We start from the raw sequence: 144,179 nt of genomic DNA on the forward strand, positions 1-144,179 counted from the left end.
ATCAGTCACAAAAATGTTACATATACTTATCAGTAATTCTCTCTACAGGCAAATTCCCATTTGAGTCCAAATTTCAGTTAGAAAGGAGCAAGATTTTAATGGCTGGTGTCATCAATCTGTAATCCCCGATACAGCAGCTTCATTTTGGGGTTTTATCTTCTGTATTGCTGATCACCAATTTTGATTGATATATGCCTCTTTTTTGTTACATATGATTAAATATTCCATCAGATTACAGTCACGTTGTTGTCAGGCAAGGGTGTATTTCTTATCCCCATGGTGATCTTGCACTATTGATAAAATGATGCTTCATAAGTTTTTAAATAGTTTATTCTCGAGTTTAGCTGTATTTTTTTTCTTTTGGTATCCTTTTTTTTTTCTTTTTTTGCCTTTTAGGGACGTACCTGCAGCATATGGAGGTTCCCAGGCTAGGGGTGCAATCGGAGCCACAGCTGCTGGCCTACATCACAGCCACAGCAACACAGGATCAAAGCTGCGTCTGCAACCTATACCACAGGTCATGGCAACGCTAGATCCTTAATCCACTGATTGAGGCCAGGGATCAAACCCACAACCTCATGGTTCCTAGTCAGATTGTTTCCACTGCGCCATGAGGGGAACTCCCTCTTTTTTGTATTCTGAGGAGCATCTTGACTTTAAACATAAGATGCGTGAGAACAGAAATCTTGTCTGTCTCATTCACAACTGTACCCCAGAACCTAGAATGGTGCCAGTAACATAGTAAACACCAATAATAATATTAATAATCGTAATTGAAAGAGCAAAGAATGTTGTGTCTTAAGTATTCTGCACTATACAAATGTTAGAAAACACAACATATACTAAGTATCCATGGATTATCCCCCTTCTTGAGTATCTTGAAGGGTAGAACTCACACAGCACTTGCCTTTGACCCACCTGTTTAAATAAGACCTTCCTGCCCCTGCCTGCCTCTTTATTACTCTTCTCTCATCCTTCTTTTTCTTTAGCACTTAACCACAACCGGAGGTTTGCAATTCACGTGTGTTTATTTATTTAAGGTCTGAATCTCAAGCTTCAGAAGGGAGGGAGTGTGTTTCATAGACAGACTATATCAATACCCCAGCTTTATGCTGTGGGCTTCATGATATTCAATAAAAATCACCTGAAGTTTTATGAGCCAGATCTAGCGTAGGAGGAGTAACTAATGACTTGGGGACTTTGGATATCATGCTGGTTGCAGGATGAGCTATTTTGGAGGGCAGACAGCCATTCCGATACCCCCAGATCTGATCCCATAGAGAACTGCTGCTCACAGGCCGCCTCTGGGTCATCAGTGTTCCCAGACCATCCAGCGAAGGAAAGCGCAAGGAAGCAATTTAGTTCATTTTGTAGCTCTGAACGTTAAGATTAATTTATCGTGTGGGTAGGAATCCAGTCACATGCTTGATAGTCGCTAATGTTCCTAAAATTTGTTCATTTCAACCAACATTCAGTTAATGGCATGCTTTGCCTTGACTTTTTCTTTTCCCCTTCTCTTTTTATGACTGCACCTGCAGCATATGGAAGCCTTGGAGTTGACTCGGAGCTGCAGCTGAGACCTCTGCCACAACCACAGCAACAATGGATCTGAGCCGAATCGGCAACCTGCTCTGCATCTTGTGGCAACACCAGATCCTTAACCCACTGAGCAATGCCAGGGATCAAACCTGCATCCTCACAGAGACTAGTCTGGTCCTTAACCCTGCCAAGCTATAATGGAAATGCCTATTTTTTTTTTTGCCTTGACTATTAAATTGTATGTATTTACATCTAATTTTGCGCTTTCATTGTGTGTTATAATAGGCAGTTCACAAAAACATATCAAGTGCTTTGAGGTAAAGTATAAAGTAGTGATGAAAATGGTAAGGTAAATAGAACAACACGATAAATGTAAACAGTGAATAGGAGCCCAATGCAAAATCGAATGTGAGGCTGTATATGTTAGAACAGGAGAATCTTGATGAATATGTGAAAATTGGATTTTATCAGACCAGCAATCAATTTGCCTCCAGTTTCTATTGCATTGTCTGTTACAAAACTTGGTTAAAGAATGGCAAGAAGCCACAGAGGCTTTTGCATTGCTTTCAAAGTACCATGACCTTTCTGATAAACCAATTGAGTTTTTCCTGAGCAAGCACAAAATAATGCTTTCTAATATGAAATTGATCAGTTTTGTCATTTAAAGGTGGAGAAGAGACCCAAACGAAAGAAACATTCGTCAAAGCTGTGTACCAAAAACAAACAAAATACCCCCAGCCATTCAAACAACAAAAAGCAAATATAGAAGTCACATATTGCTAATAGGGGTATAAATCCAGCTATAAGGTTAATGATAATTACCATGCTCAGGAAGAAACTAATTAACGACTGAGAATTTCATAATCCAAGTGGGCTGTTGTGCATCATATAATATTAATGGCATCTAGCACACAAGGGCCGTTCCATCATGAGTGCCTGCTGGCAGATATTTGGCTTTTACATTTGGAAACAATCACAGATAGGCAGAGTATCCATAAATACTTGGCAGAAATGTGCAGAAATATATGAAGGGGAAGTGCTCAGTGACCTACAGCTTCGTTTATTGCCGCACCCCCACACTAGAGGAGATTTTTTATGTAGCTGGCCATTATTTTGTGAGCCATGATGTAGGCTGCAAAGACATTGCCAGCCACAGCTATTAATTCAACGAGGAAGTGTTTGCTAATTTGGATAAAATGCTTGTTCCCTTCATCCTTGCTTCATCCCCAGAACATAGTTGGTGAAAGTAATTAAAACATTTAAACTGTGGTCAATGAGTGTTTATCTTTTAAGATGCTTTATGAAGAAATTGGCAGTAAGTACAAGCCTTCTTTTCCACACAGAAGTAAACTGTTTATCTAGATGAAAGTGTTTAAACAAGCTTTTAAAAATCAGAGATGAGATAAAAGCATTTCTTCATGACACTTGTAATGCCATTTTTTTAAAAAACTTTTTTTTCATGTAGTATATTTCAAGGATATATTCTGTTGTGTAATAGCTGTAGTCCATCATGTCAGAGTATAAATGTTATCCTTTTAAATATTGTGGCTTTCGGGATTTTAAGAAGATTAAATAATGGTCTAAATATCTTAATCCACAAATTTGATTTTTAACACATGATTTTTTTTCATTCATTGGAGAAATCTGAGACAATATGGAAGGTGCTTATATGCCATACCCCTAAAAATAAGTAAAGGAAAAAAACTCAAATGCTCTTCCCAAACCTGGAGAAAAACTTTCTAGAGCCAAATGAAATCAAAGTGGAGCATGACTCCATTTAGCATCATTTGTGAGGTTGAAACAGATTACATTCCAGGTATTAAGTGTGGTATGTTTTTTTATCCTAATGACTAACTGACTACCGAGAGAGAAATCAGAACGTACTTTCTGTTATACGTTGGCACCACAGATTTAGAATTATCAACTGTGCCAATTCTGATGACCAAAAGTTTTGCTTAGGACTTTCTATTTCAATAGGAACAGAGTTAGAAAAGAATCTGACTGGGTATGAGCTCTAAGCTATGCCTCCAGTACTCCACCTTTTAAAGAGTTATAGAGGAGTTCCCTGGTGGCTCAGTGGGTTAAGGATCCATAGTAGTCACTGCTGTGGCTTGGATGGCAGCTATGGAGCAGGTTCAATCCCTGGCCCCCACATTTCTACAAGCTGCAGAAGTGACCAAAATAAACAATAACCTAATAAAATAAAATAAATAAAGGGTTATAGAAACCTTGGTGAAAGGTTACAAATGGTATCATCCCATTCACCAATACACAGTAATAATTGTTATTATTCATTTAAATCATTTTTTTTTTTAGGGCTGCACTCATGACACATGGAGGTTCCTGAGCCAGGGATTGAATCTGAGCCTCTGCTGCGATCTACACCAAAGCTGTGGCAACCACAGATTCTTTTAACCCACTGCGCTGGGCCACTGGGGATCAAACCTTAGCCTCTGTGACAACCCAAGCCACTGCAGTAAGATTCTTAACCCACTGCACCACAGCAGGAACTCAAAATGACTTTGTTTTGGATGAAACTTGAAATCATTATGCTAAGTGAAATAAGTCAGACACCGAAGGACAAATATTGTATGATTCCATTTATAGCGTAATCAAATTCATAGGGAATGTAAAATAGAAATTACCAGGGATGCAAGGGTGGGGGTAGGGCAGTGGGAAGTTAGTGTTTAGTGGGTTTGGAGTTTCTATCTGGGGTGATTGAAAGTTCTAGAAATGGATGGTGATGATTGCATAACAATGTGAATGTACTTAGGGCCACTGAACTGTGCGCTTAAAAAACGATTAAAATGGTAAATATTTTGTTATGTATATTTTGCCACAGTGAAAAATGATGTTTTATTACAGCATACTCCCCTATTGTTAGTCTTTGGGGGGCCAGGCACCCGATGAGTGGCCTGTGTGCACTGGTAACCAGCTCTGAAAATTGTCATTATAGCCTTTTGAAGCATCAGTTTCACAGACTAAAAGGAAGTGAGAACTGACTGGCCAAGGCCAAGACGAGGTCTCGAAGAATTAAGGCCAGGAGGTGAGAGTTGGAGCCCCTGGTAGTTTGGTGTGCAAAGCCAATCTCCCCTAGAGTCCAAAGAGAAACTGAACGTCGCGTGTCCTTCCCATTGAGGATAACTCTGTCCAGCCTCAGGCAGCAGAACCACACTGGTTGCTGTTTGGTTGACAGGTCCGTTTTTTTTGTTTTGTTTTGTTTTTTGTCTTTTTAGGGCCGCACTTGCGGCATAGAGAAGTTCATAGGTTAGGGGTCGAATCAGAACTGCAGCTGCCGGCCTACACCACAGCTGCAGCAATGCTGGATCCTTAAGCTGCTGAGCGAGGCCAGGGATCAAACCTGACTAGCATCCTCATGGATGCTAGTCAGATTTGTTTCTGCTGAGCCATGATGGAACTCCCGACAGGTTCGTATTTATTTTGTGCTTTAATTCATTAGGCTCAGTCAACTGAAAGCCTTTGGCTGTGGAATTTCTTCTTTAGCAGTTGCAGAAATCGAGAAGCCTTTGGGGAGTTCTCTTGCAGTGCAACAAGCTAAGGATCCCATGTTGTCCCTTAGTGTCGGCTTGGGTTGCTGCTGTGGTGTGGGTTCAATCCCCGGCCCAGGAACTTCATGCCTCCGTTGTGGCGGAGGGTGGGGGGTGGAGTGGGCTTTGGAACTTAAAAGAAGAGCAAGCATCTCCTCAGACTTTACTGAAAGACAAGCTCCTAAAGGGAGCCTTGGGATGCTAGTAACTGTTCCAGGAAAAAGGGTGTCTGTGGTCAATTAATTGCTGCTGCAGGTTTCTCCACCACCGAACTTCCCAGAGTGTGCTTTGAATTGACAAAAGAGAGCATTTTTTATTATATTTTTGTTTGTATATAATTTTAATGGTTACTTTCCATTTACAGTTATTATAAATTACTGGCTGTATTCCCCGTGCTGTACAACCCATCCCTGACCCTATCCTACACCTGATAGTTTGTACCTCTCACTCCAGTGAGTTGTTTCGGTAAATGTTGCTGACACCGTGATAGGTTTTAACGTTGACCTCCTTTATATTTTTTCACGGGGTATTATGTGGACGTGTGTTTTGGGTGCATACTTTGGGGAAGTTGGCCCTAAGGCTTGTGATACTGTGATTTATAATAAGAAATATATATCTGGTTTTCCTCCCCATTTCTAGAACAGACTTCTTAAACCCTTTTGTATTTTCTTTTTTCACTTTTTAGAGCTGCAGGTGTGGCATATGGAGGTTCCCAGGCTAGAGGCTGAATCAGCTGCAGCCACTGGCCTATGCCACAGCCACAGCAACGCCAGATTGGAGCTGCATCTGCAACCTACACCACAGCTCACGGCAACGCCAGATCCTTGACCCAATGAGTGAGGCCAGGGATCAAATCCGCATCCTCATGGATACTGGTCGGATTCATTTCTGCTGTCCCACAATGGGAGCTCCCCCGCTTTGTATTTTCTAAGTGATAAGAATGATAAATGTGTCTTTTTTAAAAATTGAAGTGTAATTGATTCACAGTATTGTGCTGGTTGCAGATGTGCAGGATGGTGATTCAGTGTTTTTTCAGATTACATTCCATTACAGGTTATTATAAGAGAGTGGGTATAGTTCGCTGTGCTGTACGGTATACCCCTCTGACTTATCTATATAGTGGTTTGTACCCATTAATCCCATTACCCAAAGTTGCCCCCCCTCCCCTTTCCCTTTGGTAACCACAGATTTGTTTTCTATGTCTGTGAGTCTGTTCTTGTTTTGTATTTACATTGACTTGTATTATTTTTTAGATTTTTACCTATAAGTGATATCATATAGTATTTGTCTTTCTCTGACTAATTCCACTAAACATAGTATTCTGCAGGTCCATCCCCATTGATGCAAATGATGGTACTTCAGTCTTTTGTTCCCACCCCTGGACTTCTGGGGAGAAAAGAGGCTGGAGGTTGAATTAAATTCCAGTGGCTTATGATTAATGAACCATGCCTATGTGATGGGGTCTCCATAAAACCCACATGGCAGGATTCAGGAGCTTCCTTGTTGGGGAACATGTGGAGATTTGGGGATAGTGGTTCTCTCCACAAGCATGGAGCTCTGCGCCCTTGCTCCTCCACTTGCCCTCTGCATCCCGTCCATTTGATGGTTCCTGAGTTATACCCTTTAATAATAAACCAATAATATAGCAAGTACACTCTTTCTCTGAGTGCTGAGACTTGTTCTAGCAAATTGATTGAATCCAAGGAGGGGGGTCACTGGGATTTCTAATCTATAGCTGGTCAATTGGAAGCAGAGGGGACAACCTGGGCTTGTGGTTGTGTCTGGTGTATGTGAGTGTGTTGAGGTGAGGGATAGTCTTGAGGGACTGAGCCCTTAACTTGAGGGATCCCCAGTGATAGTGTCAGAACTGAGTTAAACTGTGGTACCCTCAGAAGTTCCCGTTGTGGCTCAGAGTAAATGAATCTGACCATCCATGAGGACATGGGTTCGATCCCTGGCCTCACTCTAGTGGGTTAAGGATCCGGTGTTGCCAGGAGCTTTGGTGTAGGTCACAGTCACTGCTTGGATCCTGCATTGCTGTGGCTGTGGCGTAGGCTGGCGGCTACAGCTCCCACTCAACCCCTAGCCTGGAAACCTCCATATGCCATGGGTGGACCTAAAAGAGAGAAATTGTAGTACCCTCAGTGTCAGAGAATTGCTTGGTGGTGGGGGAGGGGCAAACCCCACACATTGGTATTAGCATCAGAATTAAGGGACTCATTTATACTGTTCTTTCTTCGGTCCTCACGTTTTTTGTAATCACCGCAAGTTATCTATCAGTGGCTCAGTTGCTCTCAAATCATCTTAACACTTTTTGTTATGGTGTGTGTCTAAAGTAACATTTATTGCTTTTTTTTCCCTTATTAGAAAATGCCATGCATTCTTATTGAAGAAAAATTGTAAAACACAGATCAGCAAAAAGAGTAAATAAAGCACCTACTTAAGGGTAATCACTGTTAGCAACTCCTAGTTATCTATTCAGCTCTCTTTTTTCTTTTTTTAAAATTGAAGTATAGCTGATTTACAATGTTGTGCCAATTCCTGCTATACAGCAAAGTGATTCGGTCACACCCACACCCACACACATTTTTTAAAAATATTCTTTTCCATCATGGCACATTCCAGGAGATTGGATATAGTTCCCTGTGCTATATAGTAGGACCTTGTTGGTTCTCTGTTCTATATGTAATAATTTGTATCTATTAACCCCAAACTCCCACTCCCCCTCCTCTCCTTGGCAACCCACAAGTCTGTAGCTCTCTTCTTATTATAAACATATACACATTTATTTACTACAAAGAGAGCATTCAGTACACATTTTTTACGTCTGATTTTTAAATTAACCGTCCACCGCAAACTTCTCCTTCCAATAAATATTCATCTATAGTACAATTTTTAGTGGCTAAACAATGCCATATTTGTAAACATGTATGTATAATATCAAAACGCATTTCTGAACTATTGGCACAGACTTTGTAGGTTCAGGAAGTGCACAAAAGCCGTCATCTATTTTATCCTTTCTGTGTTGCACTTTAGTGCAGTTATAAAGAAAGGATTTGCTCTGCCTTTCCTAATGCTTCCACAGCTTCATTTTGACTAGTTAGATATAGCCACAGCTAATTAAAGTTATGCATGTCCCTATTTTTGTCTATACTTACGGTTCTTAGATGAATCCCGAAAAGAGACTATAGTTTCTAGAGACACCATAGCAGTTCCCGAGTGTTGATGTTGCACTGATTGTCATTTCATTGTGCACTCTGCACTGGGAATGGTGCTTAGCATACGTTGAAAAACAACGTTCGATTCAGAAAATGGGGAAAATAGAAAGCTTCTTCCAGGAAAGGAATTTGCCTTTTGAATTGAAATCTGTAGCAAACACCGCCAATTTCTAAAGATGATGCTACTTAAGTATTTCCATGTGCCACCCAAAGCCTATTTGTAATTATGTTCATAGTTCAAAGGCCCTCGGAGATCAAAAGAGAATGAGGACTGCATTCTGTTGTTTCTCAGGAAGGAAAGAATGTGTTGGTGAAAGGAAAGCATTTCTGTCTTGGCGTTTTTGAAGGACCCTAGTGAGGCTTCTCCCCACCTTGTTAGTCTCCTCTTTTCTTACTGCCTCAGTATCACCCAAAGAAATCATGAGAGAGCAACGTTTCTGTGGACAGATAAAGCATACCTGGATTCCTACTCTGTCCTTGGTGAGAGAGACTGCTCCACTGGTGAAACAACAGGTTCCCTTACATGTGAGGACCAAGTTGGCTGTCAGCTGGAAGCTCTGAAGTCTAGAGGGTTTACTCCAAAGCAGAAATTAAAACTATGAACAGAATCCAGGATACTTTGAAATTAAATTAAAAATAGAAGCGTTGGGAGTTTCCTTCATGGCTCAATGGTAGTGAACTCAACTAGGATCCTTGATGATGTGGATCCAATCCCTGGCCTCGCTCAGTGGGTTAAGGATCCGGCATTGCCGTGAGCTGTGGTGTAGGTTGCAGATGCAGCTGGGATCCTGAGTTGCTGTGGCTGTGGTATAGACCAGCAGCTGCAGCTCTGATTTGACCCCCTAGCCTGGGAACTTCCATATGCTGTGGGTGCAGCCCTACAAAGAAAAATGAAAGTGTAAATAGATAAACAACAAGGTCCTACTATATAGCACAGGGAACCATAGTCAATATCCTGTAATAAACCATAATGGGAAAGAATATGAAAAAGAATATATATGTATATATATATGTATAACTGAATCATTTTGCTGTGCACCAGAAATTAAGACGACATTGTAAATCGGCTATGCTTCAATAAAATAAAATTTTTAAAGTGGAAGTGTGTATTTTTCTTTTTAAAATTTATGGGCATTTATGATTCACTTTGATATTACTATTTCTAAACCATAAGTCTTTTAGCCATGTGCAAGAATAAGCACAAACTGAAACGATTAAAGATCACACATTTCAAGAAACAGAGCTCTGGAGTTCCCGTCGTGGCGCAGTGGTTAACGAATCCGACTAGGAACCATGAGGTTGCGGGTTCGGTCCCTGCCCTTGCTCAGTGGGTTAACGATCCGGCGTTGCCGTGAGCTGTGGTGTAGGTTGCAGACACGGCTCGGATCCCGCGTTGCTGTGGCTCTGGCGTAGGCCGGTGGCTACAGCTCCGATTGGACCCCTGGCCTGGGAACCTCCATATGCCACAGGAGCGGCCCAAGAAATAGCAAAAAAAAAAAAAAAAGAAAGAAACAGAGCTCTAACTTAAAGTCTATTTTAGTTTATTCATCACTTATTTATTTATCTTTTTTTTTCTTATGTTGAGGGCTTGTCCTTTTTATTTTTGTGGAATTACTAGTCAGTTTTTCAACTAGTTGTCGATCTTTTTCCTTTTTAATAGGAGTTCTTTTTTTTTACCATTAAATATTTTATATAGATAATAAAAAAATAACTGGTAAGAATAACAAAAATAATATACTCTCTGAAAACAAATAAAATATAAAAATACATAAATTGGTTAAAAAATAGTGTAACTATATAAATATGGCCTCACAATTTGTTATATCTTATTGATTCTTCAGTAAAGGCATTACACCATTCTAGGTGATGTGATAAGTAAGACATTATAGACCTTACATTGTACCATGGAGAGAAATGGTTATTGATAATACAATTGTAGAACTGTATTATTTAATTGTACAGTCACATTGTTTAATTATAATTATCATAAATTCTTTGATGGAGAGGAAATCAGAATCAGATCTAAGAAGACTTCGGCATTCCAAGAATGATGTCAAATGACCCCTTTCATGGTGGATTATGCACTTATTTACTCTGAGATATATTTCTTCTCCAGAGATTCCTTGTTTGTGTATCAATTATAGATTTTTGGTTTGCAGTTATTCTGTGAAGTTTTGATATAAGAGTCTATATGTATATGAGATTGTTTTAAGTTGTTGGTCTCTAAATTGCAAGTTCATCTCCAGTGTCCTGCATTTGTACCCACCTCTTTTCATGATTTCTGATTTTGGTGGTATAATTGTGCATGGATGATTTCATACCTTTCCTGGTGAGCCTTGTCATTTGTGGAATTTTTGTTTCCTGTTGTGGCCTTTTCTTTTCTGCCTAGAGAAGTTCCTTTAGTATTTGTTGCAAGGCTCTTTAGTGTTGCTGAATTCTCTCAACTTTTGCTTATCTGTGAAGGTTTTGATTTCTCCTTCAAATCTGAATGAGAGCCTTGCTGGGTAGATTAATCTCAGTTGGAGATTTTTTCCTTTCAGTATATCATGCCACTCCCTTCTGGCCTGCAGAGTTTCTGCTGAAAAATCTGCCAATAACCTTATTGGGGTTCCCTTGTATGTTACTTGTTTCTTTTCCCTAGCTGCTTTCAAGATTTTCTCTTTGTCTTTAATTTTGGTCAGTTTGATTAATATGTGTCTCAGCGTATTCCTCCTTGGGTTTATTTTATATGGTACTCATTGTGCTTCCTGGATTTGAGAGAGTGGTTCCTTTCCCATGTGAGGGAAGTTTTCGGCTATTATCTCTTGGAATATTTTTTCCGTTCCCTTCTCTCTCTCATCCTTCTGGCACCCCTATAATACTCATCACTTATAACTTTCTCCTTTCAATTTTTCAAATCGTATGCCCATTTCTAAAGATATTTCTATGGACTTAAAAAATAGATCTGTGTGTAGAGGGCTTTTGTTACCAATAGATAAACTACACACAGGTACACACACACACACACACACACACACACACACAGGCACACACATCCTTCCATCCAGTTTCCAATAATATCTCCAGAGCAGTTGTTAACACTGTTGCATGCTAACATTTTAGAAATTTTCACAATTTAAAATGAAGCCAGGATTAATTTGTAAAGTCCCAATGAAAAAGTCCCAAAGGAATGCTTCAAAAAAGTAATTTTTTTTTTTTTTTTTTGCTTTTTAGGGCTGCAGTCATGATGTATGGAAGTTTCCAGGCTAGGGGTCGTCCCTCAGCCACAGCAATGCAGGATCTGAACCATGACTGCCACCTACACCACAGCTCATGGCAATGCCGGATCCTTAACCCACTGAGCGAGACAAGGGATCGAACTTGCGTCCTCATGGATACTAGTCAGATTCGTTTCCTCTGAGCCACAGTGGGAACTCCCAAAAAAGTAATTGTTAATTGAAACCCTGTTGTTCAGGCAGTACATCTCCCAGAAATAAGAAAATATGTATTTGCCAACATAGAAATATATTCCTATTTTCATTTAAAATGACACATGTGCTTAGTTCTCTTTTCTCTTCTGTCTTTTTCCACACACACACAAATTAGATAAGTACCCCCAAATATTCTGAAGCAAGTGATCCTTTCTTAGAATAATGAAGTATATGAACATGACTCGAGCAGAATTATTTCTTAAGTCAAGGCACTTACAAAAGACAAGATTTTAATGAAAGTGTACAAATTTTGAGAGACTTTTTTTTGGGGGGGGGTGCCACACCTGCAGCATATGGAAGTTCCCAGGCTAGTGGTCAAATCGGAGCTGCAGCTGCTGACCTACACAATAGCTCATGGCAACACCAGATCTTTAACCCACAGAGCAAGGCTGGGGATCAAACTGGTGTCCTCATGGATACTAGCTGGGTTAGTTACCACTGAGCCATGGTGGAAACTCCTGAGACTTTTTTTTTTTTTTGGCTGTACCCAAAGCCTATGGAAGTTCCCTGGCCCAGGATGGAAACTGTGCCATAGTTGCAGCCTGCACCACAGCTGTGGCAATGCTGGATCCCTCACTGCTGTGCCACAAGAGAAATTCCCGAGAGAATTTTAGCTCTGGAAATGATCTGACAGGTCATTTCATCCAGTGCTTTCACTGTCTAGATGAAAAACTCCTGCCTGGAGAAGCTAAGTTGAGCTGCCCAAGACCACGCAGCCATCTGTTGGCAAAGCTGACATGGAAAGACCCCAGGCCTCAGGTCCTCTGACACCCAGGCTGAACAGTTTTTATTTCTACTCTACAATCTCTCATGCAGTGTGGGTTTGATGAAATCTATATATGCAATAACAGTAGACACACATGTTTATAAAATATACAATGGCATTGATTGAAAATTATGCTACTATGAGTCACCTACCTCTCAGACTTGGTTAGCAATCTCCTGTTCACTCTCATAGACTAATGTCCCATTCTTTCAAAGTGCTAACCACAGATGTAATTTTATATTTCTTTGTGTGATCACAAGACTGTGAACTATATGAGGGCCAGAAATATATGCATTTTTGCTCACCATTGTATCCTAGGCATCCAGCACAAAATAGATATTCTATTCTAGTCTAGTCTAGTCTAGTCTATTCTCTGGCACTAAATGCTTAATTAACTATTGACTGAATGGTGATTATTGGTGCCGAAGATTGAAAAAAATTAATGCTGAGTTAACATATACACATTTAATTATATATCTTTATGTCTGTCTATCTGCATTTATTATAGGAATTGACTCATGCATTATGAAGGCCAAGAAATCCCATGATCTGCAGTCTGCAAGATGGAGAACCAGGAAAGTTGGTGGTTTAATTTGGTCCCAATCCGAGAATGTGAGAACCAAGAGCACCAGGGTCCAAAGGCAGGAGACCATGGATGTCTCAGCTCAAGTGCAGAAACCATAGTCACTCTTCCTGGGCCTCTCTGTTGTTTTCAGGCCCTCAACAAATTGGATGATGCTCACCCACCCTGGTAAGGACCATCTTCTCCACAAAGTCTGTAGATTCAGATGCTAATCTCTTCTGAAAGCATTCTTACACTCAGAAATACCATTTTGCTCGCTCTCTGGGATGGGAAATTTAGCCAAGATGGCAGATCAAAGCATGCACGTTGATCTCCATTCTCTCTTAGATCCTACTAATATTACAGGAATTTAAAATTTTAAAAATCTCTCAGCCAAAACCATCAGCATATGGGAGAGCTCAACACATGAGTGTGACCAAGAAGCAGTCAGGAGGCAGCAGCCACTTAGAGCAGAAGAGGAGAGGACTGCTGCTGTGGAAAGGGGACTAGGAATGACCACTATCACAGCCCAGGAAGAGCAAGTGAAGGGGAGAACAGAGAAGTAATACTTATGAGAGTTCTCTCGTCTCTCTCCCAACTCCCAATGCAGAATTGCTGTGGCCCCACAATTACTCCAAGACAAAGAAATTGGAGAATTCTTCTCCTAACAGACTCTCTGGGAAGACGTGGGACAGCCCCTGCAGGTCTTGGGTCCTTAGATAGAATAAAAGGCCACAGCTCACGGCGTTGCTGGATTCTTAATCCACCGAGTGAGGCCAGGGATCAAACCTGCGTCCTCATGAATACTAGTCAGATTCATTTCCACTGAGCCACAACAGAAACCCCTAAAATTTTTAAAAAACAGGAGTAGTAGAAGCGAATCTGACTGGTATCCATGAGGATGTGGGTTCAATTCCTAGCCTTGCTTAGTGGGTCAGGGATACCAAACACAGCTCAGATCCTGCGTTGCCATGGCTGTGGTGTAGGCCAGCAGCTGTAGCTCTGATTAGACCCTTAGCCTGGGAACTTCCATATGCTGCTGGTGTGGCCCTAAAAAGCAAAAAAAAATTTTTAATTTAAAATAAAAAATTATAAAACAGAAAATTTCATAGCAGAGGAAGAAAAATTAAAGAAATAAGAAATATTTCCAAGATAAAAGATCCTTCAGGGAGTTCTCTTGTGGCTCAACGGGCTGAAGATCTGGTGTTGTCACTGCAGCAGCTCCGGTTGCTGCTGTGGTGGTGTGTTTTTCATTTCTGGCCTGGGAAGTTCCACATGCCATGGGCTTGGCCAAAAAAAAAAAAAATTTTCAGATTCACTCTGAGATATACTATCTAAAGCAAGGTAGCTTATCCATAAAATAAGAATAGAGTTCTAAAAATGAAAAACAACAGTAGTTTGGGGAAATTGAAGTATGATATCTGAAATAAAGCATTCAATTGAAGGATTGGGTGATAAAGATGAGTAAATCTCACAAAAATTTATACTGCTTTCACATTGCTGCTGTAACAAATTGCAACAAAACTGGTGGCTTAAAACAACAAATTTATTTTCTTACAATTCTGGAGGTCAGAAGTCCAAAATGTGTCTTCCTGGGCTAAAATCAAGGGCCTGAAAGGTCCTTGTGGAAGTCCTAGGGGAGGATCTGTCTCCTTGATTTTTCAGCTTCTGGAGGCTAGCTGCATTCCTTGGCTTGTCGTCCCTTCCTATTTTCAAAGCCATGAGCATAGTGTCTTTAGCTCTTGCTTTCTCACCTCTGCGTCTGTTGACAAATCTCCTCTGATTCTGACTCTCCAGCCTCCCTCTTTCCCTTATACGAAAATAAGGGATTTCCCCGTGATTCCATTGGCCCATCTGAATAATCTCCCCATTTCAAGATCTTTAACTTGGTCGCATCTGCAAAGTCCCCCTTGCCACGTAAGGTAACATATTCACAGGTTCAAGGGATTAGGATGTGCCCAGCAAAATTGATGGCATAATTTTAATAACACTTAGAACTCGCATTGTGAATTTAGCACACCAAAGGTAAAAGATTCCAAAAGATTTCAGTGGTAAAAACAGAACTAATCATCTAAAAAGATTGATCATCAGATTGGCATCGGTTTCTCACCAGCAATCCTGGAGAGCGAGGAAAAACCCTGTCAATGCTTTCAAAGTTTCTACAGGGAAATTATTTTCAACCTGGAATTCTGTACCCAGACTGTCCATCAAGGAAGAGAACAAAATGTAAAATGTTTTCTCAAAGTTCACTTTCATTTTTTATTTTAAGGAAATAATTGGTAGTTGAACTTCAGCAAAACAAGGAAGTAAACCAACAAAGAGAATTATATGAATCCAGGAAACATAAGTTTAACCTGGGAGAGCAGTGAAGAGAAGTCTTGAGAAAGTGGCTGTCTGTTCAGATCTAGGGAGTGATGCGTGTTGACCAGAGTGGGAGGGAAACAGCTCCAGGAGGGAGGGCTCTAAATTACATGGGATCTGATGGACTAGACACTATGATGGAGACATTGGTAAAGCTTGAAGGAGCAGGAGTTCTCTGGTGGCTCAGCAGGTTAAGGTTCTGGCTCTGGTCACTGCTGTGGTAAGGGTTCAATCCCTGGCTCAGGAACTTCTGCATGCTGGAGGCAAGCCCCACCCCAAAAGGAACAGAAGTGTTCTAGAGGAAAAGGAGAACTCTTCAGAGGTGATAGACAGATAGATTAGATAGATTAGATAGATAGATAGATAGATAGGTAGATAGATAGATAGATAGATAGGTAGGTAGTAGATGATAACAAAGGGATTGGCTCACATGATTGTAGAGGCTGGCTATACAAGTCTGAAATCCAGAGATAAGGCTATCAGGAGGAAAAGGCCATGGCAGGCTTTAAATCAGGGGCATGGGCTGAAGCTGTTGTCCACAGGTCCAAAGAAATTTCTTCCCTTTCTCTGAGGGAAACCTCACCCCACCCACCTTAATCTCCCTTGCATAGAATCAACTGATCAGGGACTTTAATTACCAAAATTCTTCATAGCAACACCTAGACTAGAGCTTTAATAACAGAACTCTAGCCTAGACAAGCTGACATATCTAAAAGTTCATCCCATGTAGATAAAAGAGATGGACTCAGAAACTACAAGAAAAAAATTCCCATTATTAGAAAGTTATGCAAACAAAACAAAACAAAAAAGGAATTCCCGTTGTGGCTCAGTGGAAACGAAATCTGACTAGCATCCATGAGGAAGCAGGTTCGATCCCTGGCCTCTCTCAGTGGGTTAAGGATCCGGCGTGTCCACGAGCTGTGGTGTAGGTCACAGACATGGCTCGAATCCTGCGTTGCTGTGGCTGTGGTGTAGGCTGGCAGCCGTAGCTCCGATTCGACCCCTAGCCTGGGAACCTCCATAGCCTTGGGTGCAGCCCCTAAAAGACAAAAAAAAAAAAACAAAAAACAAAAACCTGTGGTCCAAGTAAAAAGCCACCTAAAATTAAATGTTATTTTGATTATATGGTAGAACACAGAAAGCGAGACTCCATTTGGACTTGAGTGTAGAAATGTTTTCCAGGGTGGGGCACAGTTGTGGAGGGATGCTATTTACCTGGTTGTGATAGTAAACGCTGTTTATTGGCTTGGAACACGCAGAACCAACTCGTGGGCAAATCATAGCAGACTGGACTCTGCTTAAGGACCACAGTGTAAATGCCATCAACCTTGACATTGTACAAACAGAGGTTCAGGTTACAAGGTGGGGAGGAGCCATTGAGGGCAAAGTGAAGGAAACAAGAATCGTGCAGTTGCTATACAGGGAGGAGGTGGGTAGGGGATGTGGGAACCAGGTAGATTAGCTCAAGCCTCTATCACAGGAGGAAATCAATAAACCAGGTTTAGAATTGATATCTCAAGACACAGAAGTAGAAGCTTATTATTTAGAGCTGTGGAGATGGTAACCGGAAGAAAACAACAGATGGAACCATGGTTGCCTCTGGGCAGCAAAATGAAGAAAGGAGAGAACAGAATCCAGGATAGTTACTTTGCAGTGATGAATCCTTCTGTACTACTTCACTGTTAATTAATCATGTGCTCGTTCCTCTCATAATTTTTTTTTCCTTTTTATGGCCGTTTTCCAGGGAGATGGGAGCTTAGAGCCTGTGTGGGGACACACTGGGGGATGGGAGAAGCCAGCCTGTGAAGGGCTTCACATGCTCTGCAGACAGTGGCACCTTACTATTCACATTAAGATGCATGTCAAAGGCCATGTCAAGGACTTACTGGAGGATTTCCATCAGAGTAGAGAGAGAACATTGGTTATCTGTTGCTGCTGTTGTTGTTTTCTTGGCTGAGCCCAAAACATGCAAAAATTCCCAGGCCAGGGGTTGAAGCCATGCCACAGCAGTGACAACTACTGATCCTTTGCCATTAGGCCACTAGGGAACTCCTAACATTGGTTATTTTAGAAAGAGGGTGTAGAGTATAGATCAGAGGTGAGGGAGGCTGGAGGCAAGTTAATTACATATCCCTTGACACACATATCTCTATGGATCCATTTTCACTCACCTAAGCCTACTGCTTATATGCCAATTTTTGATGCTTTTTTTGTTTTGTTTTGTTTTGTTTTTTGCTCTTTAGGGCTGCGCTTGCAGCATATGGAATTTCCCGGGCTAGGGGTCATATTGGAGCTGCAGCTGCTGGCCTATGCCAGAGTCACAGCAACACTGGATCCGAGCCATGTCTGTGACCTACACCATAGCTTAATGCAACTCCAGATCTTGACCTGCTAAGTAAGGCCAGGGATAGAACTTGCTCAGTGGGTTAAGGATCCGGTGTTGTCGTGAGCTGTGGTGTAGGTCACAAATGCGGCTTGGATACCACAGTGCTGTGGCTGTGTCGTAAGCTGGCACCTACAGCTCTGATTAGACCTCTAGTCTGGGAACCACCATATGCTGTAGGTGTGGCCCTAAAAAGACAAAAAAAAAAAAATCAAGAAACGATTTTAGAACTGAAATCACAAGGGTAAGAGCTGTCCTAACAAGCAGCTAGTTTCTAAATTAGGGGGTTATTTTATTTTATTTTATCTATTTTTTTAAGGGCCGCACCTTTGGCATATGGAAGTTCCTATAGGGGAATGAATCAGAGCTGCAGCTGCCAGCTTATACCACGGCCACAGCAATACAGGATCCGAGCCGCAACTGTGACCTACACCACAGCTCATGGCAATACAGGATCCTCAACCCACTGAGCGAGGCTAGGAATGTCACCCCCATCCTTATGGTTCTGAGTCAGATTTGTAACCTGCTAAGCCACAACAGGAACTCCTAAATTAGGGGGTAATTTAAATGAACAAGGGAGTAATGTAAATGAAAATCAGTATTTATAAGCACCTTGAAAGTATGAATATTTAGCAAATAGCATAAAACTTGCAATGTAGTCCCCCCAAGATTCTTCAGTCAGGTATCCACCAATGGATGTCACTTATATGCGGAAACTAAAAAATCCAACAAACTAGTGAATAAACCAAAGAAGAAGTAGACTCACAGATAGAACAAACTAGCAGTTACCAGGCAGAGGGAAAGTGAGGAGGGCAACCTAGGGGTGGGAGAGAAGAAGGAGTATCAGGAGATCACACAAAATTGTGTGTGAAACATTTGAAAATTGTAAAGCATTACGGAATTTAAGGAATCTTTTATTCAACTTAAAAAAAAAGAAAAATTGCAGGAAAAACAAAACAAAAAAAGAATCCACAGTTGGGACTCCCATTGGCAGCATCAGGGGAAAATGGACAAGATTTATGTTTTATGAACAAGAGCTATGCTACACACTGGACGTTGCTTTTTTTTTTCTCTCTCTCTTGTTTTTCTTTGCCAGAACTCACTGCATTTTTTTTTTTAATATTTATCATTGTTGCGGGGAATTAAAAATTCTTACTGTGTTTCAAGTCAACTACCTTCTCCCAGAGGTACTTAGAATCCTGCCACGTCCTTTTATTGAGAGGCCTGCATTTATGAAGCCATCTAGGCCATCAACATCAACGCCACCAAGTCACTAGGAAATGTCCTGTGTGTGCTTGGCTCTGTGCCAAGTATTCCGTGCGCATCACACCACCTGCACGAGCATGGCTATTACGTCCCCAGTTTACAGCTCTTGAGACTGAAGCTCAGACGTTAATTCCCTTGCCTGAAATGCACCTTGAAAGGGATGGAACCAGCCTTCAAAACAGGTCCGTCAACTCAGGTGCCCTGACTCAACGATCACATCTGCATGGGCTGGAAATAAGGCGAACCTTTCCCAAGGTCTCACCCTTCTCCATCTGTTCTCTTCTCATTGTTCATTAACTCCTGACTGACATGCTCCCCTTGGCTTCTACGATTCTTTCCTACTTTGTTAGTTCCTCTCGCTCCTCATGTATATGCTTCACTGCAGATTCTCTCCTGGACTCTGAACTGTTGTCATCCCCTCTAGGATACAAGAGATCTCTAGGAGCTAAAATCCTATGGGGAAAAAAATAAAATCCCATCTTTTAGTACAACAGGTACAAGATCCTTAGTGACCTGGCCCCTTCTTGTCTCTCCACTCTCCTCTTGACCACTGCTAACTGCCCTACACTCCAGCTCCATGGCATTACCATCCCCAAAGGTGCCAGGCTTTCCACACTGTGCCCCTTCTGCCCAACGCACATCCTCCCCTCCCCACGCGGTGCCCACATCATTCCCAGTGAGCATAGTGAGACTAAGCCCAGAGGTGGCATCTCCTCTGAGACGCCTTCCCTAACTCTGGTCCCGCTTATGTCCCCTTCTGTGCCGCTCGCTGTCACAGCACTGTGTCATTGTCTCTTCACTTGTCTGCCTCTCAGTAGTGTTCAGGCTCCTTGAGGGTGGAGCTGAGGATTTGTTCATTTTTATAACTTTTATCACCCAGCACAATGACCAGCACAGGACGGTGCCAGTAACTGCTTAACAAATGAAACCAACTGTCATCTCGCTACAAAGACCAACCTTTAGACCTGAATTTCCTGCATGTCTCTCTGCCTGTCTGTCATCATCACCTAACTCAAGGATAAACTAATTTACTTATCAAGGGTTAGTACAGGTGACTTTTAGTTTCTTTTTGTTTTTCTTGGACTTTAAAAATCTTGAGTGAACAAGAATTGTTTGGGTTAACATAACCTATAAAAATGATCTATCTTTAAAAGTCAACTACATTCCTTTTTATATGGATTAAATAACATTTGCTTGCAGGTCACAAAAACCCAAATCAAACTACATGAAGCAGAAAAGGGGATTCTCCATCAGCATTCCGGCGCGCCCCAGGCTAGCCAAGTACAGGAACATGGCAGCACTTGACAAATCCTAGACCCGGGAACCAGATGCCCTGAGGACCCTGTCTCATTCCTCGTCACCAGCCCACAAAGCAGGAGATGGCAGAAGGCAATTCCCAAGGTTTCCTACAGCTTCAGCCAGGCACAGAGAAACTCTTCCTTACTTCCAGTCCCAGAAAAGGCCTCTGCCTGGACCACCTGATCACATTATACCATATAATAAACCCCACAGTAACCCTGCGGGTTGGAGGCACGTCTTTAGAACTTGATGGGCAGGTGTGGGAGTGTTCCAAACCACAGGTAACTGTCACACGGACTTCTACTTAGATTGTTCTCTTGCCCCAAAGTCTATTAAAATGCTTCCACCCTCCAAGGATCAACCTTAAACACCACTTTCCCTCTAAAACCTTTATTGATCTCTACTCAGCCAAGTCTGAACTCTTTTTTCTTTCCTCTATACTTTTCATTTTGCCTTCTTTTATAGAAGTTGACATCTCTGCAAACTGGCAAGGGTAAGAAAACAATAGGATTAACTAGATTTTTGTGTCAGCCAATTCTGATTTCCATACTACCTAGTTAGGTGACTTTGGACAAATTCTTTTAGTTTCTAAACTAGTTTCCTCATTTATAAAAAAAAATAATAAATGACATAAGGCATCAAGGACAGAGCAATAGCTCACATGTTCTTGTGAGGATGAGAAGATGTGTAGACACCCCAGGCACAGAGCCTGGCTCTGTGGACACTCATGAAGTGCTGGTTTTCTCTCACTGGACTGTAAAGTCCTGGAGGTCATGATTTCTCACTGAGCTTATCAAATGTTTTAAAGCAGGTCTTCATCAAATGTTTGCTGAATTGAACTCTTCTGATTGCCTTCCAAGGCAGATTTAATCTGTAGTTATTAATACTATCGAGAGGTTCTAAATGCTTTGCAATTATTGACTTAATCTCTGAGATAACCCGTGAGAAAGGCTTATTGCCTCTATTTTACAGATGAGGAAAAGCAGGTGCATTAGAGTTCAGAAATTGCTAGAGTTCCAACACAGTGAAGTGGTGGAATAACACAGTGGCTCCAGGGCCCTGCACTTTTTGGGGGGGCTGAGCCTGCAGCATGTGAAAGTTCCTGGGCCAGGGATGGAACTCAGCATCCACAAGCTGCTGTAGGGATGACACTGGATCCTTAACCTGCTGTGCCACCAGGGAACTCCTGGGGCCTTGTACTTCTAATCATTTCAGCCTGTGGTTTCTTAGGGGCAGAAAACATGTTAACTATGAAACTGGTCACCTTTCCTTTTTTTGGTTTGAACTAGTTTAAATTTTTTCTAGTAACCCAAACTAATAGTTCCTTTGACTTTTTCATTCCTTTCATGGAAAACTTCCAGGAGACTTAACAGATGATAGTGGTCCTACAAGATTTTACCATAAATACAGATACCTCCAGTTGAGCATGAAGGGCCAATTTATGCACCATGCTTCCAACTCATAGGGTCCCGGACCCAGTAGGTTTTAATCTCCTGGACCATCTGGGAGTTTCATCTTTAGATCTCTAAGCTGGCGACCAGCTCTGCTACACCAATTAACCACTTGCATAACTGTCCTAGTAGGCAGCCTTGGGAACTTGGGAAAAGCAAAAAAAAAAAAAAAAAAAAAAGCTGTGTCCTAGGAATAAAGTGAGAAATCCTGACCTGAGCTGCTGCTGCTGCTTTTTTTTGGTGGTGGTGGGGGGGGCAGGCAGGGATTGATTCTGAACTCACCTGTGACCTACACCAGCTACAGCAACACTGGATCCTTTAACCCAGTGCCCAGGCCAGGATTGTACCTGCGCCTCCACAGTGACCCTAGCCACTGCAGTTAGTCTTAACCCAATGTGCCACAGCAGGAACTCCTCTGACTTGAGATGTTTATTAAGACAATTTCCAGTTATACTTCATTGCTGACACCTGATAGTTTTATTGATCTCCTTTTATTACAGCTCACCGATCACCATCATGTATCCAGATGACCTGTGCCAGGAATGACTTAGCAGGTAAGTGGGAAAACAGTACAGGGGCGGGTCCAAGAAAACAGTGACCTCACACTTGCATGGCAGTTATGCTTCCAAAGTATTTTCACACACACTTTTCTTCCAATAGATCCTTCATGGCCAAACTGTTTTGGGGGTGAAGCGGGGCTAGGAGAGAGGGGGTGGGATCCTCCTAGTCCTAAGCAGGTGGTGAAAGGAATCATTCTGTTTCATTGCAATTTGAGTTCTCCTGCCTCCCCATCTGTCACATCCTTTCATATTCATCCTTGCATCTTCATCTGAAGTGTAGAAATTGGGACTTTTGGTTGACTGGGAGGTGTCCACCACCACCTCAACTACTGAAATTCCCCACATAAAAAAGCTGGAACATTTAGAGATTGTGCAAGTTAGGTTTTTTCCTTACTTTTTAAAGTTCCGTATGTCTTTCCTTTTCTGATTTAAAGAGACTCTACTCTTTTCATGATTCAGTCTCCCTGTCACTGCCATTTAGTTTTTTAGTAATTTGGTTTGTTATGTTTGGCAAAGAATATTTGAGGAAAATCTCAAGAGAGTAGTGAATTTTATTAATCCTAAAATCTCACGTGTGAAGAAAGGAAACCACAGATTTTTAATCAAAGTAAGCAATAATGACAGGTTTATTTAAAATTTCCAGTAGAGAAAACCCACTAGTTTTGGAATAAAAGTATTCAATGTACGAGAGCGTAAGTGAATATAAAAGATTAGCAGAAGAAAAATAAAACCAAACAGAGTACAAAAAATTAAAAAAGTTTGAAATGGATTTAAGCAGGGATGTTCTTTAAATCCTTCAAATATTTAACAGTGTTACTAGGTTTGGCAAACAATTCACTTGAAAAATTAAAGCCTATTTCTTTATTGTAAACTCCATAAAAACTGCTTATTAAATTCAAGCACTCCATACAATTGGTATTGAAACATACAGGCGGTCAATTTCAGATTAGCAGGAATTATTCATTTGCTCTCACAGTTATCTGAATTAACCAGCTGCATAACTGCTATTTTTTTTTTTTTTTGGAGAAGATGGGATAGAAGATTCAAAGAAAAAAAAGTAGGATAAAATCTCTAAAAAAATTGAAACAGCAAAAATTCAGACATCAGTTTGTTTCTTTAAAGCAACAAACTGAACGTTTACAGTATATTCTACATTTGTCATTTCCCTCTCCCCCCACCCCCTCCAGTACTCCTAAATCCACTAGTCTAATCAATTCTTAACTTCCACATATTCTGTACATATATATTTAGCAAAGAGCATATGCCTAACATTATTCTGACAGCAGTATGGTCAGCATTACAATTTTAGAAAGATTACTATGTATAGCATCAAGATTAACCTTTACTTAAAAAAACAAACAAAAACCATTACTAAACAAATAGTTTTAAAATATTATGAAAACCCATGAAGAGAAGACTCCACACGGGCTCTAAACCTGATAAAAACACACGTCAGAAAGACTATTAATGCTAAACTTCACCAAATGATGACCTTAAAGTGCCAAACACGAAAGAATCTCTTAGGACCGTTTTTTTTCTTTTTTCTTTTTTTTTCCAACAGATGATTTGTCCCTGGCTTGGCCATCTCTCCTTTAACTATACACGAAGTCCTGCTAAAAGTATGCATTTTAGTTGATTTTACCATAGAATGTTACCATGTAAACTAAACAGGTTCTCAATATCAACAGTATGTTACCAAGGTTTTCAAATTTCTGAATCCATCAGTTGGTCACAGAGGTCAAGTATTATCAAGGCTCCTTTGTCAGTTCAGATGGTGTCTGACTCATCCATCCTTCAAGTACATGCAAGGCTCAATAGTTTTCAAGAGGCAGAAGCCCAGGCCGCTTAAGACACAGATGAAATAGGATTGTGAGGTGAACCCATTTGAGTAAGAACTTTATCCAGCCACTGGAGGGGGCCGTGCAGATGGATCTCAATCCAGCAGGGGGTGCTAGTGACATCCTGGCGGTGGTATTCTGCTCCCCAGCCCTAGAAACAACATTGGGGGTCATTGAACTTGCTTAACTCAAGAGGTTCAACTTACCAAGTAAAAAGTGTTCACATAACCGGTCACTCCAGTGAAAGATACGGTTCTCTCCATTAGACAATGCTTGCACACACAAGCGCACACACAACTTGACAGTTTCACAGCTTCCCAAGATCCATACATGGATTCCAGATTAAGAAGTACTAAGTCTTGGAAAATGAAAGTTTTGAACATTATAAGGTTCTTTTAATAAAGACACTTTCTAACTTTCATTTTCATAGCCCACTGTGCTACAGATAATATTGTAATAAATATTAGTAAAGTCTCATTTTATCATCAAGAAAATAAGGAAAAAGCTTTGTAAGACTAACTGACATTCTGTTTCTTCCTACTTAGCCCCTGAAAATCCTCCTATTAACACAGAGCTCTTGACCTTTCAATCTCTAAGCAAAAGTAGCAGGAGCACATTAACATCCAAAAATCTATTAGTAATGCCTAAGCGTTGCCTTGAATCATTTGTACATGACTGCCAGACAGCTTCAGGATAACTGAATTAGGACATGAAAGCTCACAGAAGAAAGTCCCTACGCAAAAGGGACAAAAAATAATTTTGTGCATGTTTCCTGCACTTGATAGTAAGATCTTTTTTCTTTTTCTTTTTTTGGCTGCACTTGTGGCATATGCAAGTTCCTGTGCCAAGGACTGAATCTGAACTGCAGCTGTGACCTACCCCGCACTGTGCCAGGCTAGGGGTTGAATCCATGCCTCAGCAGTGACCTGAGCTGCTGCAGAGACAATGCAAATCCTTAGCCTGCTGTACCAAAGTGGGAACTCCCAGACAGTAAGTTCTTTGAAGGCAGGGACCAGATCTTATTTATCTTTGACCTCAAACATCTAGCACAGTGAGTGGCACAAGGCAAAAGCTCTAGAAATACTTGTTTAGCTGAAATGACTTGGATTTTTCAGATGTGGGCAGTTTACTGAAGTATAATTTATAAATTTTTGTTTCATATTGAAGTCTCAAAATGATCACCTTTAAAAAAATACAAAATTGGCTATTAAGATTAAGAAACTGTTCTATATCCTTTCTCTAGGATGCTTAGTGTGAGAGGGCAAAGTATGTAGTCTTTATGATACTAAAGAACAATGTTTACTGTGTATAAAATCTTTTATTGTTAATGCATAATAAATAGCTACCCTTTATCATGTCAGCAGGGGTTCTAAAATGCGGTAACTTTAACTCTCCAAATCCAGCCTCCCAGTTATGTCCATTATAGCTTGTATAACCCTTCATTTCAGTACTTATCACTTTATATTATAAACATAGATTGGGCCATCTTGAAGCTAGAGACTTAAAGGGCTTTTTCATCTTTATATTAATTCTCTGGAATGGTGCTAAAAATATTTGCTGAGTGAATGAAATCTAATGTATTTTTAATGCCTCTCTTTGCACTATAAACACTTTTTTGTCAGTGTAAAGGTGGTTTTTATTTGTGTAAAGGTAAATAATTAAAAATGTGTACAAGTTAAAATCATTAAAATTGACTGGGTAATCACTAAGAAATGAGGTTGAGGAGTTCCCATTGTGGCTCAGCAGAAACAAACCTGACTAGTATCCATGAGGATTCAGGTTTGATCCCTGGCCTTGCTCAGTGGGTTAAGGATCTGATGTTGCCTTGAGCTGTGGTGTAGGTCTCAGATGCAGCTCAGATCTGGCATTGTTGTGGCTGTGGCGTAGACCAGTGGCTATAGTTCCAATTCGACCCCTAGCCTGGGAACCTTCATATGCTGCAGGTTCAGGACTAAAAAGACCAAAAAAAAAAAAAAAGGAAAAGAAAGAAATGAGGTTAAGGAGAATGCCAATTGGAGCATTAGAGTCATAAATTTTCCTAGAGCGGTCTTTCAATATAACAGGCTCAACCTCAGCAAATGGTTACTGCAGTTCCCAGCTCCAGCACCCATTTCAAAGGTAATGAATGTGGGGATGGGGAAGGAATCCCTGGGCCTTCATCATGCAGACAGAACCAGAACCTGGCTCTCCTGACCCTCAAGAGGTCATCTTTCTTCCGTACCAACAAAAACAATAAACAAAAACAATGCTGCCCAGTCACTGTCCTCATTTTACAATTCATTTTAGTCAAAATGCTAAGTCTACTTGTGTGTTAATAATAGGTGAGGAAGCTCTCTGGAGTCTCGTAGGTACACAGCATACAGGTAAGCCTCTCTAAAAGGTAAAAACCTCCGTTAATACTATAAGGCAGCAGACTCAGCTATAAGGAACATCTTGAGAAAATGAACCCTAAAAGAACACACTGAAAATTTGCTAACGTGATTCAAAGAAGTGGGGGAAAATGATCTTCAGGGAAAGATATATGTTTATAAATGTATGTATTTATATATACATAAAGATTATTTATTTTGCTTCTGGGCCACACCCAAAGATTACAGAAGTTCCTGGGTCAGGGAATGAATCCAAGCCTCAGCTGCAACTTACGTTACAGCCACAGCAATGCCCCATCCTTAACCCACTGTGCCACAGTGGGAACTCTAGGGAAATATATTTTGACGTAAAGGATGATTAACAAAGTTAGGTTCCAAAGTTACCCTCTGTAATAAATACATCAGAGAACAGGTTTAACAACAAGTTCGGTGAGCTTCTGAAGAGAGGGCATAAAAGGTGATTGCCTCGCCCAAATATATAATTAGCTGTGTTTCTCAGGATAAGAGGAAAATTTACCTTTGAGGATTTAGAGACAAGTCACTCAGCTACTAGAATAAGTTAACTGACATGAAACTTTGATCAGATATTTGAATTTTTTGCATTTTGATGGCATCTTAAGGGTTTTTTTTTTTTATTTTTAGAAGCAAAAGAGGAGGCAGCAAAGAGATGGATGCTTGAGAGCAATTTCTGTAAACTTCACCCTCCTCGAGCCTCACAACACAATCTTAGCACTGAGATAGGGGCCTTATTAACTCTCAAATGATAAGAAAATCACAAGCTCTTCTGGAACCAAGACTAACCAATCAAAAACAAACCCCAGGTTGGGCGTTCCCGTCGTGGCTCAGTGGTAATGAACCCAACCAGTATCCATGACCCAGGTTTGATCCCTGGCCTCGCTCAGTGGGTTAAGCATTTGGCGTTGCCGTGAACTGTGGTGTAGGTTGCAGATACGGCTCAGATCCCGTATTGCTGTGGCTATGGTGTAGGCCGGCAGCTGCAGCTCTGATTTCACCCCTTGCCTGGGAACTTCCATATGCCACGAGTGTGGCACTAAAAAGACAAAAAGACAAAAAAAAAAAAAAGGAGTTCCTATCCTGGCGCAGCAGAAATGAATCCAACTAGGAATCATGAGGTTGCAGGTTTGATCCCTGGCCTCGCTCAGTGGGTCAAGGATCTGGTGATGCCGTGAGCTGTGGTGTAGGTCACAGACGCAGCTTGGATCTGGTGTTGCTGTGGCTGTGGTGTAGGCTTGCAGCTACAGCTCCTATTGGACCCCTAGCCTGGGAACCTCCATATTCCACGGGTTTGGCCCAAAAAAAGACAAAAGACAAAAAAAAATCTCAGGGTAATGAACTTATTTACTTTCACAAAAAAGAGCACTTGCTTATTGTTGAAACAAAAGCAACAAGTGTTACCATTGTAAGACTACTAAAAACTGGAAGAAAAAAAAAAAGGAAGGGGCATATGTATCAAGTTGATTTCATAAGACAACCATGTATTTTAATTATATACATTAAGTATATAATGTGACATATTCTGATAGCATTACAATAGCTGAGATTATGCCATTTGAATAAAGAAAAGTTATTGAAGGCTGCTACTACTGACATTTAACACAAACACTCCCATATTCCAACAATATTTCCCTAATAGTTGACATCCTTGCCACAGGTGAAAAGTATCTATAGACAGTAAGCTGGACGCTATAGACACATATCAGGAGGACACAGGTTTGGATAATGCAGAGGTGTGTTCCACCCTGACCCATGGAATCAGAGCTCACTTACCTTCACAAAGCTCATGCGAATGGTACACATTTTCGTGAGCTCGTAGACTGTCTCGAAGCCATGGTTCACGGACTGTGCCAGTAACTGAGCAAATTCTTGATTATTAAAAATTTTCAAACTACACCCACTAGGGATCTTGCAAACAGTAGTAGGATGAAATCCGTGATGGTAGTTGCAGTTCCGACTTTGCACAAAGATACTACTGTCGCTGAGGCATTCAGCATACACCTCACCTCCGACATAATAGAGATGAACACCTGCACAAGGACAAAGCACAGAATGGTCGCTAATGTTTTTTACGGCTGAAAAGCATCAATGAAGCTTCAGAATGGAAATGTACATGGTTGATTAAACAGACATTGTCCAAGTCTTGCACAACTGATAAAATCTTAGTCAACTGTATTGGTTGATATGATGCCCATTAGTCAACATGCACATTTATAAAGTTTCTAGGAATAACGCAACATAGTCTCTTAAAAATGAGAAACAGGAGTTCTCACTGTGGCACAATAGGATTGGAGCACGGGGATGCAGATTTGATCTGCAGCCTGGTGCAGTGGGCTAAGGATTCAGCCTTGCTGCAGCTGCGGCGTAGGTCGGTCGCTACTGGGGCTTGGATCTGACCCCTGGCTAGGGAATTCCATATGCTACTGGGCAGCCAAAAAAGAAAAAAGAAAAAAATCAGTAACAGTGCAGCAATTTCATTTTGGAAAGAGTTTAATGCCCTATTCGTCTGCAGGTTGAGAGCACAGTCTCATTTTAAAAACAGCACTTTACATAAAGCAGGACTTGACTATGGGCTCCTACCACGAATTCATCATATAAGCTCTCCTATATTTATTTCTCAGCTAAGCTGTTTGAAAAACTTTAGGGTCAGGGAAGAGAGGATGGAGAGAAGTAAAAGGACTAGAAAACCACAGATGGAGGAAGTATTGCTGAGAGCTGTAAGATGTAACGTCCAGGAAAAAAAAAAACTTAGAAAAAGTAACTCTTACTGTGTGGAATCCGATCTCACTGAACTATTATCTGCTCCAAACTTCTTCCTGTGAGACCTAGAGGGCCAGGAGTGTAGGAAAATTGATCTTACCCAGTCTTTAAAAAAAAAATGAAGGGAGAAAAAAATCACACTGACAAAGCCCCACACCATCATAGGCCACTCAGCACACAAAGTCACTTTCCATGTGGCTTTCAAGATGGACCTTGCAGGTTAACTCTGGCACGGCTTAGTCAATGCTAAAACCATTGTCTCATCCAAAACAATCAAATAGCTCATGGAGCAGAAATCATTTTTTTCTGTATGATGTAGAGAAAACAATTTAAGGGTGTGTGTGTTTTACTTTTTTCCTGATTGTACAAATGAGGCATATTCATTTTAGAAAATTCAGAAAATAAAACAAAATAGAAAGCAGCAGGAAGTATTATCATTCCTTTAGTAAGGCAGAGGCAATAACTGAATACATACCATAGTCGGTTTTGAATATAATTAAACCTTCTTTGCCAACAATTTAATGTATCTCCACGAGTGTATTTCTACGACAATTTATTTAAGGGACTCCCATTACTGGACTATCCTGTTGATACTGATTTCCTGCTATTACAACAAAACCATGATCAATGTCTCCCCATAACTTCTGATATCCTTAGGAGAGATTCCTGGAAATTAAATCACTGGATCGAAGGCTCTTGATGTGCTTTCCCAAAGGCCATCCAGAGTGCTTGCATCAATTTACACTCTCTCCAGCAGCGAGCCGGTACTGAGGCTCACTTTAAAACAAAAACAGAGTTTCCCTAATTTATAGCTAGGAAGCAATATCGTTTTAATTTGCACATGAGCCTGGACCTGCTCTCTCATCTGTGTTTCTCCTTGCATTTACTGTTCATATTTCTCACCTACTTATCCCACTGGGGATTCTAATATTCTATTTTCTTTCATGAACTGCACATATAGGGAAGATATAAATAATTTATTTCCCCTTTAGTTCCCTGTCAGTCCTTCGTCTTTTAATTTTGTTCATGGTATTTTTTTTTTAGACCTACAGAAGTTTGAAATCTTCAAGTAGATAAATCTCTTGCAATCTTTTCTGTTGCTTTTTATGCTTAGAAAATGTCTGCCTCTCTGTTCAGCATACTCTCCTCTAGCTTTTTAATAGCTTGCTTTAAAAAAAAAAAATTCAGGAGTTCCTGTCGTGGCGCAGTGGTTAACGAATCCGACTAGGAACCACAAGGTTGCGGGTTCGGTCCCTGCCCTTGCTCAGTGGGTTAAGGATCTGGCGTTGCCGTGAGCTGTGGTGTAGGTTGCAGACGCGGCTTGGATCCCATGTTGCTGTGGCTCTGGCGTAGGCCAGTGGCTACAGCTCCAATTAGACCCCTAGCCTGGGAACCTCCATATGTTGCGGGAGCGGCCCAAAGAAATGGTAAAAAAAAGACAAAAAAATAAATAAATTAATTAATTAAAAAATTTCAACTCATGAATCCCTTTGCATATATGGGATGAGGTCAGGGTTTCTAACCCCTACCTCTACCCCCCACAGGCTTGTTACTGCAGTAACAGTTTTGTTACTGCAAGACCATTAGAGGACCAATGCTTAATTATAGTTCACTTAAAATGTACATTAGATTTTTAAACATGGTATAGTCTGAATTTAATTTATTCTATTGTTATGCCTACACTGATTTAGTTGTAGTTTCATAATCTTTTATTAACCCTCACATTGAGAATTTTTTCTTTACTCTTCCATTAAAAAATATAGTTATTTTCAGAGTTCCCACTGTGGCTCAGTGGCAATGAACCTGGCTAGTATCCATGAACACATGGGTTCAATCACTGGCCCTGCTCAGTGAGTTAAGGATCCAGCATTGCTGAGGCTGTGGTGTAGGCATGAACACATGGGTTCAATCACTGGCCCTGCTCAGTGAGTTAAGGATCCAGCGTTGCTGAGGCTGTGGTGTAGGCTGGCAGCTGCAGCTCCAATTTGACCCTTAGCCTGGGGACTTCCATATGCCACAGGTGCAGCCCTAAAAAGCAAAAAAAAAAATTTTTTTTTTGCCATTTTTACTTGTTTATCCTTCCAGGTAATATGCAGAATACATCTTCCAACTTTCAAAAAAACATCACGTTGTGATTCTGACATGGATTGATTTAAACTATGAATTAAATTAGGAAGAATGAATATTCTTAAAATGTTGTCACAATCTTAAGCCTTTTCTTTAAGGAACACAGATTGCCTTTTTTTTATTCAAATTTTCTTTTTCTATCAGTTAAATTTGTTGGTTTTTTTTTTTTAACATAATTCTCATCTGTTGCTGGTTCAGATTATTTCCAAGAAATATATGCATTCTCTTGCTACTGGGAATGTGATTTCCCCCTCCATTATATTTTCTAACTGGCTCTTGCCAGATTAAAGAAAACTGACATCCAATTTCTAAAAAGTGATGCTTTAGCAGTTTCTAGATAAACAGTCCTATCATTTGAATAGACACAAAGTCCATAAGTAATTCTGAATGAGTAAAGGAAGAAAGGCATTCTTAAACTTCTGGTACAAGTGGAAATTAATAAAAGCTTTCTGGAAAGTAATTTGGCAAAATATATCAAGAGCTTTTGACCTTCTAATTTCACTTCAAGAGTCTATCCCAAGAACATGATCAATCAATTAGTTAATCATATCATCTACAAATAATGGTAACTTTGGCTTATTTCCATTTTCTATAATTCTACATTTGAGTGCACTAGTCAAGGCATCTGGAACAATTTGAAATAACAGCATTCCGAGAATCTTTATTTTCTTCTTAATTGTTAATAGCAATGTTCCAGAGTGCCATGGCTTTTTACTTCTTTGGGGTAATGGTCAACTTCAGAACTTAATGAAAAATATGTCCCTCCATCCCAAATGCATGCAAAATTGTGTTTATAGACCACTGCAGGGGGTTACAGACCCCAGAAAGACAGCTATAGGATATGAACCTCAGTTCTGGCATTTCATCAATAAATGTGGAGTTTAGATTAGTTTTCCTTAATCATACTAAGAAACTTTCTTATCAATTCCTGTTTTAAGAGGATTTTTAAAAAATTTTTGTTTCTAGGATTAAATGTTAAAACTTCATCTCAAACGTCCTTTAAGCATCTATTGAAGGACATTTGAATTTGGTCTAAATTTCATAGTAGGTATTTAAAAAACTTTTACTCTGGAAATAACTCAAACTTACAGAAATGGACCAAAGGACAAAGGAAAGAGAAGAACACTCATGTAACCATTATCCAGATTCATCTGTTGTGACAGCTTTACTCCATATGCTTCGTCCCTGGCACCTCTCTCCCCTCTACACACACCCCCTCAAATACATACACACACATACAGACATGTATGTATCTGACACAGGATTGCTTCAGGCGGATACCTACCTACCTACCTACCTACCTACCTACCTATCTATCTGTCTATCTATCTATCTAATCTATCAATATAAAATACATACATAATTTCTTCCTGAACCATACCATCATGGCCCTCTACTCCTAAATACTTAAGTGCGTATTTCCTAAGAATACGGGTATTCCCTTACAAGTCACAGTATAGTTGGCAATGCCAATACATTTAACACCGTCATAATACTTTATCTTATCTACCACTCATATTCTAATTTTGCCAGCTGACACCAATGATATTTTTTTTTCTTTTTCGGCTGCCTTGTGGCATATGGAGTTCCTGGGCTAGGGCTCAGATCTGAAATACAGTTGCAACCTATACCACAGCTGCGGCAACGTCAGATCCTTTAACCCATGGTGCCGGTCTGGGGATTGAACTCATGTCCTGGTGCTGCAGAGACACAGCTGATGCCATTGTGCCACAGCAGGAACTCTCTCAATAGTGTTCTTCAGAGTACTTTCCCCCTCGTCTGGCGCAGGATCATGTCCAGGGCCATGTTACTACATAGAGTGTCATGTCTTGTTAGCCTCTTTTAATTTGGACAATTCTCATACCATTTGACGTGGACATTTTGGAAGAATACAGGCCCTCCTCACCCTTTTAAAGAGAATATTCCTCATCTGGGGTTTGTCTGAAGTTACCCCGTGATTAGATTCAGATCTGCTTTCTCAGCTGGAATCCCACGTAGGTGAGGTTACTTCCTCCTCAGGGTACCACAGCTGGGGGTACGTGACATTCATCTGCCTCTCACTGGTGATGATAACTTTCATCTCCCAGTCAAGATATTGTCCAGTTTCTTCACTATGTAGTTAATGATTTTTTACTCCCCCTTGTACCAGGCAGTCTGTGAGGAGATACTTAAAAACCAGGCAAATATCCTGATTCTCATACAAAATTCTCTTTATATTTAGCATCCATTGACGATTCTTGCCTGATGGCTGCAAAATGGGGACTTTGCAACTCTGCCACCCACTCTACATTTACCCATCAGCCTTCCCCATTCATTTATCTATTATTGGCATGGACTTATGACTTACTATTGTTTTCCAGGGGTTTAAAACCCATTACTGGATTTAAATCGTTGGTGCTCAAACTGTCCCAGAATGGGCCAGTGGAGGCCCCTCCAAGTTGGCTCCTGAGACACATACATAAGCATCAGTATTTCTTTGCTTTCGGGTGTAACAAAACATTCCAGGCTCATCTTGTGCCCACCTTGGAGCCTTGGAGTCTGCCCTTTCTCCAAAAGCCCTGGTTCCTCTTAGTGGACATGGCGTGAGGAGATGATGGTCTGGGCACTTAGGGGCTTATTACTACTGGGGTCTTTGCCTCTTGGCCCTTTCAGCAGAAACTACATGCGTGGAAAGATACATCTACATACACATGCACACACGTACAGGAGAACATAAACACATGTGTACACATACATAAACATATTACTGTTTATGATTTCATGATTTCATACTGATACCTCCAGTGGGTTTTTTTGTTTGTTTTTTACCCTCCTCCACGCTTGTAAGTCTTTCATTCCACAGTGAAAACCCAGGTTCCCCATAACATTCTCACATTTAGTCATTTGCTTAATCTTCTAATACATCTTAAAGTTTCACAACTGTTTCATGCACACCGCCACTATGTAAGCAAGTCTACTAAAAAAAGTTTAGGATTTGTTTGCAATCACCCTACCTTACCTGGCCCAGATGGAGGATATACAGCCAAACATTACATTCATAAGTTATTCCGGATTAGTTCTTTTTTTTTCCCCAGTGAGTTATCGTATTCATTTGAAATACATCAGGTTTATTTAATTTGCTTTCAGCTATAGGTTGTTAATAATTTTTTAACATTTATTTCACTCTGCAGCAAAGCATAGGATAGAATACTGTCCCCAGGAGCAAATCACTCATTCAGCTAATTAAGTAATGAGTACGAGTTGCTGGACCACAGAAATCGCTGGTTGGAAAATGAAAAACTTGCTAATGATACAAATTGAAAAAATATGTACAAACTGTAGCAACTGTATATTATCTGGGGTTCGCCTCAGGGATGGCTGGTCAGTTCTGGGGGAACAGGGACATATACGACAGACAAACATTTGAGAGAGGTTACAGGGAAAATTCACCTTTCCCGATATGCCGCCTCGTGTTTTCAATAGTGGAATTCCGGTTGACATTGGAGAGCAGCCCAAGGCAGAAACGGTTCTTGTTGTTGGAAGGATCGGTGAAACCATCCACCAACACGCTCGTGGAGGAGGCATGGAACGCCTCGCCCACACGGTTATTGAGCTCATAGTAGACAATAGAGCACCAGTGTTTGGGTTCCTCATAAGCAACGGCTTGGACATCTGTAAGAAAGACACGCTCAGCGTCACACGTGGTAAGTGCCCTGGGCTCTCAAAACCTGAAACTGTGTAGCAAGTTGGCTGGGGCATCATGGAACGGAGAGGGAAAAGGCAATTGCTGTTAGAAGGTACAGAGTTCCTCGAGGATCTGGAAAGCAGGTACTCCATACCAAGGGCGACATTCACCTTGAATTGGAAAATGGTTTCCCCAGTGACTATCAGATAACCGACACACCAGCTAGGCAAGCCCACCCGCTTCGGGTGCTGAGTGTGCCCAATGTGCTGCTTGTCCTGTAATGTGCCAAAAGGGAGACTGTCTCTCACTGGCCTGGGGCCCTATCTCAAGAAACGCATCAAGGGGCAAGTGGAAAAAAAAAAAAAAAAAAAACAAGCGGGAGAGAACAATAGAGGATAGGAAATGTGCCAAAGGTGCTGGAATTACTTTGGACAAAGCCTCAGTCTGCCTTTGCTTTTTCAAAGCAATGAAAATCAGTTTCTAATTATTGATAAGAAGTTACTTGACTTCGCATGAGGTTGCTAGTAACTCACGGCTACAGCTTTGCTCCAGTCCTCAAACTCAGGAAGAAATCTTGCCAGCTGGCCATTCTTACAGAATGAATCATATCTCTCTCATCCAGATTTCATGCTAACTTCCTTATATTTGCTTTAAGTCATGCAGAGCAGGTGTGTTTTGTCTCTCCATTCCCAGAATGGGCCAACAATGGAAATTACCCAACTTTACTGACAGGATGCAGCTTGTTAAGTCAAATCTCTTAAGACTAACAAATCTCCAAACAGAACATGCTTCTAAACATTTGCAACTAAAAGGTTCTAAAGATAAGTTCCTTCTGTAGTAAAACCTCTTATTCTACTGCTTTAGGGATTCCAGGAATACAAACTCTATATATCTGGCTTGCCAATACGTAATGATCTAAGGTTTATGCAGCCTCAAGTGTTCAATTGTAACAAAAAGAAAGAAAATCCATGACAGAAGCACGAACTCTAACTGTTAAGGGTTAACCTCTGTGTTCTTAACATCAACCTCCACAAATATTAAAATGCGCCTTACTTTTAGAATTTGGTAAAGAAAATAAGGACATGTTCATTTAAAAAAAATCCACACTTGCATTAGCTGCTTTACACACTTAAGCGGGTGAGCTATAAACAAACTCACACCATCTTTTCTGTTTGCTAAGCCTCATCCCATGTCAATCAGCTATATTTCAAAGAGCAGATTTTTAGTGATTTACAGATGCCAAATCTTAAAGAAGGCTGCACATCATTAGTTGAAGGCTTTCATCAGCTATCAGGACTGTTCAAAGTACTATTCATCTAGGTCGGGAGGCTGATAATTTTTCCTGTAAAAGGCTAGAAAGGTCTTGGGGCCCATATGGTCTCAATAGCAGCTGTTTAGCTGTGCCCTAGCCACACAAAAGCAGCCACAGATAACATGTAATGAATGAACATAGCTGTGTCCCAATAAAACTTTATTTACAAAAACAGCAGGCTGAAGTGGCCTGCAGCTTGCTGACCTCTGCTCCAGGAAAACCACCAAAGTACAACAATAAGGCCAACAGCTCTATCTCATGGAAATATGAACTATGAACTTATTCTAACGGGGAAAACCTGTTTAGCCACTTAAAGGAAAACTTAAAACAATTTAAAGGTCTATTCCCTGAAATCAGACATTTGGGGCTTAAGAACCATGACTACAGGTCTGCATGCTCACACCCATTCCTCAAAGCCCTGTGCCTATTCCTCTCCTGCTACCCTCTTCCCCAAATACACATTCCAGCCATGGGTGAGATAGGAAGTATTTTCCCCACCCAGAATCTTGATTTGTTAGCTCATAATTATATGTTTGAGAGAGTGTTCTGGAGGTTATCACAAACCGTAAAATACAGAGCCAATAAACAAGATATAAGGAATAGTTACAGATTAAAAAGGTGTACATTCTTATTTATTACACTATACAGGAAAGGAAGGCTCTTTGAGCTCATCAGTAATTTTTAAGAACTTAAAAAATATGAGCAACTCTGACAAAGTCTGAGCTATCTCCAGACCTTTACTAAAAAAGTGGTAAGAATGAGATAAGATCTACTTAGTCAAATTGCATGTTAACTTCGATTTGCATTAAATGAACCCAGACTGAATGTCTCTGCCACTGCAGAGTGCCCCAGGGAAGCACCTTCCTCCAGGGGAGGTTACCTGGGGACAGTTTCATTCAGCAGGTGGTCAAGGACTTCTCCCAGATGCTCAGGGATCCTCTCAGCACTTTAGCTGCCTGGGCTTTCTGTCTGCTTAAGCCTGCTCAAGCTGCCCCTGCAGACCCGGCAGGATGCCAGTGGCCTCCCCTCAGGGATCTTGCGGACCCACCTTTCCCGAGAGGGAAAGAGATAAGCCCTTCAGGGTGAGAACACAGAAAATACGTGCCTCTATGCCTTCTTGAAACAAGGCTAGAAACAAGTAAATAGAGCAAAGAACAATTTTTCACTTGTTTCAGCCACAGCTGTACAGAGATGAGGACTAGAAAATGGATGGGGCTTAGGAGGAACTAAGGAACCTTTTGGAAAGCCTGGTTATACGAAGTTTTCAAGTGGGAAATCACCAGTGAAAACTCTATTTCTGTCTTTGCTCATTTTTTCCTCTCAGTATCCCTGTCTTTCACTTAAAAAATATTCTTCTGTCACCAATTCAAAATTGTTAAGTATTGAAGCTCTAAACAGATGACTGTACAATTATATCTAGGCTTTCATTAGTTAAAGGCATATAAAGGCTTATTTGTAACCCACAGAATGATTCTCTCCATGGAGCTCCTCTTACTGTGCCTGTGTTTCTCAAATAGCTATCTTTTAAAAGACTAATTAAAAACTTATGAAAGTAACACATGGACAGATAAACTTGTTATTTTTGTCCTTTTAGGGATGCACCCTCGGCATATGGAAGTTCTCAGGCTTGGGATCAAATCAGAACTGCAACTGCCAGCCTACACCACAGCCACAGCAATGAGGGATCTGAGCCCCATCTGTGACCTACACCACAGCTCACAGCAACGCCAGATCCTTAACCTGTTGAGTGCGAGGCCAGTGATCGAATCCGTGTCCTCATGGATACTAGTCGGGTTCATTATTCTTGAGCCACGACAGGAACTTCCCAGATAAACTTAAAAAAGGGAGTAAGCAGCAACTCATCTTACCTCCTCTGTTGATTTCTGAGGGCAGTGCAGGTGCCATCATATTTGTGTCCATGGGCTGGGAGCCATCCTGGGTCATGGGGTCCTCAGGAGGCAGGTAAGCAGGTGGGGGTGTATCAGCTACAAAGTTTGAAGAAAAAAAAAAAAAAGATGTCTTTATCCACAGTAAACACACACACTTAAAACATGTATTCTCTTCCGTGCTGAAATTCTTCAGCAACTAAGTTGCCATTTCAACCTCCCCATCAGAAGACTGGATGCTTCAGATGCTGGCTTTGGTGGACCCTTTGTGGGGATCACTACTATGTCATCATCTTACACAAATGCCCTGAAAATTCCATGGGAGGCAAACACTAGATGCCAGTTCCAGAAGCTCTCTGCCTCCCCAGGGCCGTGCCATTTTATAATGATCAGGAGAGCACTGACACTTTCACACAACCCACTTTGAAAGGACCTCTGCATTTCGTTGTTTCCCTGATGGATGGAAAATCTCTGAAAGCCACACAGGATTTCTTAAGAAAAGGAGTTTCAGAGTCTCCTGCGTTAAATCTAGGGGCTCTTAGGAATTTACCAACTGAGTTTCATTACTGCCAATTGACTCACTCAAACCGTTAATCCCCATGGCTTCAAGAAGCCTGCTAGCACTAACCTTCTCCCTACCTGCTTAGATTCTCACTGGTTTCAAGTTCCCAGCAGCGGAATAATAGGAAATAAGTTTATCACAACTATCTTCTATTTCAGAATTTGCATATATGTTTCTTTTGGAAAGCTCATAGCCAGCTAACAAATAAGAGGCCAACAATGTGCTTCTTTCTTTCCTTCTTTCTTCTTTTCTCATTTTTCTTTCTTTTTCTTTTTTCTTTTTTTTTTTTTTTTGGTCTTTTTAGGGCCACACCCGTGGCATGTGGAGGTTCCCAGGCTAGGCGTCTAATCAGAGCCACAGCATCGCCAGATCCAAGCCACGTCTTTGACCTACACCACAGCTCACAGCAACGCCAGATCCTTAACCCACTGAGTGAGGTCACGGATCGAACCCACAACCTCATGGTTCCTCATCAGATTTGTTTCGGCTGCACCACGGTGGGAACTCCTCCTTCCTTCCTTTATTTCTTTCTTTCCTCTCTCTCTCTCTTTCTTTTTCTTAATGGCTGCGCTCACAGCATATGGAAGTTCCTGGGCTAGTGGGTGGAATCAGAGCTGCAGCTGCCGGTCTACACCACAGCCAAAGCAACATCAGATCCTTAACCCACTGAGCAAGGCCAGGGAATTGAACCTGAGTCTTCATGGATCTTAGTCGGGTTCTTTAACCACAGAACCACAGCAGGAACTCCACCACTGAGATTTTTGAAACAGAACACAGGCATAAGTCTTGTGCTTTCTTAAATAAAATCAAGGGTGTGGCTTTCCCACAAACAAGCCTGTGTGATGGAAAAACGAGTTCCCCACGGGCTGCAGTGAGCCCACTTAGGACCACCCAGCACAGATGACAGCCAGAAACAAAGTATCAGGCCAAGGAAGCACCAAGAGCTTGGCTCTCAGGCCAACCATCGCATACTAAAAGCTAACGCTGCTCTTTTCAGAGTTTCTCAGCCATTTCCCAGACTGACTCTCACAGAGTCCCAGTTCCATCGTCCAGGTGCTAACAAGCCAGGCCTCAGAGCACAAAGGCAGACCACGGGGACCCCATCAGGATACCTTTTCTACCCTTTCTCCAGCTTTTTAACCAGCATGCTTCCCTGCAGGTGCAACCCTGCCTCTGCTTTCCTTCCAGCCAGGCAGGGAGACAAAGAGCCTTCCTTGAGACCAAGTTCAACACATTTCTGCAAACAAGCTGGTGAAAATTTCATCAACAGCCTACAGCATCAGCATCACTGGGAGGGGCTGGACACTGTGCGTGGGGCTCTGGTGTCCTCGCAAGGCCCTCCTGGCACCCCTGCAGCTTTCTCCTTATTTCCGCTACTTGGCCTGGGCCCTAATCCCTGACAGCCGGGGAACAAAGTGTAAATTCTGGCAATAATCTTCAATTTGTTTCACTCTTGAGCCCACCCTGGGTCTGCCACTGCTCCAAACCTTCCAAAACCGTCTCCCTGCCACCAACCTGTTCATCAAACCCAACAGGTGCGGAAGGGAGTCGGGCAGAGGAAACCAGCAAATGATACTAGTTTGGTTTTTAAACTAATCTCTCTTCCATCTCGTCTTAAACAGTTTTCAGTTGAAAAAAATAAACAGAACAAGGCAAAATAAAGAGGCTTAAAATGTAAAACAGCAATAAATAAATACATAAAAGATAGGAGGATTCCCTGTTGTGGCTCAGTGGGTTACAAACCCGGCTAGTATCCATGAGGACAGGGGTTTGATCCCTGGCCTCGCTCAGTAGGTTAAGGATCCAGTGTTGCTGTGTTGTAGGCCAGCAGCTGCAGCTCCAAATTGACCCCTAGCCTAGGCACTTCCATGTGCTGCAGGTGTGGCCCTGAAAAGCACCCCCCCCCCAAAAAAAAAGGGATAGGAATAACAAGTATGAACGACTTTTCAATCTTTTTTTTTTCCTTTTTCTTTTTTAGGGCCGCACCTGTGGAATGTGGAAGTTCCCAGGCTAGGAGCAGAATCAGGGCTACAGCTGAGGCCTATACCACAGCCATGGCAAAACTGGATCCAAGCCGCATCTGCGACCTACATGGCAGCAGATGGATACTTAACACACTGGGTGAGGCCAGGGATCGAACCAGCATCCTCACGGACACTATGTCAGGTTCTTACTCTGTTGAGCTGCAATGAGAACGACCACTTTTCAATTTTTGAGGACACACCAACTTTGCTGTTGAATTCCAATTTGCTTAAAAACATTTTAAGTGGCACAATAAATATGCCTGCCCACTCATTTCCCCCCTACCCCCCTTTTCTGGCCGTGCCTGCAGCATTTGGAAGTTCTTGGGCCCGAGATCGAACCCATACCACAGCAGTGATCCCTAACGCCAGATCCTTAATCACGAGGCCACCAGGGAGCTCCTCGTTTTCCCTTCTTGAAATGTTAACAGATGTCAAGTATGTCTTTGTTTAGATTATCCATTGTGAGGTCTACTGGCAAGAAACTTGGCACTAATCGTTTTTTGTTCTGAGGTGCTTACTTATTAACCTCTAACTTGAAAAATATAGTGTCCTAATTAATCATTTAATTTGACAAACATTACACCGCCAGAGAAGTCTAAAAAAGAAGGATGATGATTTTCTTGCCTTTGCTAAATTAAACAAGCAGATGGTTTCCAGTACCTCTGCTGCAAATCCTTTGTTGTTAAAGCATAGGTTAAAGTTTCTCAGGATTACTTCACCACTGAAATGAATTTAATTAAGTAGGGGGGTGGGATCCCCCAGGAAATAGCTTTTTTGAGGATGCACTCATGAAAGGGTTTTTCCCTCCCATGAAAACAGCAAATGTGTGCAGGGCACTATTTTTTTCCTCTCTCTCTTTCATCAAGAGCAAAAGCTGTAACAACTATGCCACTCCCAGAAGGATGCAGCTGTTTCAAAACCTTTCAAAATTAAAAATGAAAATATATTCAAGCATCTGTGCCAGACAAATAAAACACTGGCTTAGTTGGCCACGAGGTCCCCTTTCATTCAAAGTCGTATCCTGAGTTTTAGAGCCCAGGGCCACGTACCAAGGCTGGCAAGCCCTCTCCATTCCAGGCACCCCTGCTTCTCCTCGACGCTGTGCTGACCCCAGAATGCCACCAAACATTCCCACCTACCTGGCATCTGAAAGGGGCTTCCTGGGTCTGAGCTGGTCGGAGAGTGAGGGTAGGTGCTACTGCTGCTTCCAGGAGAGTTTGGGTAGCTGCTGTTGGGAGAATGAGGAAACGGATGGCTGTTGGGTTGCTGGAAAGAATCCGGGAAAGTGGCGTTGAGTGGCATGTGAGGCTCATTTTGTCCTAAATTACGGAACTGAGCTAAGAGGCTGTGCTGAGGGTTATATTCGCTGTGTCTCGGAACCAGGACTGGAGGAAGAACTGGGAAAAAAGGGAAAGAGAAACAAGAGGAACAAAGATGAGCATGATGAACATCTCTAACAACATCACAGTCCAGCTGAGACAGAATCTGGAAGTAACAAGTTACGTGAAAACTCTGGTCTGTGCCAACTCAAAAGCACCATTCGAATGAAAAGTCATTTTTTTCACTCGGGAACAAATGCAGCAAAAACTAGTCTCCTTGGGATCACAGCTGGTGGATACGCGACCTGCAGTGTGCACAAACTGCCCAGGGCGAGTCTGCGACATTTATTCTTTTAGGTTAAAAGCATGAAGATTACCGATTCTTAATTTTTTCATTCACTGAAAACCAAAGCACAGCTAAGAGCAGACATCACCATTGACAATTCCAGTTCATATTCTTGGCTGATAAGATTCTACCTTTAAGAGTTAATAATATTTATTGAATGATAAGAATTATTCTCCACCAGTGTTTTAAACGGACACGTTAACTCGCTTTAAACCAAAGGAAGTGTAGTAAATAAAGCTGAGAGGGTAAATGCAGCAAGCAGGATAAAATCCAAATGCCAATGAAGAGAGATAATCAGACAAAATACGGTGTTTTGTGGGGCAGATTTTATGTTATGTCCTAGCATTCATACCTTATGAACATGTTCTCTTTAAGGTTTTTTTTTTTTTTTTTTTTTAGGGCCACAGCCATGGCATATGAAGGTTCCCAGGCTAGGGGTTGAATCAGAGCTAAAGCTGCCGGCCACAGCCACAGCCACAGCCACGTGGGATGTGAGCTGCATCTGCAACCTACACCACAGCTCATGGCAATGCCAGATCCTTAACCCACTGAGCATGGCCAGGGATCGAACTTTCATCCTCATGGATCCTAGTCGGAATCGTTAACCGCTGAGCCACGAAGGAAACTTCTTCAAGGATCTTAATCTATTTACCCACTTCTCAGTAATCCTTATCACTACCTGATAGGCAAAGGAAGAAACAGGTCATACAACCCACATTTTGCTACCTGAATACCCAAGGTATAAAGGCCCCCAAATGTACACACTGGAAGAGAAGGAAATAAAACAAGCCATTCTTAAAAGCTCTGCATGTTAGGAACCTAGGAATTAGCAGCTCGCTGGTCCCCAACCCCCAGAAACCTCAGGAGGCAGAGCCACTACAAAGGCAATGATCAAGGAAGGGAAGAGTTGGCAGGGGTTAGTCCCTCAGCCGCTGGCCAGGGTCACCAGGCGGCCCCTCCCAATAATAAAGGTCCTTGGAATGCCTACTGCCCTTATGACCTTGGCGGAAAGAGAAAAACAACTCGTTTGGTAAACAGCATGGGAAGAGATTTAAAATCTGTGATTGTTGTTGGGAGTTACGACTCAATGTATTTTCCAAAAGAAACCCGTATTTAGTGGCATTAGGAACTAAGTCGATTTTTGAGGGCTTTCCAGGGAATCTATCCATGACTTAGATAATTTCTACAGCAAAAAGTGCTCCTAACACTTGGATTATCACTAATTCATGAGCAGAAAATTGTATAAGTAAAAAATGGGTTTTTGAAGGTATTAAAATTTCTCACATGCTGTATCTTAAATCTCCCCAAATCCTGTAGCAATAAGATTTCCCTACTATTTGATCCCTTAGAAACAAATCTTTTCCGTATAAGTATATTTCATTTTTCACACAGTGATGGAAATCTGTCCAAATCGTCATCAAAAGCATAATTTCTCCCTGTAATGGACAAGAATCTGAAAAAGCATACACACATATCTGTCTATGTATATCTGAGACACTTAGCTGTACACCTGAAACTTAACAGAACATGGTAAATCAACTATACTTCAATCAAAAAAAAAAAAAAAGAAAACCCTAAGGGAATAAAGGCATAATTCCTCCTTATACACTTGTTTTGTTGATGAAAGAGTTCCCAATAGTCACAAAGTTTCCCCAACACCATAGAACTCTATATTCCAAAAATAAACACATGCTCTGAAATAGTACAGTATCTTTAAATCACCTCCGTAATCAAACATTCTCTTTTTCTTTCTGTTGTCGCTGCCTGAGTTACTGCTTCCAGCTTGCCTTTTATGGTCAGCTAGCTCTAGCCCCCATTCTGACCCACACCTTTAAAAGGCCGAAAACAGAGGCCTCTAGACCCCACCCACCAACTGCAGCGCCAGACAGCAACTCAAGTCAACTCTCCATCTCCCCCCACCCCACCCCCGCTACGACCCCCTTACCGAAGCCCCTGTTTTAGTAATTCCTACTGCCCAACAGAGTTTTCGAAATGGGAATCTACTTCCTTTCCTTGCCTGCAGATGACAGCGGCAGCAGAGGGCAGTGTATTTCTGCACACTCCGCACATGTGTTCCCGGGTAACTGCTGTGGTGTGTAGTGGTCTGGCTCTAAAGCACAGGGCTGCCCTTAGTGTACACTCTGGGGGAGTTCAGTCAGCTTTTGTACATGACCCGGGAAGTTAGCCACCAACTCCAACAACTTAGCACTCTATACCGGAGCCGGACAAGAGCAATACCTTTTTGCTCACCTCTGCTGATTAATATGAGATGATTCTGCCACTGCTGATACAGGGACAGGTATATTTTAATGAACTTCAACAAGGTATTGAGGGGAGGTGCTCTGTGGCTCAGTGGGTTAAGGACCCAGCATTGTCACTGCTGTGGCTTGGGTTCGATCCCTGGCCCAGGAAATTCCACATGCCATGGGCACTTCCTAATTTGTCTTTTGACTTTGCTTATGTGCAAATTTATTTTTTTTGATAGTCAAGTTTCTCAATATTTTCTTTTATTGAATATGGATTGAGTCCTAGAAAGTCGTCTTCAACACCCAGACTGTAAGGAGGAATTCACCCATGCATTCTTCCAGTACATATAAAGTTTCATATTTTATTTAAATCTTGGATCCTTTTGGAGTTCAGCTTACTCACAGTATTAGGAATAGATCTAGGAGTTCCCATCGTGGTGCAGCAGAAACGACTCTGACTAGGAACCATGAAGTTGCAGGTTTGATCCCTGGCCTCACTCAGTGGGTTAAGGATCAGGGGTTGTGAGCTGCGGTGTAGGTCGCAGACTTGGCTCAGATCTGGCATTGCTGTGGCTGTGGTGTAGGCAGGAGGCAATAGCTCTGATTAGACCCCTAGCCTGGGAACCTCCATATGCTGCGGGGGTGGTCCTAAAAAGCAAAAAAAAAAAAAAGGAATAGGTCTATTTTTACCTTTTTCTAAATGGTCAGCCAGTTGCCCTAATACCACTTATTAAAAAGCCATTTCTGTCCTAGTGACTGGAGATACCATCTTTCTCACAAATCTCCATATATGTCTGGGTCTATCTGTAGATATTCCATCCCATTCCATTCTAGTCTGTGCCTCAGGATGACTGTTTTCATGATAGAGACTGTGTGGTGTTAACATCTGTAGAGCTAGTCTCCTCTCCCAGTTCTTCCTTTTTAATATTTCGCTCATGGGCTTACTTTTCCATATGAACTTTAGTTATCACTTTGTCAACCTCCAGACCAAAAAAAAAAAAAAAAGATTATAGGTACTTATTTAATTGGGATCCCATTTTATTTATACATTAACTTGGTAAGAATTACTTGATTATGTTAAAATATGCTATTCAAGAACCAGGAAGGTATGTTCAAATCTGTTTCTGCATCTTTCAAGATTGTTCCACAGCTACTCTATTAGTCTGGTAGGCCTGCCCATAACAAAATACCACAGATGGGGTAGTTTAGACAACAAAAATTTATTTACTCAAAGTTCTAGAGGCAAAAGTCTGAGGTTTCTCCTGAGGCCTCTCTTCTTGGCTTGCAGATGGCCACTTTCTCGCTGTGTCCTCTCATAGCTTATTTTCCTGGTGATTCTCTGCATGTCCTAATCTCCTCTTCTTAGAAGGACACCCATTGAGTTTAGGGTCCAACCCAATGACCTCATTTTAACATTTTACAGGTCCTATCTCCAAGTACAGCCATATTCTAGGTACTTAGGATTAGGGCCTCAACACATACCTTTGGAGGGGGACACAGTTCAACCCATAATACTGCATGAGGTTTTCAACATTTTTTATTACATTTACTAAGTAAATGTTGCTATTTGAAATGGAATTTTTGCTTCCATTATATCTTCCAACTGGTAATTATTTATATATATGTTTATTGATATTTCCATTTTATTTTATTTATTTATTTATTTTTTACCATGGGCACACCCATGGCATATGGAAGTTCCAGGGCCTGGGACTGCATCTGAGCCACAGCTGTAACCGGTGGATCCTTTAACCCACTGCATCAGGCTGGGGATTGAACCCCCACTTCCACAGCGACCTAATCCACTGCAGTTGGGTTTTTTAACCCACTGTGCCACAGCGGGAACTCTGGGTGCTGAATTTTTGCCAGAGGACTTTTCAGCATTTCTAAAGATATTGTGATTTTCCTTCTTACACCTATTTATATGGTGAATTATCCTTGCATTTCTTGGCATAAGACCTGCTTGGTCATGATGTATTATTTTCATAATGTGGAGCACTGGAGTCTAATAACGGGTATTTTATTCAGGATCTTTATATTAATATTCACAGATGATACTGGTCTGAGTTTGTGTGCTCTCTTTATCAGGTTTTGGTGTCAATGTTACACTTGCTTCATAGATGTTTGTGTGCTCAGAAATAGTTTACATTTTGAAATGGTCTCTAAATGTTAGGTGGATTCTCTCTCTCAAGTCTCTGGGACTGGTGCTTTCTGGTGGAGTAGCTCCTTGAAACTTTCTCTCTGTATCCTATGTAAATAAATTTAAGCTTTCTATGTCTACTGAGGGTAATTTTGGTGAATTACATTTTCTTCTTGGATATTATCTATTTCATCTAGGTTTTCAAATTTACTTGCATAAAGGTATGCAAAGTGAGCTTACAATAAAATTTTGTATTCTCTTTATCAATAGCTGTTTCCCTCTTTCATCTTATCTTTTATATTTGTGCTTTCTTCTTGCAACACCTTTTTCCCCCCTTTATTAAATTGAGCCTTGGGGATTGTTTTTTGGTTTTTTTTTTTATTTTTATTTTATTTATTTATTTTTTTTGTCTTTTTGCTATTTCTTGGGCCACTCCCGCAGCATATGGAGGTTCCCAGGCTAGGGGTCGAATCGGAGTTGTAGCCACTAGCCTACGCCAGAGCCACAGCAACCAGGGATCCGAGCCACATCTGCGACGTACACCACAGCTCACAGCAACGCCGGATCGTTAACCCACTGAGCAAGAGCAGGGACCGAACCCGCAACCTCATGGTTCCTAGTCGGATCCGTTAACCACTGTGCCAGCACGGGAACTCCGGGGATTCTTTTTGTTCTTTCAAGTAAGGATTTGGATTTGTTGATCTGGTCTGTTTTTTTCCCTATTTATATTTTGCTTTTATCTTTATTATCTTTCCCTCATACTTTTTTCTTTGGCTTACTCTAGTGTTCTTTACCTAGTCTTTTGGTTGGGAATTTAAATTTTATCTTTATTCTTTAATTTTTACTGATATAGGTGTTCAAGGGTATGATTTTTTTCTCTGACCACTGGTTTAAATGTATCCCACAGACTCTAATAGGGAGCTGTTTGACCATTATTTTCCAGAAGTTGTATAACTTTTTATATTTTCTCATTTGTCCTATGGGTCATTTAATAGAATAGTTTTAAAATTCCCAAATTTTAAATTTCTAGCTTTACGGCATTGTGATAAAATGTTGACTGCGGTATTTCTAACTTATGGAATTTGATCTTTTCTTTGTGACCTACAATATGATACAGTTTTGTTAAGTGTTCCTTGAATGTTTGAAAAGGTGTTTTTTCTTTTTTTTTAACTCAATAGATTGTATTACATTTATAGCTGTACAGTGATCATCACAACCCAATTTTACAGCATTTCCATCCCAAACCCCCAGCCCACCCACCACGCCCAACTTGTCTCCTTTGGAAACCCTAAGTTTTTCAAAGTCTGTGAGTCAGTATCTGTTATGCAAAGAAGTTCATTGTGTCCTTTATTTTATTTATTTGGTTATTATTATTATTATTATTATTATTTTGCTCTTTTGTCTTTTTAGGGCCGCACCCGAGGCATATGGAGGTTCCCAGGCTAGGGGCTGAATCGGAGCTGTAGCTGCTGGCCTACACCACAGCTCACAGAAATGCTGGATCCTTAACCCATTGAGCAAGGCCAGGGATGGAACCCAAGTCCTCATGGATTCGAGTTGGGTTTCTTAACCACTGAGCCACGATGGGAACTCTTGTGTCCTTTTTTTGAGATTCCACATGTAAGTGAGCATATGACGTCGGTATCTCACTGTCTAACTTCACTTAGCATGATAATTTCTAGGTCCATCCATGTTGTTGCAAATGCCACTATTTCTTTCCTTTTAATGGCTGAATGATATTCCATTGTGTATATGTACCACGTCTTCTTTATCCACTTCTCTGTCAAGGGACATTTAGGTTGTTTCCATGTCTTGGCTATTGCATATAGTGCTGCAGTGAACACTGGACTACATGTATCTTTTTAAGTCATGGTTTTCTCTGGATAGATGCCCAGGAGTGGGGAAAAGGTGTATTTTCTGTTATTAGGATGCAGTGCTCAATAGGTTTCCATAAAAGCTAACTAATTAATAATGTTGCTTAGGTCTCCTATATGAGGGGGTCGGTGAGGTTTTTCTGGAAAGGATCAGAGAGTAAGTAGTTTAGGTTTTGTGGACTATAGGGCCTCTCTCACAGATATTCAACTCTGCTGTTGTAGTAAGAAAGCCATTTGTTTATATCTTGTAAACAAACGGAAGTGGCTGTGTTAAAAGCTTTATTTACAAAAACAAGTAACAGACTGGATTTGCCCTGTGGGCAGTCTCCCAACCTCTGGCTGATATGATTACTTACATTTTTTCCACAAGACTTGTCTTGCATTTAGACTGGTGTCTTAAGTTCTTATTTTGGTGAGGTTCCATTTATTTTTCCTGCCATATCCTGCTTTATATGGGAGGATGCTATGATACTTGATGCAAGCATGTTCATTTCAAAGTATCATCTGTGTCAGTGTTTTTTGGTTTTTTTTTTCTTTTTGCCATTTCTTGGGCCACTCCCGCAGCATATGGAGGTTCCCAGGCTAGGGGTTGAATCGGAGCTGTAGCCACCGGCCTACACCAGAGCCACAGCAACGCAGGATCCGAGCCGCATCTGCAACCTACACCACAGCTCACGGCAACGCCGGATCCTTAACCCACTGAGCAAGGGCAGGGACCGAACCCGCAACCTCATGGTTCCTAGTTGGATTCGTTAACCACTGCGCCACGATGGGAACTCCGCAACTCCGGATCCTTAACACACTGTGCCAGGCTGGGAATCAAACCCACGCCTCGGAAGCCACTGCAGAGATAATGCCAGATCCTTAATCTGCTGCACCACAGTGGGAACTCCTAGTTAATCAGTTTTAAATGCTATCTTTTAACTCTCATCTTTCACCTATGATTGATCTTACTCTACTGTTCTCTTTCCCTATTCTTCCATCCCATTTTTACAGTTGTACTCTTTCTATTTTTATCAGAACATCTAGAATTTATATATTATTCCTTCACCCATATCACTACTTTTATTTTAGCCTTATCTCTATCTCTAAATATATTAAATGCTTACCACATGTCCTTTTTGCCAAATTTTCTCCAGTCCTATCTTAGTTGAGTAAAGTGACCCCAACAGATTCCTCAAGAACAGCTCACTGTTACAGTAATTCCCAACTTGCACATTTAAAACTTTTCCTACAGCCCTGATGCTTGAAGGAGAGCTTGGCTTGTCCTGATTTACTTGAGTTTCTTGAAATGTTTTTTTCACTATTGCCTATTTGTAGATGATGCTTTTGAGAAGTCTGATTTTAACCTTATATCCTTGCCTTTACAAGTAATGTGCTCTTTTTGCCTAGAAGCCCCAAGGACTTTCCTTCATCTGTAAAGGATAATGTGGAGTTCCCGTTGTGGTGCAGCAGAAATGAACTTCAGTAGTATCTATGAGGATTTGGGTTTGATCCTGGCCTCCCTCAGTGGGATAAGGATCTGGCTTTGTTGTGCTGTGGTGTAGGTCACAGATGTGGCTCGAATCCCGTGTTGCTGTGGCTGTGGTATAGGCTGGTGGCTATAGCTGTGATTCGACCCCTAGCCTAGGAACTTCCATATGCTGCAGGTGTGGCTCTAAGAAGACAAAAAGAAAAGAAATAAAATAAAACAAACAAAAAAAGCAAAATAAATAAATACATAAAGGCTAATAGCTAATAGTTTTGCTAGGACATGTCTCAAAGTTGATCCCAGTAAGTGAATTTTCCCAAGTAAATGCTGAGTTCTTTCAATATGTAGATTTGGGTTTTCTCTAATTTCTGGAAAGTTTTCTTGAATTGTAGTGTAAATAATACTCCTATTCTACTGTCTCTGGTTACTTCAGAGCTCCAAGATACACATGTTGTATCTTCTTTGCTGTTCATCCCAGTCAATTTCAGACCCTTCTAACCTCTTTTAAAATCTCTCATTCACCCTTTGGTTATTTTCCTGCCTTTCCCCAATGAACCTTATTACATTTTAGTACAAATCTATTCTCCTTTTGGCACAAATTTATTATTTACGAAATGTTTTTCTTTTAAATTTGTTTGTTGAATTATATCAATTCTCTTTGATTTTCTTCTAATTTTTATCCATTTCTGTGTTTAGTTTCTGAATTTCTGATTTTGTTCCCACAGATCCTTGTTTAAGGATATTTAATTTATTTTGAAGTGTTGCCTTACACTTTACTTATAATACATTCAAGCCACTGACTCAAAGAAAGTATCTGCAATCACATATCTGATTAAGGACTTGTGTCCTGAATATATAAAGAATTCTCAAAACTCCTTAATAAAAATCCAAATAATTCAATTAGAAAGTAGGTAAAACATGGAGTTCCCGTCATGGCACAGTGGTTAACGAATCCGACTAGGAACCATGAGGTTGCAGGTTCGGTCCCTGCCCTTGCTCAGTGGGTTAATGATCCGGCGTTGCCGTGAGCTGTGGCGTAGGTTGCAGACGCGGCTCGGATCCTGCGTTGCTATGGCTCTGGCGTAGGCCGGTGGCTACAGCTCCGATTCAACCCCTAGCCTGGGAACCTCCATATGCCTCGGGAGCGGCCCAAGAAATAGCAACAACAACAACAACAACAACAACAAAAGACAAAAAAAAAAAAAAAAAGAAAAAGAAAGTAGGTAAAACAGAACACTGCAAATCAATTACAATAAAATTTTTTATAAGATCGGATATATTGTGCTGTACATTTCAATAACTCAATCCATCTGTAAAAAAACTAGGTAAAAGCTGTGAATAGACTCTTCACCAAAGACAGATCCTTAAAAATAGGATCCTTAGGGAAATAAGCTAGACTAGAAGGACAAATATTTTGAGTCTACTTATATTAGCAACTTAGAAAAATTCATAGACAAAAAGTAGAATACAGATTATCAGGGGCTGGGGAAAAGGAAAAACTGGAGTTATTATTTATTGAGTACAAAGTTTTGTTGGGGATGATGAGAAGGTTTGGGGTATGGAGAGTGGTGATGATTGTACAACACTGTGAATGTATTTAAATGCTATGGAATTGTACACTTACAAATGATTAAAATGATAAGTATTACATTACATATATCTTACCAAAATAAAAATTTTTTATTAAAAGGATTGACCATACCAAGTATTAGCAACAGAGATTCTCATACTCTGCAGACTTGAATGTAAAACAGCACAACTCTGGACAATATTTTGGCAGTTTCTTACAAAGTTGAGTGTGCACTTCCTACAGGACCCAGCCATTCTACTTCCAGATATTTACCTGAGAGAAAAGAAAACATGTGTCTACACAGATGTGTATATTTTCTTTGTAATAGCCCCAAACTGGAAACAAACCAAATGTCTATCAATACATGAGCAAATAAATAAATATGTATATCCATACAATGGACTACTACTCAGTAATGAAAAGGAACAAAATACTGATTCACACAGCAACATGGACAAACTCAATATGCTGATAGAAAGCAGAGAGAAAAATGATATATACTGTATCGGCCCATGCATATAAAATCTAGAATACTCAAACCAATGTATGGTGACAGAAAGGAGATCAGTAGGGGCCTGGGGATGAGGGCCAGGGTTGCAAAGGTACGGGAACAAGCTTTTGTGGGTGTTGAGTATGTTCATCATCTTGACTGTGGCGATGCTTTCACATGTATGTCACAACTAATCATCCTGTACATTTTATTTATTTAGTCTTTTTAGAGCCGCACCCACGGCATATGGAGTTTCCCAGGCTAGGGGTCGAATTGGAGCTGTAGTCACCAGCCTACGCCACAGCCACAGCAATGCCAGATCTGAGCCGCATCTGCGACCTACACCAGAGCTCACAGCAACATCGGATCCTTAACCCACTGAGGGAGGCCAGGGATCAAACCTGCGTCCTCATGGATGCTAGTCAGATACGTTTCTGCTGAGCCACGATGGGAACTCCTCATACTGTACATTTTAAACCTGTGTAGTTTATTCTAAGCCAATAATTCCTTAATAAAGCCTGTTCAGCAGTTCCTGTCATGGCTCAGTGGTTAACGAATCCGACTAGGAACCGTGAGGCTGTGGGTTCAATCCCTGGCTTTGCTCAGTGAGTTAGGGATCCAGCATTGCCATGAGCTGTGGTGTAGGTCAAAGATGCAGCTCAGATCCCACGTTGCTGTGGCTGTGGCCTAGGTCGGTGGTTACAGTTCCAATTGGACCCCTAGCCTGGGAAGCTCCATGTGCCACAGGTGCAGCCATAAAAAAAAAAAAAAAAAAAAGCCCGTTCAAAAAATAAATGTGAAGAAGCAACTTAAAATTGTCTTTTGCTAATGTACAAAAATGGCTAAAATGTTCTATTATCTATTCCTTTTCCAATCCCGTCTTCAACGTTTGGGAACCATGACACTGAGCTTCAAAGCATATTGCATGCCCAGTTAAAAGAGTTTTATCCCACTTTCTCTACTTCTGGGGCTATAAAATGTACATCTCCCAATTCAGAATCCCTGGTTCACTCTCACAGATACACTAGCTCCTATAGTGAAAACCAAGTGAAGATACCAAAAGTAAAGAGCTGCAAGTCTTGCTCTCAAGTGCTGATGACGTTTAAGACATACGGTGCCTTCTATGGGCTGTTCAAAGTTAATAAGCAGAACTGCAGGTAAAAAATAAACGGATATCCTCTTGGAAGCGGACATTTCTGTCAAATTTACCTAAAGTTCAATTTAAGCCTCTAACAAGGACAGCAACCTGTGCCTCAAACCCTCTCAAATTACCCTCAGAATCTTTCTGAGAGACATTTTCCTGGGATTTCTCAACATTTTCCACCAATGTAAGCATGAGTGACAGAGGCGAGTAAACCTACCTAGGGCCCCAGGGTTTCCAAGGGACATTTTGAGTTATTTTAACCAACTTAAAAACATTTTATGCTCTACTCTTCATTACTTATCAAATATAGAAGCGATATCTTAAATGACTTATAATCAAGTAAAACCGACCCTCCAGGAAGAGGTGGCTGCCATGTTACCTGTGGCTCTGAGTACCTGGCGTGGCACTGCACTGGGCTGGGTGGACGTACCGCAGTTTAAATGTGTGGATTTCCTACTTACTCAGCATCACAAGTCTAGCAAGTTACTGTTCGTAAAATTATAGTAAAAAGTGACTGGTACCAGCAAGGAGGGAGGCAGCTAAGGTAAAAAACTAGACTCTAGAACTAAGAGTACTTATGTAGAAGCAAGGAGATGTTTGCCCAATTGATTTTTAGGTGATCAGCACGCTCTACCGAACACATATTAACACCACAGATATTTACTTGAAGCCTGGAACCATGCTGAGCACATTATCACACTTTGCAAATAAGGCTGCCAGAGGGATAACGTACCTAAGGTCACAGAGAAAGGGTCCAGAGTTGAGATTCAAAACAAAGGCAATGAGCACTCTCAACCACTGAGGTTCTGTCCCGTCTCGATGACTACCTTTCCAAGAATGTTAAATTAGGTCCTGTACAGTTTAAGGGACGGATGAGTAGAATAAATTCCAGAAGTGTTTCTAGGCAGATTAAAGTTAAGGTCACTCAAGTCAAAGGAGAAAACTCCAGGCTAATTGACTAAGTTCAGTTATGAGATGCTTCTAACTCCTTGATGATGCTAATAGGTGAAGGCTGATCCAATCTGACGTGTATAGTTTGAAGAAGTGTCAGTATTCTGGTTTCCCTGGAACAATCCCAATCTTCCTGGAACAGATGGGATTTTTCTTCTTCTTCTTCTTCTTCTTGGCTTTTTAGGGCATAACCCTTGGCATATGGAAGTTCCCAGGTTAAGGGTCGAATCAGAGCTGTAGCTGCCTGCCTACACCACAGCCACAGCAATGCTGGATCTGAGCTACTGAGTGAGGCCAAGGATCCAACCTGTGTCCTCATGGATACCAGTTGGATTCGTTACTGGTGAGCCATGATGGGAATTCCTTGGATGGAATTATTAACAGGTCACCCTGTCACTCTCAAAAGTGTCCTGGTTTGGGCAATAAACTTTATGGTCATCTGAACTATAAATAATAATGAATTAAGTTCAGTAAAGATATGGGTCTGGGGTCTGAAAGTCCTAGAAAGTAGTCACACGGCAGAGGAGAGACATGCGGAAGCAAGTTGGGCAGGTTAGGCCTCCACACCCCGGCTGCCCTAAGACTACAAGGCTCAGGTGCCTCTCTCTGGGCTGTGTGGCATCCCAAAGGACAGGCTCTGCTCTCTGCCACGTCTCCCCACCCCCACCCTAGTCCTGGCTCCTTCTCTTCAGCAATACTTCAATATGAAGATTTCTACTGGGGACAAGGAAAGAATCAATATGCAGAAGGACGATCTTATATTTATTTTTTTGTTTTTTTTTTTGCCATTTTCTTGGGCCGCTCTCGCGGTATATGGAGGTTCCCAGGCTAGGGGTCTAATCGGAGCTGTAGCCACCAGCCTGTGCCAGAGCCACAACAACGCTGGATCCAAGCCGCGTCTGCAACCTACACCACAGCTCACGGCAACGCCGGATCGTTAACCCACTGAGCAAGGGCAGGGATCGAACCTGCAACCTCATGGTTCCTAGTCGGATTCGTTAACCACTGCGCCACGACGGGAACTCCCCGATCTTATATTTAAACAAGCCTATGTGCAATTCTTCCTTCTTGTGTGAGAGGTTGATTATCCAGCTGCAAGAACTAGGATTTGCAAACTGTAGGCCCAACTCAAGTCAGATGTAGGAAGGGGGTGAGGCTGAGGAATGCCTTCCTCTTAATATCTCTTTCCATGTTTCAGTCTATTTCTATCCTAGGGAAACCAGAAACGTGGGAGCACTGACTCTTTTGGGGGCCCTTTTCCTCAGCACGCTGATAAGGTCACTCCTACTTGGCAACTTGAGAGAATGACTAAAGCTGCCCTTTAAGGGCTGCTCCCAACTGGCTGATTTGAATGATAAGAATCTCCTTTGAAAGAGGAGCCCCCTGTTAGAACCCTTCCTACACACACATAAATTGTTGACTGGAATCATTTAAAAATCAGACTTGAGTCAGTCCTATATTCTAAGAGTTCTAACCCTGGTTAAAGAAAACAAACCAACCCTGAGCTCTGCCACATCACCTCTTCATGTGCATCCTGGGGGCGGAGGGACGCAGGGAGGGCTCCGAGGGCATTCACCATACCTCTCTCTACCCACTGAAAAATCACTAATAATTGCTGTGTGTCTTAAAAAGGAGGAAGCTTTCTTCCTGCCTTTTCTTGACCTTTTGGGAGGAAAAAAGTCAGATTTCTGCCTCTTTTTTTGGTGATGTAAAACCTCCGCTTTTCGAGGCATTTATGCATCTCTTTCTTTAAAAAATGTATCACTTTTCTAGTCTACAGAGAAACTAAACTAACAAGTGTTAGAAGGTATCTTTGTTTCAGGAAACATTTGTGATTCTGAGACTGGACTCAGCTTTTCTGGGTTACCGAGGCACAAGGAAAAGGAATGAAAAAGAAACAGCTAAAATGGGAAGGAGGGGCTGAGTTTTGGAAAGCACTCCCGCACACCCTCTAGATCTGAGACTCTGAATACTCTTTGCAATTCTATGACCAAGTCATCAGTATAGTCTAGTGACCAGACTAAGGCTGAAAAGGTTGTGATCTGCCAAATGTTCATGAACAAGGTTTTGTTTTTTTGTTTTTTGTTTTTCTCAAACAAAACAAAACACACAAGAGAGTTCTGATAACAAAGCTACCAGGTCTCTGCCTTTGTTTATCCACAGAGACATAATAGCAAATAAGCCAGCTGTGACACCATGGTACACAAATGCCCTTTAGCTCTGAAGACTGGGAAAACGAATTTAGGTAAGGGTCCAGAGGTCCGAGCTCTAGCTCTGGCTGCAATGATTATTACTTTTGTGACTTTGAGCAAGTCTCTCAGTTTCCTAGCATCTCAAATTCCAAGGGCCTTCCTGCCTGAAGCTGTGCCATCCGCTGACTGCTGCAGCTCCTGCCTTGGGGACATCTGGAGCCTCGGAGTTCAGTGCCAGCCCCCATCTCAGAGGGTTTCAGGTCAGCCAGTGAGGTCACCCATGAGCGGGAAGGTGGCTCAGGGCCAACGCCAACAGGAGGATGGCCTGAGAGCAGGTTCAGCATTTAAAAACAGGTCAGGTGGGGGCAGGAGGAGGGAGAGCAGGCGGCCAGGCTGCCAGAGCAGCTGTGCCCAGGATAGTATCTACCCTAGACAGATGTCCCCAGATACGGTGTGTGTTCAGTGACCTTCTAAACAGAAGCATTTCCAGGAGAGAGTGGAGGAGAGGGTAAGACCACTTAAAAGTTAATAGTATTAAAAAAAAAAAAAAGTTAATAGTATACACATTCATGAAATAAAATGCCTTACCCTCAGAGAAAATACACTGAATGAAGAAAAAAGCGTCTCAGAACCTTCCACGGAGGTTAAATTTCAATGCAAATATAGCCCCAAATCCCTGAGAGGTGGCCCTTTATCTTTCTGCCTGCTTACTGGTGGGGCGGCAGAGGGAAGGTTTGCAGTGATATTAGATAACGTTCCCTGGGTAGCACATACACGCCCATTGAATACTGACCCCGGGCGAGGCTCTGGGTGGGCACGGCAGGCGTAAATGGGCAGCCACGGTCTCTGGGCACGTGGAGCTCACGGCAGATCCCTGAATTCTCTCAGCAGATGAGGAAGCGGGCCCGGCCCAGCTCTGGGACACGTCCAAGGTCACGCAGCTGCTGAGCCGAGGGCCAGAGTTTGGATCAAGGTCTGCTCATAACCACCAGACTATAGCACTCAGTGCCGCAAAACTGAAAAGACAGAGCGGAGGTTGCTTTTAAAATTCTCTTTTCAGTCTTCGGTTGAATTTTTTTGAGGGAACATCTTTTTAAAAGTTACTATGATTTTTGCCTAAAGGTAGCAACTTTGTATTTATTTTTGAGGACTATATCAATTACTCTTGAATAGAAATACATGAATGGAAGACAAATATGTGAAGAAAAAAAATTTTTTTGTCTTTTTTTGTCTTTTCTAGGACCGCACACCCGCAGCATATGGAGGTTCCCAGGCTAGGAGTCTAATCAGAGCTGTAGCCTCTGGCCTACACCACAGCCATAGCAACGCCAGATCTGAGCCAAGTGTGCGACCTACACCACAGCTCACAACACCACCAAATCCTTAACCGACTGAGCAAGGCCAGGGATCGAACCCGCAACCTCACAGTTCCTGGTCGGATTCATTAATCACTAAGCCACGACGGGAACTCCAGCAAAGAAAATTTAAACAGAGAAATGAACTGTATTCAATCAAAGTATCTGCAAAAATGTTCCATTTACCTTAAGAGGGCCTAAATCAACTTCTGAGAACCCAACCTCCTAGATAATCCAGGCCAATGAGTGTCCCTTTTTGTACCACAGACAAGTCCCCTGAAATACATCTTATCTGTGAGATTTATGCCTCCACAGGACATCCGCTAAGACTCCATGTTCCCACCTATCTTTCGGGGTCACTGTCCTTTCACCCTGCTCTTCACCCAGCTACCTCAAGCTTCTAGCAGTTTCCATCTGCTGGGTGCATTCCTCCTGTAACTTTGCTGACATACTTCCAAGTGTCAGTTCCAATGTCATCTTCTCCGTGGGGTTCTTCTTGGTTTTTCTCCCCCCTCCCTCTCCAGTGGAAATGAACTCTTTGTGCCCCATTGCGGCTTAAATCATCGCAGCATCTACAACATTTTGTTGCTAATTTGACTTTACTTCCCCCAGACCATAAGCCCCTTGGGAGCAGAACTGAGTTTTCTTTCTTCTGTATCATCCAGTGCTCGGCATATAATAGGTCCCTAATAAATGTTTTCTCAATCAATGTATATTTGTGAATTGCATGACTCTTCTTGAACTGCTTGTTATAAGCTGATCAATATAGATCAGTCTTCCTCAAAGTACAGCCCTCAGGCTTTTGCATCTGAATTAGCCAGACACTTATTTAAAAGGCAGATTCCTGTACTTCACTCCAGACAAAGCAAATCAGACCTCCAAGTCTGGAATACAGGAATACAGCCTGGGTGGGGAAGATGAGGGGTACTTTATTTGTTGGCAACACAATCCCAGACCTCTTGCCCCGTCTATGTCTCTAACCAGTTGTGGAACTTGAACTTCAATTTTCTCACCTGAAGTCAGATTTCTAGAAATCATCCCTTTTCACCTCTAAAACTCTATACAGTGTCCGTCTCAACTCTCAGGTATTCAGATTAAACTGGAATAATACAGAGGAGGTCCTGTCGTGGCTCAGTGGTAATGAACCTAACTACTATCCATGAGGACTCAGGTTCAATCCCTGGCCTCGCCTGATGGGTTAAGTCTCCAGCATTGCTGTGAGCTGTGCTGTAGGTCGTAGAAGTGGCTCAGGTCCTGTGTTGCTGTGGCTGTGGTATAGGCCAGCAGCTATAGCTTCAATTTGACCCCTAGCCTGGGAATTTCTATGTGTCACAGGTGTGGCCCTTAAAAGCAAAAGGAAGGAAGGAAGGAAGGAAGGGAGGAAGGGAGGAAGGAATTTTTTTTAAAAAAAAGAAAAATATAGAAGAGACCAGCATGGCCTTATACTAATTTGAGAAGAAAATTCACAAAGTGTCCGGGTTTTGTGGTCAGGAGGCATGGTGCTAGGAAAAAGCATTGGCTTTGGACAAGAAGCCCAGAGTCCTTGTTGCATGAATTCAGGCATGAGCCTGTTTCTCGGCAGGGCTATAAGGGACAAGCTCTAGGAGGTGGCATGTGGCCAGCTCTCAAATGCAAGCCCCTCCCTCCTTACCCAAGTTGCTTTCTTTTGCCAAGTCATTTATTTGCTTAACTACCACAGACGGAAGGTGTGATGTTACTAGAGACTACATAGTTTGTTAGAGGTGGAAAAACTTCAGGGTGTCAGCTAAAAATACCAGGAGAGGAAATAGTCCTTCCTAAGGCACACAGGAAGTTTAGCAACAGTTAGAGGTGGGTTTCAGTTGTGGACTTCTGAAGCTGGAGGAAGTCTCGTACAGTCATTTACTAGCCGACTGATGGGGAATTTAGTCTTTATGCCTCACTTCTTACCAGGAAAATGGGAATAGGAGTACTTCTCCCAGCTGTCTTTTTTATTTAATATTTATACTGTGCTTATATGTGCCAAAGGCTGTATCAGGCCATATCAAATGTTAACTCATTTTATCCTCAGAACAACTCTGATCTAGGCACTGCCATGACCTCCACTTTATATGGATGTTAAGTGGATATTACGGCAGAGGGAGATTAAGGAAGCTGCCTGTGAATATACAGCCAGGAACCAGTGGAGGCGGAATTCAAACAAGCAGGCTGGTTCCAGAATCTCAGCTCTTCACCACTGCCTGATGGTGTCTGGCAGGATTGAGCAGGCTAGTTTTAACGAGGTCCTGGGCTATGGTCAGCACTCAGTGAGGAATAGCTACTTCTATACCTAAAGCCATCCACCTAGCCTGCCTAATCATCTACCAGATGCTACTGATATGGAAATGGCCATCCCCAAGTGTCACACCAGGCAGCTTGGCTTCGTGTATAATTGCAGCTGAACGCCAATTAGTTTTCATTCTGCGTTCAAATTTAATTCTGTTAAATATATTCCAGGAAACGGACACTTGCTGTCTAATGACGAAGATGGACCGATGGGACATAAATACAAATAAAACCTCCAGAAACATTTGAAGCACAGGTATGTGGACTCCCAATCTTCTTTTATCAACTCCCAATTCAAGCAGCTGGTGCATGTATGCATTTCGGATCAAATGCTCTACTACAGAAAAATTTGGATACCTCGCCCCATTTGTCAGAGAGAAAACTGATTAAGGGGGAAAAAAGCAGCTTCTTTGGGGAAGCCGTAGTGTGGTGGGTAGCAGCATGGATTTTGCTGTTAGACTGCAGTTTGAACACTGGCTCCCTCCTTGCAAGCCATGGGGCCATTTACCTAAACTGCATCTCAGTGGCCCTGGGGTGGTCTACCTCTAATGGCTGCTGTCAGGATGAAATGAGAATACTTGTGAATCAATAAGCCCAGTGCCTGGCACTTAGAAGCATAAAAAGTAGCTATTTTAACTGTTATTGTTACTATTATTAATATTGTAAATATTGACTCTTGAAGAACTTGGGTTTGAATTGCACAGATCCGTATATATGGATTTTTTTCACTAAACATGTACTGTAGTACTATCAGATCCATGGCTGGTTGAATATGAGGATGCAGAACCACAGACATGGAGGGCTGACTGTAAAATTACATGCAGATTTTCCTTTTCTTTCTTTTTTTTTTTTTTTCTTTTAAGGCCTCACTCACAGCACATGGAAGTTCCCAGGCTGGAGGTCAAATCGGAGCTGCAGCCACTGGCCCATGCCACAGCCGTAGCAATGCAGGATCCAAACCACATCTGTGACCTACACCACAGTTCACCACAACACCAGATCCTTAACCCACTGAGTGAGGCCAGGGATTGAACCCGCATCCTTATGGATACTACTTGGGTTTGTTACCGCTGAGCCACAACGTGAACTCCTACTCGCAGATTTGCCGCTGCACTGAGCTTTGGCACCTACAACCTCCACGTTGTTCAAGGGTCGCACTACAGTCAGCTTTCTGAAGACCTGTTTAGCATAAACTTACTTAACATTACAATTTGTTTTTATTCTAAAGAAGATGTGCACAGAAGTTGTGCTCTTTATTTTACTCTTTCAGCCACATTATGTTTCAAGAATGCATCAAGCCTTTCCATGCACATTCTTTAATGGAATCCCTGCCACAACGCTGGAAAGTAAATATTATCGCTCCCCATTTCACAGGTTAGCAAACACAAGCTCACTGAGGACAGGCAACTGGCCCAAGGTCCAATATACTCAAGGCCAAAATTTCAGTCCAAGCCTTCCGACCCTAGTTTCTGCCATCATATTTTAACCTTATGACTACAGCCGAGTATCTCCTTTGCAGTCCTTATTTGTCCCGAATTTCCTCCAGAACTCCACTCCATGGCTACCAATCAGCCACGCATTCTACTGAAAGCAACAGCCCCTCCCGTCTCCCTAATGTACCATCAGCATGGATTCCTGTTTTCATCCCCTAGTGGCTTATAATTCTTTTCTGCCCTTAATTATGTTGTCTGATTTAGCCAGGGGCAGCCCCTTCAGGATGACCTCTATGTCCTCATGACATGCTCTCATCCGTTTTCTCATTTTAAAAATAACTCATTTTAAAATCAACTATTCTTTTTTCCCATTTAAAATCTGTGTGAGACACGTTTCAAGAGCGTTTACTCACACCTGTTTCCTAACTTGACCACCTGACTTAAGTCCAGTACACCATCACACCTGGATAAGCTTTTCAGCTGCTCAAACAAAGATACTGTCACAGGAAAAAAACAACAACGCTGCTGCTGAATCTCCTAGACAGACGGCTGGATACAATTATTGGGAAATTACAGAAAAACATCCAGGAAAAAAACATATAAGACATTCCACTCTGTGGTCATTAGTTCACAAAAAGCTGCCCAAATATCACTTTAAAAATCATAGGCTTTTTTTTTCTTTTTTTTTTTTTTCGGTCTTGCTGACTGAAGATCTCATAGAGGCAAACTGGCAGGGGTTCAAGTGATATGTGAGTACAGAAACCAGACCCTTACTTCTATTACAACAAAAACCCGGCTCGTTCGTGTGAGAGAGCAGGGAACTAAGAGCAGCAGCTTCTCCGGGAGCTGTCCTGGGACTGACGAGTGATGAACGTGGATCTCATCTTCCACTGTAAGGTCGGCTGACGTGGTTTCCAGGGCATAAAAATGACCGCTTAAAGAACCAGGGGAAACAAAATGCCAAACGGTCCTCTGTGGACCTAAATCTTTTTATTTAAGCCTAGTCTCTGTTTCCAGATGCTAGGTCTTTTCTCAGGGAGGAAAGTTACATAATCCACGTGGCGTGGCCCATAGCAGTTTCATGACGAGCCTACTGGAGGGAGTGTTATGGGCGGGCTTCGGTGCTCAAGGTCACAGGAATGGAGACATCCAGTTGAGGTCGCTGATAATTAGGAAAGGGAAGAGGTTAGGGGCAAGTTCAGTGTTTAGCGCCCCATCTCTCACCCATGGGGAGGCACTGCTGTGACGCAGGGGAAGCCCAGACCAGACTAAACGCAGGGGAACAGCAGTCTGCATCCTTTCAACCTAGTCCTGAGACCAGTATCTGAGAACAACAAATCCCCAGCCAAGCTGGCAAACTAACAAAATTTGGGTTTTTCAGTTCTCCCATTCTCCAGGGCCTCGGAGGGTTTTTCTGCTTTTTGGGTTTTTTGTTTGTTTTTTTTTTTTTGTCTTTTTGCCTTTTCTAGGGCCGCACCCTTGGCATATGGAGGTTCCCATGCTAGGGGTCTAATCAGAGCTGCAGACACCAGCCTACACCACAGCCACAGCAACTCAGGATCCGAGCCGAATCTGCAACCTACAGCACAGCTCATGGCAATGCTGGATCCTTAACCCAGTGAGCAAGGCCAGGGATCGAACCCACAACCTCATGGTTCCTAGTCAGATTCGTTAACCACTGAGCCATGACGGAAACTCCCCTCAGAGATTTTTAACAGTGCTCAGGGGGCCCTCCAGCTGCCCAAAGTCTCTCAGTTCTGCTCTTTCAAATACCCACTCTTTGCTGCCCCATCTCCTCCCCGTACAAATCTCATTGCTCCAATTATCAGGGCAGAGGTCTGATGATGTAGCTAATTCATGATATTAGGTCTATCAAGAGAATATCTGCGTTTCAACGTGGAAAAAGACAAGGGGCTGCGACATAGATTTTGAGGAAAGAAATCAAGTCTTTGCTTTGAATCTTTGAACATCTATCTAGTACCAAGGAGGCTGTAGGTAAAATTGAGAAAATCAGCCTGAGATCACCGCAAAAGCCCAACAACCTTCCCTTCCATTTCTCTCCCTGTTCAGTGTCCATCAAGAGCCTAGGCAGTACCAAAACGGGGCATATTACGTGTGACTCTCCTGCCACAACCACGCAAAACATTCCCAAACCAACAAGAAATCACTCTTTGAGGATGAGCCACACATGGGGATAAAAAGCCAAAAAGCACAGCTCACAGGTCTCAACAGTATTTCACCCAAAGCTAAGTCTTGGAAGCTATTAGCCAGGCTTTCCCTTTTCATTTAAAACATTATTTCCACACAGTTGCAATCAGGGAGCTACTTTATTACAACAAATGTTTCTCTGTGGTTTCCAAAATTGCTTTTTCATCAGTCATGGCCTTCTGCGTGTGTGCTTTGTTTTTAACAGCTGCTAGCTGGCTAGTGTTCCTTCAGCTCTATAAACCAGCCGAGGTAGATGGAAAAGCTGGATAAGTGCTGAACTTTAAATGAATCAGAAAGGTCTGAAAATATCTTCTCTTGCCCACCTAATGTTACAGAGATAGAAAAGGAAGGAAGTGGAGGATAATGGTCAGCAAAGCGAAAGTATGAGAAAGATACTCTGTATATCTGCGGAGTAAAGTCTTAAAATTTCAAATTGGAGTAGATCTGCAATAATTTTTACTCCACCCAGAAACAAATCACATAATAGCTGTCTAGCTGTCTCCTTCAATTCACGTTATTTATGTGCTTTTACCACTTTTGTAAAGGTAACATAAAGTAACTGCTAAAACTTACCACATGTTCATCAATTAATAAATAAACCAATGCCCTAATGAGTGCACTAGGAGCAGTTGCTCAAGCAAAAAAAAAAAAAAAAAAAAGATCAGAATAATAAACTTTACATTTTGCCTTGGATTTAAGAAAATGGAATCTACTAAGAGATCTGGATATAAAATCCTTCACATGATTACACTCCTTCAACTGTTTCTATTAACACTGTAGATGACAGCGACGAAATGATCAAACACGAGCCAAATGCCAATGACAATATTTGGGGGAAAAAGGTGACCGTCTAAACTCTACTTCCATTTGGCTGCGTCTTGAACTAGGACAGAAACAGAAGTGGTAACCAAGGGCTTTTTCAAAACAAAACTTCCATGTGGATGGGAGAGTGGAGCCCTGAGTGGACTGCGGAACAGCAGCTGCAAAGTCTGGGAACACTGTCCTTGCCCCAAGGATCCCTGCCTGCAGGAGGCCTCTGCGCACTGCCCACCACCCAGCCCACCACCCAGCCCCAGGCCCCAAGGCTCTGAACAACCTCTTCCAACTCTGAAAGCGTTCTTCCTCCATCTCAGTGTCATATACATGTCTCTCCCACACCTACAGCACGCGAGAACCCTCCAGAAGAGGGCTGCAAGCACAGAGCAACTACGCACAGTAGTACATCTGTGTCCCAGTGACTCTGAGGAACATATATGTGCTCACGTTCCTCTTAGTCTTGACCTGCCCTTGGAAATTTGCTTTCCCTGGTCTACTTTATCAGCAATGCTTTCTGCTTCACTGTAAGTCTTCTTATAAACCGATTTCAATCCTTTGCACAATGAAATATACATATGTATCTGATCCAGCACACAAGCTGGAACACAACATTCAGATGTGTTAGGGTCTTTCAGAGTCCAGTGAGCTTTTTTGCAGCCACTCTCGGGCTTGGAGGAGTTGGCTGCGGCCCGGGCCACACTTCTATTATTACACTGCCCTGTAATCACATGCCCTGCTCTCTTGGGCAGACCCAGTTCCTGGGGCATCACATGTGCCGCGGATGTTTGAGTAAAGAGAAATGAAGATGGAGATGATAAAGAGAGTGTGATGGTAAATTGTATGCATCAACTTGATTGGGCTAAGGGATGCTCTGAGAGCTGCTAAAACTACATTCCTATGTCTTCGAGGGTGTCTCTAGAGATAAGCATTTATACACGGTGAGCAAAGAGGATCACCGCACTCAGGTGAGTCAACACCATCCAATTGCTGAGTGCCTGAACAGAACCAAAAGGCTGGCACAACTCTCTTCTCCTGCCCCTGGGTACCGGTGGTCCTGGTCCCCAGGCCTTTGGACTAAGACGGGGGGCTTACATTACAGCCTTCCTGGTTCTCTCACGAGTACAGTGCAGATCTTGGGACTTCTCAGCCTCCATACTCATGAGTGCCAGTTCCTATAATAAATCTATCTACTTATCTACTATAGATTCTATTGGTTCTCTTTCTCTGGAGAACCCTGAGTACAAGACACAGGTCATAATGCTTTTTTTTTTTTAATTTTATAGTTGATATTGTTGCTAATTAACCCTAAATCTTCAAAACACCTGTAGCTTGATATGTGGCTTACAGCTTCAGTTATCAGACTCCTAGATCTTTATCATCACTCAGATAAACTTAAGGGAAAAGCCAATACTTACTTCTCCACACCCAATTCTTATCCTCCCAATACATATACTAACTTGAGTTAACAAGACTAAAAAAAAAAAAAAAGAACAAAAACAAAACAAAGCAAAAAACCCCAACCCTTTAATTAGAAGTTTTTGTCATCACTGGCTCAAGTCTTCACAACCTGAAGACACACATTATTTTTTAAAAACCATCAAGGAATTGCCACTGTGACTCAGCGAGTCACAAACCCAACTAATATCCATGAGGATGCGGGTTTGATCCCTGGCCTCGCTCAGTGGGTTAAGGATGCAGCATTGCCGTGATCTGTGGTGTGGGTTGAAGATGCAGCTCAGGTCTGGCGTTGCTGTGGTTGTGGCGTAGGTCGGCAGCTACAACTCCGATTGGACCCCTAGCCCGGGAATTTCCATGTGCTGCAGGTGTGGCCCTAAAAAAAGACAAAACAGAAAAATAGAAAAATAAAAAATTTTAAATAAAAACTTAGTTATAATAAATCTCGATCCTTGAGTATATGTCTTTGTAACATTCTGTGTGACAAAATAAAAGTTCCCACAGAGCACCTCTGCTGCCAAAACACAAAGGTCACCTCGAGGAAAAGCACTCTTGTCACTGAGTGGCAAGCTGTACTAACTGCTTTTCAGGGATCACCATTTTTTAGAATCAGATCATGGCAGATCCAAACACAGATGTAAGAAATAGCAGAGAAATCCCGCCTACCCTCTCTCCAATTTCCGCCAACGGTAACACCCTGCAAAACTACAAAAACATCACCACAATCAGGATGCTGACATTGACAGTCACGAAAGAGAACATTTCCATCAACCCAAGGTCCCTTCCCAACCTGCTCTTTTATAGCCACACCCACACCCCTCCTGTCCCCATGCGTCCTCAGCCCCTGGCAACCACCAATTCCTTCTCCATTTCTATGATTTTAAGGCTTTCTTTTTTAAGGTAAAATTTACCAAGCCATGCATTCCATGGTGACTGAGGCAGCCAAAGGGTCAAAACTTGCATTCAGTCAACAGGCAAAGAGGATTTCAGGTATATTTTATTTATTTTTTTCTTTGTCTTTTGTCTTTTGAGGGCCACTCCCTCGGCATATGGAGGTTCCCAGGCTAGGGGTCCAATCGGAGCTGTAGCCGCCAACCTGAGCCACAGCCACAGCAACACCAGATCCAAGCCGCATCTTCGACCTACACCACAGCTCACGGCAACGCCGGAACCTTAACCCACTGAGCAAGGGCAGGGATCGAACCCGCCACCTCATGGTTCCTAGTCGGATTTGTCAACCACTGCGCCACGACGGGAACTCCGCAGGTGTATTTTAAACAGCCGGGAGCCATAACGCTGAAAATGGAAGCACTGGGACGTAAACCCAGAGTGTGACTTTCAAGATCAAAACTGAAATCTCAGCATTTCAAGCCCAGGTTCAAGAGGGTCTCTCAAGTGGATGAAGTTTAGAGTACAGAAGATGACTTTCAAGAGCCAAGTGGAAAAGATTTAAAAAAAGAAAAAGAAAGAAAGAAAAAGGCCAAATGACAGGACGTTGCCGTGAAGGCACTTTAATGGCGGCAGAGCAACTGCAGGGTCTTTTCGTACCACAGCTCGATGACCGACTTCACCGCTGTCAGCGTTTACTTTGGTAAAGGAAAAGAAAACCAACATTTAACCCAACCACTAATAAGCAGCCTGGACTCTAAAGGCTACTGAAAGTCCAAGTAAACAGTCACCTGTTACATCATCCGCGGGGTCATAGTCTTCAGAAGCTGCACGAACCTCCCCTTTTCTATAAACTATCCAGGCCTTCACAGAAAAGGAAATTCTTACCAGGTTCTACCTTCCCAAAGACGCATTTTCAGCAACGGCCAAAGCACTTACTACCTCTCCCCAGAAGAAGGTTTTTCCTTCTCACACTCTTTTGCATTGTTAACTATAACGAGTACAAGTTGCTGTCAAGTGTTTCTGTAACTTTCGGTTTTTTTCCCAAAAGTTTTTAGACTTTCATTTATAACAAAACCAATGGCCTAGATTAAAGAAAAATTACCATTACTGAAATCCATAAAATTATTTTTGGTCAAAGAAACAGAGATAGTAAACAATACCCCAAAAAGAACAATCATAAAACTCACACTGAGCCAAATAACAAAGCATTCCTTTCTTTCCCCGACTCTTCCACCTCCCCCCTAAAAACATCTTACCACATTGTATCAGAATACTAATATTGATGAATATCAGCAGCAAGGGAAATTCTGGAAAAAGTAGGTCAATTATATACCCCTACCAACATGCAAAATTCAAAATGATGAAGGATTTCAAACTCTAACTTGTTAGCATCCCTTTTCAATAACTGAAAACTGGACTTGATGACTGCCTGGATACCTTAAACCAGTGGTTCTCACACTTTAGCCTGGATCAGGGTCACCTGGGGAGCTTGTCAAAACACAGATTGCTGGCTCCATCCCCAGAGTTTGATTCAGTAGGTCTGCGGAAGGATCTAAAAATATGCATTTCTACCAAGCTCTCAGGTGATGTGTGGCTAGTCTGGGGACCACACACTTTGAAAACCACTGCTCTAAACCTTCTAGAGACTCCCAAGTTCTGTTGGTTTTTTTCCTCTGGGTATCCACAGAGGCCTCAGCAGAAAATACCAAGTTTGGGAGACCTGACTGTCTTATGCTTACAGTGCTAAACTGCTCTTTGAAATACTTTATCTGAGGTCAAACAGTGACAGAGTGCAAAGTATTTCAGTGCTGAGCTGTGTACCTGGGGCTTAGAATTCCAGACCTCTTTCTTCCTATTTCACGGAGACAATAACCAGGTGAGTTTCATGCCACATTACAGAGGGGAAATGCCTATTTAACTCTGAGGGGCTGAGACCCCCCAACCCTGCACTTTGATTTAGAGGGGATTCTCCCACAGGGTGCTGGGGGCTGCTTCGTGGAGGTCCCTGGAAAAAGCCATTTGTTCTTATTCCCACATTAGCTACTTCACAATATGAAAAATAGAAGGTTCCACTTCTCCAGATCTTGGCGTTAAAGTTTTCAAGAACTGGTCTACATATGTATGGCTCGCCAGATCCCCAGCCAGAAGGTAGAATGAAATGATACTCACGTTGTCTCAAAAATGCCTTATCTTAGCTGGTTTTCCACCTCCTCCCTAAGCAAACCATTTATATATGTAAATTACTAGGAGTAACAAAAGCATCTCAGTAGTAACTTAAAACCTTTCCATCTCATGTCAGATAGCAACAGAAATGAAATGAACACAAAAGAGGAGATGATGATTAGAGGGTATAGATAAACTGAAAACTCATCTCTAAAAGAACAACCGCACAGAGAAGTTACAACCACTATTTTCAGATAATAGTAAAAATGTATTGAATTCTGCTGGCTACTAAATGTAGAGATGCTAATAACACAACATGGTCCCTGCCCTCAGGGAGCTCCTATTTACTATCCTGCAAGGAAGACTCCTGGAATGATAAACAGAAGAATATCATGGAGTTCCCGTCGTGGCTCAGTGGTAACGAACCCAACTAGGATCCATGAGGACGCAGGTTCGATCCCTGGCCTCGCTCAGTGGGTTAAGATCCAGTGTCGCCGTAAGCTATGGTGTAGGTCGCAGACGTGGCTCACGTCTGGCCGTTAGTTGCTGTGTCTGGGGTGTAGGCCAGTGGCAATAGCTCCGATTCAACCCCAGCCCAGGAATTTCTACGTGCCGAATGTGCAGCCCTAAAAACCAAACAAACCAAAAAAGAAAAACAAAACAAAACAAAAAACCCAACAAAAACAACAACAACAACAAGAAAAGCGTGAAGAACATCAGAAAGAAAATCAGGTTGGTATGGAAAACAGAGCCCAGTCTACCTGGGGGTGGAAAAGGAGGTCTCAAGAAAGGCTTCTCTGCAAAGCTGGTCTGCATTAAGCTTAGGCCTGAGGCTAAACGAGAGTGAAGGAGGCAGAGCGAGAGGAGAAACGAGGTGGAGAGGACAACGGCTCCGAGGGTTTCCACATGACTCAAGCACAAGAATCGTGGAAGGTGAGAAAAGAAGCTAGAAAAGCAGGCGAGGACCAGAATGTGCGGAGCTGTGTGTAAGGGCCGTGGGAAGCAGGGAGATGCCATGACCATCGTGTGTAACGCCCCCTGTGGGGCAGGGGCCACCCTGCAGGGGGACCAGTCAGGTGGCAGCACAAGATGAAAGGGTGGAGTCGAGTGGAGGAAGGGCAGCCGGAGGAAACACATCCACAGTGTTTTCTCAATACTGAATCTCAGCTGTCTGTCACACAGGTCACTCCATGTGTAGGGACCTCAGTTTCACCATTTGTCAAGTGGGAGTAGAATCTTCCCGTGTCCCCTTCACAGTTACTATAGGGATCACAAAATAGGGATGTACCCAAACAATCTTGTTTGTATGTATTACACACTAAAATGTACATCACAATTGATATACTAAGCAGTAAAGAACGTCTATATTAGAACAAGGAGAATTGAGCAAAATTGTTGGAAAAAAGCAAGTATAGCCCTGGCCATGAACAACTGTAACAAGATGTAACTTTTTTTTTTTTGTCTTTTTGCCTTTTCTAGGGCCGCTCCCGTGGTATATGGAGGTTCCCAGGCTAGCGGTCCAATCGGAGCTGTAGCCACCGGCCTACACCAGAGCCACAGCAACGCGGGATCTGAGCCGCGTCTGCGACCTACAGCACAGCTCATGGCAACGCCGGATCCTGAACCCACTGAGCAAGGCCCGAGATCGAACCCGCAACCTCATGGTTCCTGGTAGGATTCGTTAACCACTGAGCCACCACGGGAACTCCCAAGATGTAACTTTTAAAAGGAGACAATAAAACCCAGTTATCTAGAAATAAATCTAAGAAAAAATGTGCAAGAATTTTACAGAAGACACTTAAAGACCTAAGTAAATTTAGAAAACCACTGTGCTCAAAAGCAAGACTATGTCAATTCTTCCCCAAATGACATCAATGAAATTCCAACAGACTCTTCAGAGGATTTCTCACAGGACTGGACGAGGTGAGCCTAAAGTGTGTCATACAGAAGCCACAAAGCCATGATGTTGAATGAATACAGAAAGTTGTAGGATAGTCCAATATCATTATACAATACCTTTAAATACACAAAATAATAGCACATGCTGGCAAGGATTCATACACACGGAATAACGGTATAGAGGCATGCGTGGGAATGATTAACATCGTATCTAACCATCGAATTCAGAACAGCAGTTACAGAAGGCAAAATGGAGTGGTGGATACAAAGATGTTTATTATTCCCTAGTCTTTAAACTCTTTTCGGATGTTGTAAACATTCCCTAAAAAAAAAAACCAGAATGCCTTTTATTTGAGAGCCATGTTATTACAGAATCTAGATGAGTAGCTCCCAAATTACCAATCCAATAGATCCCATCAGCACCACCTGCAGTACTTAAAAAAAACAAAAAAAAAAACACAGATTACCAGGCTATGCCAGAATCAGAATTTCCTGGAAGGAGTCCTGTGAATTTAATGCACAGACCCGTTTAGGAATCCTTGGTAACGACCAGCTGTTAATAACTAACCCACCAACAAAATTGGTTCCAGTCTGACAATGAGATATTTAAGTGCTTGAGAATGCCTAATCACTTGCCGATTGATGCAGCTGTCTAGAATGTGGACTCGAATTTGAGGGCAAAACCATGTACATTTTAAAGTATATTCTTTATTACGCTTCCCGGCCCCGCCAAAGGCTCTACATGTAAAACTAGGACTATCTTCTAAAGTAGGAGAATCAAGTGATTCTACAGGAGAACATAATTCCTTCATATCCTCCCCAGACACCGGGCCATAGTGAGATTCCACTGGAAATGATAAAAGCTGCTGATCTTAAGGAAAAAGTCACATGTTATTGGCAACCACCCTCCGGCATGCAGAGGGCAACGCCATGCTTCTTTCCCTTCCTGATTCTCTTCCCTTGCAATAAACCTGTAGCTACATTTGTGTACAGAAATGCACAGAACCAAAGGGAAGCATAAAGAATCAATTGAGAAAGAAAACACTTGAACTTGCAGCTTTATTACAACCCGAGGTCTTCCTCACATGATGACCGGCTTCATAGTCCTGCTCCCAAGAAACCAGATCAACTAGAGAGGACGACCTCGTTAGAACGGACGAAACGTTCAAGGGCTGGCAAAACATACCCTTTCTCCTAACACGGAAAAATGACAGCTGAAAAGCATGGAGACGAGGATGCTGAGAAACCACAAGAAGCTGCTAAAGGCATCTGCACACAAGGACCCACTTACCGGGACTCTCCACTCGCTTGTAGTGGTAGGGGTTGATGCACACCTCTTTCTGCTTGGAACCAAAAGGAAACTCGCAGCACTCCAGGGGTTTCAGTTCGTGGTGGCTCTGGAGGTCCGGCCAGCGCCACACGCGGCAGTAGATGACGTGAGGCAGCCCCTTCCGGTGGGAGACCTGCAGCCTGCCGTCCAGGGAGCGGGGAATGGTGACGCAGTTACTGGGCTGCCCCGGGCAGCTCAAGGCCTTTTCCAGCTCCTCCATGGCACCTTTCTTTTTCTTCAGTTTTTTCACCAGAGCGTCAACAGCCTTCTCTGCCCATTTTTCTTCTTCATCGCCCTGTTTCCACCCCAGAAGTCTCTTGACAGCTGGACTCGTGAAGGAAAACAAACTTGTCACATTCATGACGGCACCGGGTACACCCCTCGTGGACGGAGAAACAAAGGTGTCCACACGTGCGAGAAGGCAGCCGAGGAGGTTTCACTTTATTTACATAGGAGTCGCCTCAGCTTCTTTGCGGTGAGGGTCTGAAGAGTGGTAATGACCATTCCTAGGGTTTCCAAAAGTGACAGGGCGTCAGCACCTGCAAAAGAAAAAAAGCGAGAAAGCTGTTCCAAATCAACTCTTACCGTGAAACCCACAACTGGTTAAACGATTACTATGGGCCAGGTGCTAAGGGAAGGGCGCTTATGAATTACAGTATGCTACCAACTGAATTCTGCCCCACCTAACACTCATGTTGCAGGCCTCACCCCCAGCATGCCTGCAGATGGAGATGGCCCTCGCAGGAAGTAATTAAGGTTAAGTGAGGTCATGACGCTGGGGCCCTGATCTGATTATATTGGTGGCTGTGTAAGAAGAGGGAGAGGAGTTCCCGTCATGGCTCGTGGCACAGCGGAAATGAATCTGTCTAGGAAGCATGAGGTTTCGGGTTTGATCCCTGGCCTTGCTCAGTGGGTTAAGGATCTGGCGTTGCTGTGAGCTGTGGTGTAGGTCTCAGACGAGGCTCGGATCTGGCGTGGCTGAGGTGTAGGCTGATGGCTACAGCTCTGATTAGACCCCTAGCCTGGGAACCTCCATGTGCTGCAAGTGCAGCCCTAAAATGACGGAGAAAAAAAAAAAAAGAAGAAGAAGAAGAAGAGGGAGAGAGTTCCCTCTCTGCCCTCATGTGCACTGCCATGAGGACACGGAGGAAGGTGGCACTCTGCAAGCCTGGAAGAGGGCCCTCAGCCGAACCAAACTGGCTGGTGCCTTCATCTTGGACTTCCCCAGCCTCCAGAACTGTGAGGAAGAAATTTCCATTGTTTAAGCTGCTCAGTCAGTGGTATTTTGTTATAGCAGCCCATGCAGACTGACACAGTATCTAACCCTTTAAATAATTCCTCCAGCTAGGTAACACAATCATTGCCATTTTACAAATAAATAAGGTGAGAAGCAGTTTAAAAAGTAGATTTTACTGTTCATATTGAGTTCTAAGACAGCAACGACGGATGTGTTAGTGCAAAAAAAGCTCAAGTTCTTGACAAGTTATTGTGATGTTTTATATTTAAATTCATTTATAGGCTCTACAATATATATTTCAGAACACACCTCAATCAACAAAACCTGAAACCAATAGGGAAAAAAAATACAAGAGTCTTAACATCTGTTTTTGGTTTGTTACTCAAGTATCTTTTATGCTAAAAGAAAAGGGAGTTATCTTTATACTATATAAATACTATATAAATATTTACTCAGTAAGCAAGCCTATGCCTATGGGCTATTGGTCAAGTAAGGTTGGAATTTTATCCTCTGCTTTTTCAAACTTGATTTTTATTGACATGAAAGGAATGAAGCACATACAGACTGTACAAGATACTCTATGCTGATTGTCTCATTTAAACCTTCTAGTTATTCTTTACCAGATGAAAAAAAAAAGTGAAAAAGATTAAAAAAGATACTTTACACAGCTAAGATGCAGGAGGAGGTATCAAACCAACCTTCTCCCCAAAATAACTATAAAAACTGAATAAAATACAAACCAACGGGGGGGGGGGGGGGGGGGGGGGAACCAAGCTTTTTAAAGGCAAAAAGAGCAACCAAAGTACTTAGGACAGGAGAGGCCAAGCTGCTGGAGAGATGTGAAAAGCAACGAAATAACAAGCTGAACATTCTTCACTGCTGTTCTTCTCTAGGCATTTGCCAGTGCCTATGCTGTAAGCAGCCAAGCAGAAAGAGGCTAAAGAACCAAGCAGAGATTTCAGTAATTTCTAAGCATTAAGGAGACCAAAAAAACTGGAGTTGAGGGCCTGCGAGAAAGAGAAACTCTGGCAAACATACCATGCTCAGTTGAGACCCCAGAAGAGGTATGCCCTAGTGCAAGGGCAAAACTGAAATGGACTGGTGTTTACAAACACTGAAACACAGCCTAGAATTATCTTAAATACTCAACTGGATCAAGACAGAAAAACCATGACAGAGAAAGTATTTGTCAATACTGGCCAAGAATTTTCCAAAACTGACAACAGACATCTAGCCACAGACTCATGAAATCCTACAAAACCAAAGGAGAAGTACAAAGAAATCCACAAGTTTTAATGTCATATCACAGTATAACTGCTGAAAACCTGTAACAAAAATCTTTGACACAATACAATAGGGCTGACATCTGACATTTCCACAGAAACAATGAAAGTAAGATGAGAGTGAACTAAAATATTTAGCATGCCAAACACAAATAAGTAGCTGGTAACTCAGGATTCTACACTCAGTGGGGAAAAAAAAAAATCATCCAAAAGTGACTGTGAAATAAAAGTCCTTTCTAACAAACAAAATCTGAGCAAACTGGCATCCCGCAGAAATTTTCAGGCACAAGGAGAAAGCAAGAATCAGCCAGAAAGAATGAAGAACTCTGGAAGAGTAGTGACTTTCCAAAACAATTACAGGAATGTCTTATAGTGTTTAAAATACAGAACTAAAATACGTAACAAAAAAAGCAAAAGGGATAAATGCAGTCATCCTTGGCTAAGGCCCTTGTATTATCCAAACCATGTTAAAGCGTTAAGTTATTACTGATATAAGTTATGAATTCACGTCATACAAAAGCAACTACTGAAAGAAAAATTTAAAAACCCTAAAAAGGTGATAGAGAAGTTTAAAATATGGAATTATTTTTAAAAATATGACTAATCCAAAGAATTTAAGAAAAAGAAGATTCAGATCTAATCCTCAAAGTCTCAAGAAATACTTAAATACCAAGAGACTAGGTATGCCAAGTAAAATACAGGGTATGGTTGGCAATATCACTTAACTATACTGTACTTACAAGAGACACACATCTAATAGAAGGACAGAGAAAGGCTGAAAGAAAAAGAATGGAAAGAGGTGTAGTATTCAAAGTCTAAGCAAAAAAGCTCACCTAGCTATCAAATCAGATAAAAGAGACTCTAAAGTAAGAGGCATCAGCGTTCCCTCTGTGATACAATGGGATCAGTAGTATCTCTGAAGCGCTGGGATGCAGGTTCAATCTCAAACCCAGCATAGTGGGTTAAGGATCCAGTATAGGTCACAGTTGTGGTGGTTGCAACTGCAGCTGGGATCTGATCCCTGGCCTGGGAACTCCATATGCCACGGGACGACCAAAAAAGAAAAAAAAGAGAAGAAAGTCAGAAAAGTGTCACCAGGGATAAAAGAAGGACATTTCAGGTTAAAGGAGCTCATCTACCATGTATATATCACAATCCTAATTTTTATCCAAGTAATAACAATTTCGAAATATATGAAGCAGAAACTTGACAATTAAAATGACAAACTAACAATCTTATTGGGAGATTAACACAGTAAATGACCCAAAAAAGCGACAGACATAGAAGATTAACATCTTTAAAAACTTGACTCAATTCATGCCTGTAGATCACTGCTCCCAACAACTAGAGCATACATACTTTCAAAAATACATGGAGGAGTTCCCGTCGTGGCTCAGTGGTTAACGAATCCGACTAGGAACTATGAGGTTGTGGGTTCGATCCCTGGCCTCGCTCAGTGGGTTAAGGATCCAGCGTTGCCATGAGCTATGGTGTAGGCCGGTGGCTACAGCTCCGATTGGACCCCTCGCCTGGGAACCTCCATATGCCACGGGAATGGCCCAAGAAATGGCAAAAAGAAAAAAAAAACACAAAAAACCATGGAATACTTACCCAAATTGTCCACAAAATGAGCCATTAAGCAAATCTCAACATGTATCAAAGGAATAAACCTTACAGAATATGTTCTTTGATCACAGTATAACTAAAAATAAATGCCAAAAATACTGTTATTAAAAATAACTACACTTTTAAATAAGCCATGGGTCAAAGAAGAAAATATAATGGAAAAATATCTTTTCCATTATAGTTGGTTTACAGTTTTCTGTCATTTTTTTTTCTACTATAGAGCAAAGTGACCCAGTCACACATACAAATACATATTCTTTTTCTCACATTATCCTCCATCATGCTCCATCACAAGTGACTAGATATAATTCCCAGTGGGAAATTTATGGTCTTAAATGTATATATTAGCAATGAGAAAAAAAAAAGCTGGAGACTAATTTTCTAGGTATCTACCCCAAGGGGGGAGACAACAAATTAAACCCAAAGTAGAAAGAAATGGGAGCAAAAAGTAAAAAATATATACAATATTTATATTATATATACATATATATAATAGAGAAAATCTATAAAATAAAAGTTGTTCCTTGAAAATACCAATAAATTCAGATATTCCCCTAGCAAAACAAATCAATAAAAAAGAAGGCACAAATTACCAATAAGAGGAATAAAAGGGGGAACTCATTACTGGAGCCTAGCACTGTCCCTGACACATATTAGAGTCTCAATAAATGCTTGATGAATGAATGATCTAGCTCCCTGAAGGAATTAGAAGGCAAGAGTGGAACTTCAACTGTTCAATAGGCTGTAGGAGGAATCAGTTGTTTCCCTTTGTAAAGTAGTTTTACCTAGATTTACCAGTTCTTTGAGGCTGCTATGGTTTTCATTTAACAGAAAAAGAGAAAACAATACTATTATCAAAAGCCACACTTGGTCAGGGTGAACCTCCTAAAATGATCATTTACTTTTACTAAAGGTTAATTTTGCAAAAGAACAAGAAAAACAGCTTCTTCTTTTTTTTTTTTTTGTCTTTTTGCTATTTCTTTGGGCCGCTCCCGAGGCACATGGAGGTTCCCAGGCTAGGGGTCGAATCGGAGCTGTAGCCACTGGCCTATGCCAGAGCCACAGCAACGTGGGATCCGAGCCGTGTCTGCAACCTACACCACAGCTCAACCGGATCGTTAACCCACTGAGCAAGGCCAGGGATCGAACCCGCAACCTCATGGTGCCTAGTCAGATTCGTTAACCACTAAGCCATGACGGGAACTCCAAAAAACAGCTTCTTTTTGTTGTCCTCTAGGAAGAAGGAGTTCCCGTTGTGGCTCGGCAGGTTAAGAACCCGACATAGTCTCCATGAGGATGGAGGTTCACTCCTTGGCCCTGCTCCATGGGTTAAGGCTCCGGCATTGCCACAAGCTGCAACATAAGTTCTGGCGTTGCTGTGGCTGTGACATAGGCTGGTAGCTGCAGCTCCAATTCATCCCCTAGCTTGGAAACTTCCATGTGCCACAGGTACAGCCCTAAAAAGAAACAAAGAAAGCTGTACTGAGTGCCTGCGCTATCCACAGAGGATGGAGGCAGAGACCCCATCCTGAAGGGGCTTGCAATTTAACGGAAGAGCCAGTGTGTAAACAATGAGCTCTCATGAAAACTGGGTCCCCCATGTGCCAAGGCTAAAGGACTGTGCTGCAGAGTCCTGGGCTTTGTGTAGGCCACAGTGGGAAGCCAAAGTGACTGCAGCAAGGTCATCAGGTATAGCCGATAATATATAAAAGCAGAAAAGGGGGGAACGATTAACTCTAGGGATTTCAGGAAGTTTTCCCAAAGAGGAAATATCAGACAGGCAATTAAGGATGAGTAGAATTTTGTAAAACAATAAAGATAATACTCTGGGTGATCATTACATGAAAGACACTGTTCCAAGCACTTTATATCAATTAACAGACCCTCTTTAGTGAACACTATCATTTTCCTCATTTTACAGGTAAGGAAAGTGAAACATGGAAAAGCTAAATAACTTGTTCAAGTGCACAGTTCTAAGTGGCAGGGCCAGAGTTTGAACCCATGTGGTCTGGCTCTACAGCCTCAATTTTTAAACCACTTTTCTAAATTGCTAGTTCTAACAGACATAAGAGAAATGCTAGGATTCAAGGTTGTTGTAGATGAAAAGAGGCTGATAAGGGCGGGCTGAGACTGTGAAGGGCCTGTGATACAGCTTATCCTGTGGACAAACGGAAAGTTTTAAATCAGAGCATCAATGTGATTAGATTTATGTTTTATAAAGACCGCTAAGGTGACATCCTCCACACAGGGAACAAACCACAACAACAACAAAAGAAAACCCCACTGCCTCCAAACACCGCGTGGCCAGTTGGGCAGAGTGATGCCACTGAAAACATTAAAGTGACAAGATCATAAACTCCCGCATGTAAATGCGCATACGAACCAAAAGGCAGGCTGAGGACTAATTTTTGCCTACTTGAGTAAATTTTTTTGTTTGTTTACATATAAGTCAAACAAGTAACCTACCTCCCATCAGGAACTTGAATGAGCCCATGACACCATGGCCTTGGCAAGACAACACTTTTTTTTTTCTGCCCCTTTTTGTACTTCCTGCTTTAGTTTATGTCAAAAGCTAAGTGGCCTTATCAGTTTAAAGTGCAAAATAAAAACATGAGTCAGCAAACAGAGATTTCCTTCCCTCTTCTCCAAATACAAACATTTCACACTGACAAAAAAGAAAAAGCATTCATCTGGTAAAGAACCCAGAAGAAGCTTTAAAAAATAAACAGATCTTTGTTCCAGCAACTTCACTTCTAGAAACCTACTCTACGGAAATATTCTGCACTGGAAAGGTAAAAAAAAGTTTTTGCGTAATGATTTTCATCAGAGCATTGTTTATTGTAAGGAAAAAAAATATCTAAAAGTTGGAAAATAGTTAAGTAAGCTATAGTATAAGCCACTCAACAGAATATTATGTAGCCCTTAAAAACTGTGTTCATAAAAACAACTTGGGAAAAAACCTTGAGCAGATCCAACTAGAGATTATCTCACTAAGTAAAGTAAGTCAGAAAGAGACAAATACCATATGGTATCACTCATGTATGGAACGTAAAATATTACACAAATGAACCTATCTACAAAACAGAGAGAGACTCAAAGACATAGAGACCAGACTTGTGGTTTGTCAAGGAGGAGGGGGACAGGAGTGGGATGGACAGGGAGTTTGGGGTTAGCAGATGCAAACGATTCAATTTCGAATGGATAAGCAATGAGGTCCTGCTGTACAGCACAGGGACCTATATCTAGTCTCTTGGGATAGACCATGATGGAAGATAATATAAGAGAGGGAATATATATATATATGTATGACTAGGTCACTTTATTGTACAGCAGAAATTGGCATAACACAGTAAATCAACTATACTTTAATAAAATATCAAAAATTTTAAAAAGATTAAAAAAAAACCTTAAGCAGAAAACTATATACATATATATATAGCATGAGCAACTATGTAAATATATCAAAGCATTAACAGTGGCTAGCTTTGGAAGGTTAAAAGTTTTCAAACATTCTTTAATGAAAAACTAACTTTCAAATTTTTAAAAGCCTCTAAACACAAATATTTGAAAATTACAAAAAAAATCAATTCATTATCTCAAATAATACAAAGTCTACTTATAAATCAGGTTGGACTTACAGTGTGATCTGATTTTGGAAGTAAAAAAATGCAGCCTTAAAATAGGTTCTAAACTCAGGACCTTTCCCTACGGAGTCTCGCCCTCAGGAAAGATTTCTATTTAGCCCTGCCAGGACCCAATGAGAAAAATACTCTTATAATGCTCTTTTTGACATGGCTATTTAATTTTGCAACTTATGTGGTATTCCCGAATGTTAAAAAGAAAAAAGCCAAAAGTTGTAAAATGCCTTTAACTACTGTGTAACTCGCTTTACATTTAAAGGAAACCTAATGAGTCAATTGCACAACAACAGGCATTTTCTTCATCTTGGCCTCATCAAGGAGTGAAACATGCAATTATCCAACTGTGTGAATATCAACAAAATACACTCTCTGCCACTCAACACCTCAGATCCCAGATGCCCATAGAAACTTTTAAATGAAAATTATTCTAATTTGTATCTGAAGCTATAATAAAAAGGCGTGGAGGTGGGATGGGGGGAGCAGCTGCCAAGAGCTAGCTACAAACCAAGTACCTTTAATAAAAGGATGAGGAGGAGAGCAGACAGAAAATGGCCAGTCGACCTCTGCAGCTTCAGACCAGTGCTGTTTTAATATTCTTGCACTGGTATGGAATTCAGAGAACCAGACAAAATAAATAATCTCTCTAAATATTGAGAGAATAATTAAATTATTCAATAAAAGCAAGCATTAGAGTATAGTCTCCAAAACGTGACTGGGGGAAAAATTTTATCAAAGACTCCTTCTAAGTACCTTAAAAAAAAGTAAGATAAATGGTCTATTGTCAATGAAGCAAGCAACTGGCTCCACACACACACATACACCCCAACTTGTTCTTTGGTTCACTACTCTGTCTTAACTCTGACGATAAAACATCATGGCCTAAAGATCAAAAGAATCAAGGAACTAAAAGCAGAGGGCACTGATTAACTTCACTTTGGAACTGTTTAACAGTTACTGAAGGAAAAAAAGACAACTTTATAACATTTTTTTTATAAAAAATGTTTGATCGGGAGTTCCCATTGTGGCTCAGCGGGTTACAAACCTGACTAGTATCCATGAGGGTGTGGGTTGGATCCCTGAACCTTGCTCAGTGGGTTAAAGATCCCACGTTGCTGTGAGCTGTGGTATAGGTCACAGACATGGTTCGGATCCCATGTTGCTGCAGCTGTGGTGTAAACCGGCAGCTACAGCTCCAATTCGACCCTAGCCTGGGAACACCCACGTGCCACAGGTGTGGCCCTAAAAAGAAAAAAAAAAAAAGCTTGATCCATTTTGGGATTAACTAAATAACTCTACGCCTATTTCTTAACATACCCCTGCCCTGGCTCTTTCTAAATGGATGATCTTATGCAGAAACAAAAAAAGTAGGACTCCAGCCCCCAAAGAGCTACTGTGTGGCTTCAGGAAATCGCAAGCAAACTTTAGGATTTCTGTAGCTGAGTACTTGTTACATGTGAATTATTTCACCGTATACCTCAGGAGGATGCGGTGGAGATGGAAAATATCTCAGAGGTGTGCTGTGTAAAGCGACTGGCGGCAATATTATTCAGCGCTGTCAAAAGGTACATGTCATTTATCCTAATATCCAACTTGAGATAGGATTCAAGGCCTGATGAGAACTCTTGCCTCCCCTGAGATGCTTGGCTAAATTAAAACCGCAAAAAGGGCCAAAAAGTGAACATAGCAGGGGAATTGTAATGTAACTTCTCATGACTCCAAAATGGACTGTTTTTTTTTTTTTTTAACCTACTTGCTTTCACGTAAGTACCTGCATCCACTGTATATTCCTAACCAAGAGCAGAATCGTTGAAACAGATCATGATCCCCAAGGAGGATAAAACTGACCCCCAAAACATTCCTGACACTTATAGAAACCATACAATCACACACTAGACACTACAGATCAGGGTTAAAAATGCTTAAAAAGACAAAGGCCGCAAAGAAAAACATTCCAGAGACTCGATGCCAATAAATATTTTAGGACCTAAAAGAGCAGTCCATCATTAAGCTTCTAAGACCTGCAAAGGGCTCTGGAGGAGTACAATGGAGAATTCACTGAAAGGGGAGTAAAAGCCATCACCATAAAATTAGGCCGCATAATCAATCAAAAGTTCTGAAGAGCTGAGAACGACCAAACTTGTGATAAAACGAAAATACCTATCACTTAAAGGGAAAACCGCAGACACCCCCGACGCTGGCTGAGCGGGAAGGCTGAAGCAGCAGCCACAGGGTGGCTCACAGCTGTTTCCAGATGGAGCCAGCCCTAAGAACAGCACTATGAAAACCAGTACTGAAGACAGGTGCATACAGTACTCTGGAACGTGCAGAACACAGACGGAGTGGTACCGCCTCCAAAGGGACCCCAATAAAAGCATGATGGAGGACTTATGCAGTGCCCTAAGAAAAATGATAACATTTTTATCTATTCCTAGGGCAAATGGGGGGAAAAAAGTTAAAATGTGCTACACAAGTATAATGCCATCACAATGAAGATAAAAACAGAGCTGGGTTTTCGCTAGCTATTTCAATCTCAGAAAATTCCCCATGGTCTGTGATTTAGTTTCAACAAATAAATCCATTCAAAGGTTTCTTCTCCCCATTTACTCCAATTAGGAACTCACTTGCTTTTGTGACATCTGTCTGGTAGGAGAAACCAGTGAAGTGCTTCTGCATCTCTCTTTTCTGTTGCAAAAAAACAAAGCAGTGAGCCCTCAACTTACTTCAACGTTTCTCAATTTCAAATGGGTCAAATGTAGCTACATAAAGCTCACCACAAACCAAACTAAAGGAGAAAAAAAAAAAAACCTAGAAAAAAAGAAAGTGAAGATGAATAAAACCTCTCTCCATTTCTTTTACAGATTTGAAAGCACTTTCTAAACTACCTACTTCTTTGCTGAGAAACTGGGCTAAAAGGAACTTTACTTTGACTGAGTCCTCAGAAAAAGAAAACCTAAAAGGTGCCTCTAGAAGAAAGCGATATATAGATCCACTGACGATCACAAAAGAATTCTGCTAGTCTTGGATCAAAGCAGCAGCAAAGTCCTGCTGTCACAAACACCCAGAAGTCAGATTTCACTTGCCTGAGCCTCTTACTATTGAGCCTTGTTTTGGTTACCTATAAACATTTCCCAACTTTCATGTGTGATTGATGACACAGAATAGTTTGACATTTTTTCGTTAAAAATTTTTTTTCAGAGATTCATTTTCCAAATCTGGAGAAACTGGGGGCTGAATGTGGAAGAGATTATCAGCTCTTGAAAGCCGATTTTTTTTTCCCCCATAATGTGGTTATTTGGGTACTAGTACATTTAAAACACAGGCACTAACAGCTGGTCTTCCAAGCTCAGGTGTGACCTAGGAGACATGCTCGCAAGAGCTGCCGCACTGTGGTCTCTCAACAGAGTGTTAAGTGAGTGGGACTCTCAGAAGTCACAAAGAAAAGGAATAACACTGAACCCAGACTGCCACCTACCCCTTGGGAGTTCATGGCAAGCTGTGACATTTCAGCCAAGATTTCAAAAGTAGCGTCCCCTTGATGACAGGCAAGGGATTTATGGATGTCACACGTAGATGAATCTCTAAGGACAGGACTGTAGTTGATACATTTAGTCGTGCCAAGTGTGCTATTCACTATATGTTTATTAGAAAATTCTTCAAGACAAGAACCTTTCTGCTTCCGCTCTGCAAATGCAAGTCCTTCAATCCTGACAAATCCAGGCTGCTTACCTGGTTAATTTTTCTTAGTCACAGAGACTCCTTCCCTGTGGAATAGCAAAGTGTCAGTTCTGTTTTGTTTCACCAGATGATGACGTGTTTAGTTAGACTGAAGACATTTAAAAGTTTTCGTACTATCCTTGACTTCAACAAACCTGGCTTACTTCTACATCTCCTTGCCACTTCCTCTAAAACTGGTAGGACATTCTTTAATCCCCCTGAATCCCTGTTCTCAAAGTCATGCTTGTAATAGAAAACTGTCCTCTGTTACGTGGCAGCCTTTCCAGATATCCAGGTCCTGATCACCTCACACTGATAGATCTCATCTGTATTCACCTCAGCTCAAAAACTGCACAGAGCTGGAGTTCCCACTGTGGTGCAGTGGGTTAAAAGATCTGGCGTTGTCTCTGTGACGATGGTGCCGGTTCGATCCCTGGCCTGGCGCAGTGGGTTAGGGATCTGGCATTGACACAGCTGGGGCATAGATGGCAGCTCCGGCTCAGATTCCATCCCTGCCCCAGGAATTGCCATATGCCGCAGGGTGGCCAAAAAAAAAAACTGTATAGTCATTTGACTTGCAAGTGCTTACTCCTCAAACACAGGAGACTGTAGAGGCATTTTAAAAGTTAATTTTATTGACAAGAGAAAAAAGTCTACCATTGTTGTCTCAGAAAAAAAAAAAAAAACCTCTTCTCTTTGAGCCACTGTTACCATAGAGTAGCAATTTGATGGATGGCAAAGAAAGCTAAATGTAGTAAATTTTCATAAGTGATCAGTTATGAATGACACAATCATTAACAAATGCAATTCTTTTAATTGAGCTATTACCTTGGTAGTTTTTACAAACACTTAATCTTTGAAGATATGTATCACTGTTTCAATTTGACTGATAAACCTGAGGATCAGAGGTGAAGGAACCTTTTCAAGATCATAGTCTAATAAGTGGTAGATCTACCCTTTAAACCAGAACGGATACTGAAAGTGAATCGAGTTAAAAAAAATAAGTAATTCAAATGCCAAATTCACAGATGAAAACGGAATAGACCAGAGGAGGAGAAAAAAATCTGTCCCTTTTATTAAAAAAAGAAAATCTTGCCGTGCTTCGTTTTTTGGAACATACTCCTGCTCCACTGATCTCGCAGGTGCTGTTTATGACAACAAACACGCACATCTGCAGCCGTGAGCTGACATCCACCAGACCGGCCGGCCCGAACCCTCTCCCTATATTTAGATCCTCCAGCTCAGCTCTTAATTGAATAATTTAATCAGGACCCTCTAGAAGGGAAACACATCCATATTCATCACAGGCATCAAAGGAAACATCTTTACAAGTTATATCCTTTCACAAACCAACATATGGTCTCACGCCATTCTCCCAATTGTTGAACTCCTCCTCTGGGAAGAGCATGGAATTTTATTTCTTTTTATCACTTGAAAAAATCACTTCCCTCCTAATTCAGTAAAACTGGGTGGAGGCCATTTCCTCCACAGGTGAGAGAAATAAAACTTGTTGCTCCGTCATTGTCAGGAATTTAAAAGTTAACCATTTATTTTATGTGCTTTCAAAACAAAGGGCAGACTAAACCCAGAACAAGAAATCAGGGCACATTCACCAGACTTTCTAGTAAGACACCCCCACCACTACCGCCACTACCACCACCGTGTTTCTGTCATTTTAAAATGTTTCTAAAGGAGAAAACAGGAGCCTTTTACTTGGAATGAAAAAAGGCAGGTCTGAAGGGCAGCTTTCCACTCAGCAGCTGTTCTTTGAACAAAACAACTCTGAGCCTCAACTTGCTTTTCCACAAAATTTTGATTCCACCACCTACCCCACTGGGTTGTTGTCAGCCTTAAATATGAATCTGTAAAACTGATCTGAAAATTCTGACATGCTGAAAAATGTAATGTATTGACAAAACTGTCTCACAAACAAGCTAATTGTAATATTTTGTTGATACAAAAAAAAAGCAGTTTGTGTTGTAGTTTTTGTCTCTCCAGTGAAGTTCTAACTTTGTACAAGGAAAAAAAAAGGAAAAAGAAAGGCTGATAACCCTGCAGACACGATTCTAAGCGCTGGGACCCAGCACTGAACAAGCAACAAAACCAGTTTTTTAAAAAGAAGTTGCTGCCTTCTTGAGAGCTACGTTCCAGAGGACAGGGAGGGTCTCCCTGAGAAGATGACATTGGACTAGAGGCCTGAAAGGGTGTGGATGTCTGGGGAAGCACAGCACCGCACAGGGGGAGCAAGGGCAGAGGCCAAGAGGCAAGGACGCGCCTGCAACGGTCTTTGGCGGCCGGAGTCCGACGTGGCTGCGATGGACAGAGTGAGGGGAGAGGAGGCCGGGCAGGCAGACGGGAAAGCCGCAAGGACTCTGTAACTTGGCCCTCGGAACTGAGAGGGGACCACGGCGAGCTGGGAGCAGAGATGGGAGCAGAGATGGCGGTGCATGTGGCCTCCAGCTTAACAGGAGGCCGATGGCTGGCGGGTTGAGGACGGGCTGCAAGGACGGGGGAGAGGAGGTGGCCCAGGAGGAGGGTGAGAGACAGTGGGAAGTACAGCCAAGAGACCCTTTAGGAAGCCTCACAGCTGTTACAGCTCAAGATAAAGGTTTGGATCAGCCCAGCAGAAGTGGTCAGAGTCTCAATGCTGTGTAGTCTGAAGGTATGGCCATGAACATAAGGAAATGAAAATAATTCACCGTCGAGTTGGAGAAATCTGTTTCATTTTCAGAAGGGCAGCATCCCATATTAAGGGACTAGGAGACTGAGTCCCTGAGGTGGGGGGTCAAAGGTCACAGGAGAAGCCATCCAAGAATTATCCCAGGAACAGCAGGAAGGGAATAAGACTAGACGCTCGAATGCTACAGCAATGAGGGCGGAGGATGGGAAGGGAGGCGGAAAGTGACTAACAAGGGAGGGAAGTGATCTGGTCTGAGGGATGATCTGGTCTGACCATCAAAGCTGGGTGTTTTTATGGAGGACACCCCCACCTCCAGCAGACCCCTCGGAATGGAGCTTATGAGAGAAAACAGCCGCAGAAGCAGCGACAAGGGACGCAGCAGCCTCAGGTGAGCGTGATCTACATTCAAGCTCAATCATGTCCCAATAACCCAGATATCTAACAATAATGGAGTGATTAAATAAATTATAGTACATCCAACAATGATACAACTGTTATAAAGCAGAAAAAAAAGGAAAGCCTCTCAGGTCTAACGTGGAAAGAAAACCGTATTATAATTGTTCGGTTTCAAAAAGGCAGTAATACACTACACAGAGTACAATACACATAGTACAATACACAGAGTACAATCCCATTTTAAAAACAAATAGAAACAGAGCCTGTACATGTATAGATGTGCATCTTTAAATAAATTTGAACAAATGATTACCTCTAGGAGTGAGCTGGCAAGAGGGCAGTGCGGGAGAGCAGACCATTTTTATGTACAACCAGCTACTGTTTTCAATTTTAAAGTCCCAATAATAAAAATAAAAACTGAAATAGGTAAGAGATTTATTCTATATGGCTCCAGGAGACAGTATTATGACCGAGAAGTGGCAAGAGTGGTCTTTATATGAAGTAAAAAGTAATTGAAAGTGTTTCTGAATGTACTGAACTAGGACTTTCAAAGAAATGTATTCCTGTATATGGGCTTGGGATAAATGACCTAATTCGAGGTGAATATGATATGGGTGGGGATGTACTTTTTTATTAAGCAATTCAGCCACATGATAAAAAAAATTCAATTTTACAAAATGGCATATTATAACAAAAAGGAAGCCTCCTTCCCACTCTAGTTCCTTAGCTCTCTTTCCATTAACAATTCAAACATTCTTTACATTTTGCAATGCATGAATTTCTTACCAAAGAAAAGTTTTGTATAACTCAACTATCTCAAGAGCAGTTTGGTCCCGTGCCTTTTCCATCCAGCATGTAAATCTGTTATTTGGAAGAATTAAGTAACTTCTAAAAATCAAAGTTTACATAAGAATTGCAACAAACATTGAGATCAGCCAGATTTCACTCTCCTCCACAGGAGGACCAATGACATCCTGTTTTCAATCTGCCAAAAGCTAAACTGGACTTCCAAGCATTCACTTGGCCAGAGGAGACACTGAACAAAGAGCAGCAACCCTCTTCCAGAACAGTAAGAGCTCCCTCCAGCCAAGAGCAAAAAGAAGTAGATGGGGCGTCTCTCACGGGGTTAGGGAAACAAGGCTGTGGAGACGAGCCAGCATCACCTACAGAATCAGGTGAGACCTGCACCAGAAATCGAGACCTTGTCTGCCTCAACCTACCTGTTTAGTCCGGTTCTAGCCACTAACCTCCCCAACGGGGAGTTATTTTACCAATCAGGTTGGAAAAACCTAATAAACAGTGCTCTTAGAAGGTTTCAGAACCCAAATTCGCCTCCTTTGTACATTCAACTACTGAGAGACTTGGGTCTCCACTAATTCACTATTTAATTGAACAGTTCTTTAAGTGCTTATTACTCGCATAAAGGTGTGGTAGGAAGAAAATGAGCTGACACAGTTCCCAGCATCACCAAGCTCACAGCTATAAACGGGGAAGGGAGGCAGGAGAGGGAAAGACCATGTTATCAGGCTGACTATGGTGAGCGGCTGTTTATCTAAGAGAGAGTGGCTGAAAACCTGTGCCATTTCTTTGCCACAACTGCATCTCCTGTGCATCCTGGGCTTTTCCAAATGGAGCTCCGCCATCAACCATTCGCATCGATGGAGATGAACAACGGAACAGATAATCCAAAGCACCCTTAATAAAAAGTAATCATTGCTTTTTGAATATGTATTATGCTTCTATCAAAGAGAGCTTTTAATTCCTTACCACATTTTGCTTACACTAATAATAAAATTACTAGGTACTCTGAGAATATAGTAAGTGCTAAAGAAATGCCTGCTCAAGATTCAAATACTGCTGTGGAAAATCAACAAGTGGATGACAGAGTTAACTCTAATGGTTTTAATTACAGTATAAAAACTTAAAAACAGGAGTTCCCATTGTGGCTCAGTGGTAACAAACCCAACTAATATCCATGAGGACAAGGGTTTGATCCCTGGCCCCGCTCAGTGGGCTGAGGACCTGGCTTTGCCTCTGCTCCATCCTAATACTCTCCTCTCCTTTCTCCCTGGGTCCAGGCACCTCAGGCTGCAATAGTTTTATTAGCTCTACCTCCAGACTCCAGGACACAAGGAATTGCTGAGTCCTTCAAGAAGGGAAAGGGGAACACTCTCAAACACAGATATCCTTTCCATCTATCTCTCTTCACCTCAAATTTTTGGAGGAGCAAAACCGTTAACCCTCAGAATTACCTGCGGTGTCTGGAGTGTCTATGACAGGTAGCAGCTGGCACCAGGCGCTGCTCGTACTCACAACGGACCTACCACCTACCACAGGTCCCATTTCCTGCCATGTTTTTAAATACATCAAAATGAAAAAATTCACTTATCACTACCATGTGCCAAGCTGACAGTTTTCAATACTGTTGTACATAGGACTCGTGGTGTGTGTTTAAAAACTCTCCACCACAACCCCAGAATCCATCCCTAGGGCGGGCTGGCATTGTCGCAGTGGTTGTCCTCCTCGGGACTGCAATGTGCCACGTGGGAACCACTGTGCTAACACCTAGATCATAAAGACACTGTCCACATTCCCTCCAGAAACTCAGTCTAGAGATTAGTAAGATAACTGTAGTAAAAGCTATTAAAACAGAAGCTACACTAGACAAGCAGGTTTGTATTTTTCTTCAGAGTTGTCAGTGCAAACCCTACATGTATGATCCTTTATCCCAACTTATCAAGCTCTTATAGGAGAAACACTATGGAGTTCCCACTGTGGCTTAGCAGGTTAAGGACCCGATCTTGTCTCTGTGAGGACACGGGTTCGATCCCTAGCTTCGTTCAGTGGGTTAAGGAGCTGGCGTTGCCGTGAGCTGTGGTGTAGGTCACAGATACGGCTCAGACCCGGTGTGGCTGTGGTTGTGGTGCAGGCTGGCAGCTGAAGCTCCCATTAGACCCCTAGCCTGGGAACCTCCATATGCAGCAGGTGCAACAGTGAAAAGGAAAAAAAAAAGAGACACCATGAACAGAAGTTAAATAATACAGATGCTCAAAATATGTGGAAAGATTCAACTAAGCCACAAGCGGGCAGGACACAGGAACTCTACCAACTGCACCCAGATTTCTTTCCCAATTCCTTGATTTTGAAAGGCTAGCCCAATTATTGGAGAAACACCCCCAAACTCAGATGCTATAACATTAATAACAATGGCTTGTTACTTAACTTTTCATATAATCAGAGTCTCCTCTTGCCTGTAAGATTGCTTCTGCAGGGCAAAAACTGACTTACACATTTCCTAGCCCTTCCTAAAACAGGGCCGGGTGCTAGGTGCATGAAACACTTGCTAAACTGATTAATACTGGCTCAACAAAAAGCAGAAGGACCTAAAAAAAGGTGAAAGGATGCACCTCCATTCAAGGATGTGCATTTCCCAGAATACAGGTCAACATCACAGCCTGCACAATTTGACAAGACAAAACTCTTGCATGTTTCAATGCAAATAAATGCTGTCCATGCAACTTGGGTGCCAATCATTTCAGTGATGATCAAATGAATTTTGTTCACAGTTTAACAGAAGACCATTTGAAACCAATCAAACATTCTTTGGGGCTTGAACAAACTGAATAGAAGTCCTGAGCACACAAACATGAACACTGGGAAAAATAAAGAGGTTATTAATTATGCCAGACTGCAAAGCCAGCAACGGACACAAAGCAAAACAGGATGCTGTAACAGATGAGATGGCAAGAAGCAATAAACAGGCGGCTGGTCTGAGCGCTATTAGAGCTGAAGGTGTCATTTCAAAAGCAACATTCACTGCAGCATTGTTACTCCTTTTTTATCAAAAGCTACTCATAAAATTAAAGCCCCAGGGAGTTCCCTTCGTGGCTCAGCAGTTAACAAACCGGACTAGTATCCATAAGGACGTGGGTTCAATCCCTGACCTCGCTCTGTGGGGTGGGGATCAGGCGTTGCCATGAGCTGTGGGGTAGGTCACAGATGTAGCTTGGATCCTGAGTTGCTTCGGCTGTGGGTAGAGCAGGACCTGCGGCTCTGATTTGACCCCTAGGCTAGAACTTCCATATGCTGCAAGTGTGGCCCCTAAAAAGCAAATAAATAAATAAATAAATAAATATTAAAGCCCCAGTTTGATGAAATTCAGGCTCATGCTTCGGCATTCGTCCTCTCTGGCCAACTTTGCTTAAGGAGTTTGAGGGACGGGTCTGACCACTGCATTACCAGTTCAGGCCCCCTCCTCCCAGTCACTGTCCTCCCAAAGGACTTAACGAGGAGGAGGTGGTAACAGGCCAGGTGGTAAGCCTGTGGGTGAGATTCAAACGCCTTCTCCAACTTGGAGATGAAGGAGGCAGAAGATGCTGACAGGTTCTCTCCCGCCAGGTAAAAACTCACTGCCAAGTGTACTGCAGTTAGGTAAGGACCCCACCAATCACTGCCTTTCTTACAGCCACGACCGTAACTATTACCCTTAAGAGAAAAATCTGGCAAGTTCATTCCTGATGCCTAACCCTCTGCATTTTCTTCACTCTATAAGAGGTTTTACGTGGGAGGGCTTTTCTCTTTAATACTTTATGAACCAGTTTAGCTCAACAATCAAAACCCTGTTCCAAGACCATCACTGCATCTCAGAGGAATAAGGAAATGCTGCTACAAATCAAATCTAATGCGGCAACTCAGGTAGGAGAGAAAGAGGCCCATTTCGATGTGCTCTTTGAAGCCCTGGTGTCCTGAAGGTTCACCAATCGTGCGGCTGATTGAGGAGCAGCACAGAACTGATAGCCCCTAAAGTGCCACAAACACCTCACATTCTAACGAGGAGCCCAATGTCGTGAGGGTGAGCAGGGCAACAGCAAGCACATGGAATGGAGATGGCCTGTCTCTTCCAACCCCAGCTTATATTTCTTGTGTACCTCCTTGTGACTCCAGCTTCTCTTAGGAGGCAAAATCCTGGCATCCTATCTATCCTCCAGTGAGCAAAACCGTTTCCCCAGACGGATCCTTCCCGGTCCATTAAGAATTCGACACAGTAAAATAAAGAGAAGACCTCATCCCCATTCCAGTGAAGAGTCTGAACCAGGACACAGCAGAATATTTTTATGCTTATTAGCAGTGTGCACTTCTTTTGTTTCTGAATTGCTCATTCATGTACTTAACAGTTTTTCTTTAAGAGCCCAGAATTTTATTTTTTTCTTATTGAAGTAGAGTTGATTTACAGTGTTTCTGGTGTACAGCAAAGTGGTTCAGTTATACATATACAAATCTATTCTTTTTCAGATTCTTTCCCTTATGGATTATTAGGAGGCATTGAGTAGAGTTCCCTGTGCTCTACAGTAGGCCCTTGTTGTTTATGTATTATTATTATACATATACTATGTGTGTATACATTAATCCCGAATTCCTAATTTATTCCCCCCTTCCCTCTCAGTAACCATAAATTTGCTTTACTATGTCTGTGAGTCTATTTGTTTTGCCAATGAGTTCATTTGTATCCTTTTTTTTTTTTTTAAGATTCCACATATAAGTGCTATCACATGATATTTGCCTTTGTCTGTCTGACTTACTTCACTAGGTATGAAACTCTCTTGGTCCATGCACCAATTTTCCTGTAGGGGTGATACAGCCTATTGACTTTAGAAGTTTCTTACAAAGAACAGCAATTTGCTGCAAATTTGTTACTGAAAGGTTGTGCTTTTGTGTGTGGTCATTCCTGAATGTGTGTTTGGTCACATAAATGCTGTCAAATTTACACATTTTTCCTTATGGTTTCCGTCTTCAGAGCCAAGTTTAGACGAGATTACAGGCAGCTGTTATTATCCACAACCCCCTATTCTGCTATCTCTTGAAATAAATACAATTAAATCACTCAATGACAATCAAGAATCAGTTCCCTTTTTCCTTCTGACACTATGACAAGAATCCACACCAGAACCTTTCTGCACTGAGCATGTATTTACTGAAAAATAAATCTTTTTTAACACTAATAAATTCAGTAAGAAAAGCCCATAGGTAAATTCAGAGTACTTACTTTTAAAAGCTCTGGGCAACTTAAATAGCTTTTTAAAATCATTAAAGGGCATTCTCCTCTTAGTGACTATGCTTTTCTTAAAAACCTTTATCTGGAATTGTCAGGAAAATGCCCCATCTACAAATTCCCAAACTAGATATTTCACAATTTCATTATCAGGATTCCCATTGCTTAATCCTTCTCAATTCCTTTAATCCATTAGACTCTTTATAACCTGTGATCCCTATTGAGACTGGATCTGATATTGCTCAATATTCAAGACTCTAAAATCACACTGACCCTCACAAATAGCTAACATTTTCTGAACACCTATTATGCACCAGGCCCCACTGAATTTTGTATGTTGTACTTCGCCTACTGCAGATGCACCCCCTGCCCCCACCCAAACCAGGAAATTCACCATCAGTGGCATGTTGTGCCTAGCTGATGGTTTTTCCCTTCGTAGTACGTGGAACAATGTCTTACAATTAGCAGTGCTTTAGATTAGATGAAATATGGAAGGACAACTCATTCCATCTTACTATCAATCCTGCGGCTGATATACTGTTATGTCTCTTTTTCAGGTGAGGAAAAGTGAAGTTCCAAAGTTAATGGTAGCTTTCCCAAAGTTATAAAAAGCAAGTGTTGGAGTTCCCGCTGTGGCACAGTGGGTTAAAGGATCCGGCATTGCCACAGGTGTGGTGTAGGTCGCAGGTGTGGTGTAGGTTGCAGCTGTGGCTCAGATTCAATCCCTGGCCTGGGAACTTCCATATGTGGTGTGTGTAGCCAGGGGTAAGGGGGGTAGGGAGCAAGTAGGCATTGGAGCTTGGATTTATAAACCCAGACAACCTAACTCTAGATCCTCACTTTTCAACCTATTCACTATCCCGAGGCCAGAATAACTCTGCCAACATTCCTCTCCGATCCTCCTTGCAGGCCACCAAATTACACTAAAAAAGCAACAATTACTAGTCCACTCTACAGCCACATCAAACCTCGTCCCTGGCTTTCCCCAGACTGTTCAAACTTGAACTATCCACGGATTTCCTGGAGCGCCGCTTAGATGGGTCTTCCAAAATGTCTCCCTTAAGCTTCTAATACCATTTTCTGATCCCTCCAGCTCACTAACCCCACGAAGGGACTCACTTGCCTCCTACACTACTGGGAAAACCAGAGCAAGCCGACGTGAGTGCTGCCATGGGCTTTCCTCTCTCCCCTGGACCCCCTTCTGCCTCTTTCTCCATCTTCCTCCTCAACAGGACTAATACTCATCACCCCAACGCCATTGTCTCTGAATGCTCTCTGTCTGTGAACTTCTTTCTTCCCACCTTCAAATACGATGTACCATGTATTTTGAAGCAGAAGTCACTCAAGGGCCTGGAAGACTCTATTTCTCATTTCTTAACATACTCAGTCTCTTCACCTCAATTGCAATCACTCGAGTACCCTGACTTTTTCTCCTTCACCCTAAACTAGACAACGTTTCCCTCTGAACCCTCCTCGGGAATCTCTCGTCCCTCCGCTTCCTGGTTTACCTGTTCCTGCTTTCTTCCAGTTCCTTCTTTATAAATGTCTATTTCAAAGATGCCTCTCCCTCCTACTGATTCCTAACTGAGGGCATCAATGCAAGGTTCAACCCACCGGCTCTGTTTCTGTTCATGATCCTCTCCAGCATATTCCACTACTGGGAATCTACACATATACGTAAAGCTCTGAGCCCTTCCCTAGGCTTTAGCTTAGCCATGTATCCCGAACCTGCCTGCAGAATACATAGATACCCCACTTTAAATTCAGCCTGTCAATTCTAATTTATCATTCACACAACCTTTATTCCTTCCACAACCAGTTCTTTCCTATTCTTAAGTAAAGGCTTTATTAATTTTCCAACCACTCAGGTTGGAAACCTCAAAAATAATCTGACAGTCCTCTTGCCCATTATTCTATAGTCAAACAACCACAAGGTGTTTATTCATTCACAGAATCCATCCCATTTTGAATCTTTTGAATCTCCTGGCAGATGATGGGTTAACCCATCTAACCTAAACTGCATGTTCAAACATCTTCAGTGCCTTCCCAATGCTTCCTCATTCTGGCACACTGAGGTCCTCAAATCCTCATTCAACTTTACCTTCTTGAACACCTTTCCCACCTCAGCACAGGGGACCCCATCAGGAACACCCCTCTGCAGTCAGGCAGAGCTGCGTACTAGCTTCCAAATCTGTGCTGTCCACTATGACAGTTCATTGGTTAAATAGGTGGCTATTTCAAAAGAAATGAAGGAAAGTTAAAAATGCAGTTCTCAGTTGCACTAGGCACATTAAATGCTCCATAGCCCCTTGTAGATAGTGGCTATAGCACTGGACGTGCAGTTACAGAATATTCCCATCACTGCAAAAAGTCCCACCAGACAGCACTGCTCCCCAGCTACTCTACCCAAAAGCCTCTTCCTTCTACCGAATCAAACTCACAGGTCCTTTCACCCCATGAGGGGCCTTGCCAGAGGCGTTTGTACAACTTACTCCTATATTACCTTGCAACAACTCTTGCCATGTTGCATTTACTTTTTCATTTTGTGTGTCTTCTCACGAATTACTGAGCCACTGTGAACCAATACAGATTCACTAAATGAACCATATGCTCATTACAATACTTCATCAAAATGATCAAATAAGGAGATATTTAATACCCCTCTCCTCCATTAAGACATGTTTTCTTTCAGCCTAAACAAACAAAAGACCTTGCATTTAGCTAACTAAATAATGACTTAATTTAATGCCTAATTATAATTCTCGAAAGATAATTAGTTCCTTTTTTTCCTGTGGCATTAAAAAAAAAAAAACTATAAAGGTCTGAAATACTTCCACTTTGCATAAGCAAACCACAAAGAAACCACAAGAGAAAGACAAGGAGAGGAAAATGAATGAATAGTTTGTGTAAATATACCCCCTCTGAGATTGTAGGAAAAAAATATAGTACTGCTGCCCTAAAATTAAGGGGAAACGACAAATAAAGCATTAAAAAATTATGTGTAAAAAATTTTTTTGAATCAAAAGCTAGATCCCTCTATCCTCCCTCTCAAACATAACATAGTGAATATTTATTTTCATTGAGTGTTCAAAAGCATATAGATGCATAATTAACTGTTTTGTGTATGCCGTGTTCCTTGAAATTCAGACATGTCCGCCTTGAGAAAATTAGTTAAGAAATCAATCCACCACGCCAGAAGACCAGGCTCTATATAAGGCTCCTATTTGCACACTACGAACTGAGCAGAGATTTGGGAGAATTGCCAAGTAAGAATTCTCTCAAACTTCAGAGGGCTTGATGCTTTATCTTCAAGAGGGAGTCTTCCCCAAAGTTCTGATTTTAGCTTATTAAAACAATCACAAAAAGAAGTTCCCATTGTGGCTTAGTGGGTTAAGGACCCGACGTTCTCTGTGAGGATGCGGGTTTGATCCCTACCCTTGCTCAGTGGGTTAAGGATCCGGCATTGGACAAGCTGCGGCATAGGTCGCAGATGCAGCTCAGATCCAGTGTGGTCCTGGCTGGAGGCCCCAGTTGTAGCTCTGATTTGATCCCTAGCCCAGAAACTTCCATATGCCACAGGTGTGGCCGTAAAAAGGAAAAAAATAAAAAATAAATCACAAAGATGTTAATCTGCTCAACTATTGCAGATCCCAGTATCTGCATAAAAATAAGATGCAGTCACTGGAGGTGAATTGTTTATGAAAGTTTTGTCTTTTCCCCTCTGAAAGATAGCTTTCCTGATGCAAATTAATGCTCTATGGGGCCCACTCATGTCTGCAAGTCTGCCAGCAATAGCTGTAAATGTTCCTTTTTTGCCTGACCAGTAGTATCTCTAAAACTGACACCATCTTAAAAATGAATACCAAGGTGAAGATTTTGACTTTGATTTAAAGTAAGTACATTCATATGGCTTCACTTAGCTGTTTGTTTGTTTGTTTGTTTTAAGGTAGTAACTCCACAGGAAATACTAAAAATACTTCAGGTAGGAGTTCCTATTGTGGCACAGCAGAAATGAATCCGACTAGTAGCCATGAGGACACAGGTTTGATCCCTGGCCTCACTCAGTGGATTAAGGATCTGGTGCTGCCGTGAGCTACAGTGTAGGTCACAGACTTGGCTCAGATCTAGCGTTGCTGTGGCTGTGGTGTAGGCCGGTAGCTGTAACTCCAATTAGACCCCTCGCCTGGAAACCACCATATGCTGCAGGTGCAGCCCTAAAAAGCCAAAAACAAAAAAAATTCAGGTATTTCGGCAGCAAATCAGACAGCTCACCAGATTAGACTGAATAGTTGCACTTTAAGGCAACAGCAAAAAAGGAATATAAAGAGTCAAGAGATTTCGGGAGTTCCCTCCATGGCTGAGTGGTATGAACCCAACTAGTATCCATGAGGATGCAGGTTCACTCCCTGGCCTCACTCAGAGGGTTAAGAATCTGGCATTGCGGTGAGCTGTGGTGTAGGTCGCAGATGCAGCTTGGATCTGGTGTTGCTGTGGCTGTGGTGTAGGACAGCAACTGCAGCTCAATTCGACCCCTAACCTGGGAACTTCCATATGCCATGGGAGGGACCCTAAAAAGCCAAAAAAAGAGAGAGAGAGTTAGATTTCAGTTCAAGGCAAAATGGAGATGCTTCTACTTTTTATCAAAGCACTTCCTGATAATCTTGGTGCTGAAAAGTAACCCCCAAGTCTCCAGGTTGATGAACACATCAAGGTGTGCTGTGAGGGTTGGGGAGCCTGGGGAGGGCATGGAAGCTCTGCACCCCTCCCCCCACACCTTGCCCTGTACATCTCTTCCATCTGGCTCTTCCTGAGCTGTACCCCTTTAAAATACCCCAGTAAGTTTTTTTTTTTTTTAAAAAAAACTACATACAGAAGTACAATTACAGAGGACATGTCATCAGCCTCAATGTTATTTGATATCAATATCAAATTTCTCTACCTCTTTATATTTAAATTACCCTTTTTCTCCTTAGACCTTTCCAATATTCACCCAAATACCTCTTGGCTCCTTCCCTAAATATCCCAATCTTTGGCTTTGGGTTAGGAGTGTGAAGAGCCAAAAGAGGAGATCTGTACAGCAGAATCACCTGATTTAATGTGAACTTAGTACCATCTCAGATATCTCATTTTCTAGTAAGGTCCCATTGATTGGGACATAGGGCTTGTCTTTTCCATCTCTAAAATGAAAAAATAAAATCAGTTTGAATCTGTAGAAAACATCTCTCTGAGTTGTTAGGCTTGATTCCTATTCAGCTCAAACAATACTGGGTACCAAAATGTTAGTATCAGGCCAAAAAAATTCTTCTTTCCTCCCCTCCCCAAATAATACTGGATATGCTCAGACCAAAGCCCCAGGAACATGGTGAGCATGGTGGGAACAAACAAACAAATGGGAACTTGACAGAGAATGATCCAGGTTCAGGCTTCCCCTCCTCTGATCACTAGATGGGTGACAAGTCTGCTATCTTACTGGGACCTCAGACTGCTCAACCTGATAAGAAACAACTGGATTAGAAAATTCAGAGCAGCTTTTAACACTCAATACGTCTATTCTTTGTGTTACAAATCTCAGTGTTTATGAACACACTTGGCAAGGCAGTCCCATGAGTGTCCTTCACCTGAAATATCAGGCAATCTGGGTCCTTTTGTCTACACACAAGCTTACCAGGGCACACAAGCATTTCTGGATTGGGGATGGTTGTGAGAAGATAGAGGATGCGGGATTCCATCAGATTCTTAAACAGCCCTGACCAAAACAAAACAAACAAAAAATAAGAACGACTAAACTGTAAGACCGTACAAAGGTAGTCATTAAATGTAAACCAAAAACAAAAACTCCAAGGAATTTGCAATGAACTATTTGTATCTCAAGGTGCAGGCTAAAGAAAGACTGATGTTAATGAGATAAATTGAACTACTAGAATTTTTTTTAGTACCATCAGCTTGTGATTATACAAGAAAAATAAAAGTGACAGGAATTATCCAGAAAAGTAGAGATACAACTAATTTGGCTTTGAAATGCATTGCCTTTATGTCAGATTTAGTCTTCCAAATTATGCTCTGCTTAGAAAACATTAACAGCATGTTTTCTTTCTCAGGAACTTGAAAAAAGACAACAGAAAATAGCCCAGAAAAGCACAAGAGAGGGCAGACTTGCTGAAAAGCCTAAAAAAAATAAAAGCATGTCTTATACCAGTATAATAAAGCCCAGCAGAACAATGATTATTTAGGCATTCTAGACAAATATATGTACTAAAAAGTGAGGCTCTAGAGTGAGACTGCCTTGTTCACAATCACCAGTTATGTAGCCTGAGGCAAGACAATGAATCACTCTGAACTCAGTTTCCCTACCTGTAAAATGTGACAACAGCACTTAGGGAAATGCTGAGGCTTCGATGAGATGAGTATTAAAAACAAGGACACAGTCAAAAGTCAGAGAAAAATTAGCTGCAATTCTTTCTCCTCCCCAAAGCTCTCAATCAGATTAGAATCCATGACACCAGAGTTCCCGTCGTGGCTCAGTAGTTAACAAATCTGAGTAGGAACCATGAGGTTGCGGGTTCGATGCCTGCCCTTGCTCAGTGGGTTAAGGATCCGGTGTTGCTGTGAGCTGTGCTATAGGTCGCAGATGCAGCTCAGATCCCACGTTGCTGTGGCTGTGGTGTAGGCCAGTGGCTACAGCTCCAATTCGTCCCCTAGCCTGGGAACCTCCATATGACGCGGAAGCGGCCCAAGAAATGGCAAAAAGACAAAAAAAAAAAAAAAAGAATCCATGACACCAAGGATAAATATGAGCCACAGAAAAATCAATTTCATTTTATCCAGTAGCTTTAACTGTCACTTCCAAACTGATTTTAACAAGAGCAACTAGTAAGTAGTAAAACTAATGGATTTCTTTCTCTGTTTGACACCACAAACTCATCCTAGAAGTAGCAGGCGGACAGGCAACTGAAAGGTGGGTAGAAAGGGAGGCTGAGGAGAGGCAAAGGTTCCTGAGAGAAGGAGCACTAAGAGAACCTTCGGTGATGATGGATGTTGTATGACTACACTCTCCAACGTGGTAGCCACTAGCCACATTAGCTCCTGAGCACCTGCAATGTGGCTAGTGCTACTGAAAAGATGTATTTTTATTTCATTTTAACTAATTTCAAATTAAATACCCACATGCCATTATAGCTACCTCAATGGACAGCACAGCCCTAGGTGTCCCACAAGCTGAATAAGGACTGCCAGAAAGTTAAGCCAAAAATAAGAATCTTCTTTTCCTGAATTGCTCATATGTTCAATTCCAATAGCTCACTTTTCAGTGGAGACCTGGTTAACTATGACTAGTTAAAGAAATAACATAGCAGTGGGTGCATCAATACAGTGGAAGTCAGTGTTAATAAAAGGATGAGGGATACAAAGTATGCGGTCCTCTGATATTTTAGAAAGTCCCTAAGGCCAAGTTAAATTCAAGCTCACATGAAGCATGGTTCAGTGCACAGATCTGAGCTGCAACGGTCCTTATCAGCACCCCAAAGCATCTGTTTCTCCACGACCTAATGGAAAGCTATTTAGACAATGCAGACTGAACAGCCCTTCACGTACCTTCAGTTTTTTTCAGAAATTCAGAGTTCTGTAAGCCTTTCCCCTTTTTTAGAAACCCTAGCGTTCCTTGTCAGTTCAGCCTTTCCACCATAAACAAAATACATGTACCACCCATATCTGAAGGATAACGCCAGACTCCTGCTTAGCTGCCCCTGTAATACGGTTTAATTATGATGACTGAACTAATAGGCTGACATCATAGACTTTTACAGGCTGACCCCATGTCATCCTGATGTATCATTTTGCACCAGTTCAGTGCTGTAAATCAATTTAAGATCTCAAGCAGGTTGAAAAGGCTGGTAATGATGCTTTCTCTGCCGTCTCTGGAGACGCTACATTATACACAACTTACATTATTTATAAAGCCTCAATGATGCCTCCATTAGCCTTGTAAGACTACACAAATGAGATCTTTTATACACACACAACTTGGCCTTGATTATGTAGGCGACTGCAGTTTAAATATACTCATCTAATTACACTCAAGTTTATTCTTTTTCCAATCTAACCAAGTTACTAAACCCAGAATTACTAGAAATCAAAATTACAAACTGCAATTTAGTTTTCAACTAATAAATGTATTGGGGAAAACGAGGCTTACCTGCTCTTAACGCTTTAATGAACTTGGAAAAAATAAATAAATGCCAAGAGGTGTAAGAGCATAACATTTTTAACCGCCTAAAAACTATCATTTCTCTAAAATGCAAAGGTCATCAGCTCTTCGAAGGTACAAAACCAAAGGATACTGCAAAAAGGAAAAATGTATTTAGTTACATACCTACGGTTGGAAGGGTCAAAACTAAATCAAGGACAAATCCCTACCCTCAGAAGACACCCGATCCTGCCCGGATCCTCCAGAGACTCTGGCATCACCCACCTCTAGAAAATCATCTCCCACGACCCTGGTTACAGTTTCCTAAGAATGGCAATACTACACAAATGTACACCACCTGCACAGAAATATCAAGTAACTGCAAATGCAAAGAGGGAGGGAGGACAGAGGACAAATACTTAAATCAGCACAGCGGATTCAGGCCTGGCACCTCCATCAGAATAACACTGATGCAAAATATTTATACTAACTGAAAATCCTGGGGCGGTGAACATTGATTCTGCCTCAATTCTTCTGAAATCCTGGTTCCAAGACCGCTCACCTACCGCCAATAAAGTGCAAAGGAGTAATTAGAAACAAGACGAAAAATCAACATGGGCAGAGGACAGTTTTCTCACTGTGTTCCTGAATGTGGGCACGTCATCCACGACAGCCAAGGAGAGCGAGATATGCTCTGAAATAAAGGCATTCTGCGATCGAGCTGCTCGCGAAGAGTTTCAGCAACGCAAAGGCATACAGAGCTCAGGCAACTTCTGGGATCATTTCATAGACTTTGAAACTTCAGCTGCAATGGCAAAAGAACCTCAGTGGAAAGAAAAAGGCCGGCTGTCAGAGCTCTCACGACAATGGTGCTTTCTCAGGAGACAGTTCTGAGACGCTCCTCGATCTGCAGAAGGGAAAGCGCCTTACTGGGGATCTTGCACGGTGCATTTAAACATCGTCCACGCCTCAAAATAAACAAAAGCCGCAGCTACTGGAGTTGTAAGATCCGGCAGGCATCTGTTCCTCCTCCCTTCCCAAAGTACATCAAGGAAACGCTCTCCCTGGGAAGCCTTCATATGTATTAAGCAACTAGAAAAACAAGCCCACGTCTGTCTCTCTCACACCCACCACCCCCACCTTCCTGCAGAAACAACCCCGAGAAACACTAACAAAGACCATGCGCAGAGTAAATGAACACTTGTTCCACGGCGAACTCACAAATACACATGCAGTGAGGCAATCGAATCCGGGAAAGGGAAAGGAATGAGACGACACTCGGAGACTCGGGGCGCGGGGGGGTGGGGGGGGGGAGGCGGAAGAGAGAAAAAAAAAAAAGTACGTGCAACCAAACCTTTGACTAAATTGTAGAGAATTTAGGTGAGAACTTTCCTTGACCTCGACCCTCAAGAGGCTGGCCGAGGAAGAAGAGGGAGCCCGGCCCGAAGCCGGAGGAACGCAGGGCACCGGGTGCCCCCTCGCGCGAGCCCCACTTCGCGGAAAGGACAGCGTCCGCGGCCGCCCTCCGACTCCCGCAGGGGTCGCCCGGCCAGCGCGGGACACAATGGGCCCGGCGGGCCGCGCCGACGGCTCAGGCCCGGCTGCAGGAAGGGAAAGGGAAACGGGCGGAGGGGGGAGGGTGGCCGCGGAGGGCCGGCCGCGGGCAGGGATCGGGGCGAGGGTGGGGGCCAAGGGACGCGGCGTCCCCGCCGGGGACCCAACAAAGACGCGGGGGGCACTCCGGCCCAAGCCCAGCCTGGCTGGCGGAGCGCGAGGGGAGAGAAGGTGGCAGGTTGGTTCCCTAGAGCTGCCGGGAGGCGCCATCATGGAGGGGGGGGTGCCGGTCCGCCCCACGCGGGGAAGAGCCCCCTCTCCGCCTCAACCGCACCACTGGCCCGGTGCACGATCGCGGCCACCCGGCTGGCCCGCGCCCGCCCCAGCCCGAGGCGGTGGCGGCGGCGCTGGAAAGTCCGCGGGGCGCCGAAGGGAGGGCGGGGACGCGGCGGAGGAGAAAGTTGGGTTCGGGTCTGTTTCGTTTTACCGGGTTGGCTGCGCGCCCGTCCGCGCGGGCGCACGAGGTGGCCGGGCGAGCGGGGTCCCGGGCGGCCCCGGTCCGGCCGGCCGGGCGCTGCGCTCGCAGGGTCCCTCCCCGTGCCTCGGCTCGGGCTCAGCGGCTCGGCCTCTCCTTCCTCCTCCCGCCCGCCCGCTCGCTCGCTCGCTTGCTCCGGGAGCTTGGATTGATCTGGTCGCGCTGGCGTCAGGGAGTCGGAGCCGCCCAGCCTCCACTCCTCCGCTGCCAATACCGGGCGCACTCGCCCTCCCGCTCCCTAGTTCGCTCACACGCGCACCCGCGCGCGCCGCCGCCGCCGCGCGACCAGGGATCCTCTCCAAATTCCCGGCCCCGCCAGCTCGAGCGCCGGGCCCGCGCCGCCTCCCCCGCCCACCGCCCCGCTGATTCCTAGGAATCGAAACAGCTGCCCCTGCCTCCTCTGGTCCCCGTGAAGCCAACTCAGCCTTACCTGCAAGGGAAGTTCCGCGTTCTATGTTTATTTTCCGAAACATTTGGCCACCCCGCCCACCGAATCGCATTTTAAACACAGAGTGCATTTTTGACCATCACCTTTCGAGCCTCGCCTTTTAGGTCTAGTTTTCCTTGCCCCTCACTCCTCAAAGATTTGCAAGCCCCAGAAGTTGCACGTACTGAAAACTGGATAACCTAGTAACTATTTCTTGTACTTAGCCCAAACCTTGAATCAATACATGTGTTTGATGCCAGTTTCAGGATCTAGAGATTCCAGTAGTTAACGTCTTTGCTCCAAATGACAGAAGCTGCAACAGAACTCTCAATTTTTTGATCCAGGTTCTGCCATCTTTTGGTTGACACCAACTTCCCAAAATAAAACTAAACTAGCTCCCATCCACCTGATCTGCACAGACATTGAAAATGTCTGTTTATGAGAGTTTTTTCTTCTCTTAGCCGGCTCTCTAGAAGCTGGCCTGAAATCTTGGATGATTAGGGTAAGGTTGAGTTATGTTTAGAGAATAATGATTCTGAGGAGTAAATTTACGTGTTCCAAAAGAACTATTACCATCATTTTTTTTAAGTCAAATTAATGGTATTCTCCAATTGTCGTGTACTTTTACATGTGCACATTCCATTTTAAATTCTTACTTATTAACCATCTTATTGCTACATCCCATGTTTAATCATTCAAAAGAAATGCAACAGGTCCCCCCAAATACATAAAATACTGTTTATATATAGTCAGACTATGTCTGCTAATTTCTTCGTTCAATTATTTGAGCACTTACAGGTCAGTTCTTGGGCCTTATCTTGTTTCCCCTAAGAACAGCATTTGACAGTTAATTCATTCTCTACCCCTTGGAGCAACAGTTGCAATGAGCCTTGTGAAATGCCACTCCAAACAGGTCACTACTGTGCTCAAATCCTCCTTTGATAAATAGAATGTGCTGTATGCACACAATGGAACATCATTCAGTCATAAAAAGGAATGAAGTACTGACACATTCTACATGGATGAAACTTGCAAACCCTATGCTAAGTGAAAGAAGCTAGACACAAAACCCCACAGACTGTAAACTTCCATTTATGTAAAATATAAATGGAGTTCCCGTAGTTGCTCAGTGATTAATGAAACCGACTATTAACCATGAGGTTTCAGGTTTGATCCCTGGCCTCGATCAGTGGGTTAAGGATTCGGAGTTGCGGTGAGATGTGGTGTAGGTTACAGACGAAGCTCGGGTCCCACATTGCTGTGGCTGTGGCGTAGGCCAGCAGCTGTTGCTCGGATTGGACCCCTAGCCTGGAAACCTCCATATGCCTCGAGTGCAGTGTTAAAAAGACAAAAAAATAAAATATCCAGAATAGGCAAATCTATAGAGACAGAATGGTGGTTGTCTATGTTTGGGAGAATAAGGAGCGGGAACGTGACCGCTAAAGGTTATGGATTTTGGGGGGTGTGTGACAAAAGTGTTCTAAAATTAGTTTGTGGTGATGGTTGCACAACTCTGTGGATATTCTAAAGCCCGATGAATTGTGGGCAAATTATGTGGCTTGTGAACTTTCTTTCGATAAAGCCGTTTTTGAAAAAAAAAAAAGTAAGAAAGAAAGAAATGACAACTGATGCTTGATTGGATCCTGAGTTGGGGAGAAACCTATAAAAAGACATAGAACTGGTATTTTGGTAATTTTTTTAACCTGTAGATGACATCTCTCAGCACAGTCCTAGTAGCCACAAATGATAATTACTAATACTATGCATGCTATGAAATTTGATTTTGCCCCTTGTGCTGGTCATTTCTTTAAATGGTCCTGGAAAAGTGGACCTTTTTGGAGTTCCCGCTGTGGCGCAACGGGATCAGTGGCATCTCTGAAGCCCTGGGAACGCAGGTTTGATCCTTGACCAGGCACAGTGGGTTAATGATCCAGCATTGCTGCAGCTCCAGCATAGGGCCCAACAGCAGCTAGGATCTGATCCCTGGCCCAGGAACTCCATATACCACGGGGCGGCCAATAAAGAAAAAAATAATTGGATTTTTTAAAAAATGACGTTATCGGGACAACTGTGAAAACTTGAATGTGGCTTGCATGTTAATGCCGTGGTATCAAAAAACCCTCCCCCTGGCAGTTCTCTTGTGGCACAGCAGGTTAAGAACCCAGCACTCTCACTGCTGCAGCTCAGGCTGCTGTGATGGTGTGGGCCCGATCCCCGGCCTGGGAACTTCCACATGCTGTAGGTGCAGCCAAAAACAAAACTGAAAAATCCTCCCTTGGCTCTCCTTTTCACTCGAAATAAAAATTATCAGAATGTGTCTAAGCCCCCACATGAATTTCCTTCCCCCTTTCTTTTCCATTCTGACCTGGTCTCCTACTCCCTCCCTTGCTCACTTCATCGTGGCCTCCTCACAAGTCCTGGGACCACTGGGGCACACTCCCAGCTCAGGGCCTGTGCACCAGTGCTTTTCTCCCTGGAAAGCCCTTCCCTCATGGCCCTCTTCCTCACCTCCCACTGGTCTTCACTCAAAACCCTTTCTCGGAGATCCCATCGTGGCTCAGCAGTAACTAACCCGACTACTATTCATGAGGACACAGGTTCTATCCCTGGCCCTGCTCAGTGGGTTAAGGATCCGGTGTTGCTGTGAGCTGTGGTGTAGGTCACAAATGCGGCTTGGATCCCACATTGCTGTGGCTGTGGCCTATGCTGGCAGCTACAGCTCCAATTCAACCCCTAGCCTGGGAACCTCCATATGCCGAGGGTGCAGCCCTAGAAAGACAAAAAAGAAAAAAAGAAACAAAAAAGGAAGGAAGGAAGGAAGAAAAACCCTTCTCTCAACAAGGCCTATCCTGGCCACTCTATCTAAAATTTCACCCCACCCCCACCACATCCTACCAAATACACACATTTTATCCTCTTTCCCTGCATGGAGTGGATGCTTCCTTTATCACTATCTCAGTACTTCCTTCACCAAAACAGCAGGAGTTTTGGTCCATTCTGTACATTGCAGTTCCCTTAGTACCTGGAGAAGAGTCCAGCATCTGTTGAATGAATGAATAAGTGACGGTGTCGGTCAAGCACTGTTCAAGTCACAGGGAATATGGTGCAAACAAAACAAATACACAAGTCTGTTCTCTGTGTCTGTGAGTATGTTTCTGTTCTGTAGATAGGTTCATTTGTGTCCTATTTTAGATTCCACATATAAGTGATATCATACGGTATTTATCTCTTTCTTACTTACTTCACTTGGTATGGGACTCTCTCCTTGCATTCATGTTGCTGCAAGTGGCGTTATTCCCTTCTTTTTTATGGCTGAATAGTATTCCATTGTGTGTATGTACCACATCCAATCAAGGGGGAGGAAGTGGGATGGACTGAGAGTTTGGGGTTAGTAGTTGCAAACTATTCCATTTAGAATGAATAAGCAATGAGATCCTACAGTAGAGCTCAGGGAACTATATTCAGTCTCTTGGGATAGAACATGGTGGAAGATAACATAAGAAAGGGAATATATATGTATGACTGGGTCACTTTGCTGTACAGCATAAATTGGCACACAGTAAATCAACTATACTTTAATTAAAAAAAAAAAGAGAGAGAGTTCCCGTCATGGCTCAGTGGTTAATGAACTCAATTAGGAACCATGAGGACATGGGTTCAGTCAATTCTTGGCCTTGCTCGTAGTATTGAGGATCCCGCGTTGCTGTGAGCTGTGGTGTAGGTTTGCAGATGCATCTCAGATCCCACATTGCTGTGGCTGTGGCATAGGCTGGCAGCTATAGCTCCAATTTGACCCCTAGCCTGGGAACCTCCATATGCTGCCTCCATACGCAGCCCTAAAAGGAAAAAAGACAAAAAAAAAAGGCATAAAAATCCCTGCTCTCATCAAGGAAGGCAAATAATGAACAAACACACAAATATGTCAGGTGCATGGGATGGTAGCTTTGGGGAGGAGAGCTTGAGAATGGGGGAGGTAGAGAAAACCTTATAGACAAGAGGTCCTAAAGGAAGAGGGTCCTACATGATCTGCTAGGAAGTTTCCAAGTGCAAGGCTATTTTCTTCCCCTGCTCCCAGAAGAGCCGGGAGCTAAGGTCGGGTGAGGCTCGCCCAAGAGGAAATGCAGTGTGTGGGCCCAGAGGCACGCAGGCTGGTGGCCTCTGGGCTGGGAGCATAGTGACTTGTTCTCCTCTCTCTGACTCTCTTATCTTGGTGAAATAGCCTCAGCCCCAACTTCCTGAGAGTGGGGAGGGTGGAAGAGATGCTGGAAGTTGGAAAAGAGTGAAGCAGATGTGAGTGTTATCTTTTGGGAGAGTTTGAGAGAAAATGAACCACAGAAATGGGGTAGGATTGCCAGGCAATGCTATTAAGTGGTCATTTGAGGTTAGCGGTCATGAATTTAAAGCTAGGCCATTTGGCATGGCTGTGGCTTTTTCTCCAGCCTAAGGGGGCAGAGCTGGGGTTTTGCAGGTGAGGGTGATAGAGGGAATGAGGGGCAGAGAGCAGAGGGATAGGCAAGGGAATGACTGTGAAGCCTGTGACAAGGAGGGAGGTGAGAACATAAAAGAGTGTGAGGACAAGGGAAAAGCAAGAAGATGAAAGGAGGAAAGGTCCCAAGGGGGTCCAAGCATCGTGGGAGCTGGGAACTACCCCCCAAAGCCGGGGAATGGTCTGAGTCTGGGGTGCTCGAGATTAAACTCATGGGCCTGGACAGTTTGGGATAATGCCAAATCTCCTGGTGTGCTCAGAGAAAGTGGAGGGGCTGAGCTGGTGTGGGAGGGATTAGGCGGAAGGACAAGATCCTCAGAGAAAAGGAGATATCAAGATATCAAGACATCAAGATGTAGGAGTTCCCATCGTGGTGCAGCAGAAACGAATCCGACTAGGAACCATGAGGTTGTGGGTTCAATACCTGGCCTCGCTCAATGGGTTAAGGATCTGTCATTGCCGTGGGCTGTGATGTAGGTCACCGATGCGGCTCGGATCCTGCATTGCTGTGGCTGTGGCGTAGGCCGGCAGCTGTAGCTCTGCTTTGACCCCTAGCCTGGGAACCTCTATATGCCATGGGTGTGGCCCTAAAAACAACAACAACAACAACAACAACAACAAAATATATATATATATATAACTTGAAGGCAAGTTAATTGTGATATTTAATTAGTGTGCCCCCCAAATCAATTACTAGTAATTTACAATAAGGTGAGCCCATAAAATTGGCTGCAAATTTTATAGATGCAAAATATGGACCTACTCAATAGAAAAATAAATGGCAACATAAAGTTTGTCTATCAACTCCTTACGTGAATTTATTTATTATTTATTTATCTTTTTTATGCACCCGAAGCATATGGAGGTTCCCAGGCTAGAGGTCAAATCGGAGCTACAGCTGCCGGCCTGCTCCACAGCCATAGCAATGCAGGATCCAAGCCACGTCATCGACCTACACCACAGCCCATGGCAACGCCGGATCCTTAACCCACTGACCAAAGCCAGGATCGAAGCTGTTATCTTCACAGATACTAATTGGGTTTGTTAACTACTGAGCCATGACAGGAACTCCCCTTATGTGAATTTAAGTGAATTAATTTCCCTGGAACCAGTCCTCCAAGGATCCCTGGTGTGGGATTGTTCACATTGAAAAGCCACGTTCCATTTATTTTGTATCAAGGTGAGATAATAGAGATCCATTCAACTTACTGTGGTAGACATTTCCTGATGCATGCAAGTCAAGTCACTATGCCATACACAAACCTGTGCAGGGCTGGATATCCATTCCATCTCAATAAATCCAGCAGGGGGAAAAAGGCAGAAGGCCAAAAAACGGATGTTCCAGTGATATACATATTTGATGTTGAAATCTCCTTAGTCTCTCATCACACCGTTTTCTCCAGAGAAGTTTGAACTGTTGGTAATTATAGATTTAGGCAGGTTGTTGCCTATTCTCGAGAAGAGGTGGTTCTCCTATTCTAAGTAATATGAAGGTGGGGGGGGGCACTCTTTGGTTTATTTCCCACTGCAGGACCAACGCTTGCAGGGACCCATCCCCTTAGACACTCAACTATTTGCTGAGGAAATAAATCTCGAATAGATTGGTGGTGAAAATGCCAGTGGTTCCGAGAGGAGCAATGGCTCTTGCGAACGAATGTCCCCACTCTCTAGTCTGAGTTTCGGATCTAATTATAAATTCGAGGAATTTGCTAGAGATTGTTGGCCTTTTTTCTAAGTATTTCATAACGCTCAGTACACTACAAGTTCTACGTGAAAATCTGATGGTGATAGTAGTGTTTTAGATGAATTTCAACAGTTTCTAAAGTGTGTGTGTGGGGGGGTTCTATGATCCTGGCTTAGAATTATTTTCTGAGACCACATTTCCACTTGGGGTCAGAACATATTAACAGCATCTAGACACAGGCCTTTGAGAACTCTTCCTTCCTCCGTTTTTCTGCCACACAGAAATTCAGTGTTTTTATGTCCAAAAAAACACGCAGTGAATGTTAAAGCTACTAAACTCCTAAATTGTACGAAATCAATGGCCTTCTCTGTGTATCTGACCTCCATTAATTCAACTATTATTTTTAAACTTTCAAAAAATTAAATTATAGTTAATTCTCAATGTTGCTCCAATTTCTGCTGTCCAGCATAGTGACCCAGTCTTACATATATATATACACACACACACACACACACACACATTCTTTTTCTCATATCATCCCCCATCATGTTCTATCCCAAGAGACTGGACACCATTCCCTGTGCTTTACAGTAGGACCTTCATCCATTCTATTTTATTTACTTATTTATTTATTGTCCTTTTGTCTTTCTGGGGCTGCACCCTCGGCATATGGAAGTTCCCAGGCTAGGGGTCGAATCAGAGCTAAAACTGCCAGGTTACACCACAGCCACAGCCACAGCAATGTGGGATCCGAGCCATGTCTGTGACCTACACCACAGCTCAGGGCAACAGCAGATCCTTAACCCACTGAGCAAGGCCAGGGATCGAACCCACATCCTCATGGGTACTAGTTGGGTTCATTAACCACTGAGCCGTGATGGGAACTCTGCCCATCCATTCTAAATGTAATACTTTGCATCTACTAATCCCAAACTCCCGTCCATCCCATACTCTCCTCCCTCCCCCTTGACAATTCAACTACTAGTTAAAAAAAAAAAAAAAAAAGCTCTTCTCTGATTTTATGAGTTTACCATCTACCATTCAAACAATTATTTCCACATTCACCTAACAATTGTTCAAACCTCTAGTTTGTGCCAAGAATGGCTCTGCACTAAACTGCTGAACTATCACATCTACTCCTTGCCAGGGAAACTTTCCATAAGTTTATTTCTTCCAGGAGATGATCCAGGATTCCAAGGATGGGACTCCTTCTTAAAACACTCATGTCTTTCCTTTCCTATGCTCCCAGTTACTTTGATCTCATGCCTAGACCTTTAAAGTGGTTCCCCCAATCCCCTTCATGCCTCAGGTGACCCTCATATTCTTGTTGCTGAAACAATCCCCCATGGGGCGTAGTTTGGTCATGTCTTTCCTCTGCTCAGAAAAATGCAATGGCTTAGCAGCACTTCTCAATAAACTAACTTCAAAAGGAAACTGGTACCCAAGGTTCTCCAAGTTTGACCCTAACTCCATTTCCTGCCCGGTCTCCCTTATACTTTCACACCAAAGCTGGCAACTTTGCAATGGTATTCCCCCACAGCAGTATATCCTGTGTTCATACTTGAAGTACGAACCAGCAGCTCCAATTTTCAAAACTCGTCTTATTCTTTAAGGTCCAACATCCTCTCCTAGATATTAAACAACGAAAAAATTACTTTCTTAAAGATGGGATGAGTGAGTGTGTTAAGTTCAAAATTTTCTTTTTAACGAATGAGGGAAATGAAACGTTATTTGCCCAAGGTCAAAAAAACTAGTATATGGTAGAATCATGTGCAACTCCAGGTCTCCTAAGCCAGGGTTCTCTCTTCTCTATACCCAAGCCCCATCCCAAGGCCCTCTCTGCTCCTTCCCTCTTGCTGTGCCCCCAAATACTTGGTTTGTATCTATTGCATGTCAAATAGCACTCATCATTTGACACATTAATTATATATCATGAGGCCCTATAAGGACATTATAGGGATGGATGAATAATGACTTGTCTTCTCCCCCACAAAAAAACCTACTTTTTTCTCTTCACTGACAAAATATTTTGGCACAAATCTCACTAAAAGAGCTTCATCTGAGTGCTGTATCAAACTATAAGAGGTAGCATTTATTGAGCATTTACTTGGTACAACGCTAAACCCTGGAGAGGTACCATCTTCTCATAGCCTCAGAACCTCCCTATGGGATAGATGCTCTTATGCTCATCTGCAGGTGATATCAGTGCATTTTCTGAATAGGGCTTGTGGGGAATAATAATCATGTTAATAACTAAATAGTTTATTTAGTGTTTGCTCTTTGCCAGGCATTGTTTTGAGCATCTTATGTATGTAATATTAACTCCCTTATCCTTCAAAACGACCCTATGATATAGCTATTGTGTTATCTCCTTTTTTTCTTTTTGCTTTTTTTGGGCAGCACCCATGGTATATGGAAGTTCCCAGGCTAGGGGTTGAATCAGAGCTGTTATTGCCGGCCTACGCCACAGCTACATCAACGCACGATCTGAACTGCAACCTACACCACAACTCAGGGCAATGTCAGATACCTAACCCACTGAGCGAGACCAAGGATCCAACCCACATCCTCATGGATGCTAGTTGGGTTCATTACTGCTGAGCCACAGTGGGAACTCCAGTATTATCTCCGTTTTATCAATGAGAATGATGTGCTAAGATGTTAAATGACTTGCCCAACATCATATGGCCAGTAGCGTGATGCCTCTACAGTGCTTAACAGAGTGTCTGGTACATTATCTGTGTTTGGTAATAGTAGCCAATATTCATTTCACTGAATCTACACAACACTGTGATGAGAACACAATTTCTGCCTTTGCAGTCAAGTATTTTAGGTAGATTCATTCCAACAAAATATTGAGCTGGTTGGTCATTTTTGAAAAGTTTTATTGACTATGGGGTTTCCAGAAAAAAAAATTTTAAACACTTCTGCTTCTGATGGAAGTTTCTTTGCCTGCATCCATTGATGATTTTGGCCAATGTGAAAAACTGTCTTTGGCTGCCTGATAAAACCTAAATGAGAGTTGCTTAATCAATATAGGAATTTATTTTATTTCTTATAAAAAAGAAGATCAGAAATAGAAATGCCAGCGGTGGTGAGACAACTCAAAGATATGAGGGGCAATGTCTCTGTGATTTCCTTATCTTCTACCTCAATGTTGATTATAAAGTGGCTGCTGCAGCTCCAGTCATTATGTCTGCATTCCAGGACGGAAAAAGAAATGGATAAGGACAAAAAGCGTGAACTGAGTCTATAGTTCCTTTGAGGAACATACCACTAACACCACCATCTCTGGTAGGCCCTCACTGCTACCACAACATGTGCCTGCTTCTCATCAGCAAATATCATTTAAGGCCTTTCCTATTTGTAAAAATGACTGGGAAATGTCTTTCTTTCTTTCTTCTTCTTTTTTTAATCTTGAAAAATTGCCAGTGCAACAAAATGTAATTTCTGTAGTGATGAAGAAGAGGAGGATGGATGCAGTGATGTGCTCCAAATGGCTCACTCTGACTTGTGAGAGCTTATGGTTAACTTTTCAGGTTTTTTGTACAAGGTGGTTATTAAACACATTGATAACCTGAACTTGGTCACAGTGGGAGCATTTACACCACAAAAATTGGCAAACACCAAAAAATTAGGGCTTTCTTTTTTTGTCTTTCTCCCTTTTCTAGGGCCGCTTCCACAGCATATGGAGGTTCCCAGACTAGGGGTCTAATGGGAGATGTAGCCCCTGGCCTACGCCAGAGCCATAGCAATGTGGGATCTGAGCCTTGTCTTCTACCTACACCACAGCTCACAGCAACGCCGGATCCTTAACCCAATGAGCAAGGGCAGGGATTGAACCCGCAAACTCATGGTTCCTAATCGGATTCATTAACCACTGAGCCACGACGGGAACTCCAGGGCTTTCTTTCTCTCTTTCTTTCCTTTCCTTTTTTTTTTTTTTTTTAAAAGAACCAGTTATTAGACTTTTACAAGCACACCACTGAATATTGAATAGACAACTAGAAGTCCCCATTCCAGAGGGCTTTTTGTCTTCCTTATTTCGTTTGCCATTTACCTCTAACCACAATGGCTGAAGTTTGTGAACACTTAGGCAGGTAATATTTTGAAATACTTGGAATGTATTAATAATCCCCTCTTTTTACTCTGTAAATGTGTTAGTCATATCCACTTATATTGAGCTTTAATATTTCCCCAGAGATGGTAAAATTTGTTCTTTGCTATTAAGTTAGGGATGTCATAAGGCAATTGTAAATTTCTGTTTGGGAACTTGGAAAAGTTTTATATAAAAATATTCTGTTCTGGTCAGACTCATAGATGTGCAGAAACAGTCCTTGCATTTTGTATTTGAGGCAGGTGTCCTATCAAGCTGTTGCTAAGACAGACCAATTTTTCTAAGTTAAAGTATAGTTTACTGAGGTATAAAAATTCTTTAAAATAATTTCTTTGTCCAAAATCTATTCCTGGAAAAAGAGTCAAGTGAAATATTTTCTTCTTCTGATTATAAGGATGAATTGATGGTTTTTCACTCTTAAGGAGGAGACTACTAGGGAGTTTTTTCTTTTCTTTTCTTTTCGTTCGGACACAATCAGGCACCTGAACACATAGCGCTGTTAGGGGCAAGGAATGCCTTCCCTCTGGTTTGGAGGGAGGAGGAAATAAGAAGAATGATTTCAGGAGCTGAGCCAGACACTGAAAGGTAAAACTCAAGGGCTTGAGAACATGACCCCAACTAAGGAGTTTTGCCTCCAAAATAGAATTTAAGGTATTTAGAAATGAGAACCAGAATCAAAGTCACATATAAATCAGAGTTGCCAAATGTACCTTTAGAGTATTCTTTTTCTCTTGGGAAACTAACAACACTAACAAAGAGAAGCCTTTGAAATTGTGCATTAAACTTTCCTTTAACTTTTCATTTCTCTTTTTTTTGTTTTTTCGCCACACCCATAGCATGTGGAACTTCCCAGGCCAGGGATTGAACGGTACATCATGGCAGTAACCGGACCCACTGCAGCGGCAATGCCAGATCCTTACCCCACTACACCACAAGCGAATTCCAAACTTTTAATTTCTTTGGATGATATCTTTTATGACTGGAATACTAGTATTGTTTTGTCACTTTAAAGTTGATTGTATAAATATAATAGTAAATCCTTTTTTTGTACAAGATTTTTTCTTTTAAAAATCTTGCTTTTTATGATTTACTTTAGCTAATGTTTATCTGACTGTAGCCGTTGTGATGAAGAATCTTATTTGAAAATAAAAACGATGATTGATAGTGATCAGTCTATAAGGCTTACGTGTCCAAATGAATCAACCATATTTGAGCCACTGTCTATTCAGGGCTTTTTGGAGGATGGTTTATAAGTAACACTTGCTTTCTCTTGAGTATGGAGATAAATAATAAGCAAATCCAGACATCAGGCAGATGAAACTCAAAACACTATTTTTAGGAGTTCCCGTTGTGGCGCAGTGGTTAACGAATCCGACTAGGAACCATGAGGTCGCGGGTTCGGTCCCTGCCCTTGCTCAGTGGGTTAACGATCTGACGTTGCCGTGAGTGTGGTATAGATTGCAGACGTGGCTCGGATCCTGCGTTGCTGTGGATCTGGCGTAGGCCAGTGGCTACAGCTCCGATTGGACCCCTAGCCTGGGAACCTCCATATGCCCCGGGAGCGGCCCAAGAAATGGCAAAAAGACCAAAAAAACACAACAACAACAACAAAAAAACACCACTATTTTTATTATTCAGCCATAGATCTGTGGCCAAAGTGGCTTGCTAATATTATACCTCCAAATATGAAAGTCTCAGGCACTAGCATAGTGGGCCAGCCACGGGCTACAGTTTATTTGCTCAACTAGATTCAAGGGGTCACTCCCTCACCTTCTTCTGGTTTCCTAAAGGAGTCTTCCACTCTGCATCAGCATTTACCCTGAGTTATCTTTCAAAAGAAAGGCTAATGTTGCACTTTTCCACTTGAGACAAGGTGATCCGTTTTTTTTTCCAGTTAACTCGGGACTACTCCACTTTGCCTAAATAAAGCTTCATAAAGTTTGCATTTTGTTGCTAAGGAACTCATACCCAAATTTTGTCTGTTTCAAAGTTTCTGCAGTTGTTGTAACTGCTAAATTGAAATGCTTTGTGCAAAACCAAAAAAAAAAAAAAAAGAGAGAGAATAAAAGGTAAAAAGATGTGAAGATTACTATAGCAGGTCCTGGCAAAAGTCAAAAAACAATAACGATAGAGTCAGCAAATGTATATTAAGTAGTAACCGTATGCTGGGCATTGTTTAAAGCACTAGGGTTGGGAGTTCCTGTTGTGGTGCAGTGGAAACGAATCAGACTAGGAACCATGAAGTTGTAGGTTTGATCTCTGGCCTTGCTCAGTGGGTTAAGGACCCCACATTGCTGTGGCTGTGGTGTAGGCCAGCAGCTGTAGCTCTGATTTGACCCCTAGCCTGGCAACCGCCTTATGCCACAGGTGCAAGTCCTAAAAAGACCAAAAAAAAAAAAAATTAAGGTGAAGAAAATATGTATAGCATGTTAATATCTATTTCAAAAAAGGGTAGAGATATGACTACATACCTATATGTGTTTTCTCACAACAAAACAATAATCAAGGATAAACTAATTTTTTTTACAGTTATATAGGAGAGAGAGAATAAAGTGACAAAACCGGGTGGAAGCTAGATTTCTCTGATAACATCCTTTGTGAATTTGACTTTGGGACCATGGGAATGTTTTATCTAGTTATAAAATGAGTAATTTTTAAAAAGTATCAATAAAAACAAAAATCAAAATGAAACGAATGAACTTAACTGTAAATTAAGACAGTGACATAAACACACAGAGGAAATAGTTCAACAGTGAAATGTGACTACTGGGATATAATTTAAGGACAAAAAGAACCAAATAAAATCTTCAACTATTTTCAGTAATCATATTGTTAGTAATAATATTGGGCCTTATATTCTGAAAGTATCATAAAATATGCAAAAGAAATAATTTTTTAACATTGTTACAAATATTTTCACTATAAAAGAAAAGTAATACAAATACTAATTGAACTAAAAATGCTTAATCTTAGTTTGGAATTGGGAATATCAGCTTGAACTCATGATGTATTTTGTTTAAAAATACATAATCCCTGGTCTTTTGAGGAAAAAAATCCTAGGAACAATTACTAATGCAATAGCAATGAACAACTCCAGGAACCAGATTGTCGTCTCTAAATACCATTCCTTATTAAAAGATAACAACTTTTTGGAGAAATAAATGAATCCAGATCTGAAGCAACAAATGTATGAGATGACTACAAAACATCTTGCCATACCAGAGAGCATGGTAGATCACGATAGGCAGTGATTATTATATCACAAAAAGAGAGAACCAGAAATGCCCAATATCTCCTATGAAACTATTCTTGCCCAAAAAATGGAACTTAAGTCGGTCAAGCCACTAGATCTAAATTATCAACACGCAGGAAATAAAGCAGGTGAAAGTATGTTATTAGATGACACAATCTGAGCACATTGAGCAAAATCCAGAATGGGGAAAATTCTGCATGTCCCAGTTTCTTCAATAAATAAGTAGCTGAGGAAAAAAGTAGAGAGGTAGGGTAGGTTAAAAGAGAGCTAAGAGACATATCAACTAATTGCATTGTTTAGACCTTATTTGGCTTATTTGGCTCTTGTTTCAATTAAAATATTGTAAAACTAAAAAAAAAAAAAAGGCAACTGGGAGATTTTTGGGTATTGACTGAAAATTTGATGACATTATGGAATTGTTGATTTTCTTCAGCAAGATAATGATATTATTGTGTTATTTTTCAAAAGAGATCTTTTAGAGATGTATACTGAAATATTTGCTGATGAACAAACATGATGTCTATTATTCATTTAAAAAAATATGATTTAGTTGTCAGGAGGGAGTGGGTGGAAATGTAAGTAAAATAAGATTGGTCATGAGTTGACTTGCTGCTGGCTCTGAGGGAAATCACTGGGTAGAACATTGTTGCCCACGAGATTTTACCTCTGCTTGTACAGTGATGAGAACACACTACGGCATGAGACTTGCCTGAGTAAATTTTCTAAATGTGTTTGTTTTTCCACTCAAGATTTCTGGAGCCTGCAGCTCTTTCAGTCTTTCAAATTCCCATTCTCTGAAATTCTCACTTTTACAGAAGGCCTTCCCATCTTGTCTGGATTAGGTACAAATGTTTTAGGCCAGAAAAACCCTGGGCCTTTTCACAATTCTGCATTTTTTTCAAAACTCTTTCCAGGCCACCAGTAGCAAGATACAGATAATTTACCAGATCATTCTCTACATTTGCATGATGTAGAAAAAATATGGTACAAAGTCCCTGAAAACCTGCAACAAGAGAGTTCTCTTACAAGATAACCCATACTTTAAAAAAAGGCAGAGATAAAATATTCTTTTGTCCCAGGACATAGAGGCTACCCTGGCCTTTTCGGTCACTCTGGGAGAAATCAAACAATGAATACACATTCAGCCACAAGTGTCCTTGGATAAGTTACACCTTACTGTGGTCCCATCTCTTCTCACATAGTCTAGACATCACAATACGACATAGACCTCAAGCTCCCTGAGAGTGTGGCTCCTAAAATTACAGAGAGAGCAGCAGAAAACATCTTTCCCCACATTCTCTATTACTTCCTGAACACACTTTACTCAACGCCAGCTAACTCACAAAGGGAGGAAAATATACAATCTGGAATAGGTCTTAAGGGGTTGTCTCCTTTGTCTGTCATCTTTAATGTGCTGGAATATCTGGCATCAGGCCCAGAAAAATCGAGATTTACTTCCCTTTCTTTGAAGCTCTCCATTTCCTCTTGGTAGGGATTCTCATCAGTAAGCAAATGTTGTTGGCTCAATTTAGCTCAGAGAGACCTAGACTGAAGCCCTCCATCACCCAAGGTGTCTCCCCGGTGTATTTGTATTAATGTGTTCCTTCCTCTCACCAATCTTCTTGGAGGCCACTTCTCCCTCCCTAGTAGTGTTTTCAATGGACAGAAATGAACCCTCATCAATCTTCAATCCTCCATAGGAGTGTTTGGATACTTTCAGGGCCGTTAGCTCGCTAGATGCATTTGTTTGTTCAATAAATATTTACTGAGCTTCTACCCAGCCCTCTTATAGGTCAATAAGGCCACTCGGAACTCTTGCTTCTTCGGAATGGACAACCTATCAGACCCAACAAATGTCCTGGTGAGATGGCGTCAAACAGGCAGTGTGCTGGTATGTAAGGAAGAAGCAGCTTAAAGAACCAGACTAGCACATGCCGATTTCCTGTTCTCAAAGCTCTCATTATGACCCTCTGGATCCATTTTTTTTTTTTCCGCAGAGATAAGCTGTGTGCTTTGCTTCTTATTTTCCCAGAAACATTGGGCTTAACTGCAGGTGTTGTGGGAATATATTTAAGAAATTTAGAGAAAGAACATAAGGGAAATGACTCACTTGGTAAAAATCTATGTCAATAGTGTATCTGGAATGATCCCCATTACTAGCTGGGAGGACAAACACCTCACTTTATTTATTCAGTTTATTGCATGAGCACACACCTGCCCTCAGTGACAGGAAGTTCCCTTATTTCACAAAGCCTCCCCCAACCACCCAATTTAGGCAGAAACACGAGACTTAGTTTAAAGATCGGTCCCGTGCAAGACGCCAGGAAGAGAGAGAAAACCAGGAAGCGTGACCGTGTTCACCAACACCGCAGCTTGGGTCTCTGCCATGTGAGGTTACAGGTGGTCCTGCACATTCTGTTGGCAGGAAATGTCTTCATGGTTGCTCTGATATTCCCATTGATTTCAGCTCTATTCTTCTCATCACCCCAGCCCACTTGAGCTCTCTGAGCACACTTCTCTTTTTCTTTTTTAAATTTTATTGAACCATAGTTGACTTACCATGTTGTATTAGTTTCAAGTATACGGCAAAGTAATCCCACTCCTGGGCATCTATCCAGAGAAAAGCCATACTTCGAAAAGCTACATCCACCCTAGTGTTCATTGTAGCACTATTTACAATAGCTAAGACATAGCTAAATGTCCAACAACTGAGGAATGGATAAAGATGTGGTACATAGGAGTTCCCGTCGTGGCGCAGTGGTTAACGAATCCGACTAGGAACCATGAGGTTGCGGGTTCGATCCCTGCCCTTGCTCAGTGGGTTAACGATCTGGCATTGCCGTGAGCTGTGGTGTAGTTTGCAGACGCGGCTCGGATCCCGCGTTGCTGTGGCTCTGGCGTAGGCCGGTGGCTACAGCTCCGATTCAACCCCTAGCCTGGGAACCTCCATATGCCGCGGGAGCGGCCCAAGAAATAGCAACAACAACAACAAAAAAGACAAAAGACAAAAAAAAAAAGATGTGGTACATATATACAATGTAATATTATTTGGCCATAACAAAGAATGAAATAATGCCTTTGGCAGCAACATGGATGGACCTAGAGATTATCATAATGAGTGAAGTCAGTCAAAGACAAATATCATATGATATCACTTACATGTGGAATCTAATAAAAAATGATACAGAGGAACTTATTTATAAAATAGAAACCAATTCACAGATTTCAAAATAACCACTGGTATGGTTACCATAGGTGAACTTGTGAGGAGGGAGGAAGTAGGAGGGTGGGAATAACATATACACAACACTGTATGAAACAGATGATAAACCAGAACCTTCTGTATAGCACAGGAAAATCTACTCAACTGCCTGGGAAGATAGTGGTGCTCACCGGCCACCGCGCTGTGCAAATGGCCCCTGGGTGTCCAAGGGTCTCTGGATTGTGGCCTGTTCACCTAACCAGCATCTGCAGCAGTGGGGCCAGTGAGGCCTTCCCAGGACTGGCCTGTGCGAGCAGCCCTGTGCCCTGAGGGAGGCCCCAGGCCACCAACACCAATTTGAAAATCTTCCCAGCCTCCATGCAGCTGGGGCGGAAACTTGGGGAGAAGCCCATGCCCCTCCAACTATAAGGGGGACGGTCCACAGCCTCCCATCAGCTCCAGAGGGCCTGCCCCTTGGCAGTCACGGCCCAACTGTCCTTCCCAGTCTGGGCGGGGGCAACCTGTGTAGCTTTGGAGGCACTGGGACTTGTCTTGGCTCTTCTGGACCTCTTACAGTGGGGCCCCCTCTCCATGTTTTAAGGATGCTTGAGTTGTGGGGGTGAATGGGGAGGCCCCGTGAGGAGGAGCTATCACCTGGGGTGACACCAGCATCGACTGGCCAGGCAGTGAGGAGTGGGCCCTCCTGCTCCCGGCTGGCCTGGGCCAAATCTTACTGCAGCCTTAGGAAGAACTGAGCGGAGCCATCCAGCAAAGCTGTTCTCCATCCTCAGAAATGTGAGAGCCAAAACACTGACTTTTTAGCAGCGGCTTGGGGGGATGATTTGTCAGTAGCTACAGGTGATTGAGAAACCTCGTCAAATGCAGATTCTCTAACAACCCACTGCCAATTAAGGCCTAATGATTTGGCATTTTAATAAGATCCAGGTGCTGCTAGTGGGCGGGGCCGCCCGGGGTCCACAAGGAGAAGGATGAGAGGCAGGAACACAAATTAGTGAGGCGTTCTTCGCCTCCGCCCACGGGAGGGTTAGAGCAGCCAGGAGGACGGAGGGCAGCCCAGCACAGCTTGGCCCGCCGGGGGTGCCAGGCCTGGCAGGGAAGGATGCAGTGGTGGAGCCCCAAGCTTCCCCGGTGAGTTCTGGTTCCATTTAATTTTGAGTTTGCTCTGGACTCTGGAAGGTTCTGTTCATTGTGGCTCTGTTTAATTCAGAGTTTGATCTGTGGACTCCAGAAGGTTCTGTGAGTTTTGGTTCCATTCAATTCCGAGTTTGTTCCACAGACTCACGAAGGTTCTGTGAATTCTGGTTCTGTTTAATTCTGAGTTTGCTCAATGAACTCCAGAAGGTTCTGTATGTTCTGGTTCTGTTTTATTCAGAGTTTTCCCCCCACAAACTCATGAAGGTTCTGTGGGTTCTCATTCCATGTAACTCTGAGTTTGTTCCAAAGACTCATGAAGGTTCTGTGAGTTCTGGTTCTGTTTAATTCTGAGTTTGCTTAGTGGACTTAAGTTTCTGAGTGTTATGGTTCCATTTAATTCAGAGTGTGATCTGTGGACTCCAGAAGGAACTGAGTTCTGGTTCTGTTTAATTTGTGTTTGCTCAGTGAACTCCAGAAGGTTCTGTATGTTTTTTTTTTTTTTTTCTTGGTCTTTTTGCTATTTCTTGGGCCGCTCCCGCGGCATATGGAGATTCCCAGGCTAGGGGTCCAGTCGGAGCTGTAGCCACCGGCCTACGCCAGAGCCACAGCAACGCGGGATCCGAGCTGCGTCTGCAACCTACACCACAGCTCACGGCAACGCCGGATCATTAACCCACTGAGCAAGGGCAGGGATCGAACCCGCAACCTCGTGGTTCCTAGTCCGATTTGTTAACCACTGCGCCACGACGGGAACTCCTGTTCTGATTCCGTTTTATTCAGAGTTTTTCCCCCACAAACTCATGAAGGTTCTGTGGGTTCTCATTCCATGTAACTCTGAGTTTGTTCCACAGACTCACGAAGGTTCTGTGAGTTCTGGTTCTTTTTAATTCTGAGTTTGCTCAATGAACTCCAGAAGGTTCTGTATGTTCTGGTTCTGTTTTATTCAGAGTTTTTCCCCCACAAACTCATGAAGGTTCTGTGGGTTCTCATTCCATGTAACTCTGAGTTTGTTCCACAGACTCATGAATATTCGGTGAGTTCTGGTTCTTTTTAATTCTGAGTTTGCTGTGTGTTATGGTTCCATTTAATTCAGAGTGTGATCTGTGGACTCCAGAAGGAACTTTAAGTTCTGGTTCTGCTTAACCCAGCATTAGCATTTTAATAACTGAGGAAAATAGGAAAGGGAAAATGTTAGCATGTTACTTGTGTTGCTTTTTAGGTAGCATGGTGTTGATGAAGTACAAACCAATGATGATGACATTCAAGCCTCTTTAGGGAAAGAGCAAGTCTCAGCTCTGCTCCTTTCTCCTTCCTCACAGTCCTACATTCACTGACACTCTTTAGCCAGGGATGCAAAGCCTTCTGTGATTTAGCCCCTACCCGCCCATTCATCTTAAGTCACCACTCTTTTCCTAACCAAAGTCTGAGCTTCAGTTGTATTTATTTACTCATTATTTCATGAACTCCTTTTTAAAGATAAGACTTTAACTTGAAATAACTTCAGATTTTACAGAAAAGCTGTAAAGATAGTAGAGGTCCTATATATGGTTTGCCCTTTGAATCTTTGAGTTTTGCAACCATGGATTCAACCAACCGTGGATGGAATTAATTCCAAAAAACTTCCCAAAAGCAAACCTTGAATTTGCTGCAAGCTAGCAACTTCTTACATAGTACTTCCATTGGATTAGGCATTATAAGTAACCTAGGGATGATTTAAAGTATACAGTAGGATATGCGAAGGACATATGCAAGTATTATATCATTTTGTATAAGGGACTTGAGCATCCAAAGGTTTAGGTATCCACAGGGGTCCTGGGATACCGATGGATGACTCTACTCCCGGTTTCCCTTAATGTTAACATATTATTATGGTCCATTTTTCCAAATTAAGAAAACATTAATATATTACTCTTAACTAAACACCAGTTCTGCAGCTACTGTCCTTTGGCCATCCCAGGATGCCATCCAGGACACCACGTTCATCTAGACGAGGTACATTTTTTGTTTCTTAGCCCCTGCTCATCACGTGTTCCCCTCCCCAGGATACTCTTTTCTCTCCTGACTTAAGTGCTACCTATTCTTCAAGTCCATTCAAATCTTATCTCTGCACTAACTTTCCTAATTCCTTCTGTCCACAGTGATTTCTCTAACCTTCAAACTCCAGAACCACTTTGGTCCAGATCACATATTTGGAATGTGGTGTTGACTGACCTGTATTATTACATCTGTTGTTCTGTTTTGTTTACCAATTAGCATATAAGGCAAGGGTAATATCATGTTCATTTTCTGACACATCTGCAGGCATTGTGTTCTCAAAAGCATTTATTGGTAATGAATTGTGGTATTCATGTTATTTATTTTATTTCACCATTAGCATAAATAATTGGGAGTCGGCTGTAAATATTAATTGAATTTTTAGTGGCCCAAGGTTACTACATTTATATTTTATGATATAATAGATAATAAATGCAATTCAATGAGTAAAAATAGCTAATATTTATTGAGTGCTGACCATACCCCAGGCACCCAACTAAATGTTTTATATGCAGCATCACAGTTAATTCTCATCAAATTTTACATGGCAAATACTACAGTTATTCCTGTTTAAGGTTAAGTGATTTGCTAAGGCCTGCACAACCTAAAGAGATGGAGGCAAAATTCACACTCAGGCATTCTGGCTCCAGAGCATGCACTCCTAACCACTTCACCGTAAAGTGCTTTTTGTCTTAGCAATGATTTCAGTTGAGTGGTTTATTTTTTATGCTTTTTTTTTTTTTTTAAACCCATCATTCAGTCTTTCCTTAACTTCTAAAACCTGGTGTCCCCAGTAGCCCACTGACGCTGCTCTTGAAAGTGTCAAGTTACTTTTTTTCTTATCGGTCCCAATGACCTTAAAATTTCTGCCATGATGTTTCTACTTTGTACACTGGGTTGGAACTTAAAAGCTATTTTGCATTATGTCCCATCTCCACACTCTGATGCAGACTTTGCATCTTTGGGTCCGGTACTAAACTCTGAACATCATAAATGCCGCACCAACTATTTGTTTTTCCTCTTTGTGACAATAGTTTTGAAAGTCTTAAAAATTTTAAATTATAAAGGAATGCCCATTTGAAATTCTGAAGTATAAATACATAGACTAATAAGTGAGAAACCTTTTCTTCTTCCCTATTTCTCAGCGATAGATTGTTTAACATAGTGGCCTTAATACAGTTCATTAAAAATTATGAATATTTTGGAAGGTCCCTTATTGTGCACTGGGTTAGGGATCTGGCATTGCTGCAGCCATGGTGAAGGTCACAACTGTGGCTCGGGTTCAATCCCTGGCTCTGGAACTTCCACATGCTGTGGGTGCAGCCAAAAAAATTATGAATAATTTTAATTATAAATACAAACTCATGATGTAAAAATTGATAGCTTTCCAGTGATACAGAAGAATATGCAAAAATCTTCCAAGGTTCTAATTTTCAGAGGAAACTGTTCTTAAAAGCTTACTATTATAAAAGCTCCAGATGTTTTCTATACCTGGAAGCCTTTTGTAATTCTGTTTTTGTTTTTGGCAGGAAGAAAATCCTGACATGTGCTGTCACCCTGATCTCCCCCAGACCAGCTGTCCCTAAGAATTTTGCTACTTTTGACACCGTCACATATTCTTTTTTCCTTGCCACTCATTTTCTAAACACGAATCAATCAATCCTTTTCCTCTTTTTCAGACTACTTTCTGACTCCAGTGAATGAGTTTATCTGGGACCTCTGCTTTTTCTCTGAGTATCTTCATCCCTAGAGAGTTTCTTCATCCCTAGAGAGTTTCTCCATTCCTGATCAGGCTACCATCTTTTCTCACACGGTTCTCTTGCTGCCAAACTTCTTTTTAGACTTTTCTCAACCCACAGTCATTCCTCAGCCCCTTGTGATCTGATTTATATACGCCACTCCAATAAAATTATGTTTGAAATTTCCTTAATCACAGAAAATCTCTACCACCACACTCCCCCCGCCCCCAGTGGGTTTCTGGGGACCATTGACTCTCTTTTCTGTGAGAAGTGTTCCCTTGCAGGCTTCTGAGCCATTGCAAAATCCAAGTTCTTCCTCTGCTTTTAGGACCTGAGCTTCCCCTACTGTAATACGGCCACTCTGGGTCTTTTGTTCCTGATCTCTGTCTCTCCTAGTGTGCCCCTGGGGGACGTCTTCACAATCCCAACACCACTCAACGTGCGCTAACCACGTCTAACATGAACTAACCTCTCTCGAATTCCAGTTTCACATCTCCCACTCTCTGCTCATCAGATTCACAATTTGCCTCAAGGCCAACCTATCACAGCTTAAACACACCACCTAAAAACACACCCTCTTTCCCGTGTCCTTATTCCTGTTCATGATATTCCCACTTTCTTGGTCAACAAAGGAACACGTTGGTTTTCGTCCTCTCTAGTACCCTTTGAGTTCCATCAATCACCTCACCCAGGAATTCCACTGCTGTATCTTTTGCCTGCTGCTTCTTCCTAGTCCCACCATCTCACTGTTTCTTAACTGCATTTTTAGGGCCTCCTGATTGTGTTATCTTCATCCCCGCCCCCTTCATTGTCCATTTACCCACAAATAGGTCAGGTAAGTCTTCTCTGAAACCTTACACTAACCTTCCACTTCCCTGCCCCAAACTCTTCAGTGACAAGCCACTACCTGTGAATGAAAAAATTCTTCAGCATAGTTTTAGATGTCCTCCTAACAGCGATTTGCAGACTTTTTGTTTTAGGATCTTTCTTCACTCTTAAAAAATTCTTGAGCTCCAAAGAGTTTCATCTATCACTGTTTCCTATATTGGAAGTTAAGACTGAAGAAAATTTAAAAATATTTACATATGTATTTAAAAGTAACAATAACAAACATATTAACATAAATACCACATTTTATTGAAGCAATAACTTTTTGGGAAAAAAAGTAGGAGTGGCATTGTTTCACATTTTCGTAAACTCTCTTGAGTGTCAGACTTAATAGGATTTAATAGAAGACAGCTGTATTCTCTTATCTGCTTCTGCATTCAATCTGTTGTGATATCATAGGTCATGTGGCCTCTGGAAAATTCCATTGTGTATTTAAAAAGAGAGTGAACAGGAAAATAACATCTCAGTATGAATGGGGAATAGCTTTGACCTCATGGACCTTTGACGGTGTCCCAGGTCCCCAGACCACATACTGAGAACCACGCTATCTCTGCCTTCTCCCTCACGTCTCCTCCAATCGTCACGCTCCAGTTAAACTATGCTTTACCTATGAACGTATTCACATTTTTGTGGCTCTTCTTGAAAGAAGGATTTTGGTCAAACCATTGTATTTCTTCATTGGAAGGACCCTGTGGTTTGCCAGGGAACAGGGATTTGGTGGGGAAAAAATCCCTCCAGATTACTAGAAAATACTCTTAAGTGGAAATCAGGGAACTTACATGCTCGTGACAGTTGTGTAACTAAGATTTTCTGTCACCTCGGACAAGTCACTTAACTTGGTTTGCGCCTTGGTTCTCAGTTCTCGTCTGCATAAACAAAGAAAATAGATAAGATGATCCCTGGGAGTAGTTCCAAGTCTAAAATCATCAGCGATTTGAAATTAAATCACCTGCAGTCTATTCTGAAGAAGTGGGAAATGCCTGCCATTTCCAGTCTTCTGTATACACCCCTGACATCAGTTTACTACAAACTGCTGTCTTTTTCTGAATGCATAAAAAGATCAGGTTCTCAGAGTTCCCGTTGTGCAGTGGAAACGAATCCAACCAGTAGCCATGAGGTTGTGGGTTCCATCTCTGGCCTTGCTCAGTGGATTGAGGCTCCGGCATTGCTGTGAGCTATGCTGTAGAACGCAGACGTGGTTCGGATCCTGCGTTGCTGTGGCTGCGGTGTAGGCCGGCGGCTACAGCTCCGATTGGACCCCTAGCCTGGGACCTTCCTTAGGCCACAGTGCAGCCCTGAAAAAGCAAAAAATAAAAATTAAAAAATTAAAAAATCAGGTTCTCTGTGTTTGCAGTTTCCAATGCCTGTCTTGAAGGGCTTCAAGAAAGAACTCACTGAAATCTTTGAATTTCTTTCTTTTTTTATACAATTGAGATATAATTGACACATAACATTATCTTAGGTTTAGGTGTATAACATGATTCACTATTTGCATATTACAAAATGATCATCACAATAAGTCTAGTAACCATTCCACGCCACACATAATTACAAATTTTTTCTTATGATAACTATTAAGACTTACTCTTTTAGCAACTTTCAAATATACAATACAGAATTATTAGTCACCATGCTATACATTACATTCCTAGGACTTAGCATTTTGAAATATAGTCTATTGTTGTGTCTCCAAAGCAAGCAAGAGTGTGCCTTTTGACCACCTTCGCCTGCTTTGCCCCTCCCCACCTCCTGACTTTGGCAACCACCAAACTGTTCTATCTGTGAATCTCTGTCTGTGATTTTTTGTTTTTTTTTTTTTTAGATTCCACATACAAGTGAGATCATACATTATTTGTCTTGATCTGACTCATTTCACTCTGCATAATGCCCTCAGGTTTCATCCATGTTGTCACATGTGGCAGGGTTTTCTTCATTCTCATGGCTGAGTAATATTCCACTCTTTAAATGTATCACATTTTCATCATCTGTCCATTCATTCATGGACGGAGTTCCTTGAATTGCAGTTGATTAAAGTTGGAATTTTTTTTTATACTTTTCATGAAATTTGGGACAATTTCAATTATTTCTTCAATTTTTGCTGCTGGTCCCCCTTCTTTCCCCTCCTGCAGGACTCTGATTACACATGGTCACACACCTGTGATGCTCTTTTTTTTTTTACTTTGCTTTCTTCTTCTTCCTTTTTTTTTTTTTTTGCCATTTTTCTCTCCGTGTTTCATTTTGGAGAGTTTCCATTGCTACGTCTTCAAATTTACTAATCTTTTCTTAAAATAGTATCTATTCTCTATTAATCCCATCCAGTATCTTTTTTTTAATCTCAGATATTGTATCTTTCATCTCTAGCAGTTTCATGTGGGTCTTTTTTAAAAAATATTTTTCATGTCTCTTAACATTTCATGTTTTTGTCTACCTTCTAAAATACGTGGAGTATATTATGATGCCTATTTTAACATCCTTATCCACTAATTCTGTAATTCATTTCATTGAAAATTTTTTGTTCTTGTTGTTGTTGTTGCAAGTGGATATTTAGGGCCCATTTACTCTTTGTGGGCTGATACATATATAAAAGCAATGTATTTTTGTGTATTGATCTTTTAACCAGCTACCTCATCAAACTCATAATTCCAATAATTAATTATAGATTCTTTGCGGTCTTCTATATATGTTTAACATCTGTGAAAAATGACTTTTTCTTCCTTCCCACTCTTTACATCCTGTTTCTATTCTCTTGATTCACTGCACTGGTTTGGATATCTCACACAGTGTTGAACAGTAGAACTTTTTGTGTTGTTCCAGATTTTAAAGGGAAGATTTTTAATGTTCCCCAGTAAAAATGAGAGTTTATAGGATTTTTTGGTAGTTATTCTTTATTAGGGTGAGAAAATTCCCTTCTGACTTGACAGGGATTTTTATTTTTTATTTTAAAAAGCAGGATACATTTATACAATCTACATCTGTTGAAATGATCACATGGCTTTTCTCCTTTAATATATTTTATGTGATAACTGACATTTATAGATTTTCTAATATTAAATCACTTGCATTCTTGGGATAAACATACAACTTGGTCATGGTATATTTTGTCTTTCTGTACATGTTAGATTGAGTTTGCTAATGTTTTATTTTAAAATTTTGCATCATTCCCCAGTTAGATGGACCTATAATTTTCATGTATCATTCTTTTCTAGTTTTAGAGTCAAAGTTAAAATGCCCCAGAGAGAAGTTCCTGGTGGCTTAGCAGGTTAAGAATCCAGTGTTGTCACTACTGTGGTGCGGGTTCAAACCCTGGCCTGGGAACTTCTGTGTGCTGCAGTCTTGGCAAAAAAAAAAAAAAAAAAAACCTCAGAGAAATGCATTCCCAAGTTTTTCCTTTTTTCACATTTCTAAGGTTGTATGAGTCTAGAATTACTTATTTCACAAAGTTTGGTACAATTTGCCTCTTGCGTATATAATAGGTACATATTTATTTTGAGTTACTTTGGGGGTGTATTTTTCTAAGGATTTCTGCATTTAAATTTTTATTTTCAAGTTTATATTTAAGCTTGTTCACAGTACTTTTAATATTACAGCTATGGTTACAACAGAGTTAAGTTATTCCTCCCTTTGCAGCGTGGGTATTGACCACTTGGGTACCCTCTTTTTCCCTTCCCATGGCTAATTTTACAAGAAATTGACCTTTTAGTAAATGTTTTTAAACAACTGACTTTGATTTTGTCAACATTCTTTTTGGTAATTGTTTTCTGTTTTGTTCATTTCTGGTCTTATCTTTATTATCTCCTTCCTGCAGGCTTATTCTTTTTTTTTTCAACTTACCAGTTGCACATTTAACACATTGATTTTCAATCTCTCTTCTTCTCTATAACATTCTCCCATTTGAAATGCCATTTTCACCTCATTCTGCAAGTTTTATGTTCAAGTTTTATTCATTTCTCAGTGTTTTCACATTTATTTATTTATTTATTTATTTATTTATTTATTTATTTTGCCTTTTAGGGCCAAACCTGAGGCATATGAAAATTCCCAGGCTAGGGCTCGAACTGGAGCTATAGCTGCTGGCCTGCACCACAACCACAGTAACGCGGGATCCCAGCTGCGTCTGTGACATACGCCACAGCTTATGGCACTGAGCGAGGCCAGGGATCCAACCTGCATCCTCATTTGTACTAGTTGAGTTCATTACCACTGAGCCACAATGGGAACTCCCTAATTTTGATTTTTGAACTATGCGTAGTCTGTTTTTAATTTCTAAGTGCATGCGGATGTTATTTATCTTTTCATCGTCAATATTATCTCATCTGTTTTTGATTGTTGTCGAATTTGGAAAAACCTCGATGCAGTTTCATATATGCGCTGTAGGACATCAGAACATAGCAAGAATTCTAGTGCGGGGCAGATTTTAAATAGTCTGAATTGACAACACTCAGTAAGTAGCTTGTCACGGAAGACTGATACACTTGTTTAAGCAGAGCAGTAAGAATTTTATGTTAGTATCTTGGATGACATGAGAATTTTGTTAGCTAGTAGGAATTTATATTTTCCCCACGTATTTGTATGTATCATTATCTTCATTGTGTTACCAAAGAACCTATTCATTATTTCTGTTTGAAACAGATGTATTTTTCTTTCTTTAAATTTTTAAAATTTTTTAAAATTTCTTTTTTGTTGAGGTAACTGGCTTATAGCGTCCTATGTTTCCTGGGTGCAATACTGTATTTCTACTTCTGTAAACACTATAAAGCACTCATCATCAAAAATTTAGTTTCTACCTGATATCATCTGGTTGATCACCTTTAACCCACTTGTCCTCACCCCATCCCTCCCCCTCTGGTAACTATTATTTTGTTCTCTTTATGTGTCTGTGTTTGATTTGTTTGGTTATTTCTTTTTTTTTTTATATTCCATGTATGAGCGAAATAATATGATATTTGTCTTTCTCTGACTTAATTTCACTTAGCATAATACCCTCAGGAGCCATCCATGTTGTTGAAAATGATGAGATTTCATCTTTTTATGGCTGAGTAATATTCTGTGTGTGTATATAATATATATAATTTATTATGTATATCTCATATCATCTTTATCCATTCTTCTGTTAATGGGCACTTTGGTTGTTTCCATATCTTGGCTATTGTAAATAATGCTGCAATTAACATTGAGGTGCATATATCTTTTCGAATTAGTGTTTTGATAAATGCTTAGAGGTGGGATAGCTGGATCATGGTAATCCTGTTTTTAATTTTTTTTTTTGTCTTTTTGCCATTTCTTGGGCCGCTCCCACGGCATATGGAGGTTCCCAGGCTAGGGGTTGAATCGGAGCTGTAGCCACTGGCCTACGCCAGAACCACGGCAAAGCAGGATCTGAGCCGCGTCTGCAACCTATACCACACTCACGGCAACGCCAGATCGTTAACCCACTGAGCAAGAGCAGGAACCCGCAACCTCATGGTTCCTAGTCGGATTCGTTAACCACTGCGCCATGATGGGAACTCCCTGTTTTTAATTTTTTGAGGAAAGAGAATCCATACTTTTTTCCATAGTAGCTGCATTAAGTTACATTCCCACCAACGGTGTATGAAGGTTCCCTTTTCTCCACATCCTTGCCAACACGTGTTATTTCTTGCCTTTTAGATAACAGCCATTCTAATAGGCATGAGGTAATATTCTCACCGTGATTTTTGACTTGCATTTCATCACAGTGACTAGTGATGTGGAATATCTTTTCATGTGCTTATTGGCCATCTCTATCTTCTTTGGGAAAATATCTGATAGATCAATATTCAAAATATACAAAGAACTTATCCAACTTAGCAACGAAATAACCCTCCAACAATCCGATTAAAAATGGGCAGAGGAACTGAATAGACATTTTATCAAAGAAGATATACAAATGGATCTATATTTCTTAGCAAATTACGGTTTTTGATATGACCTGAAAATTTTTGTTTACCATTTGCTTTGATGAAATCAATAGCAATTATTTTAACACAATCATCTTTAACACTTTCACATTCTAGTAATTTTGAGTTTTTACTCTTGTAGATATAAATGTATAGATTACAAAAGAAAATGCCCTTCATATCTGTCCATATCAAGCATTTTTAATGTTCTAAATGTCTGGACACATTGCAGTTAAAATGACATAATTTCCTGTAGCAGTTTTTTGAATAAACATTTTTCAAAAAGGAAAATGGATTTGGATTTGGGTTTCTCTTCTAAATCTTTGAAAATACAGGTTACCTTAAAATGTAAGACTTGAACAGCCCTATAGGAGATAGACCATGTAGCTACATTTAGTTTCTTTAAGGAAAAATTCAAGTTAGTATATACCTTAGTTTGCTAGGGGTGCCATCACGAAATAATACTAAGACTATGTGGCCTAAACAACTGAAATTTATTTTCTCACAGTTTTGGAGTCCAAGATCAAGGGTTGGGAAGGTTGGTTTCCAATGAGACCACTCTCCTTGGCATTCTCACCTGGTCCTCCCTCTGTGTGTCTGTGTCCTAATCACTTCCTCCTATAAAGACAATTGGACTAGGGCTCACCGGAACAACCTCATTTTAACTTAATCACCTCTTTAAAGGCCCATTTTCAAATTCATTCGCATTTGGAGGTCCTAAGGGTTAGGGGACTTCAAGGTATGAATTTTGCAGGGACCACAATTCAGCACATGACAGCCTACCTACCTGGAACAGTCCATCTTTGGGGCATACTGGAAAGGCATAGAACTGTGCAAAACACATATGATATGAAAGGAAGGAGCCCTACATGACACATGTGCAAACATAGCAAGCAGTGTTTTTTGTTTTAACAGCAGAATGAATTTTTATCTGTGTGTAAACACCAAGGGCTAGAACATTTCCCACATCCAGAAAGACCCCCTTCCACAAAAAGACCCGCCATCCTGACCTCTGCTGCCCCAGATTTGTTTCACTGGTCCTGGAACTTCATACAGGTGGACTCATCCTGTAGAGATTCTTTTGGGTCTGCCTGTTGTCACTCAGAAAAGTGCTTTTGAGATTCACCCACATAGTTGCTGCAAACATATTAATGTTTAAGTTGTTCATACACTCCTGGTTCCTCATTTCCACAACAGGAAGTGTCCTAATTCTGACAATGTTTGTTGTTCAATGGCAGGTTCTAATCGTCCAGAACTTCACTTTTTTTTTTTTTGATAAAAATAACAGAAAGATGATTTTCAGCTGGCAAAAACATTAAATACAGTTTTTAGAGTTTCCATCAAAACCGTGTCATGCAATTCTCATCTGATTAGTTTTTGTCACATCTGTTGTGGCATCTGCAAATTGGAATAGTGTCTGTTGTCTGGTTAGTTTCTTGAATTTGCCGATTCATTTCATACATGTCTCCACATTGTTTTTATTAATTCTTCATAAATTATTTTGGATAAATAGATCACTTGAATTTTTAATTTTGACATGTTTCCACGTGACCATGGGGGATGGGGTGGGGCTGGAGCTGGAGATCAAATTCAGCAATTTGTTTGCAGGAGTCCATGAAATTTCCATTGTTTGAAGTATACGATGTTACTTTGTTATGTCTGAAAGGCAGACGTCTTTCACTTAAAATTAATCACACTTACTCTTTTTTATTTTAAAATTATTCTTCTCAGTCTGTTCATCTGTTCAGTGCATCTTTATTTGATTTATGTGCACTCAGGTGAACTTGCTTTCTTTAGTTCTGTGGAAGCCGAATGACTTTTGAGGGGGTTCTCAGTATAACATTAAGCCAGAAAATCTGTCAGATGGACATATATCCATCTTGTTGAAAAATGTTCATAAACAAAATATGTAACTTTTAGTCTTGGAGTAAGTAAGGCAGGATTTCATAACAATTTTACCACTTCCAAAATTTTTTCAAATACCTGTTTGAGAAGCATCCTTTTTATTCATTGTATGTCCTATTCGATTGTTTCTAAATATTATTGGAAATCTTGACTTTGGTGCAGAGGGGCTGTCTCTAATCAAGAATGAATAAAATTATTAATTACTTTGTCACCAAAATGAATGATCATGATTCTCCACAAAATTAAGTTGTTGCTGATTTTTGTATGTTCCTTATTAAGTAAGAAATGATGTTTTTTCTTTACTATCACTTTCATCTTTCTGATTTTTTGTTCCCTTCAGGAGTGTCTGGATTCCCATTCTCCTGGTCATCTTTATCTATTTTGCTATCATTCTCATTACTTACATTTTCTTGGTGACTGTGATTCTTTTCTTTCTCCTTCTGATTTTCGATGACCAACGATTTTAGTTTTGATATATTTTCATAAATATAACAATTATTATTTTAGGTTTTCTTTAGCGTATTCCCCATCATATATCTCTCCATTTTGATTATGATGAATATTTCTAAAAAGTGTAAATAATCAGAAATTAAGGCATACAGAGAGCATTTTAAATGTATTTAAACATTTCTGCCATAATATGTTGGGCTATAATCACACAATAGAATTACTTTTACAATATACACATTGACCTACTGTGAATATGGGAAGGTGTTTCATCATTGTACTTACTGCATCTTCAGGCCATTTTACCAGGATAGCGGCAATTTTCATCTGTAACTTCTAGATCTGCAACAGGACCAGGTGTGTCAGGAAGACTGAGATGGGATGTATAAAATGTACAGCTTCACAGTCATATTTGCTGTTTGTGGCAACTGTTATACAGATGGGAAGTCTGATCAATTTTATTCCATTGGGTGTAGTTTAAGTCCCACTGAGAAACAGATGCCAGGTAGCCATGAAAGAGGTTTATTTAGGAAAGGAGGAGGAGAAGGAGGAAGAGCCTTAGTTTTTGATGCAGGTCTGGGAGAAGAGAGGGAAGAAAGGAAGACGGAGGATGCTCGGACTCCAGTACAGGCCCGAGGAGGTTCAGCCAGGCTGATGGGGAGCCCTTAAGCTGAGTGACCCATTGGAAGTGTCCCATATCTCACAGAACTGGCTCATCTTCGGGCCCTCTGTGCTCAGCCATTGGCCGTGAGTGGCCTGCAGCAAGTGTTGCCTCAGCACAAAGACAGTGCTGAGTCCAAAAGGGCAGGAGCTGGAGTGTCCATCAGTGATGCTCCCTGCAGCAAAATTCTCAGGCTGTCCCAGTCACGCCTTGTGCTACAAAGATCTACTTCTCCTTGCAGGTTTAGAAAGGAGGTCCTCCAGGATGTCCATGAGCCTTTCTTTCTGGGCAGAAGCAGAAATGCTAGGTTAGTAAGGTGAACTACAGCCTCCACCAGTGCCATGGGACTCAGGGCCATGACGGGCTCATCATCCACGTGCGCTACTGTCCATTCCCCTTACCCTCCACTGTCCCTGCAGCAGATATTTGTGGCTTACCTGATGGTGTCATCCGGACCTCCACTCCTGAGAAGTGTGAGCTCTTGGCAGTCAGACCTTTCCCAGACTGTTTGCTGCATGTGTTTGGTCACAGTTACGAAAGGGTAAGGTAATACCAGAAGGCACCACGTGGGTCACCTGAATTCCACCTGTGTTCCTTCCTGTCCCTGCTGTGTGAGAGTAGCCTTCCTCTCCTCCTCATTGGGTCCATTACCTGCCGTGATACTGACCTATCACCTGCCAGTCCCTAGTCAAAGGAGCACAGAGGGCACTCAGGGTAGCCAAAACTTATAGTTCAGTAGGACCTCGTTGTGTTCCCTGCAAGAGTGGGACACCAAGAGTAGCCCCTTTTGAGACCATCAACCTTGCAGAGCCCAGAGTTGTGGGGACAAGAGAGACAAAATTCCAAGTGGGCCACTGGGAATAATGGTAATTGGGGTCATTATGCTCTCATCCCTTGGTTTCTAGGACCATGTCTTCTTCCTCGTGGGGGCACAGCAGAGCTTTCTGATTAAGAGCATGTGTTATATCCTGGGGAATGGTACCTAGGCCTTCCAGAGCATTGTCTTAGAGCCAGCACTGAGTATCTTGAAAAGGTTATTCCAGTGTTCATGAGGCGGGCTGCCTCTGGGTGATGGTACACACAGACTAGTGGCTCCTATGGCCATGGACCCATTGTCACACCTCCTTACCTGTGAATAGGGCTTCTTGCTTGTGTGTTATGTTCTGTCAGATTCTATGCCTGTCTGAGTCCTTGCAAATTTGTTTCCCTCCACTGGAACATTTTTTCCAGGTCATCACCACTAAAATTTTAACAACTGAGCTTCCACCTTGGGCCAGGATGCCCTACCTATCATTCAGGCAGTAGGTAAACTAGTCCCAAATCTCCATCTTACTGTTTTATTTAGACCACTCTCTTGATCACTTGCCTTAGTTCAGGTCCACTGGGAAGCAGATGCTAAGGTGAGAGTAGATGTACCTGGGATTTACTGGGGGAGGGAGCAGGAGAAGGCAGGGTGGGCCTTCAGACCATGATAGGGGTCTGACATTCATGGAAGGAGAGAGGCTGGGAAGGAGATGGAGGGGAAGGAAGGGAAAGAAATGAAAAGAGGGAAGAGAAAGGAAGAAGAGCCTTAGACTGTATTTGCAAGTCCAGGCCGATGGGGCATCGTCAAGCCAGAATCACCCAAAGGAAGAGTCCTGCCTTTCCCGGAAAGGGGTACCATGGTACCTGAGCACTCCTGCCATGCTTGCTTATTGGCTGGTGAAGGCAGTGGTACATCCAGGGGAACAGTAAATGGGGCTGTCAGTCAATTACGATTTCTGCAGCAGATGGCCTGAATGGTGTATTTCTGTGGCCATGACAAAAAGGGAATGCCACACATGTTTTAAATGTACTAAAATTTCCATACCACACAGAGCTATATTGTGTTTAGAGTTTGACGTGTAATGATTGGAAGAATTTCTCAAAGACTAGCTTATGGCTTCAAACATCTATTGCATCTTGGGAGTTCCCTTCCTGGCTCAGCAGTTGATGAGCCCAACTAGAATCCATGAAGATACAGGTTCAATCCCTGGCCTTGCTCAGTGGGTTAAGGATCTGGCATTGTCGTGAGCGTAGTGTAGGTCACAGACGCAGCTCAGATCCTGTGTGGCTGTGGCGTAGGCTGGCCCCTGTAGCTCCGATTAGACCCTTAGCCTGGGAACTTCCACATGCCATAGGTGTGGCCCTAAAAAGCAAAAAAAAAAAAGCAAAAACAAAAACTATTGTTTCTTGTCCTCTCTGCATGTACATACGATGCTGAGCTCTGTAGGAGTCATCCATTCTCAAAGTGATGCCCAGTCTTCCTGTTATGATTCTCCATAAGATGGTCTGCCAAGCAGTAGTGATGTTTTGGAAGCCATTCATACATTAGGATGTTTAGCAACAACCTGCTTGTACGCAAAAGTGATGGCAAACCATGTAACTATGTCTCACTCCACCCAAAACGAATGTATCATCAACTCATCCTCTCCTTATCGGAACCTAAAATGCAGATGCTCCATCAGCACTTAAAGAGAGGGGACGTGTTTGGGAGTTCCTTTTGTGGCTCAGCGGTAGTGAAGCTGACTCGTATTCGTGAAGACGCAGGTTTGATTCCAGGCCTTGCTCAGTGGGTTAAGGATCCGGCATTGCTGTGAGCTGTGGTGTAGGTCAACAGCTGTAGCTCTGATTCGACCCTGAGCCTGGGAACCTCCATATGCTGTGGGTGGGGCTCTAAAAAGACCAAAAAAAAAGGGGGGCATGTAACATAAGGGTAGCCAGAGTAGAAAGAGAAAATGATCTTAACTGAGTATGAATAAAATATCTTAATTTTGGAAAACTTACAAAACATACACCTATGTGAACACGCCAGTGAGGGGCCCTGCAGCTTAAGCTTCCTTCAATAGCTTTATGGTAACTCCCCCTTTGAGAAGCAGGCAATTGAAATCCATATTCTGGCTCTTTACCACCCCTTTATTTAGAGCTTTTAGCTCCATAGGTGTACTACCTTCCAAATTATTGCAGGTGATACTTCTGCTAAAAACTTGGCTGTGATACAGAAGGGTCACCAGCTTTCCAGACAGCCCTCTCTCTATTCGGACCACGGGCAACCTGCCTCCAAAGCCAGCGCAGCAGAATTTTAGTTCTTTGGGAGTTCCCGTCATGGCACAGTGGTCTGACTAGGAACCATGAGGTTGCAGGTTCGATCCCTGCCCTTGTTCAGTGGGTTAACGACCCAGCGTTGCTGTGAGCTGTGGTGTAGGTCGCAGACGCGGCTTGGATCCTGCATTGCTGTGGCTCTGGCGTAGGCTGGCAGCTGCAGCTCCGATTAGACCCCTAGCCTGGGAACCTCCTTATGCCACTGGAGTGGCCCAAGAAATGGCAAAAATATATATATATATATATATATTAGTTCTTTGTTTCGGTGGCACCACACGTACCATGTTCCGGGTGCCAATTTTCTATTAGGATAATAGGCTAAGCTGCTGGAATAAGAGACTCAACAGTGTGTCTCAGAGAACAAAGAAATTTATTTTTCTCCTGTGTAACAATTTCAAGGTGACCCATGAGAGCTAGTGGGCACCTTCGCTCTACAGAGTTTTTCAGAGGTTCAGGCTGACAGCATTGGTGTCCTCTTCAGCATTTGGCTTCCAAACTCAATCCAGTCATTGTTGTTTTCGCCATTTCATTTCAGCCAGTAGGGTATAAAACGGGACATCCCAGGGCCAGGGGTTTTCTCCTGTGCACGTGGGGCAGAAGTTGCCTGAGCACCCGCATTCACATTGACATGAGCCAGGGGACCACAAGTAGCTGAAAGAGGCAGAAAGGTAGTTGAGTTGTATGTCTGGGAAGAAAAGCTGGAATGGATTTTAACCGGATAGCTAGCAGTCTCTGCCACAGGGCCTCCTTTGGAGAAATCTTTCTCTGCAGAGGCCTGGCCTCCCTACCTCCTACCTCCTCACTGGCCCCTATGCTCAGCATCCCTTGGGCAGCTATGTTGCTGCCCCTATGCGCCCTCAGTGCAAGCCAGCCTCTCTCCAGCCCCAGTTTCTGTCACTCTGCCTCTGTTCACCTCTTTGCTAAGGATGAACTTTGGAAGCCTGGCCTATGTCCTCGGAAGCCAAAGTTGCTTCAGAGAAATTGTCCCCGGCAGAATAGTGGTTCTGCAGCAGGCCGTTTCTCCAGAGCTCTGCCAAGTGCAAAGTCTCCCTCATCTCTGCCTGCTCCTCCTGGCTTGTCTTTGCTGCCTCACCACAGTTGCTCTGACTGAGTCTCCAATGACCTCCATGCTCTTAGGCCGGATGGAGACCTTCTAGTCCTCGTCCTACTTCACATTTCAGCAGCATTCCAAATAGTTGACCGACCTTCTTGAAATTCTTTCCTCTGCATTTTCCTCCTATCTCTGGTTATGCTTCCTCCAACTCCTTTCCTAGATTTCTTTCTTCCACATGACCTCTAAGTTCTGTTGTTCTCTGGGCTCAGTCCAAACCTCCCACTGGCTTCCAAAGTCCTTCATCATCTTGCCTCCACCTTTCTGTTTGACTGCCTTTCTCATGCCAATCCAAAATGCACCCTTCATGTTGCATGCCTTGTTCTGTACTGCTCACTTCTAAAACTTGGTTCGACCTGCTTTCCTAGAATGCCAGCATCTCCCCCTTACTCTCCACACTAGGTGTCCTGCGAAGAAGAACGTTAGACCCTCCTAGCTCCTGAAGGATGCTTCGCTTCCCCCCACTGTTCTTTAGAACCTCATCATTTCCCTTCTTCAAACTGCCTTCACAGTTAATACGATCCTTTCTACTTACTCACACTACGCTTTTTTCCTGGGTGTGTTGATCTCAGCTCACTGAGAATTGCAGCTAGATCTTACCTTGTGTTCCTGTCCCCACATCATTTTCACCTTTCCTGAGAGGCTCTCATCCAGTGCTTTAATAATTGCCTTACACTTAAGAGCAATGTTTCTTGAACTTTTCTGATTGGAGGACTTACATGATAATGCTTGTTAAAAACAGATTCATGGAATCTCAACATATTCTCCTGAAACCCTTCAGGAGAGAAGAGTAGAAACTGCATTTTGTTCTTAGTCCTTGGGAACAGAGGGTTGGGCTCATCTTTGTCCTCTTGCCAGGTCCTACTCTTATGCTATTCATCCTCTTTTTCTCTTACCTCGTTTCCTTTCCTGTCCTCATTGGCATCTCTCTGTGGGGTGTTACCTTTTTTATTGTATGTATTTTTGCATTATAGGTATTGTTGTCTTGTATGCATGTATTTTTAAATTTTTGTAAATATTACTGTGTCATAGATGCCTCTGCTTTTCATTTTTTCCATTAAGTGCTGTGTGATTAGGCCCACTTGTGTTGCTATGTGTACATTTAAGCTGTTGTTTCTAACCACTGCACACTACTCCTTGGGGTTAATTCAATACCCAGCAGTAGGTTACCTCCAACCCCCCACTAGCACAAATACTGCAGCAACAAACAACATAATCCTCTTTCTAGGTGCCTAAACTATCTGTCTTGGTGAGTTTATTATTTATTTAGTGAAGGTGGAGTAAACAAGTATAGATGGGAGAGGGGCCGATCTCACGCTTTCCCAATAGCTTTTGGATATCAGACCTGAAGGAGGCCAAGAATCCAATTATTGTGTAACCAAATATGATAACACTACAACAGTATTCATTTTCAAGGTAGAAACTTCAGTAAAATTGGTAGACCTGACAAATCCCAGGTAATTTATAACGAGGCTTGGAAAAAGGCTGAAGCTTCTTAGCATTAAGCTTTCATTTACTTGGAGTCAATTACAGGAACACCCTCATCACATCCATGAGACAACCTTGACTCAAAAGAAAGTTTTGCAAACCAGAGTGATCTCCCCAAAGTACTCCTGAGGGCCTCGAATCACAATCAGGGCCAGTTTGGAGTCATCATAAGCACTTAAGGGGAAGCTGGTTGTCCTGAACTGTCGTGCAGGTATTTTTAAAAGCTGAGCAGAGCAGAGGCTCCCCCATCAACTCTGGCTGGCCTCAGTTTGTGGCCTGGAGCCATAATGCAGAACCTCTGATGTGTTGCCAGAGGGGTCACTGGAGGATTGTGTATTTGTTCAAAGCTACCCTAACCCTCCTGTCTTTGCCCATAAGTCATAGCACTGAGATGCATGTGTTGGCAAAAACTACCCTGACTGCCCAGGGCGTCTCATGACAAGCCCTTCAGATCTTCTGCCATCATATCTTAACAATAGGTGGGAAAAGCAGTATTACCTATATCTCTTAAAATCATAAGCATCGCACTGAGCCTGGGGAATCCAAGAGGTTAACAATAAGTCAGAGCAACAACGGATTTCCACAGCCCTAAGAGCATCCCTGAGTCACCTGGCTCAGAGAATTAGGATGGGTTATTGGGTTATTGCTTCAACATGTACAGGGCAAAGAATAAGGAACTGCAGGTTTCTCATGTAGATTGTACCGCTAGGGAGCAAATAGTATCCACATTCCAGCCTCCACTCTGCTCAGCCCAGGGCTGTAGGAGAAGGGGCATGTTTTTCTATTTAGTCTGACCAGAGGGGCACCTTTGTCCAATCTTTCAGTCAGAAGGGGACACATTTTTGAAAAGCCTGACCCGGAGGGATTTGGATGAGATTTCCATCTCCTCTGTTAAGAGGCACTTTCTGTTCTTGCAGCAGCCCTTCGAGGAGGGACATTGTGCCATGCATATTTTAGGCCTCAGGGAAAATGCAGTGAATAACATGGTGGATGGTCAATAATACACCAGTTGATTGAACCGAATGTTTGTCTAAGTGTGATGTGTGTCCCCCCAGATTCTAGCACCTGCCTCCAAGGATACCCTCACAGTAAAGCCGATAGCTCCAGTTCACGGGCCTCCCCAACTAGATGGGGAGTTGGCTTTTTGAGGGTGGAACTCAAGGGTCCACTTCTTTATAATCCTCAAAGCAGCATGGATAGGATAACACCCAAAGTAGATATTCAATAAACATTGGTGGGTGGCTCATCCAGATGACATGGGGTGGGGGTGGGGGTGGTTTAAAAATCTGTATCTATTCCATTTGAGAATTGAAAATTTGAGAATTGCTAGAGCTGTTGTGCTCAGATTGTTCTTTCGATGTAACTTTTGACACAGAACTGTGGAATCCCTGAAGGCAAATCTTATTTTCTACATATGTTCAAAAGAGACTACCCTGAAGGGATGCAGGTGTTTCTTAACACAGGTGAGTCAAGCCTGGCAATGGGAGCAAATAGTTTGTGAGTTTCTTAAAGAGACAGCACTTCTCAGTACAAGCAGAGGTGGAATTGTTCCTCTTCTCCCCTTATTTCCCAGTGTTTTACTAAAACATAGAAGTACGTTGTTTACAGGTAAACTATAGGGTCTAATTGGTCTCCAATTCTACCTAATCTTCCTTAGAAAGGATGAAAGCAAGCATTCACAAATAGAACTGAAAGGACCCACTAGATGATATGCTGACCTATTATAGAGCCGACCCTCCTCTATTTGCCAAAAGAAATTATCCTAAAAAGAAGGGAAATGTTCTAAAAGTTTAATACTGGCTCTCTATGGATGATGAGATACTCAACATTCTCTTTTTGAAATAATTGTCTTAACATATCTAATTTTTATAAACAATATATATTTTAATGGGAAAAGTGCTTTGTTAAAAAAATAAAACGTATCCCACTGTCCCTTAGCAGGTGGGTGGGCAGGTGATCCAATCTGGGCTGATTAGGGTCCATCCTGAGGATTTTTCCACTTGGAATTGGAGTAAAAGTGGTTCCTATCTCTAGATTCACATAGTGGGAAGGATGTGCAGATGTGACTGCTTTGAAATATCTTTCCTGATATGTGGAGAATGCCCAGCTCTGTAAGAAAGACCAGCAATCAAGCATATACAAAGAGAATCTGGAGGTCTGTGGAGGCAATATCTGAATGCAATATTCCTACAAGATCTTTTCACTTAACTTTGATCATGGTTAAATGTTAACATATTTACTAAGCTGTTACTGTGTGCTACGGTCCAGAAACAAATAGATGCTGGAGTATGCAAGAGTGAATAAGACGTAATTGCTGGAGTTTCCATTACCTGTCTTAGGTACCACTTTGTTTCCCTGGAATAACAAAGTAAAATATACACACCGTGGTGAAGTAGCCTGCAGTTCTGTTATAATACTGTACCTTTAAAACACCAGAAACTGGATTTCCACTGTTGGCCAAAATGGAGAAAAGGATTCAAATTTACCTTCCTGCTTGAAACAACCAAAAAACCAGACCAAATGTATGAAACGATGATTTTTCAAACACTGGAGATGACTCTGGAGACATGGGAAATAAAAAGGTGGGGCCTGCAATTGCCTCTGTTTACTGATTTGAGAGAAATTCCAGGTTACACAGAAGGAAGGGCAAACCCATGTGGAGCCCAGCAGATTCTCCGCGTTGAGAAGATAAAGTTGAGAGTCTGATGGTTGGCGTTCATAGGCAAGAGAACCTGAAAAGAAAGAAACAGGCCGAGAGAAAATGCCAGAGACCTGCATGAATGCATGTGAGGAAACCATGCAAGGCCAGGAAAAGAACCACCTGAAAAGATTAGAGGAAACAATGCCTGGTGCTCACACAGGACTGGGACAGTGCCCTTTCCCACCAAACAGGCTGGAAAACTTCATAATTTGTTGGGTAGACGGGTCTTAACCTGATGAGTGAGGAGCAATTATCTCTGGACTAAATATTGCTCTGGATCTGCCTGAAAAACCTTAAAAGCAAGACCCTGTCTTGCCCTGAAATCAAATTTTGTCTCCAAGTAATGTAGCTAAATTCCAGAAACAGGATTAG

General features: G+C 42.1%; 1 protein-coding gene across 6 annotated transcripts; it reads right to left on the minus strand.

Moving 5' to 3' along the window:
* Positions 1 to 23,018: 23,018 nt before the first annotated feature.
* On the minus strand, positions 23,019 to 103,554 carry SMAD1 (SMAD family member 1). Of its 6 annotated transcripts, none has more exons than XM_047798328.1 (7): positions 103,427 to 103,554; positions 72,539 to 73,116; positions 42,120 to 42,377; positions 38,377 to 38,493; positions 34,962 to 35,183; positions 28,419 to 28,675; positions 23,019 to 24,412 (listed from the first exon to the last, which is right to left on the minus strand). In XM_047798328.1, exons 2-7 carry the CDS (start codon positions 72,936 to 72,938, stop codon positions 24,269 to 24,271), a joined length of 1,398 nt encoding a protein of 465 aa, XP_047654284.1. In that variant the 5' UTR covers positions 72,939 to 73,116; positions 103,427 to 103,554; the 3' UTR covers positions 23,019 to 24,268. The 6 variants fall into 6 exon arrangements, with proteins under 6 accessions (XP_047654284.1, XP_047654289.1, XP_047654287.1 ...); XM_047798333.1 differs by lacking the exon at positions 103,427 to 103,554 and adding an exon at positions 102,740 to 102,974; XM_047798331.1 differs by lacking the exon at positions 103,427 to 103,554 and adding an exon at positions 102,024 to 102,593.
* Between the last annotated feature and the right edge of the window lie 40,625 nt (positions 103,555 to 144,179).

The sequence above is a fragment of the Phacochoerus africanus genome, chromosome 10 (genome assembly GCF_016906955.1).
Source record: "Phacochoerus africanus isolate WHEZ1 chromosome 10, ROS_Pafr_v1, whole genome shotgun sequence".
Lineage (NCBI taxonomy): Eukaryota > Metazoa > Chordata > Mammalia > Artiodactyla > Suidae > Phacochoerus > Phacochoerus africanus.

Excerpts from the sequence above, each read along its gene's own strand:
- SMAD1 (XM_047798328.1), bottom strand. The coding sequence starts at position 72,938 with ATGAATGTGACAAGTTTGTTTTCCTTCACGAGTCCAGCTGTCAAGAGA. Across the intron at positions 42,378-72,538 it reads CAAGCGAGTGGAGAGTCCCG|TTCTTCCTCCAGTCCTGGTT; the intron begins GTAAGTGGGTCC and ends CTTTTTTCCCAG. Across the intron at positions 24,413-28,418 it reads TTCGCATGAGCTTTGTGAAG|GGCTGGGGAGCAGAATACCA; the intron begins GTAAGTGAGCTC and ends TGTTGTTTCTAG.